At 37.1% G+C, this 144179-nt stretch overlaps 8 protein-coding genes and 1 long non-coding RNA gene across 14 annotated transcripts; 6 read left to right on the forward strand and 3 right to left on the reverse strand.

The window, feature by feature from the left end:
- Window positions 1-571: 571 nt before the first annotated feature.
- On the reverse strand, window positions 572-11704 carry def6c (DEF6 guanine nucleotide exchange factor c). Its single transcript, XM_017494552.3, has 12 exons — window positions 11467-11704; window positions 10088-10228; window positions 9662-9844; window positions 8967-9194; window positions 5477-5623; window positions 4796-4904; window positions 4375-4625; window positions 4193-4300; window positions 3897-4063; window positions 2650-2884; window positions 2093-2180; window positions 572-1811 (listed from the first exon to the last, which is right to left on the reverse strand). Exons 1-12 carry the CDS (start codon window positions 11560-11562, stop codon window positions 1579-1581), a joined length of 1986 nt encoding a protein of 661 aa, XP_017350041.1. The 5' UTR covers window positions 11563-11704; the 3' UTR covers window positions 572-1578.
- Window positions 11705-12825: 1121 nt separating this feature from the next.
- Window positions 12826-17364, reverse strand: LOC108279569 (uncharacterized). The gene is made up of 3 exons (XR_001815548.3): window positions 16929-17364; window positions 16590-16703; window positions 12826-14298 (listed from the first exon to the last, which is right to left on the reverse strand). It is a non-coding gene; the product is annotated as an uncharacterized LOC108279569 (long non-coding RNA).
- Window positions 17365-19628: 2264 nt separating this feature from the next.
- On the forward strand, window positions 19629-34377 carry LOC108279596 (pendrin). Its single transcript, XM_053688069.1, has 21 exons — window positions 19629-19864; window positions 20569-20705; window positions 20856-20995; window positions 21079-21189; window positions 21301-21491; window positions 21941-22105; window positions 25033-25185; window positions 25327-25409; window positions 25604-25751; window positions 25990-26103; window positions 26443-26520; window positions 26813-26908; window positions 27409-27515; window positions 27660-27729; window positions 27856-27948; window positions 28028-28123; window positions 28422-28682; window positions 30759-30813; window positions 31152-31294; window positions 33178-33255; window positions 33449-34377. Exons 2-21 carry the CDS (start codon window positions 20581-20583, stop codon window positions 33470-33472), a joined length of 2331 nt encoding a protein of 776 aa, XP_053544044.1. The 5' UTR covers window positions 19629-19864; window positions 20569-20580; the 3' UTR covers window positions 33473-34377.
- Window positions 34378-34491: 114 nt separating this feature from the next.
- On the forward strand, window positions 34492-53902 carry slc26a4 (solute carrier family 26 member 4). Of its 2 annotated transcripts, XM_017494503.3 has the most exons (22): window positions 34492-35136; window positions 38849-38875; window positions 40228-40371; window positions 40740-40879; window positions 40970-41080; window positions 41240-41436; window positions 43033-43197; window positions 43469-43621; window positions 44548-44630; window positions 44885-45032; window positions 45434-45547; window positions 45701-45778; window positions 45955-46050; window positions 46938-47044; window positions 49504-49573; window positions 49685-49777; window positions 49914-50009; window positions 50175-50429; window positions 51129-51183; window positions 51424-51569; window positions 52359-52442; window positions 52517-53902. In XM_017494503.3, exons 3-22 carry the CDS (start codon window positions 40238-40240, stop codon window positions 52544-52546), a joined length of 2355 nt encoding a protein of 784 aa, XP_017349992.1. In that variant the 5' UTR covers window positions 34492-35136; window positions 38849-38875; window positions 40228-40237; the 3' UTR covers window positions 52547-53902. The 2 variants fall into 2 exon arrangements, with proteins under 2 accessions (XP_017349992.1, XP_047018050.1); XM_047162094.2 differs by lacking the exon at window positions 38849-38875.
- Window positions 53903-54030: 128 nt separating this feature from the next.
- On the forward strand, window positions 54031-70787 carry slc26a3.2 (solute carrier family 26 member 3, tandem duplicate 2). Of its 2 annotated transcripts, none has more exons than XM_017494506.3 (22): window positions 54031-54198; window positions 56313-56387; window positions 57291-57498; window positions 57752-57891; window positions 59758-59868; window positions 61353-61513; window positions 61795-61959; window positions 62166-62318; window positions 63387-63469; window positions 63570-63717; window positions 63831-63944; window positions 64512-64589; window positions 64764-64859; window positions 65551-65657; window positions 65802-65871; window positions 66174-66266; window positions 67696-67791; window positions 69301-69528; window positions 69782-69836; window positions 69953-70086; window positions 70186-70251; window positions 70357-70787. In XM_017494506.3, exons 3-22 carry the CDS (start codon window positions 57383-57385, stop codon window positions 70381-70383), a joined length of 2241 nt encoding a protein of 746 aa, XP_017349995.1. In that variant the 5' UTR covers window positions 54031-54198; window positions 56313-56387; window positions 57291-57382; the 3' UTR covers window positions 70384-70787. The 2 variants fall into 2 exon arrangements, with proteins under 2 accessions (XP_017349995.1, XP_017349996.1); XM_017494507.3 differs by having other exon boundaries at window positions 57339-57498.
- A 3267-nt stretch (window positions 70788-74054) lies between these two features.
- LOC108279895 (chloride anion exchanger) lies at window positions 74055-84520 on the forward strand. Its single transcript, XM_017494504.3, has 19 exons — window positions 74055-74262; window positions 74407-74546; window positions 76502-76612; window positions 76712-76875; window positions 77107-77271; window positions 77731-77877; window positions 77966-78048; window positions 78232-78379; window positions 78505-78618; window positions 78884-78961; window positions 79424-79519; window positions 80819-80925; window positions 81028-81097; window positions 81186-81278; window positions 82241-82336; window positions 82685-82912; window positions 83350-83404; window positions 83486-83622; window positions 83818-84520. Exons 1-19 carry the CDS (start codon window positions 74123-74125, stop codon window positions 83899-83901), a joined length of 2256 nt encoding a protein of 751 aa, XP_017349993.1. The 5' UTR covers window positions 74055-74122; the 3' UTR covers window positions 83902-84520.
- Window positions 84521-84910: 390 nt separating this feature from the next.
- On the reverse strand, window positions 84911-88874 carry cbll1 (Cbl proto-oncogene-like 1, E3 ubiquitin protein ligase). 3 transcript variants are annotated; one of them, XM_017494508.3, is made up of 6 exons: window positions 88720-88874; window positions 87644-87733; window positions 87399-87505; window positions 86469-86552; window positions 86294-86367; window positions 84911-86168 (listed from the first exon to the last, which is right to left on the reverse strand). In XM_017494508.3, the coding sequence occupies exons 1-6, from the start codon at window positions 88730-88732 to the stop codon at window positions 85175-85177; spliced, it is 1362 nt and encodes a 453-aa protein (XP_017349997.1). In that variant the 5' UTR covers window positions 88733-88874; the 3' UTR covers window positions 84911-85174. The 3 variants fall into 3 exon arrangements, with proteins under 3 accessions (XP_017349997.1, XP_053544046.1, XP_017349998.1); XM_053688071.1 differs by lacking the exon at window positions 88720-88874 and adding an exon at window positions 88606-88713; XM_017494509.2 differs by lacking the exon at window positions 88720-88874 and adding an exon at window positions 88469-88713.
- cdpf1 (cysteine rich DPF motif domain containing 1) lies at window positions 88248-91494 on the forward strand. 2 transcript variants are annotated; one of them, XM_017494511.3, is made up of 4 exons: window positions 88248-88352; window positions 88965-89118; window positions 90550-90661; window positions 90878-91494. In XM_017494511.3, exons 2-4 carry the CDS (start codon window positions 89009-89011, stop codon window positions 90995-90997), a joined length of 342 nt encoding a protein of 113 aa, XP_017350000.1. In that variant the 5' UTR covers window positions 88248-88352; window positions 88965-89008; the 3' UTR covers window positions 90998-91494. The 2 variants fall into 2 exon arrangements, with proteins under 2 accessions (XP_017350000.1, XP_017350001.1); XM_017494512.3 differs by having other exon boundaries at window positions 88968-89118.
- A 3158-nt stretch (window positions 91495-94652) lies between these two features.
- cdkn1ba (cyclin-dependent kinase inhibitor 1Ba) lies at window positions 94653-97996 on the forward strand. Its single transcript, XM_017494770.3, has 3 exons — window positions 94653-95508; window positions 95938-96061; window positions 96631-97996. The coding sequence occupies exons 1-2, from the start codon at window positions 95136-95138 to the stop codon at window positions 96036-96038; spliced, it is 474 nt and encodes a 157-aa protein (XP_017350259.1). The 5' UTR covers window positions 94653-95135; the 3' UTR covers window positions 96039-96061; window positions 96631-97996.
- Window positions 97997-144179: the final 46183 nt, after the last annotated feature.

A 144179-nucleotide genomic window follows, 5' to 3' on the forward strand; every position in this document is an offset into this window, starting at 1 on the left:
TCTCAAAGTCAAGGCTCTACATTGGATTGTAATAGGCACACGATCTTTAGAAGCTTGTGAATTTGAGCTACATAACCACAAATACTAATGCCTGATGCTAATTATAAAACTGATTGAGTGCAATACTACAGAGTTCTTATAAATCTTCTGAAGTAGTAGGGCAAGTTTATAAGCACATGTGAAAAACTCCGGTATTAAAGCTGGCACATGTAACAGACATGTGCAAGAATATTTAGGCTTATAAACAGAAAGAGTCCATACTCTATGGGAAAAGATCAGATTTTGGAAAATCACAAACCACGACTGTTTCTCAAAGATCATTTACAGTCATGCTATTGATTATTACCCAAAACCAGCACAGAAGGCCATCATTCATCTTTGTGGCTGGGAGTGATGTCTTGCAGACTGAGTTCCACTCAGTCGCCAGCATCCACAGAACCAAATATAGACAGCATGAATATTTTCAACATTTAGCACTAAAGAAGTGTTTGAGAGTGTAAGAGAGTATAATAGTTGTCATGATCAGCATCATATTATTAGAAGCACAAAGAAATTGACAGGACATTGACAATATTATTTGGTACTAGAACCCCCTGGTTTTATTTCACTACAGTATGTGTTTGAATTGAACCAGTGGCTGGGGAATATAAACTTAATCTATAATGGGTTAATGACTTTTTCTAAATGGAATGGTAAATGATGACAATGAGGCACCAAGCTTTTAGCTATGCAATGAATTAGTCTGAATATAAGGAGGCAAGAAATTTCAGAACAAGTGCCTCCTCTACTGGTCATCCATAGTATTACAAACAGGCAAAAGTGCAAAACCCAGAGAATCTATACAGAAGCATAAAAGAGAGATCAGAAGAAAAAAAAGACAAAGATAAAGATAAAGATAAATAAGCTCTGGAATGAAATCAAAATTTGTGTGTGTGTGTGTGTGTGTGTGTGTGTGTGGGGGGGGGGGGGGGTACAACTGAATTCAATTCTCACCATCAATGTTCTGTATAACTCGAGCAGTGAAACTTGCTGATTTAGATAATGAATAGTGAAACGGGAAACACGCGGTGTGCGACATGCACCAGATTATATAACAAGAATATAACTAAAGGAAGACATTATTAAAGCCTGGTTGAACAATCTAGCAGTTATAATTTAACATTTTTCATTATTATTGATATACATTGTATTGCTGCATACACGTTATTTTTAAAAAACAAACAAAATTCCTAGAATTGATTTGAAGGTCAATTCAATTCTAGCTCCTAATGAGTCAGGTGTCACTGACAGAGCTGACAAAAAGACAACTTGGAATAGAAATGAGTATTGTCTGGATTTAGTGAAAAAGTTGTAAATAAATGAGTGTTTGTGTGTTGGGAAATAAATAACATTGCATTATGTGTTTGGCACACACACGTGCACCCACCTAACATTTTTGCAAATACTATAATTACATTTAAAAAAAAAAAAAAAACATTTAGATCTATAGCCGCTATTCACTTGTGTAACATGGTAAGGCTGCTACAACCATTAACAATTCTCACAAAAAGTATACTTGTTGAGCTTGTTTCAGTGTCACTATGCAAAGCCTTTACTATGCTCAAACTGCTCTCTGGTTTTCTGTGGTTCCTCAACCCGAGACGCAGGGATTGGTTCTTCTATGCCCACATCCTCTTCTGTCTTTTGTGGCTGACTGTTGGAGGATTCCGCTTCAGTGACTGTTGATTGGTACTTCACAATAAACTCTGTGCTGGTGAGTGCCTGGCCGTGTTTGGGATAGTTGGTTCTCACTGGGAAACGCTCCAATTTGTCTACACATAGATGAGTGAAAAGAGAAAATTCATTAACATCAACAGTTAAATCACGTGTTGAGTCTGGGAGAGTTAGAATGGCTCTATAAGCAAGGGGGCAAGCAGGATTTTAGGATCCCAGTGACAAATTTCTTGTTTAGTGTCCCCTTTGGCTACTTGTTTACTCAAATTTTCCACTTTATGACATCACTGCCTGTGCGTTTCCTGGGTACAGTAGATTCTAATTAAAATTTTAAAATGCTGATCCTGTTATTTTGTAGGTCTGTGAGTGAATTTCTTACCTGCTGGTGTGATCGGCTTCATAAGGTGGTTGAGCTGGACTTTCCATTGTCTGATATTTTGGGCTTTAGAAAAATTCTCAGACACGTTCTGCATAATGAGAAAAAGTGAGAAATTACAGTTGTGCTTGCCTGAAACAGGCTGGCCAAACAATAACATCAAATTCTATTTATATAAAAGTCTATTTGCGGTTCCTTCCCTGAGGCAGTCATTACTCACCACCTTCCTGCCCCCAACACTCACCTGGGCTAGTCAAACACCTAACCCAGTATGATTAACTACCAGTGCACACCTGCACTTTATAAAACTGCATCAGACTCTTTATGAAATATTAAACAGATTTGTACTACACTACATATAGTTTACAGGCCATATTCTGTGTATGTATTGTCCTGTACTCGTCTCACACTGTTGCACCATGGTCCTAGAGAAATTGCATTTAGTTCCAAAGTATACAAATTATATAGAGGAATGACAATTAAAACCCACTTGAATTGACTTGAAAGTCATTTCATATTTATTTCCCATCTCTTCTCTCTACTTGCCCCTGTTTAAGTACCTCCACATTGTATTGATGTGTTTCCACTGTTTCTGCAATGGCATGGGCTGGACACAATGGTAGTTGGGGGCTAGAGGATGGAGGGATCACAGAAGATGCAGGATGGAGTATGTTATCCTCATCTTTTTGGGGCTCAAGTGTTTTCTCTTGGGTTGTTTCTGCACATTCATGACTCTCCAAGTGTCTCTGATGGAGCATCAACTCAGTCAGCTTCCCCCTTTCTTCCTCCAGTAGCCTGAGAGACACACAAACACATGTATATACACTAGGGATGTAACATGGTACAAATAAATGATTCGGAATGTACAGATAATGTGTTCTAAACTAATACAAACATGGATAAAAATAGAAGTTGCTACTGTTAAAAAATATATATATATAAATATTTTTTAAAGTAAGCTTACTAGAAAGTTTCAGATTGATACTAGGTGTGTTCATGCAGGATGTGTTTCATCCCTCAGGACAAAACAAAAAGACGCACAAGCCTGAGGTTTTTACTTTCATAAAGAGCTTGAAGCTTGTGAACAGGGTTGCCAGGTTTCTGAAAAATTCCCAGCTGAACTACAACTCAAAACCCACACAAGACTTGAAACTAGCCCAGAGGGTTCAGGCACTGGACAAGTGAGACGCATTTCCTTCTTTTTTTTGTGTGTGTGGGAACCAAATTTATTTTTTAGAGGCACCGTTACATGTATCCCATGCTTACCATGCTCTGTGCACAGGGTAGCTCTGCTGGCTTCTTAAAAAATTATCCAATAAAATAATAAGCGGCTGCCTGTATACCTTGTGTTGTGTCCTGTTTTATGCTCTAACACAGCAATTTCCCTTAGGATCAAAAAGGTCAAGCCCTGTACTATCCTGAGTCTGGTAGGTGGTACACCAGATTGAAAAATTATTTAATTTAATCCTATGCAATTTTGCCTTTCTGTGAGGCAGAAAGAACTTGAGTTCTTTTGTTTCTGAATACAGACCTGAAGGAAATTCTTGTGCCAGCTTGCTCAAGACAATACAAAAACAATGAAATAACAACGAAAATATTTGGTGGTTAAAAAAAAAAATGGACAAAAATAAAATTCAAATCTGACAAATGCCAACTCTGACTATTTCGATTCTTAGTATGTTGCAAGATGTTGGCAATCAGCTGTAGTCTTTGTGTTCATGTGCAACTTTTCACAAAAGAGCTTAGTTCTTCGACATCAGCTTGATGTGTGAAGGTGTCAGAGAAAATGGAGGTGTCTTTGACTGACCTCTCGAGCTCATGACGGACTTTCTCCTCCTCTAAGCGGGCCTGAATCTGTGTATTGAGTGCCTCCTCCAGTTTCTGCTGCATGAGTTCCAGCTCCTGTAATCTCTTCTTTTGCTGTTGCATCTCCCTTTCCATTTTAGCCAGTGCAGCCTCCATGTCCTCTTTGGCCTGGGCAGCAACCAGCATACCAAACATACAATTTACAAATGCATTCGAGTATATTCCCTTCTGTAGTTTCGAGAGTAAATTGCTTAGAACAACATACTGCACTAAAATGGTGGAAGACATGCGCCTTACCTTGTTGGCTTCCTCCAGCTGTCTCTCCAACTCTTGTTGCCTCTCCTTCTGCTTCTCTTTCTCCCACTCATCGTCCTTTTTGCGCTGCACCTCCAGTTCTAGGTGTTGCTAAAACACACTAAATTAGTAAACTCAAAAGCTTGAGCTGTATTCCCCATGTCTCTTTACTCCCTCTCTCTTACCTGGATGATGTCTATGATTTCAAGGTCTGGTTCCTTGCTCTCTGGTTCTCCGTGTTGAGTCACAGAGCTGGGCTCCTCGACTTCAGCACTATATTCACCCTGGCTGCTCTGGCTATTGCTTCTCTGACCACTTTGGCTGCTCTGGCTCTCGTTTCTCTGACTGTTCTCCCGTAGCTCTCGTCTGCGCAGCTTTAGCTCCTGATGCAGTGAGCTCTTCCCCTCTGTCTTGAGCCGGAGAGCTGTTTGCAAAGCTAGTGTGCATAGACAGTGAGACTGGCTGAACCAAACATCAGATTATAAATATATTAGGGAAATTATGTCAGTCTCACAATACTGTGTGGAGTTCTCTTAACCTCAAGTTAATATTTAGAAAATATTTAAACCGATTTAGCCAGAAAGGTTTGCTCTTGAAAGCACTCACCTTGAATCCACTCCACTCTCTGTTTCTGATCTGAAGCACTCATCTCATATGTCCTGCCAGGAGTCTTCACACAGAATAAACAGCGTCTCCCCTCTTTATCAGGCATGGTCTGCCAGTTACATCAAACAATGATTAACCGTATATAATGCGTAGCTGTCTAAACTTATTCCTGTGATTTTAAGGCACATTTAATTTTACACAAACCCATAAGAAACATTTGCATACAGTCAATGAACTGTGCAGCTTTATAAAAATACAAATGGTTCTTCACTAATTCACATTTCTTCACTGAAACACATTCAAACATTCAAACTTAAATGTATAAAGTTCACTGGACAGAATAAACTCCAAACAAACATACAGATATTCTCCTGTTTGTTGTACAAAAAATGTGAAATTGAATAGAACCTTTTAATCGGCATTTACTCACAGAAACAAGTGACAAGCAATTACTACAAAAGGAATAAAAAAAGGAAAATACTGTTAAAATATTTCACAGATTAAAAGACTAGAATTATTGATAAAAGATTAAAATCAGAAGTGCATGCATACATGCATACATACAAACTTCCATCCACATATCCATTATTGAGCCATCACTGGTGATGCTGTTCTTTTTAAGAACTATAAAAAGATAGTGATTGCAATAGAACAGAGCCACTGGACTACAACAGAACTCACCTCTACCACACAGCTGCCATCCAGCTGGACTGCTCCCTTTTTTTCTTTCTGGTCCTCACTAATGTAGTAGGCCAAGCTGCCTGGCTTAAGCACAAACCAGCGCTCATTCCAATTCCTACGTACATTCCCCTTTTTCAGCAGGTAGCCCTGAAATAAATTGAAAGGTTTAGGGTTATCACTTTATCTCAGGAAATGACAGCAGATTTGGCTAGAACACATAACCATAGATGTAATTTGTGAAAAATGCAGAGCATCAAAAAAAAATAAAATAAATAAATCATCAGTGATTACAATTTTGTTAATTGTTTATTATTAATTAATTTAAATTAATTATTAACTTAACTTCATATTTGTATTAGTTTATTGTGAAACAAGTTAGTTCCTTAGTATTTCCTACACTATAGCAGCTATAAACAGTCAATCCTTCACCAGTTTCCATTTTTTCCCCCTCTTTTTTATGTTAAAAACCACACACACACACACACACACACACACACACACACACACACACACACACACACAGTTTATCTTGTTATCCAGAAGCCTGAAAATACAAAATGCTCTGTCTTGACGACTTTCCCATGGCGGAAAACTTAAAGGAACAGCTTTACTATTCCTCTGACTGTTACAAAGTGCTGACACTGGAAACTTCTTGCATAAATGTTAAATAAAGTCTCATACAATACTAATGATGATTGTAAGCTATTCTTTGTTAAATAACAAAGAAAATAATCTTTATTATTAGGCTTATATTCTGTGAACTATTCCTCATGCAAGTCCCTATCAGTGAGCTGTTACTATAGAATGTTAGAACACAGACTCTGAGCTGGATGCAAGTGCAGGTAAAACAGCAGTTTATTAGAAAGGCAGACAAGTCCAAATCGTTAGGCAAAAGCAGCATGATAAACTGTCCAGGGTTGAGCAATCAGTTAACAGAGTAACAGAGGCAAAACAGTAATCAAAAATGTGGGCAAAGGCACAGATCAAAAACCAGGAAGTAAGAACAACAAGGGGTCCCCCTGTCGCAGGGGAACATAAGGCTCTCGTATGTCATAGCCAGAGCAAACTGGCAGTGATCAGCCCACAGTAACAAATAAATATCTAAACTTTGATCTAAATCACACAATGCACAGCAAAGATATGACAATTTTTGTCACACTCCCTGCTGCCAGTTTGTGGCACTATGACCATGCCCTGCAATAGTCACATCCATGTGTTCAGCCTCCAACACCAAATATAAATCTCAATTTTGACCTAAACCACACAATACAAACCAAAGATAGGAGCTCTTCCTATTTCACATTCTTATGCCATAAATTTATCGCCTTGCCATGGCAATACCGTTCGATGAAAAAATCTTGATTTAGAAGTTCTCGATTTAGCATCTTCAATGTCTTTGCATGATGTTGGCCATAAAACCCCTAGAAGGAGTATTTCAAAATCTAGAGCATTAGCTCCTGTTGGGCGGAGCTAATACAAGCCAATGGGAAAAATGTCTGTCATGGTGAGAACAATTGCAACCACAGCAATAAACTCCTTTGGAAATGTTAGGGGGCGCTATTAAGTCCACTGACCACACCCAGTACAGATGACAAAAGAATTATGAAATACTGCCAATCTTTGAAGGGTGTACCAAGTTTCAAGAGTTTGAGTATTCCAAAGACATGAAATATGCATTGGGGACACCGTGGAGCCAATGAGGCAGGTCTATGCCGAATTGCGATAACACGTCAAAATATATCCCAAGACAAATGAATGTGTGAAGTTTCATAAGTTTTCAGCCATCATAAGCCCCTCAAAACACTGCAGGGAAATTTCAAAATCCTATATTCCATCCAACATGGCTGACTTCCTGTTGGGTAGAGTCAGAAAAAAACAAGCAAATTTGTCTTATATGATGAGATCAATAACCATACCGAATCTTGTGCACCCCTGAGCAACTTCATCCCAACCGGCATTTGGTGGTGCTGTAGAGCTCCTCGACCACACCGAAGCTTAAACACTACATAACTTTTCGATTTTATGCAAGTCTGATGTGTGTGCCAAGTTTTGGGAGTTTTCACGCATGACAAATTCCTAAAAAAACAGGTGACTGTGTTTAAAATAAACTTAAACGAGAAGTCCCCCGTCATAGGCGGACAAAGGGTCCTCGCTCTGGCGTGCAAGTTGAACCGGGTTAAACCACACAATGAGGCAGAGATCGAGACATGACACGGATGGTGTAGGGGCAAATTGTAATGGTGAAGATTGACATCAGGCCCCAGTGAAGAAGAACTGCGTTACAGAAATGTATTAATGCCATCGGCGCTTTGCCAGTAACTTGTTCTGATGTGACATTTTGATCTGATAAATCCTAGCAAACAAGCTGAACGCACATGAATACACGACTTTTTATTGGTGTGCATGACAGTAAAAGTTATGCGTGCCCAAAAATGCACAAAGAGACACTTGACATACACATGGTCACACAATAGCTGATGGCCAACTAAATGGAATACTTGAGATAAATTTTTGTAGGTGAACTTATGTTCCACATGAGGCTGACGAAACAAGGTTTGGTGAATTAATCTCACATTAAATGAAACATCAATCATTTTTTATCTATACTCCAATAAAGTGAATGTGTGTGACCAGGAGGGACTTTTGTAACTACAAGTTATTACAAAGTGCAGGGCACATAGTTTTTCATATAGGTGACATTATAACTAAAAGCACAAAATCCTCACCACACATCATCCTGGGAGCAAACACAAAAATTCAAGCACCTAACAACCTTGATTTACAAATCAAATCTCTTTATTTACATATTTACTATTCTATTTTTTGTTAAATAAATGTCCAACAAATCTACTAAAGAGCAATATCTTCATGCATCACACTCTTAAAATAGACACCCCCATCATTATATTCCATGCTGTCCAAATGGGCATGATCAACAATGTCTATTCAGTAAACAAGTTAATGCAAGACACTTCCAGCAAAACAGCACAAGTTTTACACAGTTCCAGTTTGCCATTACATCCTATAACACAATAGAAAATGTGCTTACTACCCTCAACCACACCTTTACAAATATAGGCTCTCTCATCACAAGTGGGTTTACAAACTATATCTTTGTGCCCTTTCTCTTTAAGCATCTACATGTTTCCTCCCTTTTCAACTCTATTTCTGTTGTATAAATGACTGAAAAGGCTAATTTTCCTTGTGGTTTTGTTCAAGTACATCAACTTTTGTAACATGCACTGTTTCAGAGATAATCAAATGTTTGCTTGTCCAAATATGTCAAAAAAAGCCAACAATTTCCATCAGGTGTCACGTAATGTAGCTGGTATTATAGAAATTTAATCAACACCTTCTGACCAATCACTCGGTCAGAAATTCGACAGTGTTGTGATATAAATACAATAAAATTGCAGCTTGTCATTTGTCATTCTCATTATTAATGTTCAGTCGGTAACAATCATGCAGGTCTTCCCTATTAGACAGTCACCTTCTTCAGTACATTGTGATACATCTCCATGAAGAGGTCGTCCAGTGCCAGGCTGAAGGCCTCCTTACTGTCCACCCTCATAAGCTGCCCTGCGCTGAGATGCTCCAAAAACCTCCACACAGACAGGCCATCCTGCAAAGAAGGATCCTGGGATAGCAGATCCTCCAGTGCTTTCCCATCCCACTCCTGGCTCATAGCAGTGGAAATCTTCTTCAGCAGGTACTCTACCTGAAATTATACTTGTTTACAAATTATATTTGTAAATTATTACAACCATTTACAAATCAGAGGTGAGTTGTTTTCCTTAGGTTAAATGTTTGTGCAAATCTACTATTCATGGGCTTTTTTACATGACACAAAAGTTAAAGGGTTTTTTTTTAGATCACAAAAACAGATACATATTTAATCATCAGGAAGCCCTATGACTGCAGTTCTGCTTTTACTCATCTTTAACTTCCTGCCACACATTAATGTTGCAAAAGATTCAGATAAGTTAAACATCAGGCCCCTGTGTCTCTCATGCACAGTCATTCAGTGGGTTTTATCTACACTACACCTTACATTTTTGCTGAATGAGGCACTTTATAATTATGAGATGAAACCATGCTACCACAGAAAATAATTTTTTTTTCTTCTCATTTTAAGAAAAGTTATCACCTGTGCGTTCCCTCTTTCTTATACACTAAAGCACAAACCTCAGGTTGGACGATGACAAGAGGATAACGGTCCTCAGAGAGCAAATTAAACAGACAGAAGAGCTTGAAGCAGTCACTTTGTGAACACACTCCCTGCTGAATACTAGGCTTGAGGTTCTTCTTAGCAGTCATTGTCCAGCACAGCTCATCAAATATCTCCTTGTTAAATGTACCCTCAATAGCCTAAACATCAACAAAAGACAGACACAGTAAATCATTTTCTTTTGCAAACTCTGCTCAAAATGAAAGGATATTTTATACATTTCTAAGCAGATTATCAGATTACAAACCACGATCTGCTGTAACTCATAGGTAAAAACAACAGTATTAGAGCACAGGCACCAACTACATTTTTGTGTATAATCTCAAACTTGATAAACAGGAAGTTCTAATGACGAGTTAGTATATCTATAGTAAGACCGATACCTTTGCAAGAATATACTTGTTGAGATAAGGCATATAGCCGTGATCAGAGACGGGTCCATTGTCATTATCCTTGAAATGCTCCTCTAAGGCTACAGGGTCATGAGGGATGTTCAGGGCTGTGTATAAATTGTGAGACAGCACCTGTGACATACATATACACAGAAAAGAAAATAGCATTAAAACACAATACAGCTGTAAAGCACTGAGAGGTGCGAGACACTTGCAACTGTAAGTAAGGAATAAAACATGGTGTGTGGGGGGCACGATTAATAAATTACAATGTGCCAATTTTTGCACATTGTAATTTATTAATTAGCAATATGTCATGATTTGAACCTTTTATAGTTACATTTAATGTTGTGTATCATCTTTGACACAAGTTAGCTCCAGCTGTGGTATAATTTCATCACAAACGGACTTATTCAGGGTCTCCTCCACACTTTTGGACTTTTTGTAAAGACAGACTGATAATAAAAAACTGGTTTATTCCCGGTATCACAGTGCAGTTGAAATAGAGATATTATACCAAGGAGCAACAGTGTGATGTTTTTTGTGTGCAAAACAACCAGCTGACAAACACACTGCTGAAATAAGAGGAATGAGAAGTGGAATGTTCTTCCCCAGAAATAAAAAAAAAAAGAAAAAAGAAAAAGTGATCTTTGCTTTGAAAACAGCATGTCAGGACAGCTGCCTGTTGTTGCTTCATTTTAAGCATGTGGCAATATGAGGATGTGTTCCTACATGAGAGATTCCACACAAACAGCTTGAATGACCATCGTTTAACAGTTCAATGCTTTGAATACCAAGACCATTTACTTGCATTTATGTATTATGCCCACTTATGTGCATTTTGAAAGGATGACAACAAGGATTTTGTATAGGACAACACATTTAACACACATGGACATACCGAATTAAGACATTGTTGTCCTATTGGACTAGATCCAACACTTTTGTGCAGTCAGCGTTAGCTGACCATGGTTTTATACATACCCTTAGGATACATTTTCACAACTGTAATCCAAGTAACAGAACACAAAGCGGGGGGTGGGGTGGGGGGGGGGGGGCTTTTTACCTGGAAGTTACAACGTGGACTTGAGGACCACTACTCTGAAAGCCAGTACAACACATTCACTTTCCTAAGTAAAAGAGAGATACTAAAGCTTTAAAGCACACCCTTGATGGTACAAACCAACCGACAAGGAAAACTACAGATTAGTAGCTTTAGTTCTGCAGTTTTGGACGTGTAGCCAAGAATGGACACACAAGTTTGAGGTCAGGGATGCATCCCATAAGTTATTTTACATTCCTTGACAAAGGTAAGGGGTTGCTTGTTTGTTTTCCCCCGTGGGAAAATGTACACCGAAGTGGCCTCTTACCTTCAGCTGGGACTTGGACACTTTGCCGCTGCGCTCGGCCTCCAGCGAGGTGAACGCGTACCAGATGGACTTAAGCAGCTCAGATTTTAGATCCATATCTCCTCTGATCGTTCAGCAACCATCCTCCAGTTAAAGGGAATAAATCCAAGGTAGCTTTTAGAGCCGTGAAGTACTATAACACGTTTCAGAAACCGCACGGCGCAGGCGCTATGCACGGTTGCCAGGTTAAGTTTAGTTCCAGACCAGCCCTGTAATAAATCCCTCCCTAAATTTGCACTACAAAGCAGCCCAGACAGTAAATTATAGATACTTAGCAGTCATTTGAAAAATGGGCAAGAACGGTGGCTGAAGCTGTTATTATTTTGATAACATAAAATCTTAGTCTAAAAGCCACCATACAGCTATGCATACAGCTTTTCTTCACGTCTTAATATAGACCTACAACTTGCACAGGATGTAGCCACAGATTCAGGTGTGAAATGACGCCATTAATAGTGAAATAGCCTCGAAGGAAATTTCCATTCAGAGGCCTCGCACCTCCAGGGTTCGGGGTTCGAATCCCCTGTTTTCCCGGTGTTTCCGGGTTTCCTGTGGGTACTCATGCGTTGTAGCCTGATTGGTGTTTCCAAATTGTTCATGGTGTGTGAATGCGTGTGCGATTGTGCCCTGTGAAGGGTTGGAACCCCACCTTGTACCCTAAGTGTCTTGGGATAGGCTCTACCGTGACCCTGTGTAGGACAAGCATCATGGACCATGGATGGAGGGGCTATCACAGTTGACTTAGGCAATACTATCTAGTGAATATTTAGAGGAAGCCTTAAATATTCATTTTTAAGACAGCAACCAGCTGCCATCAACAGCCACATAATTGGTTGAATGGAGTTCACCTGTGTGCATTTACAGTGTCACCTAAACACACCTGTTTATTAGAGAACATGCTTAAACGAACAGACACATGGAGCTATCAAGACATGCCCAGGGCAAAGTTCTATAAATGTATCACAGTTTGGATATTTAAAAAAATCCCAAACTTTAAACATTGTTAATACATTTGTTATTCACAGATTATTCATTCAACACTATTAGAGCTTTATGAGGCATTATTTACACACACACACACACACACACACACACACACACACACACACACACACACACACACACACACACACACACACACACACAAGGAATATGTGAGCACAGTAATCATGATTTATGAAAATAGCTAAAAGTGTGATTGAAGTGAGTTTTTAAAATGAAACTTTGACTCACACCATTTGTACTAACTGAAGCATTGCAATATTTAATTTTAAGCAGAATACAATCCAGTCATTCAACATACATGGGACTTGCTTAACAGCCAGAGTATTGGCTCTTATGCAGTGATAAGCTTTGAACTCACAATTGCTGCCCATATTGCTGTGTACTACTGTGAACTATCAAGGTGCTTTCTTCTGGCTGTTCTCATAGAGCTTGTTCAGACCATCTCTGCTTCATAAACTTCATAAATGTATCAAATATACATCTCTATATAAGAAGCATCATAAACAGTAGCATTTTGCATTGTGGGTAATAAGCTCTTCTGACTCGAACTGTTTAACGCAGACATTCTCTAAAAAATAAAGAAAATGGTGCAGGAACAAAATCAAACTTCCATATTGCCCATAATTTTTTAGGGAACATTGTGGTATACAGAATTACATTTCTATGAAAGCGGAAACGACATGTAACCGTCTCTCCTTCTGCTATTCCTCTGTACCAAGGGCATTTTTTCCATTGCAGTGTAATTAAAAACTGCAGAAATGGCAAGTGGGCAGCATTGCCACCTCACAGTTTAAGGGTCTCTGGTTGATCCTGAGCTCAGGCTACTGTCTGTGAATGTTCCCCCAGTGTCTGGGATTTCCTTTGCTTTTTCCACCACTGTATCATATACAGTATACATTACACAGATTAAGAAGCCATTATATATTCAGCCTGGTACTATTAGACAATCACTGATTGTGGGCCATAATGAACATTAATCACAGGCTGAGCTAAAAGTGGCTGGATTTCTTCATGGTCAAAGTCCAATCTCTCTATCAGGTGGAACAAACTTGAGTAAACAAATGTCTTGCTCTGCTTGTTTGATTAAACTGTTTTCAAGCTCCATTAGCCTGGATTAAATTCTCTGGGCATAATCTGTTTTTGTAAATAACATTGACTTCGTTACTCACACATACTTTATATAGGTTTTCCTGCCACTGCTTGTGGCTTATGAAGGGTGAAATATTTGTGGTTCACCGGTAAATACTGGTTTGAAGTTTAATCAGAATCAGAATCTGTATATGTATATGTGTACAAGCAACTTGTCATGCTGCTAGAGTCAAAAACAGAGAACATAATTTCCAGAATATACAGTATGCAATATGCAGTATTTCTACACAATATACAAACTTTACAGCAATGTATCTCATAAACAGTAATTTACAGTTAACATATAATAATTTACAGTGAACATGAGTGGTTGTTAAATATAAATATGATGCAGTGGGCTTGTGCTTGATTTACAATGATGCATCAGTGGTTTAAAGTAGAGGTATTCAAACTTTTTCTCCATGTCCCCACATCTCAGTTTTTACAGTAAGCTCACACAACCCCACAACATCTCAGCATCATACCAATATGTGCTTGTTGCTCTCCAGCTGACTGCAGCAACAGCTCCTCCCCATAGGCCGCAACAGGTCAAGGGCAAGGCCGAGGCCCCAACAACAGCTAGTGATTATTGGTGAAGAGCCGTGCTGTACAGGGCAAGGTCAGCCAGGCCAATGCCCCGGTTGGATGCAACAACAGCTCCTGCAAAGAACAAGGACGAGTGCTATACACAAGGACGAGTGCTAGATGGTGCTATACACAAAACAACTAATCAGTGCACTGTTGGCATTGGTGGCTTGGCTGTTAAGGCTCTGGGTTACTGATCGGAAAGCTGCCACTGCTGGGCCCTTGAGCGAGGCCCTTAACCCTCTTTGCTCCAGGGGCACTGTATCATGGCTGACCCTTCGCTCTGACCCCAACTTCCTGACATGCTGGGGTATATGAAGAAAAGAATTTCACTGTGCTGTAATGTATATGTGATCAATAAAGACTCATTCTCATTATTATCATTAATGTACAGCCAGACAGGGAGTGTCAGAGCAAATGCCTTATTGTTTTAAAATGTTAAAAATCTCATAATATATTATTAGTGTCCAGAGCCTCTGTTGTACAGTCAGAGAGTCGGTCAGGTAGGTTGTTTTTTTATCAGTACCAGAAAGCAGATATTGGTAAACCCATATCTTATAACAGAAAGTCTAAGCATCAGATATTCTTAATTCCTTATAATAAATTTCCATAAATAAATTGGACAATAAATGAGCAGGCTAGTGTTGCTGAAACAGTGTCAGCACTTTCCTGAAACAGCTGAGAGGTATGTCTAACACATGTCTAACTAGAGGGTAGAAGATTTCCATTTCCATCAATAAATTCTTAATCCACGGTTATTTTGTACTGTATTTTTTATATGAAATTAAAGAAAGTTTTCATAATCACATGCTACGATACACTATATGGCCAAAAGTTTGTGGACACCTGACCATCACACCCATATGTGGGCCTTGCCCAAACCTCTGCCACAAAGAAAAGGGGAAGTTATAATATATCAGCAAAGGGAGAACTACATCTGGAATGGGAGGTTAAAAAAGCACATATGGGTGTGATGGTCATCTGTCCACAAAATTTTGACCATATAGTGTATTTTTACTTGCAATTTTCATTAACAGTTCAGTGAAATGTTCAGTTAACAGCTACAGTATTTTACATTTACATACTGTATGTATATTAGTTATGTAACATAATGACACTATCTGCATTTGTATTTGTTTAGTGGTCCAGGTATCTGCATCTGTATATGTATTTGAATGTAAATCTAATGGACTAAACCAATAGTGTCTTTTTTATTATTAAATATAACAAAGAACACTATGTCTATGGCCCTTTAAATCACTAAGGTGTACATATGTGAATGCATATAAGTGACCGATTTGCCAGTTTGTGTTTAGATTGTGATTCCTCTAGAGTGTAGATAGTGTTTTAAAAAAGTGAAAATATGGAAAAAATGTGAATGATAAATGAATGAATATATTTGTGACAGCTAATTTTAATTAATTTTAATTTTGTTCCTATCACCTAAAATCACAAGCTTAATCTTTTACTATATGTACTAAATTCTAATAGTAATTCTATGTCTATTTCTAATTATCTATTAGACTAGTTGTTATTAATTTGTTTTTATTTAATTTGTAATTTAGGGAGCATAATTAACTCATTCAATTTTAGAGTCATATTTCCAAAAAGGCTCTGTGTATCAAACATTGGGTAAATGCAATCACATGGAACACTAAGAAATTTGTAGTAGGTCTAACCAGGTTATATTCTTCCTAGCTATATATGCCACAATTTCTTGGAAAGAATTTTTCCATACAGGCAGAAGTTTCTTTGTATCACTGTTTGTTTGTAATCAGTCCAATTTGCAATGAAACACACAGAATGTATGAGTAAACGTTAATGTTAATACTGTACAAAAATATTGCCTGTGGTTTAGAAGGCTGGCCTGGCCTGATTTATGGAACTTGATTTCTCTTGATTATGTAAGAGATTTCTCTCTTACATAATTGGCATGGAAGTTATGCAAGTTACCTGTCTTGTTTCCATATTTAAAAACCTGCAACTAAATAGTACCAATTTTGCTTCAAATATGACTAGGAGAATTAGCAGCATTAAACAGTTTTGATATTTTGACATTGCAAGTATGCAATGGATATAAAAATTCTACACACCCATGTTAAAACAGCAGGTTATTGTAATATTAAAAAAATAATAAACAAAGATAAATTATATCAGAACATTTCTACCTTTAATGCAAAAAAATTGTGACAAATTTTAGAGAAATAAAAGATTAAAATAAATAATAACTTAGAATAATCTAATTGCATTTGTGTGCACACCATTTTATAATTGGGCACGTGGCTGTGTTCAGAATCAACCAATCATCAAGCTCATGTGAAATAATAGTTTGTACACACTAGTCTTCAACTCCAAATAAAGCTCACCTGGATTTTTCTGACATCTGCTTGGTTGCATTCCACTGAAAGAGCCATGGGCCACAAAAAGCTTACTAAGCGTCAACTGGATCTCATTGTTCAAAGGTATTGCTCAGGAGAGGGCTACACAACAATTAAAAAGGCATTAGATACACCATGGAACACAGTGAAGATAGTCATAAACAAGTGGAGAAAAAATGGCACAACAGTGACATTATCAAGAACAGAATATCCCTCCAACATTGATGAGAAGACAAAGAGAAAATTGGTCAGGAAGGCTGTCAAGAGGCCTACAGCAACATTTTTTGTAGCTGCAGGTCTTTCTGGCAAGTATTGGTTGCTCCCTACCTGTGACAACTATCTCCTGTTTTCTTCATCTGTCTGGGCTATGGGCTATGGGCCAGGGGGGCAAGATGCAAGCCTTTTCTGATGAATCAAACAAACAAACAAACAAACAAACAAACAAACAAACAAACAAACAAACAAACAAACAAACAAACATCCAAGACCGGCTAAACTTTGCAATATATCCAGCCTCCCAAAACCAAGTGGAAAAATGTGTTATGATCTGATGAGACCAAGATTGAACTTTTTGAACATAACATAATAGTAAAACTACAAAATAGTAAAAGATATGTTTGGCACAAAAACAACACAGGACATCAGCAAAAGAACACCATACCCATGGAGAAGCCTGCTGGTGACAGCATCAAGCTTTGGGGCTGCTGTTCTTCAGCTGGAACTGGGGCTTTAGTGAAGATGGAGGGAATCACGAATAGCTTCAAGTACCAGTCAATTTCAGCACAGAAGTTTCTACCTTCTACAACCAATAACTCAGATTCATTCCATGTATGGTTTGTGGTAAAAATAATGTGGCTATAGAAAGCAAAACATAAGTACTAGGAACTTGTAATACCCACAATCTCTTGTGTTGTGTTGACAGTTTAAACATGTTATAACATGTTATGCAGTATGCTAAGTACTGGACCTGTTTTAATTTTATGGAACATTAGTACCACATTTTTATTTGGTATTTTTAATATATCATTTTATTTTATTTTATTAAGTCAAATACACAAATAACAAATAACTTTTATTAAATAAATAGAGAAATAATTTTAAAAAATTTAATAGATTGTCTTCACTCATTAATTAAACCAGTATAATTTGCATATTAATATAATTCAGAGGAAGAATCACAGGAATATTTTTCCAAGGAGTGGGAACATTATCCAAATCTCTTCACACATGAACATATAAATTTTGCTCCCAGCAACGAGAAAATGTACAATCATTTATAAAGGCATAAACAAATGAATAAAATGAGATTTTGGTATATAGCAAAGTAATAAAAGGACACAAACAGGCCTAATTCTTAACCCCTATCATTCTTTCACTCATTCCTTCACTTCACTTTGTTTCTTCATGATGGACCTATTATCTACCATTTCATCATACAAATTAACTGTATCCTGACTCATACAAATATACCTGAATGAGTGCAATTCATCTCCAACTCCATCACCTGCTAAAAAGGAAAGCTATCAAATCATTGAGAAATTTGTTTTGTCAGTGTTGCCACATTGAATGGGTTGTCACTCCTTATTAATAGAAACCACTGTACATGTAGCTATATTGTGAGAAACACGGAAATGTTGGAATGTATGCACTGTGAATAAAGAGTACATCAAATTACAATGTAAATATGTAAAGAGTATACTCTCAATCCATTATAATCGTATCTAAATCCATTCGATAAATTATTTATTTTAAAAGCTACAGATTAATGTTTCTTGTCACGTTTAGCACCAAATGGAGTGCTAGAGTACAAGTAACACTATTGTCAGGACATGGGATCCTTTGATATATCGTTCTTGAAAATATTCATTTATTCATCTTCAGTAACCACATTATCTTGGTCTGGGTTATGGATATTGAGCCTATGCCAGGAACACTGGACAGAAGGTAGGAATACACTCTGGCCCATTACACGACACCCTGCACGCACATTCACATACTCATTCGCACCTTTCGGCAATTTTGCTAATTTAGACAATTCACCTACTGGCATGTTTTTCGGAAGTGGAAGTAAACTGGAGGACCTGGAGGAAACCCACATGGACATGGGGAGAGAACATAAACAGTATCCTGAGCTCAGGTTTAAACTAGGGACCTTATAACTGTAAGGAAGCTGCTAGAATACATTGTCAGTTTTAAATCAGATTGAGGATTTCACTTCAGGAGTGATACACAGGGATTGTGTCACTTAATTTTATTTTTTTAAAAATAGACAAAACTACTTCCCTTTATAAAACTGTCACCTATTTTTTTTAGTAATGTTTTTTTTTCTCCACAGATGAGTGCTTTTCTAACAGCTGACAAGATCAAATTCCATTTAACTTTCTTCTTCTGAGCAACTTGCCAGCTAAAATAATTTGCTAGCTCACCCACCCCCCTGTACAGTATGATATCTATATTTAGATAATAGTATTATTATAACTTATAATAACCACTATTTTGTGTAAGCATTTCCTCATTGGAACAGCTTACCCACAAACATGACAAGCTTTGCAAATAGAACTAGACAGCATAGAATGCACATACTAGGAATCTGCCACATGTAGAGAAAGAACAACACAAAGATCCCTACTAGGAAACAGAACACACTGCAAGTCATCAAGTCTACAAGACTTAAAAAAATGAAGAGTCATCATTACACGGCATTACCAATATGCTACTAAATAGTACCTAAAATTTCATGGTATTATATTATGTTTTATATGTATGAAGTCCACAGCTTTGATAGAGAGATTTTCACAAACGTTATCTGACTGCCTGAGTATGCTAATAAAATGCAAAAGCAGCAATATTTCAATGTAGTTTTAAAAACTGATTTCAGAAAAAGTTTACTTGAAAATATGCAAAGAATGACACTCATTGACTGCCAACTTTATTGCTTTATTGCTATAAGTTGACACCTCCCACAACCCAACTCAGCTCATAAATAAATACAAAAGGGGAGTATCCAGGTGATGCTCAGAGAGAACAAGAAGTCAAAAGAGAGAGAGAGAGAGAGAGAGAGAGAGAGAGAGAGAGAGAGAACCAGGATAAAATTAGATGATAAAAAGAAGAACAGGAACAAGAACAAGGGAGTGAAGCTGAATTTATTGAAAATATGGAATCTGCACATGACATTGAATACATTTGCAAGTAAATTTAAGTCAAGTCATGTGTGATTAATAATTTCTCAATCAGATGTAAGAAGTTCAAATTTGAATTGTCAGGTAAGGATCATAAAACTGTTTACATTCTACTGATAAAATGTGTTAGCTGTAAATCATAATAGTGATTGAATCTGATAAAGTGAGTAAATTAATGTAGAAAGTTGATTTGAGACTAGACACTATATAAGGAATTAAATACTTTGGGATGTGCTGAGATAGGAAAATAATGATCACCACAATGTTGACTATTTCCCTATAACAGCATGCTCTGAAGAGTTTTATTCCTCTTATACCACAGCAATTTGTGAAATATATATATTTTTTAAATGTATTAATGAACAAGTCATGCAGTTAACCTTTTGAATTCATGTTTAATGATGTAGAACAAGTTAGTTACCAATGAAGTTATTACAGCAAAAATAGTCATTCTCTCATCTCTCTGTTCTCTATCTTAAAGTTAATCCTGTGATTTCTAGGTATTGCTCTGTTCAAGATCAAACAAGTTTCTTTAACTGTCTATACAAACCATTTAAAAAAAATCCATTTTGTTCTTACTGTCCTTTTTTGATTTGGCATGGGTTGGAAGAGATTTTTGGTTTGATTAATCTGTTTCTAACTCTTAAATAAACTTCTAAATAAACTAGCCCACAAAATACAATGTTCACGTCATTATTACACACTCATGCATTCTGGGAGTTTGAAAAAAAGCAGTGAGCATTTCAAAATTGAGCACTATAGAAAAAAGAATCTACCATTTAAAACAGATTGTCTTCAAGATGGACAGCCAGAACCAATATCATGTATCTCGGCCCATCTACTCCACACGTGCCTTTGAACATGTAAATGAAAGACAAGTCAGAGAGACGAAGAGCCTCAAAGAAAAGCTCAGAAATTCCTGCAGGTATGTCTATTTAAAATTCTCAATGAATCACAAGATCATAGTTACTTGATTTACCTACATAAATCTGTAAATCTCTTTATTATGTGCAGGGTTAACCATGACAATTCATGCCTTGCCTTAACACACTTATGTGTAATTGACTCATTACAGCTGCTCAGGTAAACGGATCTTGCGGCTGGTTAAGAAGTTTTTCCCAATCGTTGAGTGGCTCCCAGCATATGAACTCAGGCTATGGCTTTCTGGTGAAATTATATCAGGAATCACTATGGGAATGGTGTGTGCTCTGCAAGGTGAGCTTTGTCCTGGGAAAATAATTAATTTGATCTCTAGCTTTTATTGTGTTTCTCACAGGCATTACATATTTTTCTATTAGGACTGGCCTACTCACTGCTGGTTAATGTTGGTCCTGTGTATGGACTTTTTGCTGCTTTCTTCCCAATTCTCCCCTACTTCATTTTGGGCACATCTAGACACCTATCTGTAGGTAGGGTTCTCTCTTTTTGCTTTTTTTTTTAAGTATAAGAACCATTTAATTTATTTAATAACAAGATACATTTTGATCTAAGAAGTACATTCTCTGTTTTATTCTGGACAGGCCCATTTCCAGTCACCTGCCTGATGATGGGATCAGTGGTGTTGAATCTTGCTCCTGATGCGATGTTCATGAGACCAGGGAATGGGACAGGTATGAATGGGACAGCAGCAATGGTGATGAATGTTGCAGAAAGAGATGCAATGAGAGTAGCAATATCCATCTCTATGACTGTGCTGATTGGACTGTTTCAGGTATAGTTGTCCTTAAATAAACTTTCCCTCACTAGTCTTAGTGTGAAACACACCTCCCACCGGCCACAGAGTGTCTGATATATTTTGTATATTTATCTGGTCAAATGTTTCATAATCTTGGAGGAAGTAATCTGATTGGCTATCCACACTTCTGTGTATATGTACTTGTGTGTATGGACACTTCCATACACTGAAAAAAAACTTTTTGAGCTTATCAGAGCAAGATGTAGTCAGTGGATTGAAAAAAAAAATTACGGCATCATATCTTAAAAAATTATTCAAGTATTGTTTGAAGCAGTTAGTCATAGGTGTGAATGGCTGTTTCAATATCAGACAAATTACTTCTTTCTGTGAAAATACACACATCTGATTAGAGAAAGTAAGGCACACTGAAACTGGGTTCAGGTCTCTATGCTGATGTAAATGTCTCTACAATTTATGTTTTTCAGCTGGGCATGGGTGTGGCCCAGGTGGGTTTCTTGGTGCGTTATCTATCTGACCCACTGGTGGGAGGCTTCACCACAGCAGCAGCTGTGACTGTAGTAGTCTCTCAGCTAAAACTGATTTTTAATGTTCCCACTGAAAACTACAATAGTGTCCTGGCGATTTTTTATGTGAGTATATAACATGACAAGCATTCACATCCTTGACCATTATCAGTGAATAGCATTACATGCTTTAAATGACTTTCAGTTTATTCAGATAAGACTCATTAAGGTTTCTTATTGCCTTTCAGTAATTTAAATTAGATATTTAAAGTAGATTTTTGCATTAGCTGAACACTGGGAAGCACCCTCGCACCTGACCGGTATCTGAAGCTTGTGTAACATCATGCCTATTTAAAGGTCTGCCGAGATCAGGTGACATGGCAATTAAGCGCGTCGAGTGATATATAAACTACACCTGTGAACCGTGCCGTCAGCCTCTATTATCTGAAGTAGGGATGCACCGAATGTTTGGCAACCGAAATTATTAATCTATATCAAATAGCAACCAGAGTGAGACGCTCGAATGTCACGACCTCGATGAGGGGGCGCACGCATGCACGAGCTGTGGACACGTGCGTTTGTTTTGTTTCTGTTCTGGAGCATGTTTCTGTCATGTTGCGAGACGTAATGGAGTAGAGTACGGAAGCGGGTAAAGACGCACTGTTTCAACACAGCATCACTTCTGCTGTCGCCACAAAAGCCAACCAGCATCTGCTTTGACTTACGCCACTGGCCAGAGCAGTGGATATAAGTACAGAGAGCCCTTACTGGACACAGTCGGTGCATTTTCTCTTGTTCCGGTATGAGGAACAGAGGAGGGCAGAAAGAATGCAACACTACTGGCTGGGCAGCAGATGTAGGCACTTTAGGAATATAATCTGGCCTAGGATACAGAAAGGCCTTGACTAATCCAGGGGTAAAGTCAAGGCAGGAAGGAGCAACAGAGAGCTTGTAGATTTCCTACTCCCTTGAGAGATGTCAGGGCCATCAGAAGAGCTACCTTTATAGCCAGAAGCTTCTCAGAGCCTGACACTAAGGGCTAAAATGCGACACCTGACAGACCTTCCAGGACCAGAGAAAGGTCTCAGGAAGGTATGTGTGGTCTGCAGATGTGCGTCAGCCACCTGACACCATGCATCCCTCGAAGTTAGAGGATGTTGCCCCAGAGAGGCTCCATCAATAGGTGTGTGGCTGGCTGAAATGGCAGCCACGGAGGAGCCAACCCCGCTGAGAAACGTCCCTGTAAGAACTCCAGGACTATATCTATTGCGCAGTTCGCTGGGTCTAGCTGACTTTCCTCACACCACAAGACAAAAAGTTGCCACTTGAGTGCATACAATTTCATCGTGGATGGCGCTCTAGAATTCTATTTGGTCTCTACAACCTCAGTTGTGAGACCAGAATCTATGAGCTGGTGCCCTCAGGGGCCAGACCCACAGTTTCTATAGTTCCAGCCGAAGGTGATAAATCATTCCTCTGGCTTGAGACAGTAGGTCCCTGTGGATGGGAATCTCTGAAGGAGTGCCGTCTAGAAGGGATATTGTCTCTGAGAACCATATTCGAGCTGTCCAATAAGGTGCTACTAGCAACAGACGTAGACTATCTTGGCGAACTCTCGCTAGAACTTGTGGGAGCAGAGCGATCTGGGGAAAAGCATATAGATGTGACTTCGGCCACATGTGCACCATGACGTCCAGCCCTAATAGTGCAGGAGGAGTGAGGGCGAACCACAGCAGGCAGTGTGTTGCCTCCTCGGAGGCGAACACATCTACTCCCACTTGGCCAAACCTCAGCCATATGGACTCCACCACTTGTGGATGGAGCCACCAATCCCTGGGCCTCAGCCCCTGCCTAAACAGGATGTCTGCCCCCACATTCCAGTTGCCCAGAATGTACATTGCACTCATTGACAAAACTTTTCCTCTGCCCAGAGAAGAATTAGCTGTGCCTGCCTGAACAGGGGGCACAAACATTATCCTGGTGGTCAATATATGAGTGATCGATATATGAGACCACTGCTGTGTTGTCTGTTAACACATGGTGACCTCTCAGTTGAGGAAGAAAGAATTTCAGTGATAGAAATATGGCCCACATTTCTAGGCAATTTATATGCCACTCCAGATGAGGGCCACGCCAGAGACCGTGAGCTGGACAACCATCTAAGAGAAAGAGGTGTCTTTCATTACCGTCTTGCACTAAGGAGACACCCCTAGAGTGTAGAAACTGGGGGCACTTCCAAATTCTCAGCGCATATAGGAATCACTGTGTGACACTGATTATTCTTTCAACTTCTCAGCCACTTCTCAGCCACCACTGAAACAGTCTCCTATGCAATAGACTCAACAGTATGACGTTGGCTGCTGCTGCCATAAGCTCCAACATTCTCCCATAGAGACTGGAGGGGATGCCAAGATCCAGCTTTATCTTGCTCAATGTTGATAGGATTGACCCTACGCATGTTGGGGATAGAAACGCCCTCATTGTAGTAGAATCCTTATAACCCCTAGAAAAGATGTCCATTGCACTGGAGAAAGCATACTTTTCTGAGGTTCAATCTGAGCCCCAAGCTCTTCATATGGACAGAACAACATCTCAATGTTGAACCGCCAGTTCTCTGGATCGTGCTAGAATTAACCAGTCGTCCAGGTAGTTTAGTACATGGATGCCCTGGAGTCACAATGGAGCCAGAATGACATCCATGCACTTTGTGAAGGTGCAAGGGAATAAAGCTAAATTTACCTCCAATGCAAATTCCAGGAACTTCCTATGACTGGGCGATATTTCTGGAAATATGCGCCTTTTAGATTTATTGTCACAAACCAGTCCTCAATTAGACATTAAAAAGTGTCATTTATACACATTTTCTGTAATCATAAATTACTTTAGAATAGAATAGAATATTTTCAATTATTCAGTATAATGTGTGGTTGAAGATTTTTGAGTGGTGAAATTTTAAAAACAAATTATTATTTTTTTGTCACTGACCCAAATTCATTTCAACTTTTGAAAAGCTCTTATAATTGAATGGTTTCTCATTTTTGATTTGTTGTTAGACTCTTGGGGACGTATTTAAAAACATTAAGAAATCCAACATGGTTGACTTCATTGCTGGAATACTGACCATCATTGTGGTAATGCTTGGAAAAGAGTTCAACATCAGATTTCAGAAACAGCTTCCAGCGCCTCTCCCCTTTGAAATGATAGTGGTAGGTATCTGCATTATTTCACTTTTGTAAAATACACTTTTCCTCTCAAAATCTACAGTAAATCTTTATTAAAGAACCTGAATGGTGTATTTGTGTTTCTTAATCTTCAGCTCTGCTATGTCTATGTTTTTTTTCTATTAGACAGTTATTGATGCAGGAGTTTCTTATGCACTGGACCTTAGCACCAATTACGGTGCTGGCATTGTTAAATATATCCCAAGAGGGTGAGACTAGAACTTCCTGTAGCATAGAACATGTAAATGATCTGAAAGTTTTAACATTTTCTGATAAAAAATAAACAGCTTTTTTATTGCTGGTGCAAAATTTAAAACACAAAATTAGATTTGATGTGTGTGTGTGTGTGTGTGTGTGTGTGTGTGTGTGTGTGTGTGTGTGTGTGTGTGTGTGTTTTCAATAGATTTATTCCCCCTCAGCCTCCAGATGTATCACTCTTTAGCAGTATTGTGAGCCCAAGCTTTTCCACAGCAGTGGTGTCTTATGCCATAGCAATATCAGTGGCTAAAGTCTATGCAGCAAAACATGACTTGGTAGTTGATGGAAATCAGGTAAGTGTGTGTGTGTGTGTGTGTGTGTGTGTGTGTGTGTGTGTGTGTGTGTGTGTGTGTGTGTGTTCCTGTTCAGGAGTGATTATGAACTGGTGGGGAATTTTTTTGCTCCCTGTTAGACTGACCACTTATTACTTGCTGGAATAGATATAAGTGACTAGAGAACATAAAGTCCTATTAATCACTGTCTCTGCAACAGTTTTTAAACAGCTTTTTTTCTTCCATTTTTTCCCAACAGGAATTGATAGCCTTTGGATTCAGCAACATTGTCTGTGGCTGTTTTGGTGGCTTTGTGGCCACCACTGCACTTTCACGTACAGCGATACAGGAGAGTACAGGAGGCAAAACTCAGGTACACACACACACACACACACACACACACACACATGTTTGTCAGTTAATTAATGCAATGCTAACATCTAACCCTAACCTAAGCTTAACCCCAGTAACCAAAAAGAAACGCTGCAGTTTGTGTTAAAAAAAAAAAAAAAAATTCTCACGGGGTACATTTCCTTGTGGGGAAATTGTGTCACCACCAAGATATAAAAACATGAATATATGAACATATGTAGAGAACATAGAAAAAAGAACATAATATAGACTCAAGCATATAGTAATTGCTGGAGACTGCACTACAAACATAGCCCATGCAGACACATCCTCTTTTTATTATGACTGTGTTCAAATGCAGGTAGCATCGATAATTTCCGCTCTGTTGGTGCTGATAGTGATCGTGGCTCTTGGGCCTCTACTTCAGCCTCTGCAGAAGGTATGCCAAAGAGTTGCAGAACATGTAATAAGAGGGTTTCATGCTAAAATCTGTAAAGGTCCATAAACACATAAACATGTAAACCTCAACTATAAACATACATAATGTACTGTTGGATAATTAGCCACCTGAAGAGACTTGCTGAATCTGCCCACATCTGCAAAAAAACCCAAACAAACAAACAAACAAAAAAATGGCAGGAAAACCATGCAGTCAAAATAAAATTAATTAATATAAGAATGTCTCTAACACTTTACTTCTAATTCTTCTGTTCTCCTTCTTTAACTTCCAGTCAGTGCTGGGGGGCATTGTTGTTGCCAACCTGAAAGGTATGTTTATGCAGCTGTATGATGTGCCCATACTATGGAGGAAGAACAGGACCGATTGTGTAAGTAATCATAACGACACACACGCAAGGCCAACAAAGGCCAACCTTTCTAACTTTTCGTACAACTTTATTAACCACATTTTCATCACTGGAGATTTCTCATGAGATCAGATTCCACAAAGTTTTATGAACATAACAAGTTACACAAGTCAACAGAAACAGGAGCATTCATTCATTCATTCATCCCCAGTAACCTCTTATTAAGAGTGACCAATCCAGCTGTGTTTAGGAGAAGGGAGGAAACCAAAAACTCAGAAGAAAACCATACAGACATGTGGAAACTCTGCATAGACAGTAACTTGAGCTCAGGAACAAATCACACCTTTTATGCACAGAAAACAGAACATTTTAATGGTCAACTGCTTTAAATAAATTTTTATCAATCTAGTAATCAGGATGGATAAAACAGACAAAATTCCCTTATTCATTTTGAAGTTGTTTAAAATGCAGTGGATGCAATGTAATGGATACATACTGATCATATACTTACATTCTCACAGCTTATTTGGGTGTTTACATTCATTGCCTGCATCCTGCTTGGACTAGATATCGGTTTGCTGGCTGGTGTAGTGTTTGAGCTTGGCACTGTGGTTATCAGGACACAATTGTAAGTAAATTTGGCCGCTTATTAATGCCATTTTATAACATGCTATAAAAGCCTAGGGTGTTTTTCCCCCCTATGATTTTTATTATAAACTATTATAAACAATTATGAAAAATATATGGAATATATCTATCATTTTCATGTCAGCCCAACTTGTTCAACACTTGGAAATATACCCAACACAGACATCTACAAGAATATGAAAGACTATAAAAATGTAAGAAATTAAATATCATTCCATGTATTATTATATCCCATGCTTCTTCAATCAAAAATTTCATTCATTTTTTTTTTAACAAAAAATGTGGATCTAATTGTCTTTGGTCATAAATGTTCCTCTCAGATTGTCGCATGTCCTGGAACAAAGATTTTCAAGTGCAATGCACCAATATATTTCGCCAACATCGATTATCTGAAAGATCAGATAAAGCATATAGTAAGTTCTGCACATGACTGCATGGATTTCTCAGTTACAAGAGCTGCTGGATTGATAAATTTTAACTGTTCATGGCCAGGTGGGATTTGATGCAGTGCAAGTATTTAAGAAAAGGAATAAAGCATTAAAGAAGATTCGGAGTCTAATCAAGAAGGGGAAGCTTAAAGTCACAGAGGTACACAAACAAAACAAAACACACGATGGTTATTATTATTATTATTATTATTATTATTATTATTATTATTATTATTATTATTATGTAATACCTTTTATTATTAGTTCACAAAGTAAAGGTTTGGGAAGAAATAATAAAAAACTGAAGTAAAAAAAAAAATCAGTCATAGATGGAGCCTGATGAATGTGTATTGGAAGTGTGTTCTAGACCTTTGGTGCACAAAATCAAAACACATTATAACTATAAAACCCTGCTGTTGAAACATTGTTTTTCTTCACCCATCACATATCTGTTACAGAATGGCTTGGTGCCATTGGAAGAACAGGGTGTGATCAATGAGGGGTTTGAGAATGAGCGGGACCCTGAGCAGGTGGAAGGTGAACCACAGCAGGAAGTGAAAGATGGACCTCGATCAGATGTGGATGTGGAGGTGCAAGTGGACTGGAGAGCTGAACTGCCTTTCGACATCACAGTCCCCAAAGTCAACATCCACAGCTTGGTGATGGACTTCTGTGCTGTCTCCTTCCTAGATGTGATGTCAGTAAAGTCCCTCAGACTGGTAGGTGTGCATTCACGTTCTTAAGTGACTCTTGCCAAAGTACAGAATAGCTTAAACTGATTGATATTTGAGAGTCTTGTGGACTTCTGAGTAGAGCCATTTGAGCATGACAATCTTTCTAAATCTTTTCTTTCAGTTTTCTGTAGCTTGAATGACTGCACAAAAATAGCAATATTTATAAGGACATTTAAAGAATTCTGGAAACTTTAATTGAGAACCTACCACAACAGAAGACTTTTGGGTTAGGTCTTGCAAATGGCTATAGGATTTAAATATTTTTCTGTACCCAGAACATGCTACTTCACAGAATATTAGGTGCAATAATTGATTGTTTTGTTTTTTGATAGTACAGATCACCTGCAAAATATGTAGAATGTGATGAAAAGATTTAAGTATGAGTAAAAGTATATTATGTAGCTCAGAAAACTCATTTGGAAAACTGTGGCCTTGGCTGGACTGCTTGTCTATATTTACATGGGCCTCCTATCAGTCTCTATTATAGCCACTGCCCAACGCTCCTCCATTACAATGTTGTTGGAATTAAATGCATGGCGAATCCAGTAAGCATCCAGCATAACCAGACAGTTTTACTGTGAGAAACACATGTAGAGGTTGAAGCAGTACAATAGCCCTCTGCTGATGCTTATCTTCTAGCTACAGTGGATAAACAAAGTCTATACACCCCTATTAAAATAGCAAGTTTTTGTGATGTAAAAAATGTAGCCAAGATAAATCAGGTAAGATCTTTTTCCACTTTTGATGTGGTAAAGCAAGCAATGTATTTCAAGTAAAAAGCAAGCAAGAAATGTTTCAGGAAAAAAAGAAGATTTTTTTTTTTTTTTTACAATAACCTGGTTGCATAATTGTGCACACCCTGTAACTAATATATTGTTAAAGCACCTTTTGTAACACAGTCTTTTTGGGTATGTCAGCTTAGCACACATCTTAATTTATTTCTATTCTTCCTTGCAAAAATGCTTCAGATCAATCAAATTGGGATGGGCTCTCCTGTGCACAGCCCTCTTCACATCTTTCCACAGGTTTTTGATAGGATTTAGAGCTGGAAATGTTTCTTCATCTTCAGTTGTTTAGCAGAGGCTTTCAGGTTTTGTGTCAAAATGGATTGGTATTTGGAGCTATCCATGATTTCCTCTACATTGACTACAGTCTCAGTCCCAGCTGAAGAGGGGCAGCCCCATGATACTGCCACTACCATGCTTCACCATGGGTATGGTGTTCTTTGGATGATAAGCTATCTTGTTTTTGTGCCACACATTAGAATTATGACCAAAAAAGTTCTTCCTTGGTCTAATCAGACCATATCGCATTTTGTGACATTGTTTGGGGTGATTGAATGTATGTTCCGAAAACAATTTACCAGTGTGTAGACTTTACAGTAGTTTCTGAAATCAAGAACAACCATCCTAATATAAAACAGCCTATAGCCACATTGTTCACTGCCAATAACTTGTGAAATTGTTTTAGCTATGAAAAAGGACCAACTCGGACCATCTCCTTTCATGCAACTGTTAGCATAATGTCAGCTAGGTATTTATCTACTTGTGAGGTAATGTTATCTCTCCTAATGTTGTACAACAAACATTAGGCATTTTTTTATCAGGTATTTCTAAATAATAAAGTAAGGCAATGTCTTTACTACACAGCATACCTAATGTTTGAAAGTGATGCCATGAGAATGCTAACTCTAACTGGCCACTGTGGGCAAAATGGGCAAGAAAAGAGCGTGGGTTCAAGGAGAATTTTTTTTTCTAATGTTATTGAGCTTCTACAACTAGAGTTCCACTACTGACTCTTGACTAATGCACCTTTAAGTCATTTAGTGTATGTGTGCAAATCAATTAATGAGGTACACCTTGTTGTAACTCTAAAACCACATTTCCAATTAAAAGTTAATTAGCTTAGCTAAACTAAAATTTGTGCCATCACTGACTTAACAGACAGTGAATATGCTGTTTTACTGTGTTTTATAGAACCCAAAAATGCTCTAATCACAAATGCTGTTCGTTAGGAATTTATATCCGTCAATAATTCATTAAGTTGCTTTATTCTTTCCAGATCATAAAGGAATTCCTACGCATTGGAGTCAATGTATATATTGCTGGCTGTGATGGTATGTACTGGTAATGTATAACATAAAAACCTCTGGTATGTTACGCACTTAGAAAATAGGTTTAGTCAAAGATCTTTTTTTTTTTTGCATAGTTAATGGTACATGGTCCTTCCTTGGAACCTTCTTTGATAGGGAAAATCCTGGTTGTACATGCAATAAGGGTTTCCACAGAAGGACAAGCTGAAATGAGTATTAGCTATTTTAAAATGCATTCTGCAACACTCTGACTAAATCACAGTGATTCCTAGTTTAAAAATACATAAACAAAGAAGAGCAGAATTCAAGAATTATACTAGTAATCTAACTTAAATTATTCTAATAAACACTTCATGTTATAGATGAGATTATCATGAAGATGGAGTCCATAGGCTTCTTTGATGAGATGGTACACAGAGGCATGCTCTTCCTCTCTGTGCATGATGCAGTTCTCTACATCAAGATGGAAACTGATAGTGATGTAGAAGACCCGATGATAGAGAAGGTATGTATTAATGACAGAATCTGTATAAAACGAAATGCTTCAGTTAGGGGGAAAAAAAGCTTCAGCTGGATTTATAAATGATGCACAAAGATTAACTACCAAGGAATGTATTTTTTCCTGCTGTAGTAGCTGTAGTTTTAAAAGCTGCTTAAAAATGAAAAGAGAAAAAAATGGAATATTTCTGTAAAGACTTGGCTTGTTTAACAATTGAGAGATGTTATGACAGAAATCTAGCCCTAATTTCCTGGGGAAAGCATGTCACCAGACGGTTTTCCATTTTACATTAAGAGAGCAAAATTCTAAAACACACCAGGAACTTTCTGCAGACAACCTACAGAGACATGATTAATACAGTCATATTCGCACTAACTTCTCCAAATACATTTTTTTCTTGATTGACCAAACACATACATTCTGTCTTGTAAATAAAATGGATGGCTTCCAAATTTTGCTAAATCTAATAATTCCACGTGTCTATTCATATCAAAAGCTTTGCTTAACAAAATCCCTGATTTGTAGGAATCTGATTGTGCAATGATTCCTAGCTAAAAGGCATTGCTAGTTCTGTTAAACCCAACATGCCAACCTGAAAGGTTTCGTAGTCAGATAACGTTGTCTGAGGCCAGTGTTATGTTTGACAATATGCTAAATACAGCTCAGGCCACAGTAACACAAACACATGCAAGATAGGGAGACATGTCACAGTGCAATATTAATAATGTAAAGGAGATCACCTATATTTAAAAAGAAGTTAGAGAGTCAACTAGAGGAAAACATGCATGTAAATTCAAATGAGGGCGGTCACCCTTGTGGAATGACTGGCCATATAGTGAGACACCATGTTTACATGGACAGCACTAATCTAATTATTGACCTTATTCTGAATAAGACAATATTCTCATTAAGGTGTTTACATGAGTTGCATTTAGAATATTCCTTTCATGTTCCCGTTTTACATGTTATAGAACATAGAGCGATTAACAGCACATGTCATTACGTCACCGCGCCACGCCGTCCGACGTTCACTCCAGAATTTCACGTATCAGCATTCAGTTGGTCTTCGTTATGGTACCATATACAGTTTTGGGTGTTTCATTTTTAATTTTACGAAAGCTTCAAGTTAATTATTTGTCGTGCTGTACGTGCAAATAGATGACTGCTTCAAGACATGGGCCCAGTCCAAAACCACATACTTACCTACTATACTGTAAGTTTCTTAAATATGAGGCTGTACAATTACTTTCTGTCTAGACCACATACTTCCAATATAGGGGATATTTTTGTGCAAATGACCCCCTGTAGTCATTATGAATTTTTTGCAGTCCAAGCTTTGAGTGTGATGGGTGAACTTTCACTTCTTCACATACTGTATCAAAAAGTCAGGAGGTCTTCCATACTTGCTTGACATTAGAAATAAAAAAATGAAAAAACTTGTCCTATGAAATAATAAATAATAGCTAAGATACCTTATTCTCCTATGGCTCCCAGGCTGGTGTTTTGTCCACCCCTATATTATGATTGCTATAAGGCTGTATGGGTCAATATGCTTCACTAGCTTAAAAAATGGTAATTTATGATTACTTCTAGTCACAAAGATGCACTATTTATGCTCATGAAACCCATGGGATAGTAAAAGCTGACAAGGTAGAACATACCTGCTGTAACAGTTGGAAACCCAGTAACAACTTTACTTGTTGTGTTTAGTTAATAATTATCCAAACCAACATCAATCTTTCTATAGGAGTCAACAGTTTTTGCAATATTTATACTTACTTATATTACTTATATAATGTATTTACAATATAGCTGTATATTAATATATTCACATAAAACAATAATGTTTTATGCATAAATTGATCGTCTTTTTCTCTTCCAATGTCCAGATAGCACAGCTACAGCATGACAAAGAATCTTTCACTGATGATGAAGACTTGATTGAGACCTATGACAATCAGCGCATGGTGAGTGCCTCAATTCATTGTTATAGAAGTAAACAAATCAGTTAAGTAATCCATATAATAATTTTTTATATTTACTGACAATCTCATAACCTCAATAATAAAAGTTAGTTCATGCTAGGAACCTACTGTACATGTTTTAGATTATGTAGTGTTTTAATATTAGTAAACATAATTATTTCTTTGTTACCTATAGGCTATCCATGGTCTCTCAGGCTGAGCCTGAACTGATGCTTTCTTTGGACCTAGAAAAAAGCCAACAAGGTCTTCCAACCAAAAGAACACAGGACACAGATTAAGATGACACACTTAAATGTGCTTAATTATCATCCGCGAACTAGAGTGAAACTAATTTTTTAAAAATGTGGATATAAATGATACATTGTACATATCCTGGGAGTTTAAAGGGGGCAGAAGTGTTAATGAGGCTTAATGTGACAATTTGCTTAGGCAATTTCTTATTATTTTGCTATTTCTGTAAGCACTCGCTCAGGACATAAGCTGATATATACTGAAATTTCAGGTGTACCTGAGACTGTTAATCATGCAGTTGTTACTGTTTAATATTTGAGAAAATTTAAGGAAATTGTGCTAGCATAATACAATGACACACTGCATCAAAGACTTTGAGGAATTTACAGCACTTTCACACTTTTACTCCTAGTCTCTGTGGGAATCCCTTTCTTTACTTTATACCATTATACCGTCAAACCATACCATGTAACATTCATAAAATGCACAACTCTTCCCCCTATAATGTTTTTTTCTTTTTTTTTTCTTTTCTTTTTTTTTAATAACTTCCAAGCATGTCATACCATTATACACATTAATATATTCAATAATTTCCCTGTTTGAAAAGTAGTACTTTTAGCACTCCATAGACTTTCACTCTGCCATACCTGGTTTAGTTTTTAACTGCAGACAAGCAGGATATAATTTCAGGTAATATATAATATTTAAGCTAATTTCTGCATCTAGTACACTTCTCAGGTATTTATCTTTATGACTTAATATTTCCTCACTCATTTTACTATTATAACATTCTTTTTTTGTGCTGCACTGTCCTGTAAATTTACAAGAAAATAGAAAAAACTGACAGAACTAAAGCATTTATTTTACAGCTGTCTTAGAGTTCTGCGTCTCTTGTCTTTATGCTATAATAATGTTATAATCCATATGATGCCAATGTATTCTATATTCTTCCAGTTATTGTAATCTCAAATACAACTAATTTTGCTGCATCTTCAAATTAGTAGGTAGCTATCCTATTCCCATTATTATTATTATTATTATTTATTTTTACCTTTAATCTAAGTATTAAAAATATTTACAATGAAAAAAGAATGACTTAGAATGAAAGAAGATTTATAATGGGAAAAACACACAATTATTTGTGTTAGAATATGAATTTTCCTAGTCTTTTTTTAACACTATCCACTGCCAAGTACTGCAAAGATGTCTATATTCATTTGAGTTTGACTGTAGTCCTGTTTGGAACACTGGTCTGTATATTTGGTGGTTTATTCTACTTAATTGTGTAGTATTGGCCACCATTGCACAAGTAATTTCTTGATTTGTCTCTCATTTGTGAGAGTGTATTCTCCCGACCTACTGGATTTCAATAGCTCTCATGTATGAAAGGAGCCTGCTGTGGATAGGCAACTTTGATGCAAAGATTTTGGAGCAGGTCATCTCGGGTAGTTGGTGATTTACAAAGGGTCCAAAATGACCTCAGCTGTGTCCCATGACCTTTGCTCTAGTTTATACCCCTAATGGTCAACCGGGTAAACATTTGTCAATATTCGCAACAAGGATACAGCAATGCTCTTAAGTCTGCTTGGGAGCCACCAACAGTTTAATCTATTCTACAGAGAAATATTAGAGGTAGGTGAAATTCTATACATTGCAGAAAGTTGAAGATGATACAAGATGAGAAAAGTAATTTGCCAAACAATGTGGAAAGGACCTATATATTTATGATATTTTTAAAGGTGTTTTTTTTTTCCATCGTGGATAACCGTATAATCTTTCCACTTGCATGTTTGTACTTGGACAATCACTAGACATTAGGGTAATATTAATGTTTAAGTGGTTTCAAAAGGTTTTTCATATATTTGAGCTTTACTGAGTCCCCTGATCTAGAATCTTGTGTTCAGGAACGCTGTGGAACATGAAAACCTTTTAAACAGCTTGGCCATCTCCAGTGACATAGGGAGCTTAGGCAAGGCAAGGGGATTAACTGCCAATTACCACTAAGGTACTGATGTAACTGTTGATGGGATCTAAGCCGATGAGAAAGTCTATACTAATGTGGCAGCTTCTATTACACAGTGTGGCATGGAGGACACTGGGGGTCGGAAACTGGAGGGATCCAGTGACATGTAGAATTTGGACTATTTGATCAAAATACAATTGCCAGAAATGTAGGATTTGAGCTGGACTTTATGAACAACAGGCTTGGGTAGCAGTTTAAGAAGCCCTCCCATGATAATACTAAATACCTCTGTCAAGCCTTGATACATGTGTACATCTACAAAAGCATGGTTTTTGGAATGCTCTGTTGCAGTAACATGGAAGTTTTCGGCAATGTAATCCTAAAGGTGATGTTTTCTTTTTCTTTTACTTTTATTTACCTCCAAATGTTTTTTGGGCTAATGCAATTTTAATATCTCCATTTTGCTCAGTTAATTTGCACATAAGATTGCAGCTTTCAAAGTGACTTGATAAATCACACTTCTCGGAATATTATTTGGCCGTTGACTTCTATGGAATTGAAAGGATTCCAAGAATGTAGCCACCCTAAACCTCATGCTATGTTGCACCTCTGCGCTGTTTGGTGCATTGCTTTATGTAGAAATGTGCAGCCATCTGATCAATCAGCAGTGTTTTCCTTTCTCCAAACATAACACTTCTTATTTAAACAAAAGAGTTATATTTTGGCCTCATCCGTCCACAAACCTTTTTTCCATTAGCCTTCTGGCTTGTCCATGTTAGCAAACTGCAGACGGGCAGCAGTGCTCTGTTGTATAGCAGTGACTTTTGTGCACTGTTGTTCAGTGTTCTCCTGATGGTGGACTCATGAACATTAACATTAGACAATGTGAGCGAGGCCTTTAGTTGCTTAGAAGTAACCCTGGCTCCTTTTGTGACCTTGCGGACTATTACATGTCTTGCTTTTGGAGTGATCTTTGTTGGTCGACCACTCCTGGGGAGCATAACAATGGTCTTAAATTTCCTCAATTTGTACACATTCTGTCCAACTCAGGATTGGTGAAGTCCAAACTCTTTAGAGATGGACATCAACAACTCTTTTTCTCAGGTCCTCTGAAATCTCCTTGCTTTATGCCATGATACAGTTCCACAAACATGTGTTGTGAAGATCAGACTTGATAGATCCTTGATCTTTAAATAAAACAGAGTGCTCACTCATATCAGATTGTCATCCCATTTATTGAAAACACCTGACTCTAATTAGAAATTACATCAGTAACTGTAATAAAATTGCATAAATTTTAAATGTAATGCGTTACATTACTGCGTTATCAGAAAAAAGTCATTAGAATTCAGTAACTTTGTAATGCGTTATACCCAACTCTGTTGACAAGGCATTATGCAGGTTAGTTTTAGATTCACAGTATCATGGGAAACAAGGGGGCACTTCGGTCAATGAGGCTAAAAGTCAGAGGCTTTAAATTCAACTATTCCCCTAGATGGAGACAAAGTTAAGGTATTTTTAATGTTTACAAAAATAATTAACAAATGCAAAAAAAAAAAAAAAAAAAAAAAAAAAAACACCTAAAAGAAGGGGATTTCCCCTTCTTTCATCATTGGATGTGAAAAGAAGAAGAAAAAAAAAACACTGGTGACCTACAGTACATGTTTGCTAGGCAACTATTAATCAAAAACTAATAGCAAATCCAAGAAATCTCATCCTGGGCATCTGGGCTAGTCAACCCCTGAGCATTATCTATTAAATTAATCTCAGATATGTTTACCAACATTATAGAAGTGCCTCTTGGGATTGATTTTCCCATTAGCTTTTGTTAAATAGACAACAAACTGTTAGAATTGAATTGTAGACTTAAATCTCTATAGTGGCTATTACTAAATGTTTACGTTGGGACATGGAATTCTAAGATGCACATGAGTATTGTCTGATACTTAAAACTTGATATCAAATACTCATATATCTTAGTAAGAAAAACTGTTATCTATTAGAAAATTACGTAACACCTTGCATTTATTATGGGAAAGCACTATGAGACAGTTTGTGTCCTCTGTTCATGTTTGTTCTTGTCTGTTTTAGATCACAGAATATCCAATCCAATACCAGTTCAGCATTATAGATGATGCATGCCATGATGCAGACATTATGTGTCGATCAGAGAATCACGACTTAACATCATAGTGATTATTGGGCTAAAAAGGGGTTGAGTAGTCCCATTTCACACCAAATGTTATAAATGTGACATTATGAATTCATCAAGTGCTTTTAAGAAGACTGAATCATGAATAATGGTTGCCACAGTTTACTATGTGACAATGTTTTTCTGTCTCATGGACCGTCAGATTAGTGTGGATAGTGTTTGTTCTGCTTTTGTGCCATGTAGTATACATGATTTAATGGCCATTTAATGTAAATCTGCATCAAGGCAACCATGAATGTTCTTTATTGTAACACATAGCCTTGAGACATGTAGTATATGCAGTACATATCTCATATATTTGATCTAATCTGTCCAGACCCACAGCTGTAGTCATCCAGTCATTATCTCTTACAGGCATGGAATGGCTTAGTTTTGCCAGACACAGATAAAAAAAACAAAAAAAAAACACACACACACAGACACTCTTTGGGGTCTCTGACCTATTTTTTATTTTTTTTTATCTTTGGGCTTCTCTGACCGACTTTCATAAGGGTACCCCTAAAGAAATCAAGTGGGTTCAAAGGAGATCAGTCTGAGAAAAAGACTCAATGCTGCTCAAGAAATTCAAGAATAGTAGTAGTGTTCAACAAATCTAAAGAATATTCTATCCCCTAACCCAGCTCCCCTAACCATCACCCCCCAGCCCGACCCCCAGACACACACACACGCTTTGTCTATCTTTCTTGCTTTCTCTCCCTCTCTCTCTCTCTCTCTCTCTCTCTCTCTCTTGCACACAGACACAAAAGGCGTCTTAGACTACCTTTGGAAGATCAGATTCAGTATCCCCAACACACACACACACACACACACACACACACACACACACACACACACACTTTTTTCTGTTTTCTGACTAAAACACACAAACACTCTCTCACTTCATGCTGAGGAACAGCTATCACTGGCATGGTGTATTCTGTGTGCCTCTGATGTAATCCTTTACAGCTTGCACCATCTCCTCAGCCCTGGTACACCTCCCACAATCCAACTCCGCTTATAAACGCCCCCCCAAAAAAGGATGACTCTCACTCTCTGAGAAACCTAGGTAGAAAGGGTCAGAGGGAATGGGCCTACGATTTCATCCATCTTCAATCCATAGCTTGGACTGTGTGAGGGAAATAGTCTAAGATGCAGAGTGGATGGTCTGTTTATATTGCCTTCTGTTTCAGACTGACACCAGACACTTGAACTGACAGGTAAGGCTGGCTCTAATCGTTTCAAAATATGTTTAGGTAGAGATGGCAATTACTGTATCTGTACTGTATAATGTACTATAAAAAAGCAAACAAAGATGAATCCATTAAACAAATACACTCTTTAAAAGTAAAGTAAGATCAGTTCTGTAGGTGCACATTTTGCACTAGTAGTCTACCATATGTGAAGACAATCAGTTTAATTGTGTGTTCATTTTGTGCCTTGGTACTTCTGATCTGGTGACTTTTGAACTTAGCCCTGATGAGATGAAGGGTACTCACTTTACTCTGGATACAAACCTTCTTGTTCAGGCCAGTGCTCTGTGTACTCCGCCTCTTTTGTTTACCTCGGCACAAAGGGGTTTCTAATATCAATAGGTGCAGTTTGCTCATTAGAACTCTGGGAGAGTGGCTGCCTATTAAGTAGGGAGAGATTGAATGAGGAAGGAGCAGGGTTTTTTCTTTTTCTTTTTTGGAGTAACCAAGGAGAGGTGGATCATGGTGAGCTGAGTGCATTGGGTTGTCTTTTGAAACGGTCTAATCATATGGGACTATGCATGGCAAAGCTTGGCCTTTAGTCATTGCTCTTTTTTCTATTATTTGCCCTCAGCTGTTGCAGGCTAAAATCCCGGAAAAATCATCACAACATAATACAACACAACACACACACTTTGTCTCTATATCATCAGAAAAAACAAACAAACAAACAAACAAACATGTACCAATACTTTTTCTCAACTGTGCATTCAGGTTTAAAACCGTATGAACTTTGAACATGAAAAATCCTTAGCAGTTAGCTGAGTAACAAATACTATACTGAACTAAAGCCAAAATCCCAATAGTTATAAAAACAGAACAAAAACAGCAGCAGTAAAGGTACTTTTATTAAATGGCTAGCTGATTAGCCGATTATATTGTCTAGGCTTAAATATAAAAATATGCCTAACTGCCTTTATTTGTCCAATGTTTATCCCACATATATAGCTCAGTATATACAGTATAGTTCTGCTAAGCAGCATGTTACCTAAGTAGAATTATTATTATGGACTACTGTCTAGGATAATAAAACTAATGCTAGCTAGGATCATGAAATTATAGTATTTTTCACTCATAAGCAATTTTTATTTCCATTTCCATTTCCGTGTAATTAAAGTATGGGAGCTTAATTATGGGAGAAATTCTATATTTGCTCTACAAGCAAAAGCCATTTCCTAGCTCTGTGAACTAGTCCAATAAATTCCAACAAAAGTGCTAAGCTAGCTAGCTAGAATTTTTTTTATTAAGACTTAGCAAACCTGGCTGACTTTATATCTATCATGGTATAAAATTACTATCTATATTTGCCATCTACTCAGCTTACAGTACATGATGGTTGGCCATCCTGATAACGCCTACTTTATTTCTCGACCCATCTACTCCAAACGAGCCTTTGATGAGGATCATGAGAGACAGATGCTGAAACACAGGACATTCAGGGAGAAAATCAGCTCTTCCTGCAGGTGATATTCTGCTTTTGCTTTTTCTTGGTAGACAACTGCTTGACTCGGGTTGGTTTTTAAATGTTTGTTAAAACTTTTCCAGACCCCTTAGAGATTAATATTATTAACATAATCCAACTATTCTTATATTGAGCAGACTGTAAATATGCATCATTATATTAATTAATTACACATTGTAGTAAAATTGCAGTTAGAAGATGACATAAGTTATAAGCTATAATAATAAATTTAATATCTTGATAGTGATCTCTTTCCCCGTGTCACATGCCCCACTTTGAGAACCTCTGTTCTCAGCATTTTTAGTATCCCTCACAGGATATTGTATATGTGTTTTTGTGTATGTGAATTTTGATACCTAAATCTTACAGATGCTCTAGTAGCCAGGTCAAACCTGCTCTTAAGGGACTTTTTCCAATCCTGGATTGGCTGCTCAAGTATCCAGTAAAGCTGTGGCTTCCTAGTGATATCATCTCAGGAGCCAGCACAGGATTAGTGTGCTGTTTACAAGGTAAAATTACACTTGTTGTCACTGCAATCTAAATCAAACAAAATAATGTTTGTTGTGAACTTCAGAGCATTTACTCGTTTCCCCCCACAGGCTTGGCTTATGCTTTGCTGGTGTCTGTTGCTCCTGTATATGGTCTTTATTCTGCTTTCTTCCCAATCCTCACCTACTTCTTTCTGGGAACCTCTCGACACATATCTGTGGGTAGGGTTTCCTCTCTAGAATAATACATACTGTATTGTAAAGCTGCTGAGAGACTCTATAGCCATAAGTGTAGAATAGATCTGAGTGAAATTAACTGTGAAATATCTTTACACCTGTCTTGTGTTGATAGTTGATTCCTGTATCCCTGATTATTTGCAGGTCCATTTCCAGTCACCTGCCTGATGGTGGGTTCTGTGGTTTTGACTCTTGCTCCCGATGAGCAGTTCATTCATCCTTGGAATGGGAGCACTGTAAATGGGTCATGGGTGGGCACAGAGGAAGTGGATATTAATGCAATGGAAGCCCAAAGAATTGCAATAGCCTCAACTATGACTGTACTAATTGGATTGTTTCAGGTAGGGATTTAACTTTGTTTTTAGTTCTGTAATGAAAAATATGTCCAAATAAGATGTGAAATATTAAAGCTGCTATAAAGAAATTCTTAAAATACAAAGGGTTCTTTAAATACAAAAAAATGGTGGGTCAAAACAAGGTAATCATGATAGCATATTATGGAGTCAATATAAATCACAATACATCTATGTGGATTACTATGAAAAAGTACCTTTCTTTAAACTTTCTTTAAAAGTCTATTTAACAAAATTATTTCCTAGTTTATGAATAGGGCCCCTTAAACAAGCATGTTTTAACCTGGATTTAAAAGTACCTACTGATCTGGTCTGCCTAATATTCTTTGGAACATTACACCAGTGTTTACACATAATGTAAGAAAGTCTTCCACCTGCTGAGCTGTAAGTGATCCTCTGGATTAACAGTAGGCCTACCTCAGCTGAGCAAAATGCTCAGGATGAGCTATACTCTTTCAGGAGTTCAGCAAGATATGTCAGAGCTAAAAGGGTCAGAATTTGAAACATTATGAGAAGGACTTTATAGTTGATGTGAAACTTAATAGGCAGCCAGTGTAGCCTGAATAAGACTGAGGAAATGTGCTTTGATTTTAATTTCCTGGTAAGGGCACTTGCTGCCGCATTCTCAACTAGCTAGTTTCCATAAGGTGGCAGCAGGGAACCAGCCAGTATAACAATGCATTACAATAGTCCATTCTAGAATACATGAAAGCATGGACTACAGTAGTTTATTGGTGTCTTGTACAATTAGCATATGATATTACTTACATATATATCATAATTACTTATGATATTAAGATGTTACTTACATGAGAATCAAATGATAAACCAGCATCATTATAACAATATTAAAGCAAGATTCTTTCGGCTTCTAAAACCCACAGCCTTGTTGTGGGCAGACTTAGTACGTAACGTTAATATTACTGTTTGTGTTTACACAGTCTTCCATGTTGTATAGCTTTGTATAGCTCAGAAGAATCTCCATTTATACTAATAATCTGGAAACATTCTACAAATAGGACCTAATCAGGCAAGAAGCCTATCCAGTAAAATATATTGGTCAATAGTGCCACATGCTGCACTCACACCTAGCAGAACAGAAAAATATCCACAATCCGAGGCAAGCAGTGACACTTTAGTCAATGCTGATTCTGAACTATGATGGTTTCAACTGAAACACATCATATTTGTAATTCTTACTTAGAAAGGAACAAAGGTGGTTGGGTAACAACGCCTTATGTATCTTAGATAGATTAAATAGAAAAGGTATGTTGAACGGTAATTGGAGAGATCAGAGAATTCAAAATGTGGTTTCTTATGCACAGCAAAATCACCAGTGTTGATTTAACACCCACAGTGTTGAATTCAGACCCTTCAATGTTTATATAAGTCCATTGGACACATATAAACAATATGGGTGTTAATTCAACGTTAGGGATTTTACTGTGTGGAGTGGCTTAACAGCTGTTTTAAAACACTTGAGGATATAACCCACATCAATGCCAAATTAATGCCATATGTTATTCCTGACACTACAAAGTTTATGCTAAATATTAATCAAATTTGGGTATTTTTCTTTTCAAGTTGGCAATGGGAATTCTCCATGTGGGCTTCTTGGTGCGCTACCTGTCTGATCCATTGGTAGGAGGCTTCACCACGGCAGCTGCTTTCCACGTGTTCATCTCTCAACTCAAAATGGTTGTGTCTGTTCCCACCCACAGCCATAATGGCTTCTTCTCAATTGCCTATGTGAGTGGCTGCTGTCAACAGTTGGCAAAACCTTGTGTAGTTGTTTTAAATGATTTCCCATTTATTTAGACCAGTCTTGCTTCAGTTGGATACGGCTTCTGATAAGTCTGTAAATAACAACTTACACAAATACTTAAGTGATACAATTAGCTAACCATTAACAATTGGATAAGTAATATAAGGCACTTAGAAAAAACACTGTCTAAAATGTCCAGAAAGTAACATATGTGCTTGTTGTAAAATTAATTCACTCCCTGTTATTTCTCTGTAGACTCTCAGTGATGTGTTTCACAATATTAAGCAAACCATTATGGCTGACCTGGTTGCTGGTTTATTGGCCATAATTATAGTGGTGGTAGTGAAAGAGATCAACACCAAATTTCAGCATAAGATTCCAGTGCCAGTCCCCATTGAAGTGATTGTGGTCTGTATCTGCATTTTCTGACATAAATGGTTCTTTCTCATCATTACATTTTTTTATTATAGTAAATAGTTAAAGCAATAACTAATATTTAATCATTATAAGTCAATTCATTATTTAGTAAATACGGTGAAACTAATAGAAACCGTGTTTAGGTACCAGACCCACTGACAGCTATTGGGAATTTAACTAGAATAATAATTACATTGCTCCTCCAATGTAATACACTATATGGTCAAAAGGTTGTTGATACCTGACGATCACACCCATATCTCGTTCTTCCCCAAACTGTTGCCTCAAAGTTCAAAGCACACAATTATATAGTATGTCTTTGTATGCTACAGCATTACAATTTCCCTTCACTGGAACTAAGGGGCCCAAACTGGTGCACAAAATGAGCTCAATGAAGACATGGTTTGATAAGGTTGATGTGTAAGACTCGAGTGTCCTGCACAGAGCCCTGACCTCAACCCCACTGAACACGTTTTGGATGAATTGGAATACAGACTGCACCCCAGGCCTCCTCACCCGACATCAGTGCTTAAGCTCACTAATGTTCTTGTGGGTGAATGAGCACAAATCCCCAAAGCCACACTCCAAACTCTAGGGTAAAGCCTTCCCAGAAGAGTGGAGGTTATTATTACAGCAAAAGCAGGAATATATCTGGAGTGGGGTGTTCAATAAGCAAGTGTGGGTGTGATGTTTAGGTGTTCACAAACTTTTGACCATATATTGCATTGTCATCCTCCATGAATTTGAAGTAAACTGATAGTGTGGTGTGCTGAAAACCATAATATTGAGTTGTATAGTATAATTATTATATTTTTACCATTAATTTTCATTCAGCGATCATTTCTGTATTAATAATAATTTGTTGAAGAGGATCTTTTTTGCTTTTAAAAAAACTTGTTAAGCCATCTCTCTCATAGACAGTGATTGCTACAGGAATCTCCTATGCATTGGATCTAAAATCCCATTATGGTGCCAATATTGTTGACACCATTCCAAGAGGGTGAGGGCACTTTCTGCAGCATTTCCTGTTTCTCATGCAGCACTCATGATAATTGTATTAACATGCTATAAAGTTATTCAGTAGAGGCCAGTAATATTAAAACATTAATATAAAACAGAACTGCTGAGACAAATTGGGATATCAAATGTATTTTTTTAAATGGATAGAGAAGGTGAAATATATTCAGTCCTATTTTATCAAAACAAGTGGCGTAGGTCAAAGGATAGATCTCACATCTATGTTTGTGTCAACAGGTTTGTTCCAGCACACTTTCCAAGTATAGAGCTCTTTGGGGATATTGTTGGGTCCAGTTTTTCTACTGCAGTTGTGGGATATGCAGTATCAATATCAGTGGCTAAAGTCTATGCTACAAAGTATGATTATAAAATTGATGGTAATCAGGTATGTGTTTAAAAACACCAGTCATATAAACATAAAATGTATGTTTGCATTCAAAATGTGAGAAATGTAATGACTGCACATAAGAAAATCATATGTATGCATGTGTATGTGTGCCTTGTTTAAAAAGGAAAATTTTAAGAAATTGAATCAGATAGGAGGGAATTAAATAGGAGCTCTTACACATGGTGAAAAAAAGACCTTCATGATGTAAGAGAGAGAGAGAGAGAGAGAGAGAGAGAGAGAGCGTGAGAGAGAGAGAGAGAGCGTATTGACCGACCTTACATGGGGCACTATAACTTGCTAAAACACAGATAAAAGGCTGGCAGAGAACAAAAAGTCTTGTATTACTCTCATACTCTGGAATGTAGATCTAACCTACTGTTGCCATTTGTTTCCATCAGGAATTGATAGCCTTTGGAATCAGCAACATTTTCTGTGGCTGTTTCTCAGGCTTTGTGGCTACCACTGCACTCTCACGTACAGCAATACAGGAGGGCACAGGAGGCAAGACTCAGGTATACTCTCTCTCTCTCTCTCTCTCTCTCTCTCTCTCTCTCTCTCTCTCTCTCTCTCTCTGTGTGTGTGTGTGTGTGTGTGTGTGTGTGTCTGTCTGTCTGTCTGTCTGTCTGTCTGTCTATCTCTTTGACATTCTGATCTGTTTGTTACAGGTAGCAGGGTTGATCTCAGCTCTGATGATGCTTATAGTAATCATGGGCCTTGGGCCTCTACTGCAACCACTGCAGAAGGTAGGTTAGACATACTGGCCATATGGCTACTTTGGGATATTATTAGAATATTGAAAATTAATTGGGTAGGACATTAAGAGCCATAAGCTATTTACATGACAGATCACTACTTACAATAATGCCTTAACAATAATACTTACAATTAGACATGACTATTCTCCATTTCTGACTTCCAGTCAGTGTTGGCTGGCATAGTCATTGCCAACCTGAAGGGCATGTTCATGCAACTAAATGATGTCCCCATATTGTGGAGGAAGAATAGGACAGACTGTGTAAGTAACTCCTTTGTGGTGAATAAACGCATATTAAAGGACCTCTGTTTAATGAATTATTAATGAATTAATATTATTTTGAATTAATTAATACAATGTATAAAACATTGACAACCCCTAAGGGACCCACCCCCTCTGTTGTAACTATGTATGCTTGCTGAGTTGCTTTTTTAGGAAAGGGGCAGGATTGAGTGAGTGTATTTTGTCTGGGGCTGAAGCTAATTTCTGGGTCAGAATAATATAAATAGGAGCCTGAAAATCAATAACGTTCTATTAAATAAAGCAACAACACACCTCATGGTTTCATCATAAATTGATCCAATCAAATTCAATAGTAGTTTATAAATTATGAAAACACATTAAGCATATCCCTCCATCCATCTCCTATACCGCTTATCCTTCCTTCAGGGTCATGGGGAAACCTGGAGCCTATCCCAGGGAGCATCGGGCACAAGGCGGGGTACACCCTGGACAGGGTGTCAATCCATCGCAGGGCACACTCACATACACACTCACACACCCATCCATACACTACGGACACTTTGGACATGCCAATCAGCCTACCATGCAGGCCTTTGACTGGGGGGAGGAAACCGGAGTACCCGGAGGAAACCCCTGCAGCACGGGGAGAACATGCAAACTCCGCACACACAGGGCCACGATGGGAATCGAACCCCCGACCCTGGATGTGTGAGGCGAATGTGCTAACCACTAAGACACTATTGAGGAGAGCTCTGCTGGAGTTGGATATAACTAAATTGGTAGAAAAAGTTACTATAGAAATATTAATATTAACAGTCACATTTTTACTTCCAACATTACATGCTGGGGGTGGGTTTAAGTTAGCTAACAGGATGAGTACTAATCATATATTTACTTTTTCACAGTATATTTGGGTGTTTACATGCACTGCCTGCATTGTACTGGGGTTGGATGTGGGTTTGCTGACAGGCATAGTATTTGAGCTTGGAACCGTGGTGGTCAGGACACAGTTGTAAGTAACTTGATTTGAAAATTAAATGAAAAGATTTTATGTATCCCAGTCATCATTATGATGTATGCTTAAAATGTTTATTGAAGCTGTATGCAAAGAAATCTACTAATGCATTACTTACAATAAATTAATGATATTGTAAATAACAACAACAACAAAACTCTTTCAATATGTAGTGGCCTGGGAAGATCCGTCAGATGTTGTTACTGAATTCTGGCCAAAAAATATTTTTTTTTAAAAATGGTTTTGGCCAAAATAGGTTTAAGAAACCATACATTAAATTTCACAAATGGTGCATTTTTTTTTTTTTTTTTTTTTTTTACTTTTTAATCTTCGTGTAAGGATCCAGTTTAACAAATGTCTTCTATTCTAACATAGAAAATAGAAAATGAGTCTGCCTAAGTAAGTCTAAACCTTGCTAACTAAGTATGATTTTCTCACACAGTGAATGTCAGGCTTTGATCAATTTGTTGGATATACAGTGCCCTCCATTAATATGGCACCCTAAATATGAGCAAAGAAGGCTGTGAAAAATTGTCTTTAAATTGTTAAACTTTTTGATCTTTTGTTCAACAAATGTAAAAAAAAAAATACTCTGCTCTCATGGATGTCAAACAATTGCAAACAAAACACACGTTTATCTAAAAAACTAGGTGCTCAACATTTATTGGCACCCTTTTAGTCAATACTTTGTGCTACCTCCCTTTGCCAAGATAACAGTTTTTAGTCTTCTAGTCTTCTCCTATAATGCCTGATGAGGCTGGAGAATATATGGCAAGGGAGAATCCTCCATACAGAATCTCTCCAGATCCTTCAAATTTTGAGGTCCACGCTGGGGACCTCTCCTCTTCAGTTCAACCCACAGATTTTCATGTGTTGATTTTTGATGTATGTTTTGGATCATTGTCCTGTTGGAAGATCCAATAATGGCCCATTTTAAGCTTTCTGGCAGAGGCATCACCTTTTCATTTAATATCTATTGATATTTGATAGTCCATGATGCCATGTATCCTAACAAAATGTCCAGGTCATCTGACAGAAAAACAGTCCAAAAATATTAAAGAGCCACCACCATATTTAAGCGTGGGCATGAGGTGCTTTTCCATATGGCTACCTCTCTGTGTGTGTCAAAACCACCTAGGGTGTTTATTGCCAAAATGCTCTATCTTTTTGCCAAACAGCTCTATATGACCATAGAACCCAGTCCCATTTGAAGTTCCAGTAGTGTCTGGCAAACTGAAGACACTTGAGTTTGTTTTTGGATGAGAGTAGAAATTTTTTTCTTGAAACCCTTCCAAACAACTTGTGGTGATGTAGGTGACTTCAGATTGTAGTTTTGGAGATTTTCTGACCCCAAGACACAACTAACTTCTGCAATTCTCCAGCTGTGATCCTTGGAGATTTTATTGGTCACTCAAAACATCCTCTTCACAGTGCATTTAGTGTGTGTGCATCCTCTTCCAGGTTAATTCATAACATTTCCAGTTGAATGGAACTTCTTAATTATTGCCCTGATGGTGGAAATGGGCATTTTCAACGTCTGTGTTATTTTCTTATAGCCACTTCCCATTTTGTGAAGCTCAACAACCTTTTGCACACAACTATATTCCTTGGTCTTACCCGTTGTTATGAATGACTAAGGAAATTTGGCCAATGTGTTACCTCATATTTATACCCCTGTGAAACAGGAAGTTATGGTTGAACAATTTCCTGTTCCTAGTCACCCAGGTGTACTATTTTTTTTTAAAAATATCAATGGGAATATACTTCAAATATATTTTTCTCTTATGAATTCATAGGGGTGCGAATAATTGTTGCACACCTATATTTAACAAATATTTTTTTTGCTAAACCTGTGCTGTGTTTGGAGTTGTTTGAGAGCAGAGTATTTTTGTGAATTAATTGAACAGTATATTATATTATATTATATACTGTAAGTTCTGAAGTCCTGTAGTGAAACGAACATAAGCCTCATCAATTCACTCTGTAATCAGATACCAGCTGTCAAAATGTAAATGTCTGTGATGCTCCTGCTTTACTCTCAGAGTGATTTTTTTAAATGCTATCCTTTCCACTTCTTAAGTTAACCAGACTAGTTGAGATGCCATTTTGCAGTTGCAATAGAAAAACATTTCATATATATTTCATAGAAACTTATAGGCAGAAAATAGTATAAAATGTCAGAATTTCAGCATGTACAGGGATTTCCCAGGCCTCAGGCCTCTACATATTATATCTGCCAAAATCAAATTATTTAAAAAAAAAAAAAAAGGTGTTCAAAAGGTGTATTACTGGACAAGAGTATTACTAGATATGCTGACGATTGCCATTTGCTTACAAATATAAGGCAAATGAATGACATATCTGAAACGAGTAGACTGTGGAACACCACCAAATTTCTATTTAAAGGAATATTTGGTACAATGCTTCTGAAGTTTCTGCAATATACTGTTATCTAGCCCTTCCTGTTCAACCCTTGGGAATATACCAGGCACTGATATCTACAGGAATATGAAAGACTACAAAAATGTAAGAAAATACTAACTGAAATAATAACTCAAATAATATTTTAAATTCCAATTTATCGCATAAAGCAAATTTCCATTCCATTTCCAATAAAAAAACATGTCTCCTTCTTAGATAAATGGGATTTCTGGAATAAAGATTTTCAAATGCAACTCACCCATATATTTCGCCAACATTGACTACTTCAAAGAGCAGTTACGAGATACTGTAAGTTGAATATGTAATGTTCTAAATTGAAAAAAAGTTTTATAAACACAGTATTTTATTGGTAATACCTTCAAATTTACATTATCGTTATTTTCACAGTTTGTGAGTAATTTACATCCATGTTAATGTATGACAGGTGGGATTTGATGCTGTGCAGGTGTTCAAGAAGAGGAACAAAGCATTAAAGAAGATTCATAAACTAGTTAAAAAGGGGTCTTTGAAAGTCACAGAGGTATGAAAACAGAAAAGAGATATTACTTACACAAGTTTAAGGCAACTCCACAGCATATGTTTAAAATTACTTTTCCTGACAAATGAGACAAAATAGTTTGTTTTGTCTAAAACCTGCAAATCTTGTGAAATCTTACTTCCTATATACATCACATGTCTGTTGCAGTGTGGCTTGGTATCAGTTGACCCTCTAGGTGTAATTAATGAGGGGTTTGAGCAGGACCCTGAGCAGGTGGATGGTGGACCACAGCAGGAAGTGCAAGATGGAGCTCGAACAGACGTGGTTGATGAGGTACGAGTGGACTGGACGGCTGCATTGCCTGTAAATGTCACAGTCCCTATAGTCAACATCCACAGCTTGGTTATGGATTTTACTGCTGTCTCCTTCCTGGATGTGATGGCTGCCAAGTCCCTCAAACTGGTGGGTTTTGATATGTCATAGGATATATTTTTTCTGCCTCTTTTCAAGAACAAAAATTACATATATACTTCAGAGGGCAGATGACCTGTAGACATTCTAATGGAGATATACTCTTTTTCTGAAAACGAACCCAGAATTCATCTGGAATATAAAAAAAATCCACAATTGTATGTGCAGTTAAAAATCAGTCAATGACAGGGTGGTATGATTTGGCCTGAAGTGAAGTGGAGTTACAGTTACCATCCCAACGTTGATTATTTTCCAATAATGTCCCAAGGTGTTTTATTCTTCTAACAATTTTTATTTATTAAAGAATGACACAGTGAATGTTTTATCTAAGGAGCAAGAGGAACATGTTTCTTTTATCACTTAAAGTATGTTATAACACCTGTAAACAGTTGTTCCCGCACCAATTTTTCTCACTGTTGAAGTTAATAAGACAAAAAATTCATAATAAGGCAAACATTTTCCTATCACAAAAATGAATTACCACACTCATTTTATTTTTATGTACTTATTACATTTTAGCACACTGAATGTCAGAGTCAGACAGTACAGCATTGTAAGCAACACTATGTTGGTGTATGGAGTGTTATCAGATAACAACCATACCATTTATCATGAACTTTGTGCATTTATTGATAGGTCTCATGTTGCCTCGTTTTGGTCAGTCATTAATCATCTCTTTGTCCTTCACAGATCATAAAGGAATTCATACGCATCGGTGTCAGCGTCTATATTGCTGGCTGTGATGGTGTGACTTGTGCCAAATAAGTAGATAAGATAAGCATAACAAAGCTTTACATGCTAACATTTGTATTTATTTTGTCATGATTCTTAGCACTAATAAATAATTAAGAATAGATAAAGCCTGAATTGTTATCTGGAGAAGATTTTTTGAAACAGCATACCTTTCCTTAAATAGGAGTATAACAAAGTTGGTATTAATCAAAAGCATGTTGTCACTTCAATCTGAATGTATTTGGTGTTACAGATGATACTGTCAGGAGGATGGAGGACCTGTGTTTCTTTGATGAAGTGGTGACCAGAGACCTGCTCTTCCTGTCTGTCCATGATGCCATCCTCTTTCTCAAGCTGGAAAAATCCAGTAGGAATATATCAGACCCCATGGCAGATACGGTAGGCTGTAATTATAATATAGGTTATTCAGGGTGAGAGAGTGCCTAGGGTTTCAACATGCAGGATGGCTGAAAGTTCATATATAATCATATATAAATTATGACTGCTAGATATCACCTTACCCAAGGGTTCTCAGGTGTGAAAGAGCGTGTAAATTGTGCTCTGCATCCCATCTGGGGTGAATTTTCCCACCCACCCGTTGATTGGCTCTGGATCCATCATGACCCTGATCAGGATCAAGCAGTTACTGAAGAAAGTTTTATTAGTGTCATAGAGAGTTTTATTATATTCTACTTCTAACTTTCCACTGAAAGTACACATTATGTGCAAATAATTTATAATTATTTATAATTCTTTTTGTTTTTTAAGTTATTGAGGTTTTGTTTAAACCCATTTAATTCAATGGATGAGTCAATCAGGTTAATATCTATAAAAACTCAAAATGGAATAGTTTTGAAAATGGTGGGTTGTGATTTTCACTGCTGCAGTTCCCCTGGCTAGGCTTCATGGACTCCACTTTGGGAACCACTGCCTTAGACCATTTAGCAGATGTGATATTTCTGATATTTTTCATTAATAAGCACTTTAGGTCATTGTAGGGGTAGATGCTAGGAGTTTTCTGTGAAAACAAAAATATTATCATGTACTTTTGTAAAGTGCTTTAGGAATGCTTCTAACTATTATGTAGTTACTTTGGCATCTTGATACGTATTGGTCACTAAACTTAAGCTTGTGCTTCTATGAGTTAATGGTTGATTTATAAGATTGATTTTTATACTATAAATCTAGATATCACAGATGCAGGACGACAAGGCGCCACCACCATTCACTGAAGATGAAAACCAGATTGAGACCTATGACAACCAGCACCTGGTGAGCTTTGGTTCTTAATAACAGATTACTGACTTTGACAAAATATTAATCAATGCCTCTCTTCTCCACCTCAGGCTATTCATGAACTCTCAGTCTCAGTTTGAGCAAATTATCTGAGTTGTTCATGAAGAAGATGCTCTCTTCCTACTGACTCAAGCTATCACCAAATATCAATATGTATAGGTCCCTATACTAAACACTCATATGCTTTATAAGTTAATATTGTGACTAGTTTCACTGTGCATTACAATCTATTTGATCTGAAACAGCAACGGACGCAAAACGCAAAAAAGGCCAGACACATTCAAGTATTTTAAGGAGGAATGTTTGCTAACAGTACATTAGAGGATATCCACATAAACACCTGACTTCCTCCCCTGCTATACAATTCAATGTTGGGAACAGGACTGAGGACCTTAAATGAACCCAGGAAAAATTACTGGACCATTTCTCTGTATATGTGTAACCACACAATACAAAAAATTAATAATGTAAGAATGGAATCAATTTTATAGCAACATAGAACTTTCAGTGATTAAATCCAACAAGGTTGAATGTGGTAATAAAGAATGAGAGTTGTTGTGTTGACATGTTGTGTTGTCCTCAGTGCATTTTTGGTTGGTGTTTTAGAATGAAATGTCACAAATGTACTGTATATATTATCACTGACATTCACAGTATTAAGGCTTGCTTTGGTAAAATCCTTGACATAACATTTTAGATACAAAGAATCATTGTGTGTTCATGCTACATATTAGTTGTATTTATCTCACACTTGTGTTTCGAGTTTATGCCATAAAAGTAACCAGTGTTTCAGTGTTACAAGTAAGAAAAACATTCATTTAACTAAACTGCCCATTTATCAAATGATAACTTTCTAAAATAAAAATGTGAATGTCTTTGAACTACTTTTTTACATCACTATTTTCTTTGGTTGACAAACTTAGTTTTGGTCTCATATTACCTAGCATTGGTAAGTCACTAAGGGCACAAACATAAGGCCCACAGATAAATCCCAGTTTATTTACATGAACAATAATTTTATGTTTTAATATCCACATGAATTAAAGGATGCTTTAAAATATTAGTTTTGGCCATTATATCCTCTGTATGACTCATATGACTCTAGTTTTTGATTATTCACAGCAGTTTTTAACCCTATTATTATATTAGAAAAAATGTTACATTCATTATGTTATAGGTCAAAATGTCTTCCACTGTTTAAGTACACACAAAAACAGCAAAGAACAGCTTGAAACAGTAAACCTTTAAGAAGAAATATTTGCATATAAGTTCATGAATGAGGAATGAGGAAAGTCAAAAAATTTCAAAGAGAACAAGAGATTAACCAGTATTCCAGACATCTGAAATCTGGGAATGGGGCAAATTGACCCATAACATAATAAACATTTGTGCAACATGGACAACACTTTGCTACAATAAAGCACTTGTGTTCCTTGTGACGTTCTTTTGTTAGTTACTCTGAAGGTCTCCTGTGAAAAGTGAAAGTCGCTAAAAGCATTAATCACACAAGCAAACATACATGAGCTATCTTTTGCTCTCTCTCTCTCTCTCTCTCTCTCTCTCTCTCTCTCTCTTTCTCACACACACACACACACACACACACACACACACACACACACACACACACACACACACACACACACACACACACACACACACACACAAACACACATACTTTAAAGTTAGACCAGGTATACCAGGCCCAACTTCACTGCCTGACTCATGTTGTAAGGTAAGTCACAGTTAGTGTAATATTAAATCACTGCAGATGAACATAGCAATGGTTATTTTAGAGCTATTTGTAGTTGCACGTGCACTTTATGTAGAATGTGCACTTTATGTAGTATTGTGTCGTCTCATGTAGTTAGTGTGTTGTTTGTTTTATGTAGCACCATGGTCCCGGAGGAACGTTGTTTCTTTTCACAGTGTACTGTACTGTACCAGCTGTAAATGGTTGAAATGACAATAAAAGCCACTTCACTTGACTTGAATTATTAGGGTGTCTCTACATACTGATTACGTATTCGCTATTATTATTACTATAATTATTGAGTAGACTAAGATGCATACTAAAATAAGGATGCTGTATAACTGAATACACAACTGTTTATGATTGGTGAAACAGTAAACTTTATCTGATCATCTCCAGCAGCTAGATAAAGATTATGGCTACACCATTATAATCAGTTATTTGTAGTCTGTTGTAAAATCTTCTGTAGCCAATTAAAATTAGTTATGTCTTATTACAGTTAAATATTTATAGTTAGGGTACTGTGTATTGTGTGTTTCATGAATATCTTATAACATGTTATTATTGTAGATTTCACACATTTAAATCATTGTGTTTTTTAGGAATTACTCATGATTTAGTAAAATAAAATAAAACAGTGGTAATTATGTGAAAATTGTAAATTAAGTCATTAAATTTTGTATTCACTAATTGTACTGAATAATAAAATAATTTATGGCACATTTTGAGAGTACAGTAGGTACAAAATTTTAATCTGATTAAATGTTCAGCTGTAGTTTAAATGTTGGCCTATTATTGTTATTATTATTTAAAATTGAGCAAAAGTATTAGTATTAATGAATCCATCTGTCATATTTTGCACAACAGTATTTAATTTTTTAGGGCTGGGCCTTGCAGCTACAATCTGTTACAATCAAGATCTTGCATATTTATTATGGAAAATATTATCAAATGGAAAATGGGTGACTTTTGAGCCTTGCCACTATGCAGTATTTTACAACACCCTTTTATAATCTTGCTGAAATGATGTCACATCCACATCCATCTCCAATCTACTGATATCAGAGCTGTCAGTTTGATCTCACTGGCCGCTGAGAACAAAGCAATGGTGAAATGCATATGATAGTTGAAAAATGCTTTCAAGCATGCAGACCTGGATTCCACCTATTTAATGTAGAGATACATTCAGAAAGAACATGGCAGTCATTACTTCAACATAAACTGAGGTTTTAAATAAAGTACAGATGAATAAAAAAATCAATCCTGGACATATAAATAAATAACAATGTTATTGCTGATTTATATTGTTCTGCATGGACGTAAATAGAAGGGACTGCCCCTAGAACATCACTTGATCACTTGCAGTAAGTCATATCACAGAGACTGAATGTTAGGAATTACTCTCTTAATTTTCTTTGTCATGAGGCATATTTATCATACAGTTATGAGTACGTATTATCAGTTGTGGGTAAGAGCTGAGGAGCTGAATAGAGACAATTATTATAAGTCTAAAAGAGAGCTCTGGTGCTCTCAGAAAGTGGGTTTCACTTAGTATCTTAATTAACTTTTACCAAATTGAAGGGCTGAATCCATTGCTATGGTTTGGTATGTGGCCCTCTTTAAAGTAAAGCATTCCTGCAAATTTCCTGGGATGTTTTGAAAAATTACAGCCCTCTAACCAGAAAAAAAACACTTGTTAAATGGTTCAGAGGTATTGGGAACTGAAACTATGCAGAAAAAAAGCTGTGGCCTGAGGACTGGATTGAAAAGCTCTGCTAGCAGGTAAAATTAATAAATAGCAATATTACAGGATTATACTTTCATTATGCACCCACAAAAATCATTATTTTTGCCATACCTGCTATATACCAGCCAGAGATGTCTTAATCCAGTGAGTGGATAAATTGTGAATGGTGTCCCAAAAAAAAAAAAAAAGACACCAAGTGTACCGCCTGCTATTAGAGGCTTTATCTAGAAGAGCAATGGTCAAAGAGATAGAAAGATAAAGAAAGTTGTTAATAATTATAGACACAGGAAAAGATTTATGGGCGTGATTGTTTGGAAGGATCTCAGATAAACCCAGATTTTTCTTGCAGAATGAAGCTGTAAGGAAGAGGAATGAGTACTGGATACCAGAGACGATAAGACAGAAGGATTTCAAAGTATTTCAGGTACACGCTTAGAAAGAGTTCTTCAGGGTTTTAAGGGTCCAGTGAATAATCAAGTGATCTCAGCTTTAAAAAAAAAAAAAAAGAAGATTCTACTTTGAACCCTTTTTGATACGTACACTCTGGTGTAGAATTCTACATAGAGAGTTTAAGGGGTCCTCCAGAGGGATAACTTAAGGGGTCTACATTTTGTAAGTGTGTAGCTTCAGAACATTTTAGGTGGGCTTTATGCTTCACCATTTATGATCCTTTTATGATCCTAATCTTTCTTGTAGTTGACTTAATAGTTGCAACTATTTATAAACAATAGTTACAAAACTGTATATATTGTTATGTGCTGGACAGTTTGTACTGTAGACTGATTGCTATGTCTTTTTTTTGTAGTTGATGTGGTTAAAGGAAGACACTTTTTGCAAAAGCACTTGATTTCTGCTTTCTGCACTAGGACGTGCTATGAGATAACAGACATAATACATAATACACATAATGTAGTTAAAACAACCCTATGACAAGGCTGCATCTTTGTTGTCCTGGCTGTTTATCAAAGAACCCTGGGATTAAAGTGAAAATCAACTGAGACTGATGGTTAACAGAAGTCCTTCTGAATGTCCTGTTTTTCTAAAGGTGATGTGAGGACAGACCCTGTCTATCCTAATTATGAAGCAGGGTCAGGAAACAAACCAAATGCAAAATTATATGTTTTATTTTAGAAGCATAAAGAGGATAAAGACAAAATCAAGCTCTTAGACTGTGGTTCAGAAAACCACAATAGTTTATAAATTCTTGAGGAAAGATGCTCAGACACAGGGTTTTGTTTTGTTTACTCATGCTGAGTTAAATAAAATAAAAATGCTGATATGGAGACGAACAGATAACAGTACAGAGGTTCTTCTTTGTGGTCCACAGCTGTGGTGGTGTTGTCCAATAATAAAAAAAAACCCTCTCCTGATACAGAATTAAAGTGGGATTGAATTCCCAACACTTTTGAAAGACACACAATGGCGCAGTACGTGGTGTCCAGACCACTTTACACAGAGGATGCCTTTACAGATGACTATGAGAAAGTCTGGCGGCAACACAAGACCATGCTGGACCATGTTAAACAATACTTCACGTAAGCCTGAAATGTTTTGTTTTTTATCACACTGAGAGACTATGAAAGTCATTTTGAAATAGATAAATATGAATCTATGAGTATAATATTCATATAAGATGTTAACCACTGTGATATTCTTTTTTTTTCTTATTTATTGGACTTAAAATGTACAGTACAGTATGTGTTTCACAGAACAAACTTGAGACTGATGGTACAATTTTTATACTCTTTGTATATGTATGTGTTTCTGTGTTTGTGTGTGGTGATGCAGTTGCAATTCAAACCGAGCAAAAAATGCAGCCTTGTCTTTGCTGCCCATCATTGGATGGATGAAATTGTATAATGTCAGAGAATGGATATTGGGTGATATTGTATCTGGAGTCAGCACTGGACTGGTGGCTGTACTGCAAGGTAAAGCAGTCTACAATTTAACTTCATCATAAAACAAAAATTCCTCAGATATTGTGTTCTAACGGTAGTTGCCTACAGTACATTGTATCAGTTCCTGCATTATACAGTGCCCTTAACTAATATTGACACCCTTGGTAAATATGAGCAAAGAAGGCTGTGAAAAATGTTCTTTATTGTTTAACCTTTTGATCTTTTGCTCAAGAAATTCACAAAAAACTCTGCTCTCATGGATATCAAACAACTGCAAACAAAACACAAGTTTATCCAAATAAAAATCTTTGTTAAATATAGGTGTGCAACAATTATTGGCACCCTTTTAGTGAATACTTTGTACTACCTCTCTTTGCCAAGATAACAGCTCTGAGTCTTCTCCTATAATGCCTGATGAGGTTGGAGAATACATGGCAAGGGATCTGAGACCATTCCTCCACACACAATCTCTCCAGATCCTTCAAATTTTGAGGTCCACACTGGTGAACTCTCCTCTTCAGTTCACCCCACAGATTTTCTATGGGTTTCAAGTCAAGGGACTGGAATGGCCACAGCAAAACCTTGATTTTGTTGTCAGTAAACCATTTTGTGTTGATTTTTATGAATGTTTTGGATCATTGTCCTGCTGGAAGATCCAACCGCGGTCCATTTTAAGCTTTCTGGCAGAGGCAGTCAGATTTTCATTTAATATCTGTTAATATTTGATAGTCCATGATGCCATGTATCCTAACAAAATATCCAGATCATTGGCAGAAAAATAGCCCCAAAACATTAAAGAGCCACCACCATATTTAACCGTGGGCATGAGGTACTTTTCCATATTGCTACCTCTCTGTGTGTGCCAAAACCACCTCGGGTGTTTATTGCCAAAAAGCTCTATCTTTTGGCCAAGGAGCTCTTTATGACCATAGAACCCGATCCCATTAGAAGTTCCAGTAGTGTCTGGCAAACTGAAGATGCTTGAGATTGTTTTTGGATGAGACTTCGGAGACTTCAGAGACTTCGGTGACTTCGGATTGTAGTTTTGGAGACTTTCTGACCGCAAGACACAACTAACATCTGCAATTCTACATGTGTGATCCTTGGAGATTTTTTGGTCACTTGAACCATCCACTTCACAGTACGTTTAGACAATATAGACACACGTCCAATTCCAGGTTGATTTATAAAATTTCCAGTTGACTTGAACTTCTTTCGCCCTGATGGTGAAAATGCGCATTTTCAATGCTTGTGCTATTTTCTTATAGCCACTTCCCATTTTGTGAAGGTCAACAACTTTTTGCTGCACATCACAGCTATATTCCTTGGTCTTACCCATTTTTGTGACTAAGGGAATTTGGCCTATGTGTTACCTCATATTTATACCCCTGTGAAACAGGAAGTCATGGTTAAACAATTTCCTCTTCGTAGTCACCCAGTTTATTGGGTTTATTTTTTTGGAAAAACCTGTGTTGTGTTTGCAATTGTTTGATATCCATGAGAGCAGAGAATGTTTGTGAATTTTTTGAACAAAAGATCAAAAGGTTAAACAGTAAAGACAATTTTCCACAGCCTTCTTTACCAAGGGTGCCAATATTAGTGGAGGGCACTGTATATTATACAGCAATATAATATGGGATTGAAAAATGGTCAATGGAATGCAAAACAAGAATTTTTTTAGAGAAACCTTAACAAAAGTCATTAAGTTTGATTCTTAATCATAAATCATAATCATAAATAAATCTTTGAATTATTCACACTTTGTTTATAACAGCTGTTATATCTTTTTGCGCATTCAACACAGTTCACATCAGCCAAAGATCGGGAAAGCTGATAGGCATGAAAAAGTGTCTCATATAATAAAATACACTTAAAATGATTGTGTTCTTTTCTTAGGACTGGCATATAGTTTACTTGCATCTCTTCCTGCCTGGTATGGGTTATATGCTGCCTTTTTCCCTGTGATCATCTACTTTTTCTTTGGCACTTCTCGACACATTTCTGTGGGTGAGTTACCAGTTTTTAAAAGTAGTGTAAATGTGGTAAAGATACTGTATGTATGTCCTAAAGTGGTATAATTAAGAATATAGGACTATCCCAATAAAAGGTGCTATATTTAGATCAAAGTGAGTTACTGTGCAGATTGTAAATGCACAAACAAACCTGAAGATAACCGTTGTTTAATACATCAACAACATAAAGCAAGACTGCACGTGCAGACTTTGTCTTATGTAACGTGTAGTGTCGCTATAAAATAGAAAGAGATATATTACACATATCAAGAATGAGAGACTACTAAAGCAAAATAAATAAATAAATAAATAAATAAATAAATAGATAAATAAATGTCCAGTAACAATTGCCATATTTTAAATCTTAGATTTAAGAATTAAGATTTAAGAATTACACATTCAGACACTGTTAAAAAAAGAAAAGAAAAAAGAGCTGCTGTTAGAGGACAATGTGCCTGTGTAAGAATAAAATTAGTGAACAGAAATAATGCATGTAATTTTACATTAAACCAAAATCTAGATGACCATAGCAATATATTCATAAAATATGAATGCTTTATGAAAGGCAATACCACAATGCTTTCATCCTCCTTGTTAATGGTAGCACTTTATTTTACAGTACAGTATCTACCGAGTACATATTACAATAGTGAAAATATGTAGAAATTACAGGTAATATCTGCTACATGCTTTGTATGTTGGCTATGCAAATTAGTACACAGTAACGTGTTGAAAACTAATAGGTTTGTACAGCAATACTACATAGTACAATGCAAGAATTGTTCAGAATGCAATGGTTAAATACACAGATAAAAATCAAACTTGGAAATGAAAGTACATAGTTATATGACACTATTTGATGCTAAATCCATATTTGGACTTTATCAATAACAAATTACAATTCTGTATCAAAAACTATTTCAGAAGAGTGTTGAATAATTACATGAAGTTACAAGCGTGATTACACATTTGACAAATTTGTTAATACTGACCATTGTTATGTTCTTTTGGGGCATTAAGGAGTTTCCCATTAGTTACTATGCTTGACAAAAAAAAAATCCACAGCTTTTCATGTTACTCGGAAAATGAAAACTTTCTGCCCATGGAGAAAAACTTACTGATTGTTAGAAAATTTCACCATATCAGTTATATGTTATTCCTTGTTAAAACAACACATTAAAAAATTATTAATAGGCTTAGATTAAAAAGTCCCTATGAGTTAGATATTATTATAGAAATGGCAACACGCATTATACCTGTGATATATACCTGTGATTTGCCTTGCAGCCAGCACTGCTGTCAGAGTTTACCAAAAAAATCACCAACACCTTCAGATTATAGAATTCAATAGTGCTGTGGTATAATTTAAAATAGGGTGCTACCATGTTAAATGACCATGTGATGATATTGTGTTGTGTTTTACTAGCAGTGATTCTTACAGTATTAACTCTTCCCTTCAACTGCATGTTTCCACTTCAGGAGCATTCCCAGTTCTGAGTCTCATGGTAGGGTCTGTAGTGACCAGGCTGGTACCTGATGAGGGTCCTGTGGCCAACATCACAGGCTTCGAGGGGCTTACAATGGACCAGCAAAGAGCTATGGTGTCTGCCTCACTAACCTTCCTCATTGGTATTTTCCAGGTATGCTTGTATCCTCTCATAATCTTCAGCTGTTGCTTTGTTACTTCTATATAGCAGAAGGTGACTGATATAAGCTGTCATATATACAGTATTCAAAACAGACAACTGAAAGTTAGAAAAAAATATTGGTCACATTTAACTTCAGAGACTTAAAAAAAAAAATAAAAAAATAATAATTATTATTATTATTATTATTATTATTGTTATTATTATTATTATTATTATTATTATTATTTACAAGAATAGAGGTCAGTCTAATGTGATAACTCTTCTGCTCTCAGCTTGCCATGGGGTTGCTGCAGGTGGGCTTCATAGTCATTTATCTGTCTGATACTCTTGTATCCGGGTTCACTACTGCTGCTGCAGTTCACATCCTGGTGTCACAGCTCAAATTTATTTTTGGGCTTAAGGTACCAGGCTTCAGTGGCCCACTCGCCCTTGTAACAGTAAGTTCAACAGGTTTTGAGTAACTTTTCCGTACTGTATAGGTGCAATTGCTACAATTAAATTTAAGGGACTGCACATGAAGTATGTCGCAACATGTCATAGACACCTTATCTTGGTTCACTAGTAAAACATACTGCCACGTAATACTTGTGTGCGTTTGTGATCATATGGTCACTCAATTCATACTTCGTTGTTTTAATTCTAGATCCTGCAGAAGACCTTTGTGCAGATCACTTCCACAAACATCCATGATTTGGTGACGTCCATTGTGGTGATGTTTGTTGTGTTTATTGTGAAAGAGCTCAATGATAGATATAAGAAAAAGCTTCCGGTGCCCATCCCAATAGAAGTCATCATGGTAAATATATCTGATGAAACAGTACACATAAAAGAAAGCATTGGTGTAGTTACTTTTATTAGTTTATTAGTGAATCACTGTTATTAATTTATGAATGCAACTAATGACTGTTTTTATTGATTGATTAATCTGACAAATATTACCTTTTGCTTTCTGCAAAATTACCTGCAGTAACAAGTGTTTTATTACCATCTTGTGCAAAGCTCTATGTACAGAAAGATAAAGGTTCCAGCCTAGTTATCCTTTCATCAATTTAAGGGAATTACCTGGCACAGAACTGGCACAGAGTTGAACCAACTAGTCTGCCATTCCTAGACTATGGGATTTTCAATTTGCGAGACACAAAACAACAGAAGAAGAACATATTCCATCAAATATACTTGGCCCATTTTTTTCTATGTGCATCTGGTAAAATTGAGAAATGTCACAATGCAACCAGGGGTTAAAATAAAGGGGGGCTCAAGCAAAAGCAGCGCTCTTTCAAACTCTTTTTGGTTTATGTGCATAGCAAGTCGAGCTTAGATCAGGAACCATAATTTAAAGAAAATGTAAAGCATAGCATGCAGATGGCAGAACTAACAACTGAACTGAAAACATAAGGTCTGCCAATCCTACTATCCTACTACTTAGTTAAGCCAAGAGGCTGGAAACACAAACGTCTTTTAATGCATTTCCATGATATCAGTGTTAATCAACACACAAAATAAACAGTACTCCAACCACATTCATTCACTCATGAATATGAATTAACATCTGAATATGACCTTCAAAATAAAAGACTGTTCTGATAAAAATACAACCAGCAAAACCTTTTTTAATTAGCACTCAACGTGCTCCTAAGATTGGCTTTTTTTTGGTTAACTATCTTTATCATACACCGCTTTTCTGCTTTACCACTAGTGTAACTTTTCCATCTTTTCCAATGTTTTCACGCTCTCAAACATGTGATGTAGCAACACAACATTACTAATTAGTTAAGAGATTGTTGCAGTTGTAATTGAATTTTCATTCGCATTTACAATTTCCCTGAGGGTGAGTATTAACTCAACAATTCCTCTGTCTATGCAGACTATCATAGCATGTGGAGTATCCTATGCATTCAATTTCCAAGCAAATTATGGAGTGGACGTTGTAGGAAAAATACCAGATGGGTAAGCAACAAAATCATGGATTACTTTATATTTAATGTGTAAGATTGACCATAGAAAAGAATGAGAAGTATGACCACAACCTATTTTCTCCTCCCATTAGATTTGAGGCACCTCTTGCTCCTAATCTTCAGATATTTCAGGAAACAGCAGTAGATGCTTTTCCAATGTGTATAGTGGGTTTTGCTGTGGCCTTTGCTGTGGCTAAAGTCTATGCTGTCAAACATGATTATGTTATCGATGGAAACCAGGTGTGCTCCACTGTCATGTAACATTTTTAAAAAATGGGACAACAAATAATGCTGCAGAGATAGTAAATCTCCAGGTTATTTTATTGTCATGCAAAACTTGTATGTATCTACAGGAACTCATAGCTTTTGGTGCAAGTAACATCTTTGGTGGAGCGTTTAAATCGTTGGCAGCCAGCACAGCTCTCTCCAGGAGTGCAGTACAAGAGAGCACAGGAGGGAAAACACAGGTACTGCCCTTCATAAAACACACGCCATGTTCCATCAATTAAGCATTTATCGGTATTTTGTATGTAGTATGCATGTATCTGTATTACACTGTCATTTAAACAAAAATATCTCTTTTACAAATCACTACATTTCAAAACACGTGTAAGATAAAGAAAGATAATTAACAGCAAATTTTCAAATCCAGTACCTTTACAATGGAATACATTCCCCAAGTGAAAATCAAAATAAGTAAAGAGAAATACTGCCCTCTAGGGTTGAGGTGGAGGTATATACAATTCTACAGTGAGGGACTACAGTGAAACTCACAGGAAAGGCATGTCATTACAGGAATAATTGATCTACGTTTAAAGGGTTAAGGGTGGAAAATTATATTGCCATATACAGCCAATAAAAAGAGCAACCTGCAATAAGGTGCCTTTAAAAAGTCCTATTTTACCTTTGTCAGATGATCTGTTAACCTGTTTTATTTGTGCCGTATTGTGCAGTGATGCCAGCAGACTACAATTAAAATTAAACATTTGTCCTCTGTTCTACCAAAACATAACCAGACTGTTGTCATTTTCCAGGTAGCTGGTCTTCTGTCCGCCATCATTGTCCTGATAGTAACTCTGGCCATAGGGTTCTTGCTTGAACCACTGCCAAAGGTAATCTTCAGGCTTAATGTGCAGTTCTTAATTTGCAGTGTTTAATCTGCATCCATTGAATTTGCCCTTATAGTATGCATAATCAGTTTCATGAAGCACACATATGTTCTGAGTTTTAGTTAATGTCTAGTTTGGCACAATCCATAGGTGTGTTGTATGATGTGTATTTTGTAGTCAGTGCTGGGCGCAGTGGTAATAGTGAATCTGAAAGGGATGCTGATGCAAGTGTCTGAAGTCCCTTACCTCTGGAGGAAGGATCGGCCTGACTGCGTAAGAGATTTCCATGTTTTCTTCTTTCCATCAGCAAGTGAAAGTTCCTGATAAATACATTATATTAGCCATATATCAGATAATCAGAATACAGCAGAATGAGAATCTGAATAAGAAGAGTAACAAAAATAGCATTCCTGTTACCTTGTGAACACATAATGTTTAACATTTCCAGACAAAAATTAAAAACCAACATAGAAATGTTCCTGCTACTCCTACTACTAAAATAAAAAAAACAACATTTTCTCACCCATATGTATTTTGTTAGACAGCTGACCACTATAAGCAAAATTGACAGGATTTGTGAGATAAGTGTATAATCTTCAAAAGCAATACTAAATGGCTAATGTAAGCTAAAATGACAGGATTATTTTAGAAAACACATATAGGGTGCAATTATAAAATTATACCTACTCAGCTGTACCACTCAAAGATCCATCCACCAGCATGCGGTCTGAAGTGAGATCCTTCACAGATAACTCGATTAAAAGTTCCTAAATGTGTAACATTCAGAAAATGTTCTACTAAGCCAAAAGTGTTAGCTGGGTAGCAGTGGTAAATAACAACACAAATTTATTTAGAGACTTGTTGGTGAATCATTAATTGTACTGTATTCTATAATATATAAAATACTGAAAGGACTCATGTAATGGCTTTTGTAATTGTGTGCCTATTGTTACCCTCCATTCAGATTGTTTGGATTGTGACCTGTGTGGGCTCCATCTTGCTGGGACTGGATATTGGCCTTGCTGTGGGACTCGGAATAGAAATGATTGCTGTTGTCTTCAGGACTCAGTTGTGAGTGTGACTAAATGCAGTTATTTGACAACAAGGGTCTGAAAACCTACAACAACAAAATATTTATAAAGGATACATTTTCAGGACCCTAAGAGTTTGGTTTAGTTACTCAGAGAGTAACAATATATGTCCTCTATTTTCCAGCCCACACTGCTGTGTCCTGGCAAACATCTCTGGCACTGACATTTACAGAAACCGCAAGGACTATGTCAATGTAAGTCACTTACTGTATAATTACAGATTCCCCTCACACAGATTACAGTGGAGAAATATTCCACAGTCCTGCTTTAAAGGCAATACAAATGGTCAACCTAAATCTGACATGGTCTTCTGTAGCTCAATATATGTGTCTGCACAAAACAATGATTCATAGTTTGCAAATTAAAAACATTAAGAAACAGCCAGACGTTTCTACTCTTCATGAGTGAAGTTTAGATACGCATTTATACTGGCCTATGTGTTAATGCACAAATTGAAACTCACCGTGTGAAATATGGCCTTCTTAACCTTACACAGATATATGAACCAGAGGGAGTGAAGATTTTCAGAATTCCTTCACCAATATTCTTTGCAAATATTGATTTCTTCAGAGGCAAACTGCTTGATGCTGTAAGTATTTATAAAATTATAAGCTTGACTTTACTCATCTTAACTATCTTCAGCTAAAGGACCTACTCAAACTTTGCCCTGAGCAGTGTATTACATAATGGACTCAGAAAAAATGAAACAAGCTGAAATAAAACAGTTCACAGTATTGTTCTGGTGTGGTAATTAGGACTCACACCTAACTATAGTGCCTCAATTCATATAATGATTTACTTTATGTAGTGGACGTTGCCAATTATATGACAATTGATCCATGCTATTCTACAAACTATAAAGTATTTTCCACTGACCCATTCTTTTTTCAATGTTTATTCAGCTGTTTGCAGTCCTTCTTGCATGTTCGTAGCTAGTTCAAAATTGTAGCTCACCTTCTGTCAGGGGCAAAATGAGGGAATATACAGCATTCAACAAAACAACATTTTCATAAAGCAGATAAATCTGGATTTAGATTTAGATGCCTGATAAGGCACAGGCAACAGTGGCAAAGGGAAAACTTCCTGAAACAACATGAGGAAGAAATCTGGAAAGGAACCAAAAGAGAAGCTGTACATATTGTTGTATAGAGAAAAGCCAAACAGTATTAACTATGTTGTGAGGCTTCAAATTCACTTAGGGTTATAGTATAGTATAATGTTTATGTTTATGTATAAGTATATACAATATATTGCAGATATATTACACACACACTGCTAGACCATTAAAATCATCCACCATCTCTAGACCAATAAAGTCCTCCTATCAGTTACTTCTGACTTTTCCTTGACCCTGGCTATAACTGAAAGATCTTTGTTTTCATTTTGCTGTGCCAAGGCTATCCCGAGGCATACTTTTATGGCATATCTTTTGGGAGAGATTGAATACATCTGCAACTAGGGTATCTGGTTGAGGTTAGAGGTGTGTATTGGCATGCCACAAAAAGGTTTTTATTTTCTTGTGGGCACGAGTGAGCAGTTCATTAACATGAATGTGTGGCACACATAGTCAGGATCTCAGTAGATTAAATTAGGCTTCTAATTTGTTTACATTTCAGAAGCAAATACATTCATTAGAAAACATTGCTGACAGGTACAATCAAAAAGTAATAACTGTGTGACTGAGATTTAAAAACCACTGCTGCTATTTATCTCATGGTTGTTGTTGTTGTTGTTGTTGTTGTTGTTGTTTTAAGTGCTTATGTGGGTATAGTTGTGGAGTAAATATTTAATTAAAAAACAAAACAAAACAACAACAACAAAAACCCTTGGATTTAACCTGAATATAGATACTGATATTTGGAGCAGTAAACAGATACAGACACATTGCATTACACCCCTAATTTGTATTTTTGTGCACCTGTATGTATGTCTGGATGCTATTGTCTAAAGCAGAGTACAGTTCTTTGGTCAACACATGTTGTTTTAAATGTACTTACTTTTTCCTCTGTTTTCCTCAGGTGGGCTTCAATCCCTTGAGAGTACTGAGAAAGAGAAATAAAGCCCTGAGAAAAATTAAGAAGCTAATTAAGAAAGGGGAACTAAGAGTCACAAGTGTAAGTCCAATACATAATGAGGTGGCAGCATGGTCTGGCCCTCTGTGCTTGAACTTTGAATCTAGAGACAGATGGTTATTAGACATGTAATCTTTTTTCAGTTTTAATATCTACACTCTAAAAAATGCTAGGTTATTTGTTCTACCCAAACGCTGGGTTGAGCCTTTTGGATCATTTAATTGTGTTATTTTCTCAGTCTTGGTTAGTTTTTGGGTAGTTTTGTGTAACCCAACCGCTGGGTTAGTGGTTTTCACTGACAGTTGAATCAATGCACCCCTCCCCCACTCCAATGCCTCAGTCCAGCTCCTTGGGTCAAATTAACTCAGAGAGGTCTGTTTGAATTTGCCTCATGTGGAGGTAGCAGTTTTCACACAAACAGACTGTGTTAATATCCTACACACTTTTTATGTTATTACTATTTCAAAATGTTGTGTTAAATTATCCAATGCTAAAAAAGGAAAAAAAATCACACAACATGACCAACACAACATGTGCTAACTTATCGTCCAGTCATGTTTTGGACTGCGGTGCCGACGTCACCGTCCAACTATGAAATTGTTTTGTCAGCATTTTTGTAGAATTTTATCATGCAAAGTGCACTTTAGGATAATTGTAGGGGGAACAGTATAAACAACATGTCTCTGTGTTATTTTTGTGTTATTTTTTTTTAACACAACTTAGTATGGAAATGTACTAACACACTGTGTTAAAAGCAACAGAAAATGTGTTGTCCTTAATTAGACACACAGGTGTGTTAAAAGTTAACACATGATGAGGTTGTTTTTCTTGTTTTTAGAGTGAAGGTTCATATCAATATATTTATTCATAAAACCATTACTGTACACTAGAAAAAGCAAAAATGTTTGATAACAGTCCAGTTTACATGACATCTTCGTTGGCTTTGGCTTCCTTTGTTATTTGTAATGCCCACTGGATCGTAGTTGGTTACTCAGTTTTTTGGATGTTTTAAACGTTTACTTTGATCTAAATCTGACGTTTTTGTCTTAAATATATGACTTATTTGAGTAATTTACTTCAAAATCTATATATGAACACCATTTTGTTGCTCTATGTTGCTCTAGCAACATATTTCTGAACACCTTCTTGTGTATAAATAAAAGAGATACTATGCTGACATATTTGTTTATAATGAGATATATGACATTTTCAAAGGGTAAAAATAACCATGAAAATATTAACCCGTTTATGAAATAAAATTAACCAAGCATTTTTGTAAAAATTAAACCATCTGGATTAAAATTGCTGGGTTAAAGTTAACAACCCAACTTGATGGTTTAATTTAGCTGAAAATGTGTTCTGTGTCTTATCCAGCTGTTGGGCTAAAAATAACCCAATTTGGGTTGTTTTTAACCCAGTATTTTTTAGAGTGTATATTCAGAAGTTCAGAGTCTGTATATTTGGATAACAGCAGGCTCTAACGTTCACATTCTGGAATGTTAGCGATAACAGAAACTTTTAATGCTGAGAAGATCATTACTTTATTCACAGAAGGGACTACAGGCCACATGCTCTTTGCCTATTGAAGAGTCAGAAGATGAGAGCAATATGGAGGACTTAGATCAGCCAATAGACTTCTCAGACCTTCCTGTTCAGGTGAACTGGAGAGCAGAGCTTCCTGCCAACATCTCTGTTCCTCCAGTGGACATCCACAGTCTTGTCCTTGACTTCTCTGCTGTCTCCTTCCTTGATATCTCAGCACTCAAAGGACTTAAAACGGTATGGCAATTGACTATTGTATATATGACTATTGTAATCTGACTATTGTATTAGCATAGAAACAAATATCGGTTTTATGTAGACAGCAATAAGTACAACGTCTACAGTTATTCATTTCATTTCATTGTCTACATATGAAAATTGCATGTCTAAGACTGTCAAGTTTTTTAATAAGTATTTTACAGCAGGTTTGGCATGCATAATGGATTTTCTTCACTAGAAATGTGATAACACTGTGCCATAAAATTTCCAGGCTTTAAAAGAGTTTATCCGCATTGACATTGAGATCTACATTGTGGCCTGCGATCGTAAGTTTAAATCTTACCTTATTAGGGCATATAAACTGTCACAATTATGTTGCCATTGCAATAAAACTTTATTATTAGATATTATCCACCACTAACCTTTGAAATGCTTTTCCCAGCCTACATCATTGAGAAACTCAAGAGCTGCAAATTCTTTGATGATGAGATTACAACATCCATCTTTTTTCTGACCCTCCATGATGCAATGCTGCACATACTTTATCTCCATCCGCCCCTCAGCATTAGTGAAAAGGTGAGATGGCTTCAAAAAGATCACGTTTTTCTGACAATGCCATGTGACAGGTCTGGCTATTTAATTCATTCTCTTTAACCCATTAATGTGCCCGTATAGGTAAATATCAACTCTTGTGACAAGCTAAATAATGGAATGAACAGCTTGCGCAACAGAGAAAAAACAGTAAGTGAACCCACCAATTTTGTAGCTTTTGTATTACCCTTTATACCACACCCTAATGGCAATTTATACATTTATAAAGTACTGAAAAACTGTCTTTCTTTGCAGGGCAAGGAACCAGAGACCAGGTTCTAATGCACATCATCTCAATTGCACTCATGTATGCTGAGGAAACCAAAACCAGAATAGACTGCTGGATGCTTTGAATCTTGTGAATTGTTAATGTAATTTTTAGATGGAAAATCTATTCTGTATAGTTTAAATGTTTGGCACAAATTTGTACTGTATAATGTCTTTTATTTACAGAAACACTTGTGCATTTAGAGGTACATAATTATGTCATCAGAATTGTATCTGGATTACTTAAGAAATATGGATACATACATACATACATACATACATACATACATACATACATACATACATAAACATTTCCACTTTTGTATATGTAAAATATTTTTATATATAAAATGTACTATGGTATATTAAGTCAGATGTATGCACAGCATTATTATTTTAAATAAAATGACTGCCAATAATTCTTAATTTTTCCGCTTTTTGGTCTTTATTATTATGCTATTATGTCAATATATTGTAATGTTATATTATTATATCGATAGAGAGTCGAAACTAAACAATGCAGCATTGTTCCTCTTTAGCCTGTTACGTATGCTTCACTTTTTATGCATACGCTAGGAACAGTGTACTGTATGCGTGCTGCCCAGTTTTTCTAACCATGAGTACTTTGTACGTGCAGGTCGCACATGCGCATTTAATTGTTTTAAACTATTTAGTTGTTCCACAAGATGGCAGCAATGACCCAGGGCTGTTGATTCTCAAGGTAGTTGAAGAAAAAACAGAATAAACGGAAGAGACGGAAACAAGTGCAGGTTAGAAAGTACTAGGGATGGGGAGTTCGGACCATTTTCCTGACTGGGATCTTTGATTCTCTTTCAGCAAAAATAAACAAATCTTTTTTCAAGTAATTTCATTCATTTCAGCAGAATATAATTAAATTGTTACATGTTAAATTCCCCAACACATCTAGTAATTATGCAAACGTTGATCACATTTGGAATAAAAAATAAACTATAGGCTAATGCAGCCACAGACAAATTAGGATAAACAGAAATGATTAATTAATAGCTTAGCTGGTCTTCAGGCTATGCAGTCTGTTAGTTCACCTCCCGATTCCGAGTCGTTCGTTTTTTGTCACGTCACATTTGTCGCGTCTGTTCCTTGGAAACAGAAATGATTAGTTCAGCTCTCAAGTCTTCGGGTTCAAGTCTTTCGTTCATCCCGTGACTGCCCCATGAGCAGTGCACCATGCAGTACCGGAAACAGAAATGATTAGTTCAGCTCTCGAGTCTGTTGGACCCTTGAGCAAGGCCCTTAACCTCAGCTGCTTAGTTGTATAAATGAGATAAACTTAAGTCTGCCAAATGCCTTAAATGTAAACGTAAATAGGGTAAATGGTATGCATTTATATAGGACCTTTTAACCTTCACCGTTCTACAAAGCACCTTACACTGTTTCTCACACAAGGCACTAGCCTGACATCGGGAGCAACTTGGGGTTCAGTGTCTTGCCCAAAGACACTGGCATGTGGAGGGGATGGGGGATCAAACCGCCAACTCTGCGATAAGTGGACAACCCGCTCTACCCCCTGAGCCACAGTCTTAGGGCTTGTTCACACCAGGACGTTTTTGCAGCGCATTAAATTGTCCGTTTTTCACCGTGTTTTTTTGTCTTCATACCCACATGTTAAACATGGCCAAGAATACTTATATGCATATATATGCCAGGTGAAAAATAAATACAATGGACTATCAATTAGCGGATTATCATTTTCAGGGAAGAGACAAAGAAACAAACAATGCTATTTAGTGTAGAAAACAACACTGAAAGAATTAAATGGATCATTTATGCAATATATGCTTGCATTTCAGTATCGTCAAAAATAGCCACAACATAATAAATACACTTACATAATATTTCATGTATAATTTTGAATCTGGTGTTTTCAAAGGATACTGTACCTTGTTTATGTGTGTAGGTAGAAGGATTTATCAGCAGTGAGTATTTTATTTCGGGTATGTCACTTATGCACTCTGACTAAAATGGTGGATTTTGTACTCGATGCCATCAAGTCGTACTTTTATGTAACTTCAGCAGCTCCAGGCACGAGAACAAAAGTGCGAATCTCATGGGTCGAACACCTTGATTTTAAGAAAATATGACGCTTTGACACCACGCGTTTTACACCTGGGTGTGAGCACTCTCATTGGCAGCCATTGGGGCGTTAAACGGTCCGTTTTGTGCACAGTGAAAATCATCCTGGTGTGAACAGGGCTTTAAACCGCTCATTTATGGCTATCTTAGAATGTTAACTGGATTGCTAATACAACACCCCAGTTTCCTTCCCTGCTTTCTGAAGACTACTAGGCCAGCAGCTACTGCTAGCATGTTTGAATGAATTTTCATGACCATTTTGGCACCATGTGGAAGACCTACGTAGACATACCGTACTTCCTTGTTTTGATGGACAGTGATTTCAGTCTGTTTCTAGATTTGAGAATGCTGAACTGTTTTTTTCATGAACTGTGTGTTTCATGAAACACTAAAGTACATTTTCTGATATTTTAACAGAGGTGTTTGTGTCACACATCATAAAAGACAGTGTGATTTTGAGCTTTTTTCCACTATTTTCATCATCCAGGTTTAAAATCTACATTGTGTCGACATCACAGGCAATGACGTGGTAATGTACTATAGTACTTCGATTATAGACATACAGTTGAGATCATAAGTTTACATTTTGAGACTTTCGAACAGGATGATAGATGTAAATTATTATTTTGTTTAAAGATCTTATTTTTTTTATGCAAAAGATGCTGAAAAGGTAAAGAATATGCAGGACCTGGAATATTTTTCTGAAGAACAGTGGGAAGTTTAACTGCTCAGGACAAATAAGGGACTCATGAACAACTATCACAAAACATAAACACAGTCGTTGTTCATCTAGGCAATGACACACAGTATTAACAATGAAGCATATGTAAACTTTTAAACTGGTTCATTTGTGTAAATTCAGTTGTTATTGTCTCTTGTGGACTATATGTAAACATCTGTTATGTGAAATAGCTTATTCAGGGCAGTACTAAAAAAAAAAACATGCAATTTTTATGATTCCTCTTATTCATTTTTATTATTATTATTATTATTATTATTATTATTATTATTATTATTATTATTATTATTATTTTTACATTTTGCAGAGTCTGCAAGGCGTATGTAGATTTATGACCTCAACTGTATATACTGAAGCTAGATATAGATATAGATATAGATAGATAGATAGATAGATAGATAGATAGATAGATAGATACCTCTACTACTTTCCTTTCCTATAGAAATCTGCATGAATTGGGCTGGACATACTTGTGTAATCATATCTTATCATATCTTCACATCAGAATGGCGCAAGTCAAAAATTGTGAGAATTTAGATTGCTCTTTAAAATCAAACATATTTAAGGAAACTGGAGGGAAAAATTACTGGTAGGAAGTTGAAGGTTAAATGTGTCAACAGTGTTTTGATGAGAAGTGAATGAGGAATATTTGTTTTGTAAACCTCAAATAAATTATTAGATTCTCCCTGATGATATGTGCACTTCCTTAATCTTGTGTCAGCATACACATAAGGAAGGATGACTCAGATTATCATGTTGTAATGGCAACCAGATTTACAGCTGTAAATGATTGAAGAGTCAAAGTAAAACAGATGCATATATATCTCCAAGCTGAGTCCTAAAACACGCACAAGAGATGCAGTAACTCCTTCCTTTTACCTTGCCTGGATTTTGCAAAGACAAATGGAAGAAGAGGTAGAACTAGTGGACGAACTCTATTTGGTGGAAAGACAGGTGTTCTCTGAAGACTCCTTTTCACAAGAACACAAAAGGAATGACAGGATACACAAGGATCTACTATATCATATTAAGAAATACTTCACGTAAGAATTATTCAATCTCAAATCTGAAAAATAAGTGCAGCTAAAATATTGTGCCACACAAATGTCATTTTCCATGTTTTTAAATATATTTTAATTATTTCAGGAAAAGAAATTATGAAAGTGCATGTTTGTGTTTCATATTAGGTGTGATTCAAAACGTGTAAAGAATGCAGCATTATCTTTGCTCCCCATCATTGGGTGGATGAAAATATACAGATTTAAACAGTGGCTGCCAAGTGACATAATATCTGGAGTCAGCACAGGACTCGTGGCTGTACTGCAAGGTAGTATTTTGTTCCTTTTCTCACTACCTTGCTTAGCAAGTGAGTAAAGTGTATCAGTTATCAGGTAGAGATGGGTGATACCACAAATTTCCCTTTCAATCTATTAATAAATAATACCAAGACAAGTATGCTGATACAGATACTAATTTTTTATTTATTTATTTTTAAAAATAAAAGTCTTATTGTGGCTATAAAAACATCGAAATGTGCAATTTCTAAGGTGAGAATTTTTAAACAAGAATATGAAGAATTCTATGTGAAATATATGCAATATGAGGTTGCTTTCTGTTTGGGTCCTATTTAACAAACTAATAAATTTCTGATACATACCGTTCATAGACCGAGAACTTGTGAATAGGCTTGTGTACTTCAGTGAACTTTAGGGCTATATCACTGAGAGTGTAATGCTCTGCCTTTGATGAACCGTTCTAAATGGAGTGGTCAGGAAAAAAGCAAGACACCATGGAAATTATGAAACGACAAACAAAATTTTATCTGCTGAATTAAGGTTTGTCTGGTGACCAGGCCAACCACATAACCAGTTGAGCTCAGTACCTGAAAGATGAAAAGAGGGAGTCAGTTGCAATGCCAGTCAGATAATCAGACCATCTTAGACAGACCTGATCCTTGTAATTGGGAACATGGAAGAGCCAGTTGAGGTGGTCCAGGATGCCCTTTGTTCAGCTTTGGCTAGAGTTGTATCAGGCATTTCCCACCAGAAAGAACCGTGGGGCTAACCAGGACCCGCTGTTTAGATTATACATCTCATTTGGCTTTGAATTGTCTGGCGTTACGAGACATGGGGATAGGAATAGACAAGATTCTGTGGCTGAAGAGAAGTCTGGGCTGACCTTCGCAGTCTGTTGTCACCTTGACACTCAACAGGAAAAGCAGAAGAAAAAATAATGAAAAAACAAAACAAAACAAAACAAAACAAAAAACTTCTGGCATGTCTCACATTTTGCCTCTGAGTTAATTATGGGTGTGAAAAACTCCAAACATCGCTTCTTGTCCTTGTAGTCATAATATTTACACAATACACATTCACTGTATTGTTTGTTAGGTCATGCCTGCCTGATGGACTATCGGGTGGAAGTAAAAGTAATTCCAGTCCTGCACATTATGCCCTACAACTTTTAATTTAAGATTTAAAAAACTCACAATATTTGTATGTTTATGTTTTACACTGTATATCGATTTGTTCTTCAGTACTGACCACCCATTATTTCTGGGACTAATAATGTTATGCTAAAACAATTGGGCCAGGAAACTACTCTTATGGATGCCACACAACTGGACTAAATATAAACTATGTGTATCTACAAAACAAGCATATTAGGAAAACCTGTACACCTGCTAATTCATGCAATTATCTAATTAATCAATCATTGCATACACAACACAGGTACATAGAAATAACTTCAGTTAATGTTCACATACTTAACATCAGGACGACTCTAATAACTCAAAAAATCACACTTTATAACTTCGGTGGACAGAAAAGCATTTTATAATGCACAACACTTGAGGAGGATGGGCTGCAACAGTAGACTCACCAAAACTGGACATTCCCTGGCCTTTTCCCAGTCTTCAATTGTTCAACTTTAGTGAGCCTGTGCCCACTGTAGTCTCTGATTAATGTTTCTGAAAGTCACTGAAATCACTTTTTTTTTTTCTAGCAGAATGTTGTTCGATGTTGGAATGTTGTTCCAGATGTTGACCTGGATCTGCATGAATTTATGCAGCTATCACAGGACTGGCTGATAGGATAATTACACGAATGAGCAGGTGTTCAGATGTTCCTAATAAAGTGGTCAGGGAGTGTATATCCAGGCTATATTCACTTCTGTAAGGAATTTTAAATCAGAATTTCAAGTTCTTTTCATAGTGAAGGTGAGAAGAAACTGTAGAAGAATCTCACAGATACTAGTAATATTTTTCTTGTATTTCTCCAGGACTTGCATTTTCCTTGCTGGCTAACTTACTACCAGGATATGGATTGTACTCTGCATTTTTTCCTGTATTGACCTACTTCTTCTTGGGCACATCCAGACACCTGTCAGTAGGTGCGCTCCTGATGCAGTATTGACACAGCATCTCAGCAACTGATATGCAGAAGTTAAGCTTTTCTATCTACAGAACTTAATCTGCTCTATCTCTCTCAGGTCCTTTTCCCGTTTTGAGTCTGATGATTGGTAGTGTTGTGGACAGATTGGTAACTAATGATAACTCCAAGCGTGTGTACATTACTGGATTTGAGGAGCTGACCAAGGAACAACAGAGGGTTGTAGTCGCCTCTTCTGTCACATTTCTTATGGGCATTTTCCAGGTAGAATATATATATAAAGAGTACTTCTATCAGCTTCAGATTATCACATTTTTCAGATGATATCAAGATAACACCATCCATTACTAATATAATTAGGACAAACTGCTAGTCTTTACAAATATCAGTTAAAGGAATAGGACATTATACATACTATGTCAACAGTTAAAATACTATTAATAGATATTTAAACATTTTTTAATTTTCATATAAATCATTCCAAATTTTCCTCAGCTTGCCATGGGGTTGCTGCAGGTGGGCTTCATAGTCATTTACCTGTCTGATACTCTGGTATCCGGGTTCACTACTGCTGCTGCAGTTCACATCCTGGTATCACAGCTCAAGTTTGTGCTTGGGTTGGATGTACTAGGCAAAACTGGAGCATTCAACATTTTCTTTGTGAGTAGAAAATGAATTAAGAAGAGAATTCTAAATATAGCATGTTTTGTTAAAATTGATGTGGAACAACATATTAATATGTTTTTCAAACTGCTTTTTAAACTGTGAAGTATACATATTGTGAAGTGCACATTTCATATTCTAGAGTATTCTATTGATCTCATTTCTGTTGGTAAAGGAGGGCTTTTTTTCCTGCTATTATAACATACAAACTGGATATCTGGTCAGCAGATGGGGATGGTGTACTCTCCTCATAGTGAATATACAGTATATTGTTTGCACTGCTTCTCAGCAATAGGTAATGATGTTGTGGCAGGAATCAGATATTCTGTCCTTTCGTTTCCTTTATTGAGTCCTAGGGTCATTATATGGGAAAACTAGACTTGTAAAAACTGAAAGAGTGTTTTTTAATTCTTAAAATACTTGTTTTATGTGGTCCATTTTAATTTTTGATTTCAGACTTTGGAGAAAGTTTTTACACAGCTCTATAAGACAAATATAGCTGATTTGTTGACCTCCATTATAATCATGGCAGCGGTGTATATAGTAAAGGAGGTCAACGACAAATTCAAGCTACTTGTGCCCATTCCAATTGAACTCATCGTGGTGGGTATCACATTTCAACATTGCAGCATTTCCCAGATCTCAAAACAGATTTTGTAATCCCTAATGTTTACTATACTGTCCTCATTAGACCATCATTGCTTGTGGATTCTCTTATGGATTTAATTTTGAAGAAAAATTTAATGTGACTGTTATTGGAAACATGGTGAATGGGTAAGGATGTATTATATTTACTTGAAGAAAATGTGTAATTTTAATAATTGCGAAAATTCACCCTCTAATGGGTGATCGTGGAATATGTAAGGATTGCATATACACAGTATTTATGTAGCAATCACTGTATAGAATGGAGCACTCCATATATAAGGTATTGATTTTTGCCATTCATATCTTTAGATATGAAGCGCCATTTGCTCCAAATGTGGAAGTGATGAAACAAGGTGCAGTAGATGCTTTCGTTATAGCTATAGTGGGCTTTGCTGTGGCCTTCTCTGTGGCTAAAGTCTATTCTGTCAAGCATGACTACGTTGTTGATGGAAATCAGGTGAGAAATCCAAAATCCAAAGCTTCAATATAGGACTAAATTTAAAAAATGACTGTGACTATGCTTCCATTTGAAATGTAATCAATATTTGTGGCAACTGAACCAATGTTTTTTTATGTTAACAGGAGCTCATTGCTTTTGGAGTAAGTAATATATTTGGAGCAGCTTTTCGATCCTTTGCAGCTAGCACTGCACTTTCCAGGACAGCAGTACAAGAAAGCACAGGGGGGAAAACACAGGTACATATCAGAATGCTTCTACTAAACCCTTTACTACACCAAGCACTGCCTTTGAACTTGGTAGTTAAGGTGTGAAAGTCTCAGTATGTATCAAAGGTTCATGTATGCACTATTGCATTATTCAATATATCTTAGCCGTGTTGTACACCTGAGGCTTGCTTTTATAGTCTGTCATTAAAGTTTATAAAGGGTCCCATTTATCATTTGCAAGATCTATTGCTCAGATGAGAACTGGGATGAAATATTAACTTTTTCTTTTTAACAGATAGCAGGTCTAATCTCAGCAATTATAGTACTGATCGTCACAGTTGGAATAGGATTCCTGCTTGAGCCACTGCCCAGGGTGAGAGAAAAGGAAAATTTTAAAAACACCAAGCACATTCTGAAAAGATATTGTCCACATTTTCACACCGTCATCTTTTTTCCACTGACTTACCTGTTAGAAGACATTGACTACTTCATTTCCATTATCAAGTACTTTTTTTTTTTTTTTTTAATATAACCATCAAGGTTTCTAATTATCAAGTGAATTTTCTAGTCATAAACATTTATAAAGTTTTAAAGCACATTTCATTGTTATCAAAGTTTCAATAGTCACCAAATAAAGTAGAAGAAATAATAAGAATTTTAAATGCATGTTTTATTATTTGTAAGTCGCTTTGGATAAAAGCATCTGGTAAATAAATAAATGTATTATAATCATCATAGAGGATGCAACAGATGCACTACCTACACACTACATAAATGTAGAAATAATTAAACCTTCTTGCATTTTTCATCTCCACTGTCTTACTTGTTTATCTAGTCTGTTTTGGGAGCTCTTGTCGTTGTGAATCTGAAAGGCATGCTGTTGCAGTTCAGAGAGCTCCCGTACCTTTGGAAGAGGGACAAAGCTGATTTTGTAAGCACTCTCTTTGTTTCTTTTTAAGGCCCTTTAACAGTTATAACAGTATAAAAAATATTTACACAATTTTCCATGGTAATAATCTCAGAGAGCACAACACATTTGAGTCTTTGTATCGGAGCTTATACTCCCCTCTCATTGTAGACCCATGCTAAAACATTACATCCATTTACATCAAAAACTTGCTTCAATCTTGCCCCATCCAGTTACATGATGTTATGGACTTGCAGATAGGATTTAGAATACAGTGTGACTTACAGTATATAATCTATAAAAAAATGTTTCGCAAAACCTCAAAGTTTAGCTGTATTGTGTAACTTTATAGACAACAAGAATAATTTTTCATTAATGCAATTTGCTATCAATCTGCGCAAATCAAGAAGAGGCAGAATACTTGAATCACAACACAGCTGTCTCCAAATGTTTTGGATGTGATACTATACTAAGAAAAGCCAAAACTTATGCAGATGGTAAATACAAACTCTTCGTGCAAATTTCCATGGTTTGTTTAAACAGTGTTTGTTTATTTAAAATAAGATTACATAACTTATGCATAATAATATAATTTATCCCACAGTGTTGTTGAATTTTAGAATTTGCTTAGGCAGAAGGTGTTTATTAATTTGACATTAGTGCCAGCTGTAATTCAACGCACAGGTTTATATTAATGTGCTCATTGTAATGTTATCTTTCTATAGTAACTCAAATACAGAGACGTACATGGCAAGTGCTCCACCTAATCTAAGCCTAATAATAAATGGAAAAATGTTACATAAAAATGCTGTTATCTAACAAACAATCATTGATATGGTGAAGCTTTCTGTAAGAAGATATTTATTTAACATTTATGGAAGGAGTCTCCAATTTCAGCACTTTGCAGTTTCTCAGTAACATTTTTTCTTATTAACTTCAAGCGATTGAAAAAGAAAAGTCTGGTGAACAATTTATATCTACTATAATGTAAATAATAAGAGAAGTGTTCACAGGAATATTCACACACGTTCCACAACATTAAACGGAACTGTAAACTGTTAAAAGACTATAATGTGTCATCCATTGATAAATTTCTAATTGTTCTAATTTCTATTGCTGTGGTATAAAAGGAATAAAACACTTTGGGACATACCATTATAGGAAAATAATCACCCTGTCACCCAAACCCCTAACTCCCCACCCCACCCGGATTGTGTGTCATTCATCTGTAACCTTGGGTTTTTCCTTGGTTCTCAGAAAGTTTTACTCTAATACTTCCTCTATTTTGCCTGCATTCTTCTCTTATAACATTCACTATTTCAGGTTATCTGGGTTGTGACATGTGCAGCCTCCATTATTCTGAGCCTGGACCTGGGACTAGCTGTGGGTCTCGGTGTGGAACTGCTCACAGTCGTCTTCCGTACTCAGTTGTAAGTTTGGACAGTTATATATGCAATATTCAAGCAATGTGGAGGCCAAAATAAATTATCCACTATTTCAGCACTGATATTGCATGTTCATTTTCATTACAGTCCACGTTGCTCTGTACTGGCCAACATTAGAGGCACTGATATCTACAGAGACCGCAAAGACTACATCTCTGTAAGTTTCTGCTCATATTTTATCTAAAACACCAACTATCTCACCATCAGTAAAATAGGATGCTGTTCTTTTTTCCCTTTATTTACAGATTTATGAACCTGGTGGAGTTAAAATATTCAGAATCCCCTCACCAATATTTTTTGCAAACATCGAGTTCTTCAGGGATAAACTAGTGCAAGCTGTAAGTGGTTCATATGTTGTATTTATATGAGATAAAGACAAGAGCAAGACAAAATAATTAATAATTCACTTGAGCAAAAGTAAACATGACATAAGAGTAAGTAAATAATCTCATGAAAAAGAAAACAAGTTGAGTAATTATTTTAAAAATGACTTTTTATGTCTACAATTGACACAACCAATCTGAAATGTTCTGTTTTCTTTTCTGTTGTGTTAACTAACCAAGTGAGCTATGCTGAACTGAACCACCTTACCTTATCAACAGTATATAAAGAAAGTTAACATTAGGTGGCTAGCTAACTTAGACAAATGCTGTTGGGGTTTCAGTAGTTAGATTCATTAGCTAGCTAGCTCATGTCAATATACATGTTTCTAGCTACAGTACATACTTAACTCAAAGCAAAGATTCCCTTTTCACATTATCCTGAGCATTACTTATAGGCTGTAGCAGCATATATATATATATATATATATATATATATATATATATATATATATATATATATATATATATATATATATATTTGACACAATAAGCAATCACAAATGAGCATTGCAGTGATGTTTTACGTTTATTACAGAGCTTTCATATTTAGAATTTATAAATATATGCAGAAATTCACTGTTATCCTTGAAGTTTCTGTGCCATTCCACAAAATAGCCCTGTTTTTTTTTTCTTTGTTCTATTGTAAAACCCTTTATGATTTACAAAGTCAAACAGTATTACAAAAAGTGATGCTGACATTGCTGCACTGAGCAGACTGCACTGACAATGAAAAAGCACCAGTGGACAGAGTTGGTAGAAAAGTTGATTTAAGATACATTTATAGAGACAAATGATCAAGTCCAAGGCAAGATTGAGACAAAAGTCTTAAGCTGGGAGGAGACAAAGATCAGGGCACAGAGAACTCCAACCCCAGTTTAAAGAGTTTCACATCTGATACTTCTCTGTTGTGTTTTCAGGTGGGATTCAGTCCACTTAGAGTTTTGAGAAAGAGGAACAAGGCACTGCAAAAGATCAGAAAAATGATAAAAAATGGGGAGTTACACATATCACCTGTAAGTCATGTGTCATAAGTAGCTAGTTATTCTAATAATATCGTAGTTGAGCTGTATTTTTGCAAGATTTTTTAGGATAGTATTGTAAGATTATGAATTCCAGTTAATTCCTAACTCAGATAGAACCTTATAATACTAAGGTCATGATGACTAAAGTCATGCTGCTTATTCCTGATGTTATCAGTATTACAGCTTATAATAAAATTATTTTCTGAACTATCAGTTCAAGAAGATCATCCTTGGAAAACCTGCTTTTATGTATTTAAATACAGTAGAAAGTAATTCAATAAAACACAGTCCTCTTGAATTGTAACATTTTTTCTTACCTGTTAATATTTTATGACTCAGAGAGGCTTTGAGTCCATAGGTTACTCAACTAATGAGATGTCAGAGGATGAGAGCAACATGGAGGACTTAGATCAGCCAATAGACTTCTCAGACCTTCCTATTCAGGTGAACTGGAGAGCAGAGCTTCCTGCCAACATATCTGTTCCTCAAGTGGACATCCACAGTCTCATCTTGGACTTCTCTGCTGTCTCCTTCCTTGATATCTCAGCACTCAAAGGCCTTAAAATGGTGATTTGTCTTGCTAAATATTTAAAAGTAGTTTAAACACTTTCTAAGCCACCAAAAAAATCAGCACTATTTGAAAAAAATGATCTCCTGAGTATAAGGATGCACCCACCCAGCTAACAGAGAATGGTCATTAAGTATTCAACTCATTCTAAGAAGGTTTGTCTGTAACGTTCCTGCATGTTGTAAAAAGATCTGTTGTAATAATGGTTTGCTTCACAATGGTAATAGAAAGTTCTCACAGAATGTCCATAACATAACATCATGGAAATGTTTGTATTAATATTACATCTCCAAAGGTTGTGGCAACATTGAAGGACTGTTAATAAGCCTTATAGAATGTATAAGATATTCTCTGAACACCCAGACTGTAACGTTCAATAAACATTCTTCTAATGCAAGATTTTTGCTGGGCCTAAATGTGATCTTTCTGTGCACAGATATTAAAGGAATTCATTCGAGTGGATGTGGAAATCTACATTGTTGCATGTGATGGTAATTATACATTTAAGTCTGTTATTACATTTTTTAGTTGCCTTTTGTCAAACATTAACCACTCAAGGACTGTTTTTGCAGTGTATATCTTGGAGAAACTGCACAATTGCATGTTTTTTGACGATGAAATCAAGACGTCCATGTTCTTTCCCACTCTTCATGATGCCATGTTGCACATTTTGAAGAAGTACCCAGATAATTCAAAGGGCAATGTACAGGTATATTTTATGCAATGACCCAACCAGGTGTTAGATTCCCATTCCCAATTACTAAACAGTTTACTATACAGAATGTCTGATAAGTTACAGATTAAACATTGAATAGGTTCATGATTCATTATTGAGAGTGCCAAATGTCAACTATAAACACTAGACTCACTGACCCATGGATGTCCTGTGCATGTGTATTCACAGGAGACATGCTTCAAAGAGTCATACGGCCAGACTAATGGATTATACCGGAGGAGAACTGAAGATTTGTTTATTACAAGTCTATAGATCTTTTATATCAGCAAAAACACAGAACACACAATGCATACATGTCATAAAATTGTATCACCTCAGATGTTTATTACTAAGCTGTGAGTTAGGTGTCTGTCACCACCAAATACAAATACTAAAAGAGCCCCACATATATAACACAAAAGTAGGACTATTATGCCATTAATAGACACAGCACTGTGAAAACCTTTACCTGATGTACACAATAGTGATGGGAATTCCAACTCTTTTTGTAGTGAGTCACATGGCTCAGCAATAAGAGCCGATGCTTTCAGCTGCAAAATGGCACCTTCACAGTTTTGCATATTTATTGCTTAAATCATTATTTGTAGTCTAATAGTTTAAGATTAGTCTAACAGTTTAAGTTTAGTCTTAACATAAAACCAGCAATGTGCTACATATTAGGTGCAACAGTGTGCTGATGTAACTGCACTTAATATGACTCAATATAAGTGATGAAAGGCATTTGAGTCATGCATGCAGAGTGCTGAGGAATTTTCAGATTATGGCTATTCAGATATCTGCTTGAAAATGACAGATCACTAGAACACAATTTTTCTGTTCTTGCTTGCTTTTATATTTTTACTGAATTTTAATAAATGTTAATTCAAAATTCTGTCCTTACTGTATTGTCATTATTCTCTTTTTAAAAAATCTACAGAACCTGCTTGCACTGATCGGTGGTATGAACTTAGGGGTGTTATAGGACTACACATGGTCACTTCACTGTATATGGTGGCTCAGGAGTGAAGACAGCAGTTGGATTCGTCCATCTGTGAGGCAAATTTGTAGTTGAAAAGTGTACGTTTAACAGGAAATCTTTACGTGTGTTATCTCAAATGAGATGGTGGCCTTTTGGGTTCCTTATGTGAGGTTATATACACTGGATGCACCTTGGCCCTTCTCTGAAATCAAGAGCGACAGCATTTGCTAGTAAACTTTAATGGCTCAGCCAAAGCTCTATTTAAAAAATGATGAAAAAAAAAAAAACCCACTGATAATAAAATCAATCCTTATTGAATATTTAATTTGTATTACATTCATGAAGCAACACATTTGACAAAATTTTTTAAAAATATTGCCAAATACTTTTTTTGAAATCCAAAATATTGGCCTTAATTAAAGGTATATAGTCTAATATCTGAAATTAATTGCAAAGTCTTCAAACATATGCAGTACTATTTTATACTCTAACTCAACTATACAGTCTTCCGAACCCTACCACAGACTCACTATGAGATCAATGTTCAAAGCTACCAATAAAATCATTCTACTGGTAATAGGGTCTGTATCGGCCCTGGTCTGGGTGATGAGGTCCAGGCATCTGTCCCTGCGGAGGAGGACCTTGCATTCTGGGTGGGGGAGGTCCTCTGGGAGCGGGCCACATCCCAGGACTGAGTCCTCCTGGTTGGTTGAATGGTGGGCTGAGGGTACCTTTATCCTCAGAGAACTGAGGATTGTAATGGTGGGGTGGTGGGGCATTTACTGGACCTGCGTGTTGAGGAGGAGGGCCAGGTGGAGGATGGTTCATGTACGGTGGCATCTGACTCATGAGGTGTCCAGGAGGAGGGGTGATAGGAGGAGGAACTGAGGATAAAGGTGGAGGTGGGGCTTGGCTGAAGACCTGTGCTGGATGCTGCATTGGATGAGTGATTGGGGGTGGAGGGGGTGGAGGCCCGTAGCGCTGCTGAGGTGGAGCCATCATGTGGTGTGGGTGCGAAACCACAGGCTGCCCTGGATATTCTCCTGGATGGTGATGTGGAGGGGCGTTCACAGGCTCACGGGAGGCGGAGCTTGCTGAATCGTCCTGAATGGGGACGGTGATGAGGTTGCTGTGCTTCCGTGTGGTCACTGTAGTAATGCGGAACGTCTCTTGGGCGAGAGAGCGAGGAGGCCCCATGTCAGGTGTAGGAGCCTGGCCAGGAGGAGGTCGGAGGTCATCGTGAGATGCAGGAGGTGGCTGAGTGTAAGGGTCATGAGTGGCATGTGGCAGAGGAGGAGGGATGAGCACATGGGGTTTAGACATGTGAGCAGGGGGCACACGGAAACGTTCTGAAACTTCAGAGACAGGAAGGTGGTGAGGGTCAGAGCGGCCTGCTGAAGTCTTGCTCGCCCTCATGTGGCGGTGGTTGATGTGGGCCTGCAAGTCTCTCTGTGACAGGTAGGTGCGTTTACAACCCTGAACGATGCTGCACATGAAGAGGGAACCACGCTGGCACTGCTCAATCCGCTGAACTGGGTCCGTACAGCTGTACAGTGACAAACTGAAAGCATAAATAGGATCAAATCTTGAATACATGTGCCATATACAATTAGTTACAAAATTGAGCTTTTGTCTTATTTTGTGTTTTAACTACATAAATTTAAGGTAAATTTCAACCAAACTTACCCGGGACACATTTTATCACCTTTCCTTTCATGAAGTACTGCACATTCATAGCAGAAAACATGCTTACATGGAATCTGTTAAAGAATAAATAAATAAAAGGAGTTCATAACAGCAGCTCTATAGGAATTCAACAAAAAGGTATCGCTAGAAATTTCAAATTATACACAAAGCTCACCATGCGTCCATAAGTCTTAATGGGAAGACCACACTTGTCACAAAAATGGATAGGAGTTTCATCTCTTTCACCGATCAGATTAAGCTGGAAAAAGAAGCCAAATTAACAGCAAAAGTAATGGTTTTGTTCATTTTGGTATACCAGTCTCTCCAGGATTTTGCAATCGCAGAAATTAATGCAAAATCAATCCATCTCTGCAATATTTGGAGGAGCTTGCAATTTTTTAAAATGACCGCAGATGCCAAGACGTGTCATGTGACGTCATCACAACACGCATTCAGCCAAAGCCCTCTTCGATTCACATATATCGAACATAAGTACAGCTACAGCATACATCTCATTTACCAAAAACATTCATCCATACCGCATACTGCTTCCATACCGCTTATCCTTTTCACAGGGAAAAGGATACACAGGGAACCTGGAGCCTATCCCAGGGAGCATCGGGCCAACCCATCGCAGGGCACAATCACATACACATTCACACACCCATTCATATAATACGGACACTTGCTAGACATGCCAATCAGCCTATCATGCATGTCTTTGGACTGGGGCAGTACAGGAAGAATATGCAAACTCCGCGCACACACAGGCGGGAATCGAACCCCCGACCCTGGAGGTGTGAGAACATGTGTGGAACTTGCTAACCACTAAGCCACCATGTGCCCCACTACCAACAAACATCACTGAGAAATACCGTGCAATGCAATTTTGTGCAATTGCAATTTCTCTAGTTTTCCGCAAAAAAAGGTACAAAAACATCTGCAAGTTGCACTGCAAATTTTGAGGGAGAGAGAAAGCTGCAAAATCATGATTCACAACAATCACAAAAAAAAACCTCTGCTCAGTCCTGTATGAACTGGTATACTGTTAATGAATTCGGTACATAAACTGATCAACACAAAGAAACAGACATAGATCTTAAACCTTATAATCCCAAAACAACGGCTGGGGATATCGCCGCTGGCTAGCGTAAGCATCTCCGGCCTTTACCCCACAGTCAAACCTCTCCTCCTGCTTGTAGGCAAAGCTTTCTGTTAAGAGAAACACAATGTAGCCATTACTATTCCAGACAACATTACACACAATCTGAATTGCACTGGGCAATAATTAGGTTTTGCTTTAGCTCAAAGGCCTCGGTGTGTCTATGAGTGAAATATGAAATCCCTTACTTCTAGCCTGTTTAGGAAGAAGCTTGATGGGTATCCTCCTTCTGACATCAGGACCTCCTAACGCCCCCTCGGTTCCCTGCATGTCACTGTCTGCATATGGAAAAAAAAAACTTGGTGGTTAAAACTGGTTTAAAAATCATGTTCAAGTTCGGAAGGTTTAAACATGGTAGGTTGTAGGCTGATGTCTCTGCATTTCACATCACTCTGTAGATGACCTACACAGATACCTGTTAGCTATAGTGTACTCATGAACTATTTGCTAAATTAGCTTTAAATAGGGGGGGGAATTCACACCAGAACAACTAAACACATCACAAATATTTCAGCTCAGACATATTTAACGTGTTTCAGGGTGGAGTGTTCCTTTAAATATCATGTATGAATATAAACTGGTTAAGTATAGTCGTCTATGTATCACCATTTTTGTGCACATGTTTTACACCACGTAAATATAAAAGAAACAAGACGCAAAAAGCTCATGCAGTGTATAATGTTGATCATCTGGATCGCTCCAATTGTCAGTAAATAAATAGATAGATAGATAGATAGATAGATAAATAAATAAATAAATAAATAAATAGCTTGGGGCGGACGACGAAGGGGGTGTGGTTTACCAACACTTCAATGTTAGGGCAGTACCGTGGCCACGCCCAAACACGTCTGTAACGTCGAATAGCTAGCTAGCTAACAACCAGGAAAACGTTACACGGTAAGTACATAAACGGTAGATATATTTGGCCTTAGCCATGATTTAAAGACAATATTATACACCACAATACGCTTCCAAGAGACTAAACATATTTTTGTTTTAATTCACGAACGCACCTTTCTGCCCATATCTTCTCTATCTGCTAGCTAGTGCTAAGGCTAACCTCAAGGCCGAATCACCCAGTGTACAAACAACAACAAAAAACAACGCAATAACCGTAAACATGCTAAATTATCTACAGACAATACTCTACCAAAATAATTCTAGATGCCACACATTAGTCCTGTGATGCTAACGTAAAGTTGATTTTTAAAAAAGTACTATATTGGCAAAGGAAAGCATGCAAAATGTGGACTTCCCTCCTTACCAATGGCATCCATAGCTGTGTGAAGGAACAACTCTTTCCTGCTTCCGGTTTGAACCTTTCAACGCAAAAGTCCTTGTGCGGCCTCAATCAAACTGTTATTTAAAAAAAACGGGAAACGTAATACAGTGCAAAAATAAATCATGAATAAATACATACTGAAAACGCCTGCCTGCCGTTTTGACAGCTAAATGAATCTAAACACGTGTTCCCATTTTAAGCACCACGCACATCTGTTTATTCACCAGCAGGGGGCAGAAGTGCACACACTACTACTACCACCACCACTAACATGGACGCCACTGCGGAAGCCCCGACAGGAACGTTTACATGCGAGTTGTGTGAGTTGTCCACTGAGTACACCTTCTACGGCAGGAAACCACCAAATACCAGAGCCATCGGGTAGGTATGATGTTAACAACATCCGATAATCTCGGTTGTGTTCCACACTATACAGTAATATGTCAGATAGTCTAATCAAAGTTGTCTAAATCCATTAACGGACTGAGTCGTGACTCTTAAGATCCAGAGCATTTTAATGCAAGATTAATGCTCATTAAGCAAATCGCATTCACTCATCTAAAAGTTTTTCATGGTGCAATTATTATTTCATGGTACTATTATTAAATAGTAGCTATATTTTTTAAAATATTACTTGTGTCACAAAAATTCAGCAACTCATTTTCCTTTATTTGGTCATAAAATATTTGGTTTACAAATCGGTGTAATCAAACTTTAAACCAACAATGTAAGAAGTTAAAAATCATAGACATGTACAAATTGTTCCATTATTTCTTTCATCATACATTCATGCATTCTACTTGAATAAGCACCTTATATTGATCAGCGGATTCAGAGCTAGCCCAGAAACACTGGGCGTGAGGCAGGATTACACCTCCCATTCATGGCATCATGCATACATGTTCACACACTCATTTACACGTACAGTTTACAATTTAGTGCAGCCAGTCCACCTATATGCATGTTTTTAGAAGATTGAGGAAACCGGAGAACCTGGAGGAAACCCACATGGACACAAGAAGATCAAGGAAAACCCCATGCAGTCTTGGCTTAACAGATATGTTGGTGGTGGACATATTTCCTCATTTGTAAGACGCTTTGGATAAAAGCGTCTGCTAAATGAATAAACATAAACGTAAATGGTGGACCATTCTCCAGCAGACCAGCAGTGACACAGACTGGTAGTGGCTGGTGCTGTATATCTGGCTGAGTGTATCAGGTGCAGCAGTGTTGCTGGGATGTATTAGGAATTATTTTCTTGGTATTTGGTCAAAACTCTATACAGTACATTTAACACACACACATAACAGACAACACAGCACAATTACCATCTTAATATACAAATATTACACTTTATGTGGAAATGGTAGGCTCAGTTGTAATTTACATTGGAGTGGAGGTAGAAATAGCAGCTCAAGGTGCATTAAACAGTGGAACAATTGTGATATATAATAATAGCAATGATATATAGTAATGACAAACAATATGTTTAATAAATAGTATTATTTATTAATGATATTGAAAATAACTTACAATTAACTTGTAACATAATTAAAAATTATTTAAAATCAAATGAATAAAATTATTAATACAGTGCAAGTTATGGTATTGTAACTAACCTTTTTCAGTACATAATTTCATAATTTCCTATGGCAAACTGCACATACAGTTGTGCATCTGTGCAACAAATGGGCTGCAAACATTAATTTTATCCCTACAAACAGCACCTAATAAAATGATCGTTGTTGCAAAGAAGGTGTACCAAGTAAACACAAAGCTCACTGTACATGCTTGTGCCTTTGTTTTCTTCAGGCTTTTGGAAGACTGCTATGGCATCCGTGATCCTTTCACTCCAGACAGGGACAAATTCCTTATATTGGGCTCCAAGTGCAGTTTGTGTAAGAAGACTGTATGTGTTGGCACGGTATGCTCTAAATAGCTTATTTCATTGACATGTATACTGAATATGTTCTGTCTGTTCTCATTGTATTGCACACAGAGGTGTTATAATTATCACTACCGTTTTAAGATTTGTTTCAACATTGTAGCGAAGAAAACGTGAGGAAAAATCTCATCTCATCGATAGCATTCATTCAGAAAGACACCATGACATTTTTGCATGTGTATATGTTTTATTCAGGACTGCAGCATCTTCTACACCAAACGCTTCTGCTTACACTGTGTGAGGGAACACTTAGAGCAGTTTCCAGAGCAGATTCAAATAGAACTAAAGAAGAAAAAAACAGCTCGGAAAAGTTAACATCAAGCAGAGACGCTCAAATATGCTGTGGAACGAAGACATTTTGGACATAATAGTCTTTTTTTTTTTTTTTAATACATGGCACAGTGTGAATTTTGGCCTGTTTACTAGCCATTCTGTCTCATAAATGAGGAACCTGCCGAAAAGGGGATCCTTCTTGGGAATTCAAGACCCTGTTTTGATTCATGAATCCTAACTTCAGAAATTGTAACTGAGTTGTCCTGGATTCCCATTGAGGATGCCTCAGGAAATTACCGTATGCTTGAGCAACATCCAGAACACACCGGAACTTCACATGCCACTCCTGTGTATGTTTTGATGAACAATGAACAAATGAAATGAAGAATGGACTATGTTGTCACTGCAGGAAACAAGGAATTATAAGCACTGACTATAAGAATATACAGCGGAGGATGCTTTGAAATGAATCCATTACTAAGAGACTGTTATCAAGCAACCTGTATATTGCATAGTAATAAAAGTTGATATAAAAAATTTATTATATTTAGTGTGTGCCTTGTTCTGTTCGATGTAAAAATTTAGTTGTGTGCCTTGAGAATTATATATAATGTTGAATTTCATATTAATGAGAAATTCTTTTGTTTAAAGATCTTTTTTTTTTCCTTTAGTACTGCCCTTCAGAAGCTACATACGATTTTTAGATGTTTTCCAGAAGACAAAATAATAACAATTTACACCGATCATCCTGTTCAAAAATTTACACCCCCCTGGCTCTTAATGTATTGTGTTGCCTTCTTGAGCATCAGTGAATGATTGCACCTTATGTAATAGTTGTGTACGAGTCCCTCAGTTGTCCTCAGTGTGAAAAGATGGATCTCAACATCATGTAGTCACTGCTGGAAAGGGGTCAAATATGCAGAAGATGCTGGAAAAGCAAAGAATGTGCAGGACCTGGAGGATTTTTCTGAAGAATAGTGGGCAGTTTAACTGCTCAGGACAAACAAGGGACTCAAGAACAACTATCACAGAACATAAAAACAGTTGTTGATCATCCAGGTAACGACACACAGTATTAATAATCAAGCGTTTGTAAACTTTTGAACTGTTTCATTTGTGTGAATTCAGTTATTGTTGTGTCTTGTGGACTACATGTAAACATCTGCTATGTGAAATAGTTTATTCAGGGCAGTAATAAATTAAAAATAAACAAAATGCAAATTTTATGATTCCTCTTATTTAAAATAAATAAATAAAGATTAACCTTTTGCAGATTCCGCAAGGCGTATGTAACCTTACAACCTCAACTGTGTAAGTTACAGCAAACATTAGACTCCCGAATGCAATTCAGCAATACAATGAGGTTGTGAGTTATGGCAGAGATTCATCTCAGCTAGTTAGCTATCCACGCGATGACAAACATGATGCCATTGATGGAGTTACTAGCATGAAATTTGAAGCTTTGTAAGCTGATCTGTTTGATCTGTTTTGGCATTATTGATGCTATTTAAATAGTTGGGCAAATAGGCATGGCTAGTTGTCAGGTGCATATTGACCACCCAGTGTGTATCATGTGTCTCATATTTTGTCATATCTGAAAATGACAGTAGGCCAAACTTTTTTGAATGCAAAACAATTCAGCACAGATTTATCAAGTTTTAGTCAGTGTTCTTTTTGACCACTAGTTGTCAGTAGAAGCATTTGTGTTCACTTTTTGGTGACCGTAAACTTGACCTCACTTTGCAGCAGCGAGGTGGAGACGACGAGTACAGAAACCCTTATTTACAGAATGCAAAGGAAAGAAAATGCTGTCATCATGTCATAGAAAGGCGTCTAAACAAAAACACATACATATGATTTAGGCTGTTTTGATTTGTTTCTTGTTTCCAGCTTCACTTTTTTTTTCTTTTTCTTTTTTTTTGCAAAAAAAAGGACTTTTGGATTCCTTGCTAACGTCTAACTGCACCTCTTACAGAGAGACACAACATCCAACAACATCGTCTTTGGATGAGCCACAAAGGCCCACTTTTTCCTCATGGCCTCCGAAACATAATTAAACATAATTAAATAAATAAAAAAAAAACAGTTTAGACATATCTATTTGGTAATAATCACACAGAAACTACTGGTGTACTGTGTACACTTGTGAGACTGCAGTACTGGCATTACTTAGGTGTTTTTTTTGCGTGTGTGTGGTTTTATCATCACAGTATTGCATCAATTGGAGCCTTATTATTTTTTAACCCTTTCACTATACATCCTCTAATTAACTGCACAAAAATACAACCATCATAACAGAAATGAATAAATGAATGAGGCATATTATTGTACAAATAGCAACACATTCCAGCACTGTGACCTTCTGAAATTAGTGTAGCTTGAAAAAAAATTGGAGCACTGAAGGACAACTGATAGGACTCCGCGATCCGAACTACTTCTGATAGCGACAAAGTCTGACCATGATAAGCTTGCTGCCAACTATGACCTCAGACCTGGCACATAAAGGATTTAACACAGTGAAAAAGCACAGTAAATTAGAGGATAGTAGCCTAGTAATGGTACATCCAAAAGTAGCGCTGTACTAATACATCATACTTAAATAAAATTATTGTAGTGTACTGGGGGAAAAAAGCTGTTGCACTCAAAAATAACTGAAAAAGAAATTAATTCATTTATTAATAAGAATGAGAATAATAAACCTTTTGTGTTACAATTAGAGACCAATTTTTGTCATTCAATTTGGTTAAATAAATCTGATGTAAAAATAACCAAGAATGCATTAAATAATAGATGACAAATTTTATTAACTAAATTACACAAGTGTCAAATCTAACAAACATCAAGAAATCAAATATAAGCATATTTATTTATTTATATCAAGGCCATCTATGTTATAGTCACCTATTTTGGATAAAGTATGTCCTTTTCTTTATTTTAATGTATAAATTGTCTTAAGTACATTAAATCTTACTTGATTGTTTGCATAACAGATATTATGGCGTATCATATTGTTGTAGAGTGTGCTTCATGCACCTTTTTTTAAATCACCAGTTACATACCCCATAACAAGGGGATGAATAATATATATATATATATATATATATATATATATATATATATATATATATATATATATATGTGTGTGTGTGTGTGTGTGTGTGTGTGTGTGTGTGTGTGTGTGTATATATATATATATATATATATATATATATATATATATATATATATATATATATATATATATATATATATATATATATATATATTAAGTAGACCATAAAAGTGTCACCGTTTAACACAAGGTATTACTTGTCAATGACAGGGATGTGTAATATGTATATATGTATAATATAGACCACTGCATTTTGAAAACAGTGTTGCATAATGTATGTTATGGCCTATAATATTGTTTTAGAGTTTGCTCTACTAAGTTTACTTTCTTTACCGTCCATTTTCCATGTAAGCCCTTTGGAGGTGTTTTTTTTTTTGTTGTTGTTTGTTTGTTTTTAAGTTTCACCAGTGTAACAGTATTACTTTTGAGTATGTGTAACATATGGTCTCGTGTGCTGTAGTGATCATGTGGATTGCGTGGCACTTTGACACACAGCGTTAGTGCGTTTCGCACGTAGTTTTACGGCGATGAACCCCTGAGCGGATAAAACTGCAGTGTGCGGTGCACTCGTTTCAGTCCGTGCTGATCCCTACAGCTCAGCTTCTCGTTCTCTTTCAGTAATGGGCGGTCCGTGTGCTGTTCAACCAATGAAAGCTTCCTTGTGTTTAAATAGCCCACGCCATTAGCTCTCTCCCCCTCAGTTGCTTTTACTTGCGAACGCCATATTGGTCGCTCGGATGACTTGGTGTTTTTTTCTATAGGAATTACTACGAGACGGGAGTAGACGGGAGTGACTTCTCCAGAGCTGCACACTTTCATGCGATCACTTGTTACTTCTGCTACACTGACTACATTGCTTTTTTTGCGGGTTTATTATTATTATTATTATTAGTGGTAGTAGTACTATTATTTTTGTGTGGCATGCCTGCTCTCGTGCTCTCATGCATGTTCGTTGTCTGATCGGGTTTTTTTTTCTATTACGGAAATAATAATTACGCGCTTGTGATCTGACGTGTAATCTCGACAGCAGCTATTTGTTTGTTTTCGTGCCGAGTTTCATGTGGCAAAATGTCGGACGTGCGTCTTTCTAATGGAAGTCCGCCGCTGGAGCGCGTGGACGCGAGACCGGAGGGACACACCAAGCCTTCGGTGTGCAGGAACCTGTTCGGCTCGCCGCACCCGGGGGAAGTAAGACAAGCGTATCTGGACGAGTTGCGGGAGTCGGAGGCTGCGTACAGGGAGAAGTACAACTACGACTTTGTGAAGGACATGCCGCTTGAGCCGGGCAGATACGTGTGGGAGCCGGTGGACGCCAGAGACGCGCCCGAGGTTTACAGCAGGCCGCCGCGTGCGACCAAACGGGTGGATCTTAACGCGAGTCAGACGGACTGCCAAAAAACGCAAAGCGCTGGGAAGAAAAGACCTTCCCTGGAGGACGCGGGTAAATAAATACACCAGGATGAAGGAGTGCTTGGCTTCTGAAATAGTATTCGTTATTTTTATGACGTTCGTGACTTGGTCGGTTTACAGCGCACGCGAGCTCTTAAACATCTGGCGGAGTTGTTTTGACGTTTCGACGCTCGCGCAGCCTTTTGTTTGAAGCCCGAGCGTAACATCATTGCATTTACTCTATGTGCAATGCCCTGCATGATAAATTTTTGCTACAACCTTAGCTGTTGGCTTTGCTATTTCTTGTAATTATTTATTGTAGTTAAACATGTAGCTACAAGAGCACTAGGAAGTAGGGCTATTTCGAGTGAGAGAGAGAGAGAGAGAGAGAGAAAGAGAAAAAACGACCTAAAAGAGTGCATTTGAAATTGATAGTGGCGCACATACAAGAGTCTAACCGCGTCTTCCTTTTCAAACTCAGATTCTGCACGGCAGAGTAAAAGAGTGAACCACGGAGAGGAAGACAGCAGCAGTCAAGACAGTGCAGAGCAGACACCCAGAAAATCAGATCCCAGCACGTAAAACAACAGGACCTACAGGAAAAGGTGGGTTTCATTAGATTTAGAAACAACATGTAGAAAATGTATACCTACACTGTTACTTTTGCATTGGGGGGGAGGGGGGGGGGGGGTGTTTGGTCACAAGATTCACAATTAGATGTTAAAGTTGGTCAAACATGATATGCACGTGGAAAGTTCTCGCAGGAAGCCTGAGTTTCATTGCAAAAGGGGACTTTGGTGTTGTAAACAAACGCCTTTGGACTGCAGTACTACAGTGTAGTAACACGTCATCGACACTCTGGTGTGTGTGTATATGGGTGTGTGTGCAACATTGTACACATACATCCATACATGCATTGATTGTCACTTATTAACTTGTTCCTAGATAACCTTTTGAAAAAGACATTTTTCATTTGCTAGAGGGGATTGCAAGCTTTTAGAGTTCCACAGTTTTAGGAATATGCTTTTTTTTGACGATGCTGATAAGTATATAACTGTAACGGGTTCTGTACAGTGCATACAAATGTAATGCACGATTATTTCTGTGTATATATATTTTTTCTATTGCTCCTTTTCTTTAGAGCTAAATAGACTTGTTATTCTGTTTCCTGCAGAGAGATGAAGAATGTGCATTTCTCCATCAAAGAGCTTTATGAAGTAAACAGGGACAACAGCAAATGGAAAAAAAGAGCATTTCCTTTTCTAAGGATGTGCAAGGCAGTAGAAGCACTGATTTTTTTTATTATTTGTTTTTACACTAAAGTTTTGGCACTCAAAAAAAAAAAGACATTTGCCTCAAAAGCAGACAATGTAGCAGTGTGCAAATGGAGTTTCCTTTTTGCTTTTGTCTTTACTACCTATGTATATAATTATATGTAGCATATTAAAATATAACATTATGATGAGAAAAACCATATAGTGTGAATGACTTGAAGAATTGCTGTGCAGTTTTCAAAACAACCCCCAATCATACTCCCAGGTTAAAAAAAAAAAAAAAAGATGTTTTATTAACTTCAATATTGTCAGGGTTTAAAACACTGACAAGTTATCCATTTCAAAAATAATCACAAAGGACCGAGGTCCTCCATTAAAAAGCTCCCATAGAAAAACGTTCACAGTTTAAACAGAACTGGTGTCCAACCATTTGAGACACCAGGAGAAATTTTTTTTTGTATTATTGGTGATACTATAGAAGTGTGTATGGTACTTAATTATGTGAAGTTTATTTAAAAATCTGCCAAAGTTGCAACACATTCAGGCAGGGATATTCTTTTTTAGGGTGTGGTTTTATGGTTTTGACAGTGTTTCACAGTATTATTATATCCCTGGGTTATTCCACTAGTTTCTTTTCTCCCTAGATTATGTTTTGAATTTTTTTCTTTATGAATGACAAAACCTACTGAGTAAATAATAATTTTAAAAAGGAAACTGAAATTAACAGCAAATTTTCTTCAGTAACGTTTCGTGTATTTTTTTTTTCTTGCACCGTTGTATAACAAATTTTTAGATTATATTTTTTTAAACACTGGTCCATATTTGTTTTTGGGTTGTTTTTAAGTCCCTAAATCTAGTCATTTGCAGTCACACATGGTATTCATGTTGAACATGATGTTCCACTATCCACCCCAAAAATAAAACAAAAACTAGACGTTACACTGCATGTGTAAAATTCTGAAGTGTACCTGTGTATATTGCTTTGTAAAAACACTGAGGAAATTATACTAACTTATTTATGTTAAGCTTTTTTGTTGTTGTTGTTCATGACTATCCAAAGTGGCATTTGTGTTTTGTTTTTTTTTAACTACCTTTTTTTTTTCTTTTTTCTTTTTTTTTACCGAAAAGTTTATTTTCAAATTTTTTAAAGAATTTGTGCAAGGTTGCAAACTGAGCCTATGTTAAATTTTGATGTGGATTTTGTATTGCTTGTTTAAAGAGATCATTAATAAAAAAAATAAAATAAAAAAAAAGACAAACACTCTACATTTGATTCTATTCTGTGTACATCAATATGCATGACAAAATGCATGTTTAAAAAAAAAGGTTTATATCACACAATATATTAATTAATCAATTCACTAAATACATTTTGCTCTTGTTAAGGATAATGGATGATTAATGCACAACACTTGCCAATACAAAATATGCTGCATAAATATATCCCTTGATTTTTTTTTTAAACTTGAAGCCAAACAAATAGGATCATCCTAGAATGTTTTGTACATTTGATATTACATACATTTTACACAACCTGTCCAAACATAACCCATAATCCTATAATCACCTGAACTGAATTAAGCTTTAAATGTCTATCAGAGAGTTACACCTTTTTCACTAGAGAATAAAGTTGTGCTTAATATACAGATGGCTATTTTATGGTGCAAGAATGGGGCATAAAAACGGGTGACAAACTGGACACTATCTCACCCGCTGTAATGTCAGTATTTGTCTACATTTGCATTTACCTGCATCCAGAATAAATAAAAGGTATGGACACCTATGGTTGCGTATGGGTATGGAGCCTATTTAACACGGACGGTTGTTTGAAATACATGAAATATGCTATAAGAGATAAGTAAATACCGATTGAATGCTATCACCCGTTTAAAATACTTGTTCATAATTTACACTACAGTTCGAAGGCGTGATAATGTTTGTGTGCTCGCGTTTACAGGCAGCTTTTGACGCAGTTCAATGTCCCATGGAAGCCTGTAAGAAGTGATTTAAGTGCCTTGTCTTTCAGCCTTTTTAAAGCCCACTACTTCTGCTTTAAACGTGCCGAAGATGTTTTACATGTGAAAAACTGAAGTGTGGATGGAAACATAAAACGAAGTGTTTTCGGTGTGTGCACAACCTACTACTTCAGGCGCCATTCGGAGCGCGCGCAGGAACCTGCCCTCACGCTGCCTGCCTCGATTGAGAAAAACAAGGACACGTCCCATGAAAAAGAAGAAGGAGGGGAAAAAATATCGATAGGATACTGACATTTGGTTCGTCCAATCAGGCAGGGTTTAAGGAAAGCACACCACTGGAGCCAGCCACTGAGCTTGGCTGTGCTGCGGGTTTGCCGCGGGAGCGCGCGAGTCGGTACAGGATGTCCTTTCCGCTAAATCACGGTCTCGAACCCAGCACTATTGGCTAGATTCATGGAGTGTGTGCTTTTTTTCCCTTTTTTTTTTTTTTTTTTTTTTTTTTTGCTGATGCTTGCAAAACCAGCCGTGGTTGACACACAGAATGAGCGCTTAAAGCCCCAAGCTATCTGTAGCTCGATGGATAAAAACGTGAATGTGAAAACATCTTGTATTGAAGCGTGTACAGAACTTGTAACTACACAAAAAACTTAGGAGGTAGTTTAAGTCTGCGCTCGTTCATTTTGCGCATCCTCACTTCAACATCCCTTCAACATGATAAACCAAAGCGATCATTACGACGAAGGAGTTGAAGTTCCCTCAAAAGAATCGCGACTCAGAGTTCCAGGTTAAAGCGTTGATCAGTAGAGCACGAGAGTAGCAGTGGAAGTGGTTTCACTCCTGGCCACACAGACACAACACAGATACCAAATTCTGCGATACCCTAGTGTTTTAATGTAGATGGCGACCATTTCAGATCAGGTTCTGTCATTATGGATAAGATCATATTTTAGGTGGGAGATATATCACCTTCCTAAACAAAGAACGTCTATATCATGAGTCAGGATAGAGGCAAGGTGAAGTGAATCTTGTGATGTAGCTAATAATAATAATAATAATAATAATAGGTGGTGATGCAACAGGCAGTATTGCTGCTCACAGCTCCAGGGTCCGCGGTACAAGTACAGTGTAATTAAAATAATTATGAGGTAATAAATTAATTTAAAATAAAAGGTAACTTAAGCAACCTGGCAATCAGAGCTGTGTGTGATTTTCAGTGATCTTGGGGGTCAGTAGGTCAAGTTAACTGTCTTACTGGGTCAGTGTAAAATGGGGCCATTTTTGTTTGCGCAACCTGCTTCTATAGAAAACCCAGGATGGTTAATTTTTGCCATTTCAGGATGTTTTAAAGAGCTGATCAATGCTCAACATATGGTTCAAAGCAAACCTGGCTGATATTAGCACATAGTAGTGGCTGTGACTGTTCAGATGGTATCTATTATGTCCATACTATACAGAAGAAGATGGTTTGGCTAATAATCACAACAGATGTCTGGCCTAGGATCTGAATTAGGATTAAAATGCATTTAATACCTGCTCAAAAATTTTGCTGATGCGAAGAGACCTGTCATCAGGGCCCAGTTCACTGACACATAGTTAATGTCAGGTATTTTGTAGAGGCAGCAGATACAAGTGCAGATGTTATTGTGCAAAGTGCAACACAAACAACCAAAACAATGAAAACAAGAACATAACCAATGGATGCACGGCAAAACCAGGCATACTATGAGTTAGGCTGTGGCACACATGATGACACATACGACAAAGACAAAAGCTTGACAGTGAAACACATAAAAACCAGAACTTAAATAGGGGTAACACAGAACAGGTGTGATTGCTCAGTGAGACATGTGACATGGTCATGGGATGTAATGGGGCTGATGGGTGATGGGCTCAGCACCCCTTTGGCGATATCATGACATAGGTCCCCCCTTAAAGCAAACGTGCAAAACACAGTCAAGAGGGGGTCATGCAAAAAGTCTCTATGCCTATAATGGCCCTTAGGCCAACAAAGTGACTCGGGAGCGATGTCCTTAGCGTAGCCGGACGGAGGTGTGACGTCCTCCACAAGGTGTGAGGTGGAGCAATTTCTTCTGCAAAGATAAAAGGTGGCACGATTTCCAAGGCAGAGCATGAAAACAAAGCATGATGTGACGTTCTCCATAAAACCAGCGGGGGGAGTGACGTTCTCCATAAAACCAGTTGGAGGAGTGACGTTCTCCATAAAACTAGAAGCGGGAGTGATATCCTCTGCGAGGCCAGAGGGGGAGCGACATTCTCCAGTAAGCCAGAGGGGGGTTATTCTTGCACCTAGTGGTCAAAAATTGGAACTACAACAAACAATAATAGAGGCTCGCTGGGGCAGGAATCACGTTGTCCCATGCTCAGGGGAGGAGCAGAGGTCAAAACAATTCATAACTGGGTCGCATTGTTTTTACTCCAAGTTGGGCTAGCTTAAAATAGTCTGTGTCCACCAAAATCTTGTTTTGTAGCGTGTAATCAGATTTACATCTAGTACTTTTCTGCAAAGAAAGGCAAACAGGGTCTAGACAGTGTGTCTATGATGTACAGAACCATTTGTATTTTAAAATATACTGCAAAGATTGGGAGAAAGAAAGGGGGATTATAGAGTGGCTAATGTTTATACATCAGAAATGTGTGTGCCCCACAGTTACCTTGTTGTGGTCCCACACAAAGGTTGAGAAAAAGAAGAATATGTCTGAAATATTTGACTAGTTTTGGGTCCTTTGTGTGGTTTTTGTTATGTAATTTGACTGGAAATTTAGGTGGCAAACCTGTTTAATGATAGTAGCACATCTGTGTGTGCCTCGTTGGTAAATGGAAACACACCTGCTGTATGGAACACTGTTGAACAAAGGTACATCTTAAACTATTCAAGACAAACTACTAGACTGTATGCTGAATTACAGGGTTACTCTAAAAAAATTCACTCAATAGCATAAGTCAAGTGTGATATCTTCTTGGCTTAATTTTAAGCCACTGCTGGTTAAAAGTGATTTAGAATAATGTTTGCTCCACGGTACATTTGGAAAAATAAACAATAACTGCTCTTCATGTAAAGAAGTGCAATCACACCCAACTCATGTGACCCTGTACAGTAAGAACAATCTAATGTTGTTGTTTTTTTCCTTCAGCTTTAGTTACTTCAGTTCCATCAGGTCCACTTCATGCCACAGAACTCACTCAACCACAACATACCCTGCCAGATATGATTTCAGAAAAGATATGCGAAAATGTTTGTTCACTCATTCACCTTTGCTAACCTCATTTGTGTTCCTTTATTAGAATGCTCAAAAAAATGCTAGGCCAAAATGGAAATAGTCCAAGAGATCTGCTGCTTGATTAGGGGCAGAAGCATATGAACATAACTACTCACACAACAGTGAAGAGCAGCCTGGCCAAATCTCTGAAAACTCTGAGATAGTAACACAACATTTCCAGGACTAAACTAGGCGACCACTAATCTAACAGCATGGCAGACAATGAGAAAAGAGTGATCAGAAAACCGGAAAATGTTTACAGCTGGGCCTATTATTAGATATTTTGTGCAGATCCAAACATGATGTCATATTTGGCTCCCCTACTGGGAAAGAAACATTTGCAAATGCCTGTATTATTTTGAATCTGCAACGTCTCATGTGTTTTTTGTTATTAATGAGTGATTTTTATGGGACTGAATAAAGCTTTTTATTTTCCACATCGGTCTGCCCAATAGTCATGTGCTTTGACTGCCCCTCAACTCTACAAGAAACCTGCACCAGACATGGAGTGTAACCAACTCTGGCTGGCACTTGTGTTAATTTGGCCCCTAACCTGAACAAACAAAGGATTTCAACAGCGTTTTGCCAGTGGACCTCTTATCTTGGTGTGTACCCCAGATGTGTGCATGGTTTTGATTTGTTCCATGCATTGCACTTTCAGGGTCAATTAGTAGTATTCCCATTCTGTCTCTCACTCTGTTCTGACCACATTTATAAATTCTTCCAACTGACTCCTTATCTTGATGACAAGATAAGTGTGTAGGTGTGTGTAGGATCACGGTTTGAAGGATGACAGTCAGCTTGAGATGACCCATGATCCTGCTAATTACAAGCAATATTCAAGATTCAACTTTATCATACACACACACTCCTTGTGCAATGCAGTTCTTAGTTTGCTTGTTCTCACAAATGCTGCAGGAGAAAATAAAGGATAAAAATGACTAATAAAAATAAAGAATGAAGTCTAAAAGATTTTTTAAAAATATGCAATATATTTTCAGCATTGGAGTAAGATAAAAATATAATAAAATAGAAAATATATAAATTATCAGACATAAATTATAGTGGCATGTCTGTAATTTCCATACAAAAAGAGGAAAGCAAGTACTACAGAATACAATACTACAGTAGTCTGGGTCAATTTACTGAACTGACATTACTGAAATTACAGGTATTATCCCATTAAGGCAGTGCTGTTATGAGCCATGCCATAATTTCATCCAAACTGACAATATGTATTCCAATCATATGGCATGTATCATCTCAGTCACATCATATAAATCAAATTGGACATTATGTCCCCTCTCACTAAACACTGATAGTTCACCTTTTCATTTGAACCTTTTATTGTAGAAATTTTTATGATAGTAGATAAAATGATACTTTTGCTTTTTAAAGAAACAAAATAAAGACCTCTGAAGTGTGTGTGTGTGTGTGTGTGTGTGTGTGTGTGTGTGTGTGTGTGCGCGCGTGCGTGTGTGTGCTTTTTTCAGCTACATTTGGATATTAAATTTGGTAGAATATTTGTGTGGATGTGTGATACTCTAATTTGCTAACTTTCTACATCACTGGTGTGGTTTGTTGTTCTGCTTCAAAGGCTCTGACATGTAAAGCTGTGCTCTCTTATATTAATGAAAGAAAAGGAAAAAAATGCTTTCTTGTTAGAAAAAAAGGTTCTATATAATTACATTTTTGTTTTCTAATGTAGACTGTAAATGTAACCTCAAATGCATAACGATAGCCATTAAAGGGGTCATATGATGCTCTTTTAATGTTTTCCTTTTCCTTTAGTGTGTAATGTATTTGTTTGTGCATGTGCAAGATCTGCAAAGTGACAAAGCTCATAGCCTCCCACAAAGGGATTTATTTGACCCAACAGAGAACACTGCTCCAGACCTGCCTAAAACGCCTCGATCAAAGTCCAGATATTACTTCCGCAAACGTCTACGTCACAATTTGACATATCAGCATAATGCCGCCATAATTTTTGCAATTTTAATTAATTTAATTTTCTAAACTGTATTTTATATTGTCCCTTCAGGACATAAAGTTGTTACAGTGAAGACGACAAATTAAACCATTATAACATTGTCATATATCATGGAGGTAACTCTGGACTTCATTTCCTAGCAGCCACTGCACCATACTACATGACTATCACATGACCACCTGCACCTGTATCATGTTTCTGTTTAGCGAGCACTCCCATATATATATAGTCACTGTTTGTACTGCTTCCTTGTCTCACGTAAATTGTCTTCTATGCTTTTGTCCACGCTTCCATGTTTAGTTTTCGCCATAGTATTTTGCCAAGTTGTCTTAGTGTCTATGTTTTGTTGTTTGTTTGTTTATTAAACTGTTTGGAAATCTGCGACTGCTTCTGTACCTACCTTTGTAACGTGACAAACATCGTAGCTGAAAGTTACGAGAGTTATTGACACAGATAAGCCGACAGCATTATTAACTGTGTTTATAATTGCTTTAGAAGCCTTGAAATTTGAAGCTCACGATTATGGTAAGGGAAGTTACATTTCTGACACACACTTGAGGTTTTTGGCCAATTACAACACAGTGGGTCAGCTAGCCAATCAGAGCACTCTGGGCTTTTTAGGTGGAGGGGTTTTGGAGAAACCGGAAATCAATCAGAGCGTTTCAGACTGGGAATAGAGGTACTGCAATAATGTACAGTATGTAAAAAAAAATGTGTTTTTAACAACACCCAATAAACAAAATAATGACCTTTTAAAATTATAATATGACCCCTTTAAGGTACAATTATGCACCTTAAATCATGTTAGTCAAATTAACATTAAAAAGAGAGACCTACTGTCCAGGTGACAAGAGTCTGTACTTTTAACATCCAGTTTTAACACTTTTTATTCTAGAAGTGTGAGAAGAGCCTTCACCCACAAATCCATGCCATGCACATGCTCAAAATGTGTTAGCCTTATAATCAAAGCCATGTCAACACTGAATGTGATACTATGGTTGATTGTGATCTGTTGGTGGAGATGGTGATACTGTGCTTGTAGAGGAGCCTTGCAGCTTACGTGATGGTGTGTTGTGCACATGAAAGAAAGGCAAAGTTGAAGATTTGGGGCCCTAAGCAACTGAATCAGGGACCCCCTACCTAACTCAATCATATTATTTTGTATGTAAGAATGAACAGTTATTCAAATTGTAATGACTTTGATCAGGAGAAAAAGTTTAATGCTATGGTGTTTAATTCTGTGGCTTTTGACTCACTCTTTTCTTGTTAATAAAGGTGTCCTTTATTAATAACACTCCCTATTTGTTATTTGTCAATTACTATTAAACACCTCTAAGACAAACATCATTATCAAACACTCCTTCACGTCTCTGGCTAAACTTATCATGTTCAAATTGCAATAGTTCCTCTGTTTAACTATAGTGACAAAGCCTATACTGTAGATACACATGTAAAGTGCATTATAAAAGCTTGACAGTTCTTACCATTCCTGTATATTGTTTCCGACAGAAACTCATTATAAACCATGTCACTACTACCTTTATTTAGTTCTCTTGCTACAACCAGTGTCTGTTAAGTATAACACTGGTTCTCTCTCCATATTCAATAAAAAGTTCCTAAATCCAATTTGGTTTCTCATAGTTTCAGGCTGCTGCAGCAAAGTCTTGGAATATGCTACAAAATATTAATTTTAAAATTAAGTTTAATTCATTATTTATTTGTGTTTTTTAAGAATTCTATTAAGGACAGTTTTACAGAAACATGTACCCGTGTTGCTCCTTACCAAGCACTTTACTGTGGCGTTTTGGGTTTTGTCTTTTATTCACCCTTTTGTTGTCTGTTGTTTTTTTTCTTCTTCTTCCTTCCACTTTATGTTTCTATCCCCTTCAAGTGGCTTTGCAATATGGCACATGATGGGGACAGAAATAAGAATTTGTTCTGAATAACTTGCCTGGTTAAATCAAAGGTTAAATAAATGAATATTAAACTCTTTTGCATTTATTCATTAGGTTGTGTTCCAAGTCAAGTAAAGCTGTTGTTATTGACAATTATAATAAACAAAGTTAGTAGCTAGCTAATTAGCAAGAAGTTTGGTACTTCCTTCAAAAGATTTGACTAGTATCAACAGTGAATATTACAGTAAATGACCATGTGATATGTACAAGCTTTGCTTGTCAGGTGACATTTAGTTTTATTGACAATTCAAAACAAACATTTCACTGTTCAAACATAGGAAGAGGCATTTAATGTAGTCTGGAACAGCTGAACTGGATAGCTAATGATACTCTCTCATGCTTGATAGTTGAGGGATCTAATTAACCAATAACTTTTTTACTTAAAGAAAATGGATTTTAAATGGTTAGAATTCATTTGTACCTTTTTGGGTTTTTTTTAAGCACCAGATGAATACGTGCACTTTATCATACTCTTCTCCAAACGTTAACTTGGGTAGATTTTAAGCTTTTAATATTCTATTCTCTGTTATTTTCACCTTAGACATGCCACCTGTAACTGCTAAAACCACGGACCCCAGGATTGGCAGGTCTGTGTGTAAGAAGAAACATTATGGTTCAAACCTACCCCATAAGCAAGTGCAAAAAAAAAAAACCTCTTAAGAATGCTGTGTGTAAAAATCCCAAGGGATGATCAGTTTCTCTAATATCAAACCAGCCTTTCTTGCACCAACAACCATACCATGGTCAAAGTCACTGAGATCACATTTTTAAAAATGATCATATTTATATGGGGTTTTTCATGTTGACCTATGTTATAGAGCAACATTTATACTGCAATCTTTGAAGTTGATCTTTTTGCTTAGATAACCTGCTGTCTTGTCTGCAAAATGTGCACAATACATGCACCAGCAAACATGCCTCCTACACTGACCTGGGGAGCTGCAGAAGAGACAAAATGGTAACTTAAATATCATTCAAACTAAGCCCTATAGTCATACACAATTGTAGATTGGTCCTGTTTAAATCTATCCCGAATTAAGAAGTGATTCTAATACCATTGAGTAGTGAAGCCAGTGGACAAGGTCACACCTGCACGTGCACACACACACACACACACACACACACACACACACACACACACACACACAGCCCATAATAATATAATATAAGTTGACTGAAATAAACTCATCATGACCACAGATAGAGAAAGGGGTCATGGAGCTGTGGTTAAAAATACACACACACACACACACACACACACACACACACACACACACACACACACACACACACAATCCATTAGAGTGTGCTTCTAATCGAATGGCTCCAAAAAGTCAGCTGAGACTCAGATCAGGCATCACCATTACACACAAAGAGAGAGAGAGAGAGAGAGAGAGAGAGAGAGAGAGAGAGAGAGAGAGAGTAAGAGAAAGAGGGAGAGTGAGAGAGAGGAGACAGCAGAGACATCTCTCTGTATCACACAGACACTCCACGCCCACAGTGGCCGCAGAGGGAGAGACAGACTTTATAGAGCAAACACCTACAGTACATCTAACCGAAACCACGTTTTATGTTTAGGCTGCACAGCCACAGCTCACACCCATTGCACACGATTAACGGTTCTTTTTTTAAATAAAAACAAGCCAGTGCAGCAGCAAAATCACAATTATACCAGTACAATACAATCCAGTCATAGAAGTACATTTTAGGATGGTAGATATGTAAGATGGTTTCACAGATATAAACTAGTGCAATTTGAAATTTGATCTACAAAACATGGATAGAGTTCAAATCCCCAATGACATTACAAAACAAACAGTAGGCCATTCAGATGTAAGAAAATCCATTTGCTGCCCCTGAATTAATAATATGACTCCAGCAATCATATAAGTTGACTGAAATAAACTCATCATGACCACAGACAGAAAAAGGGGAAATGGAGATGTGCTTAAGAATACACACACACATCATGAATATGTCACTTTCATTAAAGCCCCAAATACCGTAACCTTTTATATTATGGTCATTTGGTGAATTTTATGTATAGCACACATTCTGATGGCAACAGTTCCTACACAACAGGAGGAACTGAAATTCATCATGATGACATAACACTAAGTGCAAGCATATTAATTTAACCTGCTGACAACACACCACAATAGTAATATCACACTGGCATAATGACAAAATCAACACAGTAAAACTAACCGGACCTGTTGTACCACATTTTCCACTTCTCTGGTACGTGTATAGGCACTCTTCAAGCCAAATGATTCAGCAATCTTTTCTCTAGCCTTCTCTATCACGTACACCATTTACTGTTTATATTGTAGCATTTAAAGTGCTTTTAACCTGTTATTTTAAATATATTATCCTTTTATGGTGGATTACCACAATGTAATAGTAACCTGTTGGAAAACCTAGAGTGTATCTAAGTTTAAAGAAAACGTGTAAAACCTGTACTTGAGGCAGTTGTTTTTTTTATTATTATTATTTATTTTTTTTATCAGAAACATCACTGACTACATGTTTAATTTTGAGAGATTGCAAATTTACTAACATATTGTGAAACCAATATCAAAACACTGCATGCTCAAAATGAAAGCACATTAGAAAGCCATGCAGCATTCTGAGGTTCTGCAATAATATTGATTCAAATTATGTGTGTCAGTTCTGGATTAATATTGTGATTTGACAGATATTTAGTGCTGATTACACTTTCCATAGAATGCAGTCTGTTTTACTTTATACTCAAATGTGCAATTACTGAACAATTTATCATAATGATGATTTTCAATGCAGCCATTTCACCTATAATTCTCTCTCTCTCTCTCTCTCTCTCTCTCTCTCTCTCTCTCTCTCTCTCTCTCTCTCTCTCTCTCTCTCTCTCTCTCTCTCTCTGTCTCTTCCTCTCTCTCCCTTTCTCTCTCTACTATATGATAGGCATAACAGATAAGGCTTGAAGTAACTTAAAGTATATAACACTTAATATTTGGTTGCACATCCCTTGCTTGCAATAACTGCATCAAACCTGTGACGCACTGACATCACCAAATTGTTGGTTTCTGTTTTTGTGATGCTTTTCCATGGTTTCCAAGCCTGTTTCAGTTTTTGTTTGTTTCAGGGGTTTCTCTCTTCTGTCTCCTCCTTTCAAGAGGTGAAAGTTTGCTCAATTGGGTTATGGTCTGGTGATTGACTAAACCTTCCACTTTTTCCCCCAATAAAGTCTGTTGTTGTATTGGCAGTGTGTTTTGCATCATTGTCTTGCTGCATGATAAAGTTCCTCCTGGTTAATTTGCATTTCCTAGTAAATTTCATTGCCAAACAAAATGTTCCCGAATTCATTCTGCTGCTACCTTCATGAGTTACATCAATAAAGATTAGTGAGTCTGTTCCAGAAGCAGCCATGCATGCCATGACACTACGTCCACCATGTTTCACAGATGAGCTTGTATGTTTTGGATTAGGAGCAGATCTTTTCTTTCTCCACACTTTGGCCTTACCGGTAGAGGTTAATCTTGGTTCCAGAACTTTTGTGGCTCATCTCTGTATTTCTTTGCAAATTACAAATCTGGCTTTCCAATTCTTACTGCTGATGAATGGTTTGCATCTTGTGCTAACGCTAGTTTTGATGCTAAGTACACCAGTGGTTTCTTTCTTTTTCAAGACATTCCAAATTGTTGTACTGGCTATGCTCAATGTTTATGCAATGCCTCTGATGGATTTTCCCTCTTTTCTCAGCTTCAAAATGGCTTGCTTTTCTCCCATAGACAGCTCTCTGGTCTTCATGTTGGCTTATCCTTTTTAACAACAAATGCAGTCTTCACAGGTGAAACTGAAGGCTAAAACCAAGAGTGCATGTTTAGAGATATTTAGTGTTTAAACATTCACTCTAACAGGACACACCTGGTTAACAAGAAACACCTGTCAGTCACATGTTCCAATATTTTTTACTCGTCTATAAATTGGGTGGTCTGATACAAGATGTGCTATGTTCTATGTCATTTAAAACATCTACAGTGCATACAAATACTGGGAAATAACAGCTGAAATTCTAAACTCTCTTTTCATATTCATCTTTTGATATCAAACCCAAATGTCTTCAGTCGACTGCAAAAACAGTTAATTGGCCTTGTCTCTCAGGCACACCCCCTATCTGAGCTGTCTGTGCTCCTGTTGTCTGATGACCTGTCAGTTCTAGTTCCTGACACACATCTACTGCTGTAGCTTCTCTCACCTATGGGCTTGAGACAATCATCCTGATTTCTCTTCTGCTTGGTGATTCTCCACTTGTTACGTTAATTGCTGCTGTAGGTGGTCCCACAAAAAAATGTTTTTGCACCTGCCAAAAACATTTTATGCCCAATCTCACCATCAATTTAATGAGAAATCTTACCTGGATACTGTACATTTGTACATAAGAACTGCTCCTGTAGTCACAAAGACTGTCTTTTGCTTATTCCAGGACTCTTATTCACAATATGATCATAGTGGAACACCTTTTCAACACACTATATATGATTATGATTTATAACCCAGTTATTGGTTGTCACTCAGAATAGGACAGTATCCCTTTTGTGATGCTCCTCTCAAGGTTTCTTCCTCATGTTGTCTCCAGGAGATTTTACTTGCCACTGTAGCCTCTGGCTTACTCATTAGGGATCTAAATCTACATCCAGATTTCTTTAATGCTGCTGTGTGACTGTCCCTTGTTAAAAGCAGTATATAAATAATATTGAATTTGAATTCTTATATGAATAATTTGAATCTAGTATATGAATGAGTAAATTATTATTAGCATTTAATATTATTTGGAATTATATGGCATTTTAATTTAGCATTATGCAAAATGCTAATGAACGGACTATCCCTTCATCATTATGATCAGGGTTAGGGGAAAAACAGTGAACAAAGACAACAGTTGCCAAACATCTAATTTAACCCACAGAGCTAAATTAATGTTGTGTGATATGTGAGAGCACTGTATTTGAAACAAGAGAATGTGGACTATATTTTCTGTGAAATATTACATTCTTAACAATATTATCTGAAGCCAAAATCAAAACATGAGACACCAAAGTGCTGCCCTCTTTTGGAAGAGAAAAGAGTGGAGTGAAACTGCATAAAGATTCATTTATCAGGCAGCATTAATTCTGAGAACCTACCATGTCTGTTAGAATGACAAAGACATTCCTATCTCAAATCTGTCTTATCTGTGGACTGGCTTGATAACAACTGTAATTATGGTTCAGCCCAGGGTGGTGCACCTAATATCATTCATGTCCTCAGTGCAGGATTCACAGTGCAAAAGGGGGAGGTGGTTTTTCATTGCTGCCCAGCCAGGAAAAAAGATGAATGTCTCTGAATAGAGAGCAGATATATGAAACCACAGTCTCCCTTTTCATAGTGTAGAAGAACATGGGGTTGGCTGCCAGAGGAGCAAAAATACTACCAACTCAAGGAATGTCTTGGCACTGGCAAATAGTGAAGTGCACTCATTATGAGAAAGATGGAGGGAAGACAAGGGAGAAAAAAATCCTTAGGCATATTGCCAGTAGCCTCCAACACAACAGAGAAACTTAGAGCTCATCTCATGGAAACCATGAATTTGAATTTCACCTAGCTACTTGCCTGCTAAATCAACACTCTTTCCTTCAATTATGCTTTCTTTACTTACTCCATTCTACTTGTCCTGATCCTTTATTCAAGCAAGACTGGAGCCTCCTTAACAGATAGACATCACTCAAGAACTGTTTCAAATCTCCCATCTGTGACACTACACAACATCTGATAGGATATTTAACAGTTACATGTCAATCAACAGCTACATGAAGTTCAAGAGAATTCAAGACCAGGCTATTATCTTGCTATCATATAATTCTGCCACTAAACAATACTAAAAATCAGCACAGGGGAGATAAGCTTTCAGTTCTAAACAAAAAACAATCACAGTATCATCAATAGCTCTGTGGTATCTGTAGTACAACAAGCTGTTGGTCAACACAGTTAGGTGGGTTCACATGGTTGTCTTTGTTTACAGACATCTTTTCTCTAGTCTGATCGATGGCCAGTTCTTTTCATTCTTTTCTATCACATTTAAAGGGGCCATGCACAACCTTTGGAAAGCATTACACCTCAGATATCAGGCTTCCTCCCTGCAAAGAGAAGTGCTCGGTCGTCTCAAAGAAATGTTATTTCTAATTACGCCATCACTCCACCACATTACCAAGCAACTCTTTGACTGGCCTGAAACACAATACAGTATTGTTTTTGCTCATCACAGCTCTAACCTCTTACCTAACCCTTTTTTATGGCACAGTGAATTTCCCTGTTCTAATTAATGTACTATATATTTGATATGGTGATAGCAGTATTAGGCCTATAAAATTTATTGGATGTAGTCTACCTGCTGAGCGTCTGGTTTAGTGAATGATCATCAAAGTTCAATACTGAGAATGCACACACAAACAATTATTATTATTATTTACCCTCGAGACCATTTTGCATCCTCTTTCTCTGGATGACTGGCTTTATATCCGAAATTATTTACAGACATGGAGGAAAATAACACACCATTACCAGAAGTAACTAAAAATTCCACGTCCAGCCATTGAAAATAGCATCCAAAGTGTAAATATGTCAATTGAAGGGACTTCATGGAGTCAGCATTGAAAAAGGAACCAAAGGAGGAAAATAGAGACAAAGAGAGCAGAGAAGAATACCATTGCTATAACAAAAAACATAGATCAAACTAAACAAAAACAGGTCATAAAACTGTCATTTCCCTTGTCTGCAGGGATGCTGCTTGCCCAGCAACAACAACAACAACAGGAAGTTGTCCACAGAGCTCCCTCCATGGGACTGACATTTAACAACTGAAAACATATTTATCCATCCAAAATACACCTCTCAAAAAATCGGACAGAGAATATGTGCAGGACTTTTGCTGCCACTTGGTTTGCTGCCAGCTGTTGGTTTTAACCTTGGGTCTAAGGCCTAAATGAGAGACAGATATAACTCTCTAAGCATGGGAGTCATGATAATGCCCAGGGCGAGAATATTCCAGAGAGCAGCTAGATGAAAGGGATGGCATCAGTGTTTATTGAGGGCCTTTTTCAGTGGGTTCGAGGGCAGCTCATAAACCCTCAGTAATTTAATTAAAGCAGTTACAGCAGTCTGACTGGAGCCACATGGAGAAGTGTGTGTGTGTGGTGTGTGTGTGTGTGTGTGGGGGGGGGGGGTCTTCTCTCATTTATGTTTAATATATTTTCTTTTCCGCTTTCACTTCCTTTTTAAGCGGTCTTCCTCTTTGCTGATTCGCCTGTCACACTACAATGTAAATAATTAATGTTTGCATTTAAAAAAAAAAAAAAAACAGGAAATGTTACTTTACATTAGAAATGCTTGAAAACATGTCAAATAATACATTAAATCTTATGGCATGAAAAGACAAAAATAGAAAACTTGTATCTATGTTTGAAAGGAGTGCTCAAGCAGGGACAGTGACAAGATCAAAGTGCATTTCAGGGAAAAATTATTTCCAGGAATAAAAAGCAGTTTGATGGGATTTATCTTTAAGTGAGGACTTGCCATCCTTGATAAGATGTCTACAATTAGTCTAAGTTTTAACTGTAATAAAATCTTTTCCTGTTTTTCTATGCTCACACAAAAACATATGTTTAACGAACCTGACAAGGTAACAAGCTGCTCTTTCTAGTACCAGTAATAAGTATTGGTTGCAGTATTATTAATAAAGCAGTAAACACAAAACATCTTTATACAGAAAACAAACTTGAACTCTTTTAACCTCTCACATTGCTTGACAGAGAGCATACAGTCTGAAATAATCATACAGAAATCAACCAGATGATATATATATATATATATTCTTAGAAGGTTCCATACAGCATCCTCAAGGGCTCTTTGGGTTGTTCTTCTGTGGGAAACCTTAGAGGTATACAATGTATGGTTTCCCTTTGAGAAAGAGGTCCAAGTAGAACCCTTTTAGGAAGCTAGACTCCTTGAACATGCAAAGATATTATGATTAGTGTAGGGAAAAACACGGACACAAGTCAAATTCTTGGTCTTGTGTCTCACTACTGAGATAAAAATAGAGCTGTCATCACTGTAATTATTCTGACACATGGATATAGTTTATTCCTCTTTGATGTTCCATTTCAGTACACATTTTGGAATTGTATGAAGACACAAATCAAAAAAATCTTTGAAATACAGTTTTTGGAATTATGACTCAACAGAATTGGGCTTTGCTAGGTCATCATTGACTACACCAGATTTATCTTTCAAATGTCAGTGGTTGGTGATATTAGAAGTGGATTGGTTTTCTGTATCTTATTACAGAGGGGGAAAAAATCCTCAGTGCCTAGAGGCCTGCTAGCTTCTAAGGTATATTCAGTGCAGAAATATGAGTCACTTTTCAAGCTTCTTGTATCTCTCATGTATGCAAGGATAGCAGTCAGTCATGTTGCCTCCACAAGACTTACCCTTCTTATTGAATCTAATGGAAGCATATAGTAATGGAGACATCCACTATGCATTGAAATAGGTTCTGAGGTGGTATACATTGTGTGTACCAGTCATTATTTCTGTGACAGCCTGGAAACACTGTTTTTAGAGCTAGATAGTTAGTACCAGGATAGTTAGTATAGCTAAATAGTTAGTACTGCCCCAGGACCTGTCTCATCGCCCTTTTGGTCTTAGATTGTGGGCAGGGCGTAATTGCAACATTCTTAGAAATTTGGCGATGCACATGCACACCTGTCCTATTGCACACTTCACAGGATTCGCAGTGAGGCCAGCACATATTAAAGACTTTAGGATTGCCTTCACATACAGTCTGCTACTGCCAATTGTTATTATGTCATCTAAGTAAGCAGCAGCATATGCCTGATGGGGCAGGAGAATAGTCACTGAAACAGGTCCAGTGCCCCAACACGCTCAGTCAGAACCATCACAAATTTGTGTAAACTGATAAGGGTGATCTTTTTTTTTCCTGGGATGTTGTCAATAATGGAATCTGCCAATTGCCCTTGGTCAAATCTAGGGTCGATTATAAATAAGCTTCGTCCAGCCAATTCAGGACCTTGTCAATATGAGGCACTGCATCCACATGGAATTTTTAAATAACATTTGCCTTGCTTTTGTCCACACACAAATTGTGTACAATGAGACTGTTCCAGTCCCTGTGGGACTCCTGTATTACTGCCATCACTAGCAATTTTCCCAATTTGTCCTCAAACACATTTCTTTTGTGTTCAGGCATGCGATGTGACTGGCTGCACACAACCACTCTGCAGGAGTCTTAGTGTGATGCTCTATGGGGTCAGTCTCCCAGGCAGGAGAGAAAACAAGTGCTTACAACTCTGCAATCACTGCTCTCTGGGGTGGTTAGAAGTGGTATCCAAGTGGAATAGGTGTGGGATTAGATTCCAATTCATATCTCTGCTACTGCAACAGGGCAACAGGGACCACCTCTCCCTAATTGACATTAAAATGGCAAATCTGCCAGGTGTTTCTCCAGTCAATTTGCAATACCTCATAATTACACCAACCTGCTATGTGACTTCAAAGGGCCCTTGACACTTGGCGAGTAACTTTGAGCTAGAGCTGTGGAGTAATATGAGGTTCTCAGACAGCTGGATGGTAGATGATAATGATAACGAGTCTTTATTCATCACATATACATATACACAGTGAAATTCTTTTATTCGCATGTCAGGAAGCTGGGGTCAGAACGCAGGGTCAGCCATGATACAGCGGCCCTGGAGCAGAGAGGGTTAAGGGCCTTGCTCAAGGGCCCAACAGTGGCAGCTTGGCAGTGCTGGGGCTTGAAGCCCTGACCTTCTGATCAGTAACCCAGAGCCTTAACTGCCAAGCCACCACTGCCAGTGATGAACTTGCCCAGTGCCACTCATTCTACAATTTTCTCTGGCTACACTGGGTCAGGCCTCAGCCAGTGGCTGCAAAAGTGGAGGGGCCTATGGTCAAAGATGAATGGTAGTGCCCTTCAACCAGTGCCATCATTCGGCACACACTGACCCTCTTGAGTGGAATTTATACATTTAAAGTTTATATTTGGAATGTATATATTTCTGTAATGCACTACACAAATAAATTTGAATTTAATTGAATTGAGCATCGTTCTTTAAATCACATAATCCAGCTGGCTCTTGGGCAGCAAATTATAGCCCAATAAGCCCATGCCTGGCCAGCTGGGCTTCTCCAGTAAGAAAAGCCTGAATGTGGAGCCCCCACTCAGTCTTTAGCCAGCCACATGGTGAGGCCGATGTCCTCAAACATATCCAGATACGCCATCATCCTGGAATGTTATCATGGCAAAAGACGGGCAGCTCATTGGTGGAGAAGCAGGACAGGAAGAATATTTTATTAGGGTCTTTGTGACAGCTTGATCCATGGCCTGCTCACCCACGATTTTGTCTAACACTTTTCAACTGTCACTTTTCAACTTCTGGCTCACCGCTTAGGAAGTGAGACAGAGAGAGACTAAGGGAGTCTACATTAATATACATGGCAAACAGGGCTCAGACATGCCAAATTAGTCAGTGCCACTCGAGCTCTTCCCCCAAATTCCTCTCTTCTGCTGCAGACTCCAAACCTGCTATAGTTGGAACGTGCATAACATGATAACAGACTAAGGCTTGCAAGAGTGTAATGGCTGATCACACACCTCTACACCAAGGATGTGTGCATTATGTGAACAACTAAATGAACATTTACATATCTATAATTATTCATATATTCCTATACACGGTTTTCTGGGTGTTTATCTTATTTTGGCTCCATATTTATTCATGGAACATTTTTAGCACAATATTTAACAGCCGATATTAAAATGATAAAATTACAATAACCTTTGGTATAATACAGAGTTACTTTTCAAAGGAAGTAAGCATCAGACAAAGCCAGAGTCTGGTCTCGCTGCAGACTAGACATTATTCAAATACCTTATTAGCAAGTAGTCTGAAAGTTAAAAAAAAAAAAAAGAGGTAAATTCCATGCCTGACAGTAACATTCTTTAATTAGCACTTAATTCCATAAAGAATTAGAACATTGTGTTATTTAATCTTTGGGATCTTTAAACAATGCAATTCTAGCATTTTTGTCCTTAATAACTTTAATAAGACATTTTAAAAAACACTGTTATTCTACTGGAGATTTTGGAGCAATGTTTTGAACAGCATTCTCTACCACTATCATCAAAAGACCAGTTGAGGAAATATTTTTTGGAAGAATAGTGTTCATCTCTCCAGTATAATTCTAGAAACTTGTACGAATTAATGGCCATTAACACTTACCTTAACACTAAGTGTAATATGCTTTACATTTATATTCTACACTACAGTATAACTTTAACTGCAGACTTTAACTTCACTGTGTCTATTCTGATTTATTCACAGTTTTGGTGTGTATATCTTTAACAAAATAGCTATGTTACATGGTACAATGCAGAACAGAACAGCAAGGTAATGAGAGTAGCAATAAAGCCACTAATTTACTGGTAATTACATTTAAATGTCTGTCACACTGACTTTATGCCTGTGTATTCCCAGATAGGCAATTTTTATGGAGACAGTATATCAACATTGCGTGCATGATGCACGTTATCACACCCAAGTACACACACTGAATGCTCTCCAACCCACCTCCCCCCATCCCCCCACGACCTCTAACCACCCCCAAGCATTAGTATGTGCTTCTAATGAATGACTTGGAAAAGTCAGCTGAGACTGAGAAAAACTTTCCAACATCATGATTCAGGTTTATAGATGATGTGTATATATATATATATATATATATATATATATATATATATATATATATATATATATATATATATATATATAAAAAATTTGCTGGTTGCCAGTGTAATGCTGTTTGTGCTAGACCAAGGTCTAAAGCAGGTAAGAAATCTTTTTATGTCTTTATGGCTTTAACAAGGCACTGGGCAACAGGTAACCTACGTATATGGTAATTGGAGACAGATAAGTTTGTTTATTGTACCCTATAAAATTCATTACTCAAATAAATATGAACAGGATGAGCAAGTACTTTATTATATCAAAGAAAACTTTGTGGTTTCCTGGAACATGTTGACAATCTAGTTCATATATTTTGTTTTAATTAAACAGTTCAACTTAACATCAGCTGTGTTTTGATAAATCAATTTGAAATAAATAAAGGTATAAAAAGAAAAAGAAAAAAGGGGGAGGAGCTGCATAATAAATCCTAAACATAGTAAAAATTACCCAAGATTTAAGATATCTAGACTTATGCAGATGACCTTACTGTATTGTTTCTAACCACTTCCCCCTTGTCAAATGCATTAAGAGCTTTAACTGAATTTATGTACACTTTATTTTCAGAAGTAATAAGGAAGTCACCAATAGAGAACTGATATGAAAATTGTGGAGGACCAAGGAGAGAACAGCATAAAAACATAAAACAGCATACTGCATTTAGCAAAAATGTATCTCAGGCACTAAAAAGAAATTCAAAATAGATCAGAGATGTATGGGTGGAGGACAAAATGTGAGGATGTGCTAGGCATATAGTACCATATTACAAATTATTGTTTGTTGATTTTGCATTTGAATAATTATGCTTTTGGTGTGGTTTCCTCAAGATGGCATACAGACATACATACAAAAAAAAACAACCCAAAAAACATGACATTTTATGTAACTAATATCATGTTACATTTCAAAGCCACTAGACTGCATCATTAAATTAAATTATTTTGCAAGTGCACACATAGCTAGGAAAAAAAATTTGCTTTCTTTACTGACATACAAGCATTTTTCTGTAACATTTAATTTTGTGTTGGAAAACTATAACGTTTGGGAATCTAAAATGGTTTTGTACTGACTCGATAATGTAGAAGTCATAAAATAAAACTCTATAACAAAGTTTGTACCATTACATATCTGTGAGTGGTAAAAGTATGTGAACCTTTGTTTTCAGTATCTGGTGTGACCCCCCCTTGTGCAGTAATAACTGAAGCTAAAAGTTTCCAGTAACTGTTGATCAGTCCTGCACATCGGCTTGGAGGAATTTTAGCCCATTCCTCAGTACAGAACATCTTCAACTCTGGGATGTTAGTGGGTTTCCTCACATGAGCTCCTTGCTTTATGTCTTTCCAGAACATTTCTATTGGATTAAGATCAGGACTTTGAGTTGGCCATTCAAAAACATTAACTTTCTTCTTCTTCTTTGTTAGAATAACTTCTGTGCTTATGATCGTTGTCTTGCTGGTCGTTGTCTTGATGCATGACCCATTTTCTCTTGAGATGTTCTGGCATTCTCCTTTAGAAATCGCTGTTATAATTCAAAATTCATTGTTCCATCAATGATGGCAAGCCATCCTGGCTGAGATGCAGCAAAACAGGCCCAAACCATGATACTACCACCATCATGTTTCACAGATGGGATAAGGTTCTTATGCTGGAATGCAGGGTTTTCCTTTCTCCAAACATAACCCTCCTCATTTAAACCAAAATCTGATGATGTTTTAGGCAGAAATATACCAGTATCTGATGATGTTTTATTTATGCAGAAATACATCAAATTCTAAAAGGTTCACAAACTTCAAGCACCACTAAAACTTTGATAAACACTGTAGGTGTTATTTCAACACCAAGGATTTTCCAGTGTTGCATCAACTCACAAGAATTGAATACATTGGAAAAAACAGAAAGTAGTGAAATTCCGAGCAATGATTTATAATCAGTGTTTATATTGAATTACAGTACTATTATTTTCAAACTTTATTCAATTAAGGTAAAATAACACCGTGCCAAACCTCACAATTAGTTTATTGTGACACTATCACTCAGGCACAACTGGAAGAAAGTGAAAAGTGAAAATCACATGACTAAAAACTTGTTCAGAGTTCAGCTCTTACTAAAATGTGCCACATAGAACTTACCATGATGATTTGAGAATGACTTTAAAATTTCAGAGACCATTATGGTTTACAGCAGATGTATTTGCATTGCTGTCGCACTTGCATTCATCTGAATCTTCGGTTCCTACACTTCAGGGTGGCACTGAAAAAGGGTGGGGTGCTTGGAAACTTCCATGAAAAAGACAAAATGACAGAGAATGCTTCCACGGACGACTTCATGTTTGTTGACCGGTCATCAAGCAGTCATGGTAACCACTTTGACATTAGCACTGACTTTTCAGTTCTTTGGTGCAATAGGAGTAAGATTGCAAAAAGTACATAATAGGTATGACATAATAAAGGCTACATTTTAAGACAGCATTAATTAACTAAGCAGTGATTCATTGAGCAGTGATTAGTTAAGTGTTTTTTTGTGCTTAGTGGCAATTATAGCAGTGAATACGTAGGGCAGTTTATGGAAGAGAATTACCTAAAACACAATGCTTGACCAAAAAACCAAGACCCTCATCATTTAAGAAACATGGTGACTCCATGCTGCAATTACCCTCTATTAGTCACTGGAACGCCTAAAATGCGCTGTATTCTGACATGAAGCAAATGACAAATTTATACACCATTAATGTTAATGATAGCCTACCCGTTCTATTTTCAGTCTGTCTTGGCTATTACTAGACATATTTAGCACTGGCAAATGCTGTGTTTTATTTCCACATGATGGCTCTGAGGCTGAAACCTGGAGCTGAAGCCACAGACCACACTTTGGCACGACGTAATGCCTGTTAAAAATTCTTAGTGCAGGCTTATTGAGCACCAGGCAATCCTCATTTCTAAGAAGGCTGTGGATTAGCTAAGTGATCCGTTCTCTTCACATAGCATGTACAGTGAGGAGAACTAAGCATTTGGACCCCTTTTTTTTTTTTTTTTTTTTTTTTTTTTTTTTGCTTATTGCAAATTTCAAACTGTCTTTGCATTACTTCAAATTTCCACACATAATGCCTTTTGAAATTGTACTTATAAATATGAACAAAAAAGTATATATTAATAAGCAAAAAGCATTGGGATCATATGCACACTCCTTTTTCCTGCTGCTTTCACGTTGTCCTGCAACTCTTTTCAAGTGACTGATGACTCTCTTATCTTCTTTATTATTAGTTTGAGAGCGCAATGTAGAATCTTGGATGGTGAGCCTGCCTGGGGATGATTAGTTGTGGTTCTCAACTTTCCACCTGCAGATTATTATCAAATCAGTTGCACTCACAGGTATGTTTATGGCCTTTGCTAATGGCTCTGTAGCTTTTTCCATTTGAGTCTTGTCCCTGATAACATTGGGAAGCTCCTTCAACACGATTGCTACTTGTGTGAAATCTTCCCATCCAATGGTAACATCTTCCCTGACACCAAATGCAATCTGCACCAGAAATGTATTTTTTGTTGTTGTTGCAGTATTTTTTTATAGAACTTGATTTATTTTTATGTATCATGCCCGTGTTAAATATAGAGTACTTTTTTCACTACCAGATTTTTTAAAAAACATATATTTGTTTATGCTCATCAATACATAGGTTTTTGAACATATTGTAAATTTGAAATGGATACATGCACTGGAACTATATTATATAACAAAATCAACACTGTCCAAATACTTACTTTCCCTCAATCTATGGTGTTTGAGTTGAAGGTTCAGGATGTTGTGCTATGGGCGATAAAAAAGAACTATGTGATACTACTGTCACAATGTCTTAAAGAGGCTTTTCACATTCCTGGAGTATTTAACATGTGATCAGTCTATTCTCCTGTCAGTCTGCTAAAGATAGTACTGTCCTCAAACCGATATACTGACACTATATTTTAATGGAGCTTGAACAAAAATGCAGCCTTTCTCCTACCCATTGTTGTCCATTGTGATGTCCTATGGAGTTAAGACAGGCCCAGGGACTACTTTATTCTATTATTTACACTTTTATTCTTTAGAAAAATAAGTTAGTCAAATAATATTTTAAAAACAGGAATATTCATGGAGTGACTCCTCAGGTCCTCAGTCACAAATAATGTGTGAAGAGGTTATTCTGATGTGAAATTTAATTGAGGATTACTCAAACAGAAAAAAGTCTGTTTAAATTTTATGTATACTGTACACATAAACACGTTGCGTACACAGCTGATGAAGGACATTTGTGCAAAATGTTCCACTATATATTCTCAGTTCATGATCTCAGGATTTACGTGCACAATGCCTTTTGCAGTTCACAACAGGCGTGTGTTATAAGGACATTTTCAGATAACAGATCTATTTATATATCTACTGCCATTTCAGTATCTCATTATCAGAAAGGGAGTCTCCAGTCAGCAGCAATTAAGCACACTGCCAACAGAAACAGAAACAAACATTACTAAGCTTTTCTTCTCACATGTGTTTTAAGAAATTGACATGGGTGGAGCCATTGCAGTGGCCTGGGTTAGCTCTGCTAAACTATCCAACAGCTATTCTGTCTGTTGTTTTATTCCACCTTAATAAATCATTTGTTCTACCTGACGTTCCAGTCTTGCTGCTCACTCAGTGTTGCCCTGAAACATCATCTTTTTTTATGAGACCTATTAATCAGTCTCTACATGATGGCAGATTTGTTGCCATAGGTTGGTGTTTATAGCAGTTTCAGCAATCAATTTTCACAACTAAGAAAGGAGCTCTATTTATGTGATTTTGTTTTTTATGTGACTTTGTGTTTTTCTTTCTTAGCCGTGAGCAGACAGCACTGTACAAGTCAAGCATAACAAGAGTGAAAAAGTAAACCATTTTTACTAAAAGTGAATACAGACTCCACATTCTCATTCACTGTTAACAACACTATGATTCGTGGGATTGGCATTTTTGTTTTGCAAACTATGTGAAAGCTCAACTCACATAAAAAGAGTCAAAAGCAGTTGTTTCTGCAAATCATCCATTAATAAAACCCTTACAGAACAGTTTTTGTTTTTTCCATTTTAAATTTATTTTCACATCATTTAAATTGTCACATATTATTCACATGATGTCAATTTGAAGACATGCTGAAATGTACATGTAACCACATATTGCTGACATAAAACGTGATCATGGGTGAAATGTATTGAATTTTTTTCTTAAGTGTAAAATCCTGAACAGCATTAGAAGCAACTTTATATATATATCTTTCAAATTCTTAATTTGTCATTTTCTAATGAATAATAACATTAATATCCTAACACTAGTCACCTGCTCCACATCCATATCACGACAAGTCTCATTGTCATATCCTGCCCATTAAAACATTAAGTTGATATGCTGCTATCTTGAAATTTAGGCCTGTGTCATTAAAATCACAGATCAACCCAACAATGTTAATGATTATACAGTAAGGCATGGCTGTGTCTGATGCAATAATCTCCTAGTCAGCTGTTCCATCAAGTACAAGTTTCTTGAGTTTAATTATGCCCATGATTTATGGTCAAATTTACTCTGCAGAGAAATGGAGTATAATAAACTTTGTGTCACTAATACATCAGAAACACTGCACATCACAATCTGAGTATTTACAAAAAGAACCTGATGTTTAATGATAATTGTGGGTTAAGTGTTTGTGTCATTATGTGTGTGTAGGGTGAGACATATTGAAGGGTTTAGCCAGGTTACTGTAAATGTATTAATGACATGCAAACCAACTGGTAAGCCTAATCCTTCCTCAGCTTTGATGACCTGAACACACACCCACACCCACATCCACACACGCAAACACATCCACACATGCTAATAATGCTAACACACAAACCCATATGCACACAAAAAGTAAGCGGTAGAGATATTCCAAACAGGCGAAGAGTGTTGCAGGAGAGTGATAAACTCATTGACCTGCAGACATAGAGCTGTAAAGCAAACACCCAGAACCTACATGTGTCTGGGTGTAGGACCTCTGATGTAAGGATCTGTATTTGGCAAGTGATGTCATCTCTGCACTCAGCCCTAACCATAACAACCATCACAAACAGAGATGCCGTGCGAAGTGAGAGACAACAATTCATGACTAACACCTTCCACATCATACCAGGAAGCTCCTCCTCTCACACCCTGCTATGGCCTTACAGGGCAACAGTAAAGAATCCTTAAGATGCTTTCAGTTTTTCCTTAAAGCTCTATGCTATTTCTCTGAGTTTACTGACCTCGTGTTAAATATTACAGTACATGACTCTCAGAGGCATACACACAAAACTGTCAAGAAAATGTCATGTCCGTGAGAGATTAGCCCTTTAATGGTCTGGAAATTATTTGCCTGCATTGCCTGGGGCATTAACAATAAACTTTTTTTTGGTGATGTCTATTAATGGTTGAAATGCATTTTCAAAATATATAAACTTGCATAACTTCAACATGACATCAGACTGAAACAGAAAGAGAATTTCTCATTATAAGATGAGTATAAAACAAATACATTTCAAAATATGGCATGCAACAGAGTGCAGGTTAATCTTTTATTAAAAAGACACTGGCAAACAATTCCAAAACGTGAGACACTTTGGGCCCAATTTGGACATTTTCACATAGGGGTGTACTCACTTTTGTTGCCAGCGTTTTAGACATTAATGGCTGTGTGTTGAGTTATTTTGAGGGGACAGAAAATTTACACTGTTACACAAGCTGTAAACTCACTACTTTACGTTGTAGCAAAGTGTCAGAGATGCTGAACGTACAAGTGGCGTGTTGTGCTGGGGATTGTAGTCCATGGAGGCCATGTTTGTAGGCTGTAGTGTGGAAAGTGGTGGATTCTGTTGTGGATTCAGGCATTTGTGTGACAAGAGAATTATATTTACAGTGGGGTCCAAAAGTCTGAGACCACATTGAAAATCTGATTTAGATTTTTTTATATTTAAAAATGGAAATAAATAAAAGGTTTTAGTATTTTTAAATATTTAAAACAAAGAAAGTAAATGTTCAATATCTCGAATATTTAATGTTCCGCACTATTTCTAGGTCTCTATTTAAATGTAAGCATATGTGTGATACTGACCCTGTTAACTGCTTTGTACAAAACATCAGATTTTCCTCATGTCTAATCTCTTCTATTGAAGTATGTGTTCAGACGACACTTCTATGAATTTGATCTAAAATGGATCATAAGGTTTTGCACAAACGTGTGGAGTTCATGCCAGTTTGAACATTTACTGTTCAACAGTTTGAACAGTCACTGAACACTTGATAACATCAGTTTCATACAATAGACTTAACTCTAATGATGCTCATATTCCAGTTCCTTTTAACAGAGTTAACACTAATTGACTCTATATAGTTATATATATATAGTATACCGTTATAGAAGAGAAATGATTTATAACTGTACAAACCAGTGTGATATAGAAGAGGATGGGTTCCCTTCTGAGTCTGGTTCCTCTCAAGATTTCTTGAGATTACTTGTTGCCTCAGGGATTTTTTTTCTTGCTACTGTCAAGCTACTGTTGTGCAGAGGTGGGTAGTAATGTGCTACATTTACTTTGTTACATTTACTTGAGTAACTTTTTGAAAAAAGTTTACTTTTAAGAGTAGGTTCAACTGGCCATACTTATACTCTTACTCAAGTTCATTTTTCAGTGAAGAAATGCACTTTTACATTTGCTGGGACTCTGTTATTGTTAAATGTTAATGAATATATGTAGCTTTAATAATTAGTTTATATCACATATAATGAGGTCGAGAGTCTCGCGATACGCTGCAGTGGTCTGAATGCGGACGCAACAATGGCTCACTTTTTTAGCTGCTCAGTCCTGGAATATAATGGCCGAAGAGGGGGAAGAAGCGAGCGTGTTGACGGAGGCAGGACACACACACATACACACACACACACACACACACACACACACACACACACACACACACACTTTTGTTCTCTGTTGTCTTGTTTAAATGCAGATCTTGACAAGTTTGTGTTGTTAACATGTTGCGAAAATAAAGACAGTCAACTGTTGGGAAATTGATTGTTTTTTGGGATGTGTGTGAGATTTTGTGTTGCAAATGACAGGTTCTGTGTTATTGTACCCTTCACAGTACTGGGATATGCCGCTCCATCTTGAACCCAGGTTTTATATCATATAAACAGAACAGACAGACTTCCAAAGAGAGGTGTGACTTATCGTTCCCCACATAGACTGAGATTCAGGATTTTCCCTTTATTTTAATCAGATCTGACGTAACTAGTAACTTGCTACTTGAGTAGTCTTCTCATTGGATACATTTTACTCTTACTTAAGTAATTATTAGCATTATTAATTTTACTACAATCATTTAAAAATTATTTTTATAAGTAGTTTTACTACTTACTTCGGACATTGTTAAAAGCACTATATAAATAAAATTGAATTGAATTGAATGGTCATGCTGGAGCTTGCCCAAATTGTCGCCCGTTAGTTCCAATGAATGGACATCTTAATGCCATAGCATACAAAGACATCCTAGACATGTTTTCAACTTTTTTAGACATAAATGCTTCACTTGATATAATTTTTTTAATGTCAGACATTTTTTTTTCTAATTTCTAAAGAATTTCCAAAACTGTGGAAAATTCCAAAGAATTCTTTGCATGTATTGTTTATTTTATTAAAATCCCTTTTGTATGATAAAATGATTAAAAATAATATAAAATATAAGTGTAAAACATATAAATGAACTGAATGATCTCTCATATATACCCCTAACTCTCCAACAACCCTTCCTAATAATTTTCTCATTGTCTTGCTTTTTGTTTAACCTTTCCAGGTTCTTTGGAGGAGCCGCCTGCTGGAACCTCAGCCTCAGCCGCCTGCTGTACGAGCTGTAGTTAGTACTTGTGGTTAGGGCAAAGACAGCAGGCTCCAGTTTACAGTCCTGCACAGACACACAGCTACTGATTTCATACCATCTTCGTTTATTTAAGGATGGGCAGCCCTCTGAAAGGCCTCGCTCCAGTCACCTGGCAACTCAAGGCTCAGCTACTAGATGTTCGAGCAATAGCTTTTAATCTTGAGTTTCTCTCAGAGAGGCCTTTTTGTTGTCATGCTGTATCTTTTCCCTTGTTTGTTTTTCCTGTATTGATGTCTCATAGCATAAAGTTAGTCACAAAGGAGATGTTGAATTTACGATCACAAAGAGTCCATACTGTTACCACTTACTGTATCCTACTGAAAATGCCTGAACCCGCACTGTATTTTAACAAACGTGTCCTCATGTGTTCATATAAATGGTGAGGACCCCCACATGCACCTCACACAGAGAGTTTAAAGAGAAAACCTTTCAGGATATAAGGTAACAGTAGTGCACAAAGCAATAACTGATGAAGGCTAACAGGACATTTTGTGACCCAACCCAGATCATTTGAGCCTTCGGGGAGCCTTTAAAATCACAGAGCAGTAGCATGTACTCATTTCCACCTGAATTAATGACTTTCTTCATTAAATTAGTTCTGTAAATGAAGCCACAGGATTTAACAAATCCACACAATGAGAGGCATGTGAGGAGGTATAGAAGTCAAGTGTGTTTGTGTGTGTGTGTGTGTGTGTGTGTGTGTGTGTGTGCACGCACGTTTTTAATCCTGACATTTTCATTTCTCCAACAGGACAGGCCTAGGCATGTCTCCATTTCTGGAGGCTGTCTCAGTTTTACTGTCTGGAGAGAGGGTGTCCACACGTAGTGGAATGTCTGAACCACAGGCGGCACACGCGACTTCCACTCATCGATTAATGCCACTGGATTAGTAACAGGTGGTTAACATGATTCCAGTGCAAAGGCCTTTTCCTGAAAAGGCCACACACTGCAGCAGCCATGAAAGCTGCAAATCTGCTTTACTAAAGACCATAAAAGAGACAGAAAATCAGATAGAGACAGAAAGGAGACCTGACAAGAAAGAGAGACAGCGAAGGAGTGTACATGTGGGAGATACTAAATTGTGTGGGTTAGATACAAAGAGTAAAAATATGTGAGAGAGAAGACACTTCATGTGAGCAATAATGTCATAACCATTCATTACAAACCAGACAACCAGATATCTTTTAGTAGCTTCCAATTAAGTAATTGTTTAAATTATATATTGCATTTGTATGTTGGAGCCAAGAAACACCTTTCCTCTTTCACACACCATCATAAAAATTTATTTAGGCTTAGAATCTAGAATCTGACCTCCTCTGGCTGGGACTAATAATATTTTAATGCACCAGCTAATGTGTATTTGGTATAAAAATAAAAAATAAAATATATTTTTTTAAAACAGTGATGAGATTATTAAAGGGAAAATCCATCATGAATAACTTGATTGTCAATGTTTGTAATCAATTATTTCCAAAAAGTATTGGAATGGCAAGGCCAATTCTTTTTTTCCCCTAGTGTTTGAGATAAAAAGAGGAATATGAGACAATAGATCAGAATTTCTGCTTTCATTTCCTGATATTTACATCTACAGTGGTGCTTGAAAGTTTGTGAACCCTTTAGAATTTTCTCTATATCTGCATAAATATGTCTTATAGCATCATCAGATTTTCACACAAGTCCTAAAAGTAAGTAAAGAGAACCCAATTGAACAAATGAGACAAAAATATTATACTTGGTCATTTATTTATTAAGGAAAATGATCCAATATTACATATCTGTGGGTGGCAAAAGTATGCAAACCTCTAGAATTAACAGTTAATTTGAAGGTGAAATTAGAGTCAGGTGTTTTCAATCAATTGGATGACAAGCAGGTGTGAGTTAGGACCCTATTTTATGTAAAGAACAGGGATCTGTCAAAGTCTGATCTGCATAGCACATGTTTGTGGAAGTGTATCATAGCATGAAGAAAGGAGATTTCTGAGGACCTCAGAAAAACAGTTGTTGATGCTCATCAGGCTGGAAAAGGTTACAGAACCATCTCTAAAGAGTTTGGATTACACCAATCTACAGTCAGACAGATTATGTACAAATAGAGGAAAATCAAGACCATTGTTCCCCTCCCCAGGAGTGGTGCACTCCAAGAGCAAGACATGTAATAGTCTGTGAGGTCACAAAGGAACCCAGGGTAACTTCTAAGCAACTAGGCCTCTCTCACATTGGCTAATGTTAATGTTCATGAGTCCACCATCAGGAGAACAGTGAACAACAATGGTGTGCATTATGGGGTTGCAAGGAGAAAGCCACTGCTATCCCAAAAGAACATTGCTGCCCTTTGCTAACAATTACATAGACAACAATTACATAGACATAACAATTACATAGGCATACATCTGCAGTTTGCTAACAATTACATAGACAAGCCAGAAGGCTATTGGAAAAATGTTTTGTGGACAGATGAGACCAACATAGAAATTTTGGGTTAAAAGAGAAGTTTTATGTTTGGAGAAAGCAAAACTCTGCATTCCAGCATAAGAACCATATCCCATCTGTGAAATGTGGTGGTGGTAGTATCATGGTTTGGGCCTGTTTTGCTGCATCTGGGCCAGATGACTTACCATCATTGATGGAACAATGAATTCTGAATTATACCAGCGAATTCTAAAGGAAAATATCAGGACATCTGTCTGTGAACTGAATCTCAAGAGGAAGTGGGTCATGCAGCAAGTCAATGACCCTAAACACACAAGTTGTTCTACTAAAGAATGGTTAAAGAAGAATAAAGTTAATGTTTTGGAATGGACAAGTCAATGCCTGACCTTAATCCAATAGAAATTTTGTGATCGGATCTGAAGCAAGCAGTTCATGTGAGGAACCCCCCCCAAAGAACTGGCCTTGCTGTTTTGGTACTTTCAGAGGGAACTGTATGATCTTCAACCGTGCAAAAGATTTATTTAGAGAGTAAATTCTGAGTTATCTTTTTTGGTTGAAACTTCTTTCATTGAAAAGTTGATCTATTTTCATTTTGGCTAACAGTTTCCTACATTACCCACAATACTGTTTGCTGATAATGGTGCCGATGAGAATTCATCTCTACCTTAATAAATCAATGAAGCAGCACTTTAGTAATTTAGTCTGTCCGGCTCTCTCATCGCTTCATCTGTACAATCTGCTCAAACAGATCAGCATCCAAAGCTTCATCTGTCATGCTAATACCAACGTCAATGTCATCATGCTCGTCATCTAGCCAAGCTGTTAGAAAATGTCACTGGAAAATGGTGAGTGAGAAAAGAAGCTGAGTTATCCCTTATGCTTAGTATTGTTGAAATTTCTGCTAATAAACTGCATTATAACTGTACCTGTAATGTCCCCCTGTGATCAGTGCAGCAATCAACTACTAACTTTGCACAGGAATAAAGAAAACACAGCACTAACCAATAAATTAGCACCAGAATCGCTATGTCCATCATAAATATTTCAATGTAAACACATTTAATGGGCTACAGGGTAGACTATAAAAAGCCAGGAGCATGAGATTATGACTCAGGGCCAGTGAGGCCAATCATAATACTCTCATTCTAAGCCTGAGGGAGAAAATGTCATCAGTCAGCACTATCAATGTGTAACCAGCCAATACATCATGACTCACCTACCACTGTCTGTCACCCCTGCTATGTCCTGACCACAATTGGTGTTTTCAACCCTATAACTCCACATGCTAACCAACAGATTCACCTTTACCAAAAGGTTTACATTATTCACTTACTCAACTGACCTGTTATTTTACAGTTATTAACCAACTAAAGCAGAACAAATGTATTTGCTTTTGATATTATAAGCCTTATAGGGTGTAAATAAAGGAATATAAATTCAGAGCTATTAATTGTTTAACAAACAATCAAGCAAATAGGGCACACCTGGGCAACAAGAAAAATGTTCGAATACTTTTAATCACTTCAAAAATTGGGTTCAAACAAAACATGCCATGATCATAACACTCCAATTCTAAGCATGAGGGAGCAAATGTCATCAGAACCCTACCAATGTGTAATCAGCCAATACATCATGACTCGCCTACCACTGTCTGTCACCCCTGCTACAGTTGCGGTTGGAAATTTACATACCCCTTGCAGAATCTGCAAAATCTTAATACTTTTAACAAAAAAAGAGGGATCATAAAAATCCTTTTTTTTTTTTTTTAGTACTGTATTGAACAAGCTATTTCACATAACAGATGTTTACATATAGTCCACAAGACAGGATAATAGCTGAATTTATATATTTTTTAAAAATGACCCTCTTCTGTCCAGCTCAAGGCCTGTGCCAAGGCCTCTTCAGTCCATCTTGAGACAACAATGTCATTGCTCTATTTCCTGGATCTGCAGAAGACATTGTTGCTCTGCCTCCTGGCTCTCCAGAACACCTGCTACCTAGGAGTCCAGGACCTAGATTTGGCATGCAGCTTGGATCAAAGCTGATGTCATTCCATGTACTTCTTTGCTTCTGTGTTGCCAAATGTGGCCAGGTCTTCTCTGTTTTCATGGCTACTACTTTCAGGTTTTGACTTGTGCTCATGTTTCCCATTTCTCTAATCTGGATCACTCTGGTTTACATTTGTCTGCCTGTGATTTGACCCACACTTAGTTTACACACTTGCCTATCTATCATCTATTACATCCTGTCTATCACGCCCACACATTACATCTATCTCGAGTTCTAGATATATAGTTAGTAGTCTCAGCCTTGGATGGCCCACTGAGCATCTAATACTTATTATACCGTTTTGGTTTTTTTTGCTGCAAGAATCTTGAATTTTGCAATCTGATTGGCTTTCAGTACCTCTATGAGTGCACACATATGTGCCTTAGTTTCCAAAAAGAAAACACATGTTTGAAGACGGACACAGTGAGCTTTACTCTTTTATTAAAAGTTTGGTTTAAAGCAGTTAGTGGTAAGTAAACATGATGCGACTGGCTCCAGGTAAACCCAAAAGCAAGATGCTTTTGCACAGTTCAGTATTCATTTTGGTATTGCCACTGCACATAATTAATAATGTCAAGTGAGTTAGTTTCACTGGCAGTTATACATACCCTTGATATGTTTTGTAGATGATGCAGTATATTTTGGATAAGCAGTTCCTTTTTTATCTCCATACTCCTCTTTTTATCGCTATGGTAGAAGTTCATTTTAATCTTATCTGTTCAGAAGTCCCTCTACCAGTGTTTATGTTATGTTTTAGCAAACTGTAACCTTGATGTTTTCCAGTGGTACACATCTTGTAATGAAACTTTTGAGGTCATGCTGGTGTGTTCATTCTTTTATAGTTCATCCATGCCTACATCCTGGAGAGTGTTCTTGAGTCATTCAGTAGTATTTCTTGGTAATTAAAAGTCTTTGTCAGTCATCTATTACTGTAGACATCCTGCTAAGTTGCTCCACTCACGAGTGCATTTTTGTGGTTCACACGGCAAAAGAAGGATGATTATGACACATGTTGAAAGATAGCAGATGAAAATGCAACACATATTTTACATTGTATATATTCTTATACTGTGACACATGAAAAATGGTTGGGGAGTTCAATGTGCAACTCTTTTTGGCCTTTGGGACTGGGAGAATATGAAAATCGGGTTGTGATTCCTATGCTTGTTCCCTATGTAATCTATTTTCACTGCCATTATTAATTTTTTACCCTCAAATCCAAGTTTCTTTTCAATTCCTGTGTTAAAGACTCTATTGTAATCTATATGACTCACCTATCTAATTCGTTTTTTTAATATTCTCCTTCAGATTTTAAGACTGCATATGCATTATAAAAATGAGCAAACATTAAATCTTATGCTTGTATTAATGAAAAATACCTTAATTTTAGGGTTTTGATGTTTTTTTTCTTCGTCATATTTTAACTGCCTCCAGGAAAATTAATGGGCTTGGCATTTATCTATCTAAAAGGACAATCTGTATTAGCTCCACTGGTAACTTTCCAACTTCCTACTACATTACCCTCCCCAAACATCAAGGAAGAGAATGAGTGTTATCTACATAGAGATAGGCTTCACCTCCTGGCCCAGTTCCCTGTTATTCCAGGACCTCTGTCACAACAGGCCTTGTGACTATACATACAAATGACACAAAATTAATAAAACAAGTAATAATGGTGCATTGTTTTCCAATCATAACCTTCTACAGTCAGGCTTGAACTGGAACAAAGCCACTGAAGTGTAAAGTCTTCTTTCTGCCAAAAATCCCTGGGTGCATTTGGCCTGAAGAAATTGCAGTAAAGAAATACACAAGGCTAAATTATGCCAGGTCATAAAGTGGCTTGTTGGAGATGCATGGCTGGAGTGGCGGCACTGCGTGGGCTGAGAGAGAGAGAGAAAGAGCCTGCTGAGGACTTGGCTGAAAGCTACACACGTCCTTGGTTAGGTCACAGATCCCTCCAAGGTTAATGTGTAACACTCACGGCTGGCTGTGCAAACCAACTCCTGCATGGAGTGTGTGTCTGGGATGGGGGCAGACAGCCGGAGGAATGGGCTCTCAATCAAATATACATTGTCGAATCATGCGTTTCTTGACCTTGTTAAATTTGTACACTCAGCCAAAAAAGACTTTTATAGCCACAGTGGGGGAGTGGTGGTGCGGTTGTAGAAAACAAATACCCGTGCATGCACATGTGTACAAATACACACACACACACACACACACACACACACACACACACACACACACACACACACACACACACACACACACACAGACACACACACACACACACACACAGTGAGTAATAACTGCTAAAGGGTGAAAACAGACTTGGCTTGGAATATGTCCTGTGAGCCGGGCCAAGTCCCTTCCCCCACAGGGTTTCACCTGACTTTACTTAACTGACATGTGCACTACCCAAACAAACTGGCCCCTTGTGAGATGGACACTCACTTCGTCTGTCTGTCTGTCTGACACAATCATGGATATCCAATAAAATCCACAGAAGATATGATTAATGTATTGCCTAAGCTAATAGAGACTTTCAGAACATTCAGTAAGTTAATCTAAGTTAATCCATTACAATAAATAATGTTCCTGGAATTTTATAAAAACATATGCCGTAATAATGGTTTGCTTCACAGTATTATAAAAATGTTGTTTGCACAACATTGCAAGTTATACAAAAAATAACACTATGGAAATGTGAGGTAACTAAAAATTCTGCAGCAACATTGTAGAAACATTTACAAAAGTAGTGTTAATCTATGCTGACCGGCACAGAAGAACCAATAAAAATATTTGTAATAATTTTCCAATTATCATTACCATTAAAATTACAGTATTTGTAAAATGTTAGATTTGACACTTCACAGTAGGCCTATTAAATATTTTTTTTATTGTTTTTTTCCTCCCTCTTCTTTTTTTTCCTCCAATAATTTTCAACCGAAAATAGTCCAAAACAGCACTTTTGGACTATTTTCGGTTGAAAATTATTGGAGGCATCCCTAATAAATATAGCTAATAAAGTTACAACTTCACAAGCTACTTTGCTGCGAACTTAGTGGGCTAACATTAGCTTGGGTGTTCATTTCTGTTAATAAATTACTTTCATAGCTGTGTATTTATGACAACGCATTTTAAAGCCTTTCCCAGCTTGCTAGAAGTATTTTTACATACATCACTGACATTTATCTTCAAGAGATATGCAGCAAATATGAGTATAGTGAATGAATCGGAAACATAGGAGTCATGGTAAAAGTAAGGCAAAGCATTTGTGCAAGTAACCCACTGGCTTATCTGCTGTTATACACTATCTTTACTTTAACTCCACTAAAATATGCTGTTGTAGCTGCAATGTTTATACCCTACTGCACTACCACATCACACTCTGACATATTTTCTGTGTGTGTGTTCGTGTATTATAGTTGCAATCAAAATTATTCAACCCCCTTTGCAAATCAGGTTTATTGTCAAAATTTAACAGACTTTCAGTTGTTTACAATGAACAAATCAATCAAAAGCAATTGAAGTAGTTTAACACAACAAATGCTTCAAGTGGTTTCTCCAAATTCAACTGAAAATTCAACTCATAATGATTTCTCCAGTCTCAAAATGATTCAACCCCCTAAATATAATCCCTCACAACAGCACAAATGTGTAAAAGATGTGCTGTCTGAAGCACACCTGATGCAACTAATCAAGGGCTTCATTAGTTACACCAGGTGTGCTTGAGCTGGAACACAAGAAATACCTGAACTGGCTAGGGGTAGTAAACGTATGAAATACCTGGATGGGGCAGATGACTGCAACAAGATTTCTGAGAAGGCAGGTCATGAAAAACCGCAAAAGACCTGCAGCAAGACTTGGTGGCAACAGGCACTGAGGTTTCAATGAGCACAGTAATCATATAAATCATATAAATAAGCCAGAGAAGTTTTGGGGTTCTGTTCTGTGTAGCGATGAAACAAAACTGGAACTTTTTGGCACGATGGATCAGTGGTGTGTCTGGAGGAAGAAGAATGAAGAAAAAACACTCTGTCCACATTCAAGCATGGTGGTGGCTCAGTGATGCTCTGGGGCTGCTTTGCATCCTCTGGCACTAGAAACCTACAGCGTATGGAAGGCAAGATGGATTCATTGAAGTATCAGGAAATCTTTGAAGAAAACATCATGTGTCTGTGAGGAAGCTGAAGCTTGAGCATCATTGGACCTTCCAACAGGACAATGATCCCAAGCATACCTCAAATTCCACGAAGGCTTGGATGCAGAAGAAGTCCTCGAAGATTCTACAGGACCATCACAGTCACCTGACTTGAACCCCATAGAAAATCTCTGGTGGGATTTGAAGAAGGTGGTTGCAGCATGCAAACCCAAGAATATTACTGAACTGGAGGCCATTGCTCATGAGGAATGGGTTAAGATTCCTGAGGAACGCTACCAGAAGCTGGTGTCTGGCTATGCATCTTATTTGCAGAAGGTCAATACAGCAAAAGGTACTCTACCAAGTATTAAATGTGCATGAAGGGGTTGAATAATTTTGAAACTGGAGAAATCATTGCATTTTCAGCTGAATTTGGGGAAACCACTTGAAGCATTCGTTGTGTTGAACTATTTCAATTGCTTTAGTTTGATTCACACACACACACACACACACACACACACACACACACACACACACACACACACACATATATATATATATATATATATATATATATATATATATAAAATGTTAAATCACTCTACGTATATTTATAACTCTCTGTGCTGCTGTAATAGGTAAATTTCTTTCTGGGAATAATAAAGTGCTCTATCTGTCTATGTAATCTATTATCTATTATTATTATTATTATTATTATTATTATTACTTAGGGAAAAGATTACTCATTTTGTATATTTTTGAGCGATAACTCATAGTAGCATACTCCGATTTTATAATGAGTACCTTTGAGTAAAGGCAGGTCTGGGAAACACTGGTCTTTATATATAATGGTACTTATATATAGCAGTGTGAATATATTACTGAAAACTGATACTCACTGATTAAAATAATAATTTTTATTCAGTTCTTGCAATACAAATATCATATGGTCATAAACTGCTCAAGGCCTGAGCCCAGAAATAATCCTCATTTAAGCCCGTGAGAGTATTATGGGTGTGGTAAGATTTCCCTGTTCCCTGGTTCAGTGCTGCTTTGGCTCAGCTCTACTTCATGGCACATGCTGGAGATAGAACTTTCATTTGCTTAGGCCACACAGTGGCAGGCAGCAGAAAGTGGAGGAGACAAGTCATGCCAGGCGTGCAGATGTTAATTTCATGTGAGGAGAATATTAAACCACACATTTACCTTGGGGCTTGTCTCAGTCTCAGATGTTTTAAAGAGTGGGGAACTGACAAAAAAAGAGGATGAGAGACAGAGAACAGGATGGAGACAAGTGTGGGCCCTTACACTTCTGTATATATGCACTTCCTTTTTTCTTTTTTTTTTTAACTAAAAACTGCACTATGCTGTACCATTGCTTGTCACAGGCGTGGTACCTTAAGGGTACCTCTCTTTAGAATGTCTCTTTATGTTTGAGAAAATTAATGTGGTGTATATTTAAAATTCAGTCTTCCTTTGAGGTTTAAATGTACACTACATTCACCTGAAGATATCCTGAATGATACCACAAGTGACAAGCAATTGTACAGTTTAGTATTTCTTTATATTCAAATATGTATTTATTTGTGAATTTTATTTAGAATTTGTGTGAAGGAGTGAAGGGCTCAGCTTATGAAGAAACTCCCATGAGCAAATATATGACTGGTAGTGTATGTGAAACATGTGCCCTATGGACAGTTCTGTCAATTGGAAATTCCCACTAATTTAAAGTTCAGAAACTCTCCTTTCCTCTCATCCATGGTGATATGGTTAAGTATGCAAGTAGGAAGCACTGCTTATCCCTAAGGTGTTTCTAATTCTACTCAGCTGGTTTTCAAAGCCAATTGATCTCTACTGGCACCATTTTTCCTGTTCTGTCTGGTCATGGTAGGATGGTAAAGACATCTCAAACAGGCAAATATGTTGTTGCCATAACTTGACCTCCATTCTTTTTGACATTGCTCTTGCTAATACTGTTGTCATGTGCAGACAACAACAAGGATATTTGACAAGATCTGTTTATAATTTCATAAAAACAGGTTGTGCGACTGCTCACATTGCAAGACATACTTGAAATTTATCAACTGGAGTTCATTTCACCACTTAATCAGGCATTGCTATATCCCTCATACGTCACATCAATAAACAGAAAATACAGCTGAAATTTGGTCCAACTCTGAAGATCAATTGAGACAGGGCCATGAATGCCAGGCTTCAGATGGCCTTCATAATAATGATGGAAGACTTACAGAAAGTATGTATACAGCTTTAAACTACTGCCATCTCAAACTGGCCTTTATAGCTTTAGGTGGCCTCTTGGCTAGTCAAGCTAGATACAGTACAGGCCCCTGCTTTCCACAGAATGACTTCTTATTGATGGGCCATCCTGTTCCTCAAAGGTAGTACAAATGTCTGGTTCTCATTGAGTATGTTAAGAATTATGACATACACACTCACTGTGGACTTCAAAAGGTTTCCTGGTCTTAAACTAAGAGGCTTCGCTCAAGGTTGGCAGATTGTTATGACGTCAGTTTGGGGTTCCAAAGCATGTCATAAACCTTCCGTCATACATTCTTTAAAGCAAAAATCCTTTAAGAAAAACAAGTTAAAAATAAAAATTGGGGAAAAGAACATGCAAAGCATTAAACTTGATGAGACAGCAGACTGTGCATAAAACAACAAGGTCAAGAGGGCAAGCAAACTGGCCCAAGGGCTTGAGATGCCTATCCAGACTGACTAACCCTGTCAAAGGCCTTGGAGTAAAATGCATTAATCTAACTAAATCTACCATGACATGATCAAAGGGGCTGAGAGGATCATGTGGCGTTAGCTGAGGGGAGGTGAGTGAAAGCTCACACGTGCAGGCAAATCTGGATAAGAGTGAGACATTGTGAGAGAGAGAGATAAGAGTTGTAGAGTGAGAGCATGTGCCGAATGGAGCAAATCACTCTTTCATGCAGCAGCTCCCAAACAGAAAGCAATAATACCTTCAACAACCTTTAGGCAAAGGTCAAGTCAAGCCCTAACAGCTTGTCATCTGTACTTAATGAGTAAAACATTTTACACATAATACCCACCTCATAACTAGCTATGATAAGTAATATAATTTATATGTAAGAACATGTGTACCCAGGGACACATTTGGGGTCTCAGCAATTGGCAATAAAATGTCAGGGTTGTGGTGACACTGGGTGTGAGGTGGAATTACACTTTGGTTGGGATGCCAGTCAATTGCAGGGGACCGCACACACACACACACACACACACACACAAACACACACACACACACACACACACACACACACACACACACATGCATAATATTTTTTTTAATGCAGACCTGGATAAAACATGGCTGGAAATGTGTCCACCCTGTGGAACTGTCTGCCAAGCCTTCTATCCTCTACATAATGTGACTTAGTAAACAAGCTAACTATGTTTCAAAATAACAATGTCTTTCCCAAATCAGGAAACTATTGTTTATAGTTGTCAACAACAGCCAGCTAAGAATATTTTATGACATTTACTTAAGTTTTTAGGTCTGTAATGTATAGAAAGATCAGAAATGTTCGCTGGACATGCTATTAGAATATACTACAAAGCTGGGACTCAGTGCAGCTGTGAGTCAAAATGGGGTCCTTTAAGCTGCAATGTAAAGAGATGCACGATTTTCCTTAAAGTTTTTCTTTTAATAACAAAAGGAGAATGTTCATTTAAGAATGACAAGAACCACATGAAAACAATGCACAAGTTAATAATTCTTAAATCAATTAAATAATACATTTTTGGAGACCCCAGCAGAGATATTCTGTCTTGTGCACAGCGCATGGTCTTTATGGAGTGCTGGCTCTATAAATAAATAAGGAATACATGCTCACCACTGTTATCTTGTTTCCCATTGACTAGTGCCCTAACTTTTTGGGATAGCTACAAGTCTTTTTGAATTTGAAAAAAGTTGTACTCACAGGTTTTTGGTTGTACTCATACAAGCTCTGCATGAAATTAAAAATTTTTCATCTTTTGTACTCACTGAACCTTTTTTGTTTTGTACTGCAGGATCCCAGGTCCAATGCACACATCTAGTGCCATTGTGAATTTTTCTGGCAAGCTTTCTAAAAAAATTTTGTTTACAAACCGAATAGTGCACCTCTTATTTATATATGTATTCAAATCCAAATAATGTATTTATATTTGGTTAAACCCCTAAATCTCTCATATATATATATATATATATATATATATATATATATATATATATATATATATATATATATATATATATATATATATATATATAAACCAGAGGCTGATGAGATCAGGACGATAACTGTTTATGATACCAATGAGCTTTTATGTCTTACTCTTCACAGATGGACTAGCATAACAATGCTGTCTGGGGTAGTAATTGAGATAAGCTCGGCGCAGTAAACAGTTCTGAGACATCACAATGCAGAGGGGGTTGTAGAGAGACCTATACTGCAAATTCCCTAGGGGCTCAGCATGTTTGTGAATGTGTGTGTGTGTGTGTGTGTGGGGGGGGGGGGGGGTATGTATGTGTTTGCAATTTCAGCGTCTGGACGCATGCCGTTTTCTTCACTCTGCGTTACATTTGTTTTTTATGTATAAGGACACAGTCAAAGGCCGAGCTGATCAGAGTGCCTTGATCCTCAGACGCTAGAGACAGTGCTGGGCTCTTTCTAACCAGTCCAAGGAACACTTCAAAGAGAGCCATTAATGACTAACAGCGAAGGGAAGCATGTCCTGTTTCCATATATTGTGATCTTCGTGTTGAGAAATGGCTAACAGTAGTGAATGAGGGGGAGAGAAAGAAAGAAAAGAGAAGGCACATCTGTGGCACATTTGGCTCTCCCACGCATACTGTCAGACTTACCAGCAAACCAAACACAAAGGTGTAGCTGAACTCAAATATTCACGAACATATGTGTGTGTGTGTTTGTTATATATATATATATATATATATATATATATATATATATATATATATATATATATATATAATTATTCGACCCCTACTGCAAATCAGGTTTATTGTCAATAGTTGCAGACTTTCAGCTGTTTGCAATGAACAAATCAAACAAAAGCAATTGAAATAGTTCAACACAACGAATGCTTCAAGTGGTTTCCCCAAATTCAACTGAAAATGCAACATTCCTTGGTTGTTTTCCAGGACATTCTAAATTGTTTTATTGGCTTTGACCAATGTTTGTGCAATGGCTCTGATCGATTTTTCCTCTCTCTGGCCTTCATATTGGTTTGTATTTTAAAAACAAAAAAAAGAAACCCAGGGCTCAATCAAACCTCGAGTAGACATTCAAAGTTATTAATTGTTTAAACAATCAATCTAACACCTAGGCAACAAGAAACACTTGTCAGTCACATGTTACAATATTTATGCTCCCTTGAAAAATGGGTGGGAATAAACAAAAGGTGACATGTTCTAAGTTGTTTAACACATTGACATGTACATATCAGGAAATGAAAGCTGAAATTCTGATCTATCATCCCATATTCAACTGAGAAGTACACACAACCTCCCCCGGCCGCACATGTTGGGGCAGCTTTGACTTTGTAAGTGAGGAAGACTGCAAGCGAGGGAAAGAACATGACAGAGTGAGCAAAGTGGTTAGAAATGTGAGCTGTTGAGTTTCCTCGGCAAGCAGGCCAGATGCTGATTCAGCACTAGTGATTCACGCTCCACTGGGAATCTGCACTGCTCTGCACGGCTGCAGAGCACAAGGGCCAGATATGCATACACACCACAGCTGATTTAGGCCCTGCTCATACAACAACCAGCTGAAGAAGCAGACCACTCCTTAACAGACTTGTGAGGGTGCACATTAAATTAGAATAATGCATTAAAGGTGCAGTGTAAAATGTTTGTGTAATTTTAAATATACACTAGAAAAACTGTGTCACCATAGTATCATACTGCAACAAATGTAGTTAGTTACCTTATTTTAGACTTCTGTTAAACGTTTCCAGACCAGAAATTAGCTCCACCCCAGGTGGAAAGGAGCTGTTTAGACCAGCCCTTCTTTTGAAAGGGAAAAACTTTACCTAAAGTATATTGCAGCTATATGTTTAAAGGTGCAGAGGTCAATCTTTTCATTTTGCTTACTAAATACAAAAAATGTGTAAATATCTGGACAGCACAATGAAACAGTTGTTGAATAACATGATTTTAAAAAGCAAGTGTATCTATGCCTGAGGAAAAAAGTGCCTGAGGAAAAAATTGCCTGACTCTTTGGCTGTATTTGTCCACTGTATTATAGACATGCCCCCAAGGGCCCTGCACTCCACCCCTATTTTACTGGACAGAAAAGCAGACTGAATCCACTGCTTAATGGAAAAAAATGCTTTTTGCAAGCTTAAGAAAACTGCTGTACACAAAGAATTAAGCTGGATGCCTGGATAATAAATGCTATAACCTGGTCGAATCTGATCAATCACTGCAGCAGTAAATGTACCATGTTATTTGCCATTTTAGAATTTCACATGTTTATGGCTTGTTAAGTTGTCATAATTAGTCAAGTAGAATGAGAAAAAATATATATGACAGACTGTCACGATTTCCCCTCGCGTTAAGTGCTGGAGCACGCAGTGAGCTCTGAAACCCAAAGCGCGAGCTCAAAGCACAAACGCTCGCTTCCGGGTTTTTGAGTGACATTGACTTTGTTTACTTTTTACATGTGCGTTTTGTTATGGTTGATGTCCTGTCTCTGCCCCTGTATTGTTATTGGTTGTTTCCTTTTTATGTGTTAACATTGTTCTCAGCTGTTTAGTGTTTCACCCCTGATTACATTTGTTATTTAAACCCCTTTGTCTCATTGCTTGTTACGAAGTATTGAGTGTTATCACCGTGCCAAGTCGTTGGTACTTGTGGCTCGTGGCATGGTTTTAATCTTGTTTATAGATTTATAGTAGATCTTTGATTCTAGTTGAGCCTTGTTTATGCCTTTTTGCAGGTCACCCAACCAATTGCCTGTTTTTGACTACACTATTGATTCACGTTTTGGAATTGTCTGCCTGACTCTCTTCAATAAAGCTTGTTACTGCATTGCATCCTGCCTCAACCCTCAGTCCATGACTCAGACATTGTTTTGTCATATATCGTTATATATATATGTGATATATATATCGTTTACACCAAGGCTATTCAATTAGCAGCACACAGGCCAGATACAGTCCTTGAGTAAATTTTTACTGGCCAATCTTTTAAAAATTAGATGATCATTTTGTATATATCAGTGTCACGTATTTCTCCCTCGTGCGTAGTGCTGCATGCCACGTCTCTCAGCGTGTGTTTTGTTTTGGTTCATGTCTTGTCTCCACCCATGTCTTGTCATTCCTTGTCTCCTTAATGTGTCATGATTACTCTCACCTGTGTTCAGTTTAGTCTTGATTAGTTTGTGTATTAATAGCCCTCATGTTTCCTTATTTGTCACAAAGTATACACTCTGTCATTGTGCCAGTCATTACCAAGCCTTGATTAACTGTTTACTTACCTGGTTTGATCTAGTTCCCGTTACTCACATTTTTTTTGCTTTTGCCTGACCTTGTTTATGCTATTTTCACTTCACTTCCTGACCCTTTGTTTTTGGATTATATCTTTGTCCTGTATACCTGTTTACAATGTTTAAAACCATTGAGTACTTGCACTTGCATCTTGCTATCTGTCCCATACCATAAATGCTAATTAAAATTCATGAGTGTAACTACATACTGTATATCCACTTTATAATTCACATTGAGTGTGTTCAGGATTTCTATATGCATTATTGCAACTGTTCCAAATGTGGCCTTTCACTGACAAGTGTATATGAGTCATATATAGAGAAGAGACCTTAGGCAAAAAATGTTTTATTAAGTCATAAAATGCTTTATTTTCCCTGTTGTTCCTGTTATTTATTCAGATTATTTCATTCTGTCTGTTTTTTTATTGCTGCAATATAAATGTGAGCAAATCATTTCCAGTTCTTGTATTTATTTTTCATTACACACTATTTTCATTTTTTATTTTGAGCATTTGTTGTCAAAAATTGGCAAAAGTGTAAAGCTGAGCATGTGCTGAATCACAGGACACAGATAGCATAACACATCAGTTATGGTGACCCCTTTGGCCCATAATGCAGCCATGTTTAGGCCTTATGGAATAAATGGGTTAAAGAAAAGCTAGTTATTTTAAATTAATAATTTACTACAACATTTAATTTAAGTTTGGATGGTAAGCAATATACTAACTCCCAGCATTAATAATCTACAAGCTCTCGAGAGCTGTTACAGAAATCTAAGAACATACCATTCAGATCAGTCAGAAAAATGTGAGCCTGTGGCCTGAGCACTGCAGATTTATCTTAATTAATCTGTGACAACAGCAGTTCAGTTAGGACCTCAGGGCCCTGCAGAGTAAGAACACTGTTAAAGCACAGTTTCATTTGGCAGAGAAGTGTGCAGGAGCACACATGACAGTCTCTTTGTAGCGCTCACACACACACACACACACACACACACACACACGAAAGAAAGTTTAACTACTATGTGGGACTACAACACTGCACCATGAAACCACTAAAACAGAGAGCTAAATCTCACAAAATTATGGAACAGAGAAGCAGAGAATTCACACACATTTCTTTCTATATAACTCTAATCACTCTAATACTTTAACTCTAATAACTCTATTTAGGCTTGTTGTAAACAGGCAAGAGAGAAGGACTAGGAGGGAGGGAAAAAGCAGAAAAGCAGGAGAGAGAGAGAGACAGAGAGAGAGAGAGAGAGAGAGAGAGAGAGAGAGAGAGAGGAGACAGAAAGAGCTGATTG

The sequence above is a fragment of the Ictalurus punctatus genome, chromosome 19 (genome assembly GCF_001660625.3).
Source record: "Ictalurus punctatus breed USDA103 chromosome 19, Coco_2.0, whole genome shotgun sequence".
Lineage (NCBI taxonomy): Eukaryota > Metazoa > Chordata > Actinopteri > Siluriformes > Ictaluridae > Ictalurus > Ictalurus punctatus.

Bases quoted from the DNA above. Each gene is read 5' to 3' on its own strand.
- def6c (XM_017494552.3), bottom strand. From the start codon at position 11,562: ATGGATCTAAAATCTGAGCTGCTTAAGTCCATCTGGTACGCGTTCACC. The intron at 2,885-3,896 runs GTCAGTCAAAGA...TGTGTCTCTCAG, and splicing joins GTCCGTCATGAGCTCGAGAG to GCTACTGGAGGAAGAAAGGG. The intron at 2,181-2,649 runs GTACTTAAACAG...CTCATTATGCAG, and splicing joins CACATCAATACAATGTGGAG to AACGTGTCTGAGAATTTTTC.
- LOC108279596 (XM_053688069.1), top strand. From the start codon at position 20,581: ATGGACAGCCAGAACCAATATCATGTATCTCGGCCCATCTACTCCACA. The intron at 20,706-20,855 runs GTATGTCTATTT...GACTCATTACAG, and splicing joins AAGCTCAGAAATTCCTGCAG to CTGCTCAGGTAAACGGATCT. The intron at 26,909-27,408 runs GTAAGTAATCAT...ACATTCTCACAG, and splicing joins GGAAGAACAGGACCGATTGT to CTTATTTGGGTGTTTACATT.
- slc26a4 (XM_017494503.3), top strand. From the start codon at position 40,238: ATGATGGTTGGCCATCCTGATAACGCCTACTTTATTTCTCGACCCATC. The intron at 40,880-40,969 runs GTAAAATTACAC...TTCCCCCCACAG, and splicing joins ATTAGTGTGCTGTTTACAAG to GCTTGGCTTATGCTTTGCTG. The intron at 41,081-41,239 runs GTAGGGTTTCCT...GATTATTTGCAG, and splicing joins CTCTCGACACATATCTGTGG to GTCCATTTCCAGTCACCTGC.
- slc26a3.2 (XM_017494506.3), top strand. From the start codon at position 57,383: ATGGCGCAGTACGTGGTGTCCAGACCACTTTACACAGAGGATGCCTTT. The intron at 61,514-61,794 runs GTATGCTTGTAT...TTCTGCTCTCAG, and splicing joins TCCTCATTGGTATTTTCCAG to CTTGCCATGGGGTTGCTGCA. The intron at 65,872-66,173 runs GTAAGTCACTTA...AACCTTACACAG, and splicing joins ACCGCAAGGACTATGTCAAT to ATATATGAACCAGAGGGAGT.
- LOC108279895 (XM_017494504.3), top strand. From the start codon at position 74,123: ATGGAAGAAGAGGTAGAACTAGTGGACGAACTCTATTTGGTGGAAAGA. The intron at 74,263-74,406 runs GTAAGAATTATT...GTTTCATATTAG, and splicing joins CATATTAAGAAATACTTCAC to GTGTGATTCAAAACGTGTAA. The intron at 82,913-83,349 runs GTGATTTGTCTT...TTCTGTGCACAG, and splicing joins CACTCAAAGGCCTTAAAATG to ATATTAAAGGAATTCATTCG.
- cbll1 (XM_017494508.3), bottom strand. The intron at 87,506-87,643 runs GTAAGGGATTTC...TTCTCTTAACAG, and splicing joins TCTTCCTAAACAGGCTAGAA to AAAGCTTTGCCTACAAGCAG. The intron at 86,169-86,293 runs GTAAGTTTGGTT...TTATGCTTTCAG, and splicing joins GGTGATAAAATGTGTCCCGG to TTTGTCACTGTACAGCTGTA.
- cdpf1 (XM_017494511.3), top strand. From the start codon at position 89,009: ATGGACGCCACTGCGGAAGCCCCGACAGGAACGTTTACATGCGAGTTG. The intron at 89,119-90,549 runs GTAGGTATGATG...TGTTTTCTTCAG, and splicing joins CCAAATACCAGAGCCATCGG to GCTTTTGGAAGACTGCTATG. The intron at 90,662-90,877 runs GTATGCTCTAAA...TGTTTTATTCAG, and splicing joins AGACTGTATGTGTTGGCACG to GACTGCAGCATCTTCTACAC.
- cdkn1ba (XM_017494770.3), top strand. From the start codon at position 95,136: ATGTCGGACGTGCGTCTTTCTAATGGAAGTCCGCCGCTGGAGCGCGTG. The intron at 95,509-95,937 runs GTAAATAAATAC...TTTCAAACTCAG, and splicing joins ACCTTCCCTGGAGGACGCGG to ATTCTGCACGGCAGAGTAAA.